The 109,452-nt window shown below is 37.7% G+C and overlaps 4 protein-coding genes across 7 annotated transcripts; 2 read left to right on the forward strand and 2 right to left on the reverse strand.

Annotated features, from left to right (window-relative positions):
- The first annotated feature begins 8,844 nt into the window (after nt 1-8,844).
- On the forward strand, nt 8,845-88,275 carry AFF4 (AF4/FMR2 family member 4). Of its 3 annotated transcripts, XM_043465526.1 has the most exons (22): nt 8,849-9,240; nt 35,735-35,826; nt 36,288-36,414; nt 38,995-39,789; nt 41,098-41,142; nt 45,410-45,496; nt 59,575-59,611; nt 61,256-61,304; nt 63,472-63,526; nt 63,987-64,024; nt 64,430-64,592; nt 65,065-65,982; nt 68,863-68,951; nt 69,542-69,782; nt 74,875-74,969; nt 75,542-75,605; nt 75,708-75,844; nt 76,092-76,163; nt 77,798-77,891; nt 78,649-78,692; nt 79,667-79,887; nt 82,436-88,275. In XM_043465526.1, the coding sequence occupies exons 3-22, from the start codon at nt 36,292-36,294 to the stop codon at nt 82,561-82,563; spliced, it is 3,495 nt and encodes a 1,164-aa protein (XP_043321461.1). In that variant the 5' UTR covers nt 8,849-9,240; nt 35,735-35,826; nt 36,288-36,291; the 3' UTR covers nt 82,564-88,275. The 3 variants fall into 3 exon arrangements, with proteins under 3 accessions (XP_043321460.1, XP_043321461.1, XP_043321462.1); XM_043465525.1 differs by lacking the exon at nt 35,735-35,826 and having other exon boundaries at nt 8,845-9,240; XM_043465527.1 differs by lacking the exons at nt 35,735-35,826; nt 45,410-45,496.
- Nucleotides 88,276-88,857: 582 nt separating this feature from the next.
- On the reverse strand, nt 88,858-89,979 carry LEAP2 (liver enriched antimicrobial peptide 2). Its single transcript, XM_043465528.1, has 3 exons — nt 89,828-89,979; nt 89,464-89,603; nt 88,858-89,145 (listed from the first exon to the last, which is right to left on the reverse strand). Exons 1-3 carry the CDS (start codon nt 89,882-89,884, stop codon nt 89,109-89,111), a joined length of 234 nt encoding a protein of 77 aa, XP_043321463.1. The 5' UTR covers nt 89,885-89,979; the 3' UTR covers nt 88,858-89,108.
- A 4,801-nt stretch (nt 89,980-94,780) lies between these two features.
- Nucleotides 94,781-96,116, reverse strand: LOC122439933 (cytochrome b-c1 complex subunit 8). Its single transcript, XM_043465532.1, has 3 exons — nt 95,967-96,116; nt 95,643-95,810; nt 94,781-94,980 (listed from the first exon to the last, which is right to left on the reverse strand). The coding sequence occupies exons 2-3, from the start codon at nt 95,794-95,796 to the stop codon at nt 94,886-94,888; spliced, it is 249 nt and encodes an 82-aa protein (XP_043321467.1). The 5' UTR covers nt 95,797-95,810; nt 95,967-96,116; the 3' UTR covers nt 94,781-94,885.
- A 97-nt stretch (nt 96,117-96,213) lies between these two features.
- Nucleotides 96,214-100,934, forward strand: GDF9 (growth differentiation factor 9). 2 transcript variants are annotated; one of them, XM_043465530.1, is made up of 3 exons: nt 96,214-97,066; nt 98,244-98,439; nt 99,565-100,934. In XM_043465530.1, exons 2-3 carry the CDS (start codon nt 98,307-98,309, stop codon nt 100,527-100,529), a joined length of 1,098 nt encoding a protein of 365 aa, XP_043321465.1. In that variant the 5' UTR covers nt 96,214-97,066; nt 98,244-98,306; the 3' UTR covers nt 100,530-100,934. The 2 variants fall into 2 exon arrangements, with proteins under 2 accessions (XP_043321465.1, XP_043321464.1); XM_043465529.1 differs by lacking the exon at nt 96,214-97,066 and having other exon boundaries at nt 97,445-98,439.
- Nucleotides 100,935-109,452: the final 8,518 nt, after the last annotated feature.

Below are 109,452 nucleotides of genomic sequence, written 5' to 3' on the forward strand. Positions count from 1 at the left end.
TGAACCGTGGCTATTCCAGATCTTGAAGCTTTACACCTTTGTTCTTTTTTAAGAGTTTTATAGGTTTAGCTCTTACAATTAGGGCTTGGATTATTTTCAGCTGATTTTTGTATGTGCTGTGAGGTAGGAATCCAACATAATTCTTTTACATGTGGATATCCAGTTGTCCCAGCACAATTTGTTGAAAAGACTATTGCTTGCCCATTGAAAATTGTCTTAGAACCTTGTTGAATTTTTCAATCACAAATATGAAGATTTACTTTTAGACTTTCAGTGCTATTCCAAGTAGATATAGGTACTTGAATCTTGATGAGTACACAGTTGTCGATGCTATCAGTCAGTTGTTTATTTGAGGAATCAATACTGAGTTTGAAGTGACTAAAGAATTACCACTAAGAGTAGTCTGTGTGGAATAACTACAAAAGAGAATGTTTTCGAAGAAGTTGTGAAAACCCTAATTCTATACAACCTGCAGTTGTGTTGAATAAGATATATTAAATTGATGGTGGTACCGGTGGCTCAGTGGTAGAGAATTCACCTGCCAATGCAGGAGACGTGGGTTTGATCCCTGGGTCAGGAAGATCCCCTGGAAAAGGAAGTGGCAACCCACTCCAGTATTCTTGTCTGGGAAATCTTATGGACAGAGGAGCCTGGTGGGCTACAATCCATAGTGGCACAAAAGAGTCAGAAATGACTTAGTGATGAAAACAGCAACAACAAACAAAGATGTGTGGAGGAGGAAAAGCTTATTTGAACAGATTTACAAAGCTTTGGAAAATGTAAGGTGTTTAAAGCCTTGTTGTAAATATATGAATTTATCATGTATCATCTTACTAACAGCATCAAGAGTGAACTTTATTTCCTCTTCTGGATTTAACCATCATGTGTTCCAGGAATTTTTTTTCAGAAATATACCTGAATATCCTCACTTGCTATACCACATGGCAGTTTGATGGCTTACTAATGGTAAAATATTATTGTGATTATTTGAGCTCTGGACTGAGATGGAAACTTTTTTCAATGGTGGTAAAATACATATAACATAAAATTTAATATTTGGCCAATTTTTTGTGTGCCATTCAGTGATATTAAGCACAATCATCACCATTATCCATTTCCAAAATTTGTTTCATCTTGCAAAATTAAAATGCTATACCCATTAAACAATAATTCCCCATTCCTTTCACTCCAGCCCCTGAAAACTACATTGTACTGTCTCTATGAATTTAACTACTTTTGGTACCTCTTATGAGTAGAATCATACAGTATTTGTCTTTTTGTGACTGGCTTATTTCACTTAGCATAATATCCTCAAGGTTCATTCATGTTGTAGCATATGCAATTTTTTTTTTCCTTTTTAAGGTTGAATGATATTTTGTTAATGAATATACCACATTTTGCTTATCCATTCATCTGGGTTGCTTCCACATTTTGGCTATTGTGAATAATGTTGTCAAATGGATTTTTGTGAATGAGAAGTGCCCTCAGCCACTGTTGAATACTAAATGGCTTGGAAATCAGCTTTTACTGAAGACTCAATCATGTTTCTTAACAAGTTCAACCTAAATTACAAAGCAAACTGTATATATGTGAAATTTTACTATGGTCAATTCATTTCAGCAACAATAATTTTTTTAATCACAAATCATATCAAGTTGCTTTATATACTTCCTGTGCTGTCCAAAGATACAAGTAAAATGTCTATTACCATACAAACTTGCAGCATATGTCTTTTCTGAGCTCAAACTGCAGTGCCTATGGAAGTTTCTGGACTTCACAGCAGTGAAAGCATGGAGTCCTAAACACTGGACCATCAAGGAATTCTCAGTAATTAATATTTTTAAGTAATATTACCTATCTGTATTTGGCAATACCTACCTGTGAAAAGATGTTTTTGAAAATGAAATACATGAAACTTTACTACAGATAAGCACTAACAGAAGAATATCTGGCAAAGTAGAAGTGGGGAAAAAAAAATCTGAAATCACATTTGATGATAAGAAATAATAACTTTGAAGTCCAAGTAAGTGAAACGTTATCCTCATTCCCTGCCCAAAAAGAAAAATTATTATTCTCATTACAAATAATTCTTTATAATTACTTGAATTGCAAAGCTTAATTACTACATTTTGAATTTCATGAACAATTTATGGAAAAAATTTTAATCTACTATTTTGTACCTACACAAAATCCTTGATTTTGCCACTTGGCTTGTAACGCCTGAAGAATTTACTATCTGGCCTCTACAGAAAAATTTCCAATCACAGAAAGAAACAGAGAGAAAAGAGCTAAAGATCAAGTGTTCAGACATCTTGGAGAGTGTGGCATCTCAAAAACCAAGAGAGGAAAGTGTCTCAAACAAGAGAAAATGGTTCATTGTGTAAAACAAAAAGGTAAAGACAAAGATTCAACTTTTGGATTTGACAGTATGGGAATTGATGGTTACCTTGGTGATTGGTTTCAGCACAGTGGTAGCACACAAGCTAGAGAAGACAAGGTAAAAAAAGCAAATAATGCATCTCAAAATGTTTAGCATTTGCCTGATACATAGTGTGTACAGTAATTATCACTGAAGCAGAAATTGTCAGTGCCCACCCATGTCCCTCACCTCCACTATTTCAGAAATGTCAGTGTATCTTTAGTTATGCAGATGTTCCTGATTTTATTTGCCCCAAAAATGTTTCTGGCTGCTACAGCTTGCTTTACTTACATGCAACAGGCCAGAGTTGCTAGAAAGCCTTCAACAGTGATCAACAGGAGTAGTTATATAAATAATTCTCCAGCTCTCTGGCCCCTCAAATGCAGTAACTAATATAAGTGTTCTCTAGTTTTCCTGAGCATTGCCCAGAAGGATTAAGAATGGGAAAACCTGGTACTTGTGCAATTTGAAACCACCACTCCCCAGAAATTTGATTCTTAATCATGATGACACTGGGAAAGACTGAAAGCAAAAGGAGAAGAGGGTGGTAGGGGATGAGAGGGTTAAATAGCATCACTGACTCAATGGACATGAATTTGAGCAAACTCTGGGAGACAGTGGAGGACAGAGGAGCCTGGCATGCTGCAGTCCATGGGGTCCCAAACAGTCTGTCACGACTTAGCCATTGAACAACAAAAATCATGATACCACAAGTGACAGTGAAGATTTGGATTGATTATGGCCAGATGTTAACGTTCTCCAACTCAGGCTGAAAAATGGCTCCAAAGTGAGACACAGAATTGAAACTATCTATATCCACATGGATTACTATCAACATTGACATAATTTTATTATTTCATTGTCATCTTCAACATTACTACTATTCCAGAACCATCCAACCAGGAACAGAAAAATTGCAACTTTCCATTTCAGAAATTTCTCGAAGTCCCATCTTAATGAACATTGAACTACTCAACTTTTCAATAGATGTCTTAATTTTATTTATTTATTTGCCATGCCATTCACCTTGTGGAATCTTAGTTCCTCCACCAGGAATTGAATCCCAGGCCCCTTGAAGTGAAAGCTTGGAGTCCTAACCATTGGACTGCCAGGGAATTCCCTATTTATTTTTACTGAGGTATAGTTGATTTAAAATGTTGGTGGTAATTTGTTAAAGCAGCAATAAAAACTAATATACACTCAAGACTCTTAAAAACCTTTGCCTTGCTGTGTCTGCTAATCCTAACCTACCATATCATGATTCTTACCCAATCCCAATCAAGCCTCCTAAACTGAAAAACCCCCTTAGTCCAGACCCCAAAATCTTATAAATATCCCAAATTCCACTTGGAAATGCTACTGAAACCATCAAGGTACTAGTCTCTTTTACTAGTAAGCAAAAAACTCAGCTTTGACTTATCAACACATCATTTTGGTGATATTTTTGGGGGTGCCAACATTTGACAGTTGTTTTATTCATTGCCTAGAACAGTACTCAGTATAAAGTAGGTGTTTAATAAACAAAACATTTGATAAATAATGACTAATTTATTTGAGTTTCTTAAATAGCACAGAATAATATTTATGTAGGTATATTAATGACTTAGCAATTCGTATATCTAGAAGTGCCTTTCAGAAAATCAGTTTAAAGACTGAATGCAATCTTGTACCTGGGTGTTTATATAATTTTTATTCATAATTATTAAAGTAGAAACCACCCAAATGCTCTTCAACTGATGAATGCCTGAACAGTCTGTGTTATAGTAATAGAACACTACTCAGCAATAAAAAGGGATAAATTACTGAGATATGCAATGACGATAAATAGATCTCAAAGGCATGCTAAGTGAAGGAAGCCAGATTTAAAAGGCTACTTACTATATGATTCCATTCATGTGATATTCTGGAAAAGGTGACGTATAGGGACAGAAAGTATATCAGTGGTTGACAGGAACTGGGATTGAACTGAGGGGTTCATTATAAAGGAGCAAGAGGAAATGATTAGGGGTAAGGGTGGTGGTCACATAGCTGCACACATTTGTTAGAACTCAGAGAATAAAACATTGAAAAGGATAAATTTTACTGTATATAAATGTTATTATTTTAAAAAATATTTGATTGATTTATTTGTAGCTGTGCTGGGTCTTGGAAAAGGCAATGGCACCCCACTCCAGTACTCTTGCCTGGAAAATCCCATGGACGGAGGAGCCTGGTAGGCTGCAGTCCATGGGGTCGCGAAGAGTCAGACATGACTGAGCGACTTCACTTTCACTTTTCACTTTTATGCATTGGAGAAGGAAATGGCAACCCACTCCAGTGTTCTTGCCTGGAGAATCCCAGGGATGGGGTCGCACAGAGTCGGACACGACTGAAGTGACTTAGCAGCAGTAGCAGCAGCGCTGGGTCTTCGTTGCTGCACTGTGGCTTTCTCCAATAGTAGAGAGTGGGGGCTACTCTTTGTTGGGATTTCTCTAGTTGCAGCGAGCAGGGGCTACTTTTCCTTGCAGAGCCCAGAATCTAGGCACATGTGAGGGCTCAGCAGTTATGGCTCAGGGGCTTAGCTACCCTGTGGCATGTGGGATCCTCCCCATCAGGGATCGAACCCATGTTGCCTGCATTAGCAGGGAGATTCTTAACCACTAGATCACCAGAGAAGCCCCTATTTTTTCACCTTTCTTATTGAACTATAGTTGATTTACAATGTTGGGTTGGTTTCTAGTGTTCAGTAAAGGGACTCAGTTTTATATATGTTTTTTTGCTGTATGTCAATTACACCTCTACAAAAATCTGACTTAAAAAACCCCAGAATGCTACTAAGAATCGCTGTTGCAACAATGTATACTGAATACTTTGTTCAAATATTGCCTGTTAATAAAAGTCATATTTTTCTCAGAGATTTTTTTCTCTTAAAGTTTTATGGTTGGTATTTTCTGCTTTTATGCCAATCAGTGCAGTTGACTTACATTGCTCTAGAATATGAAGTTAAAGACAGAAAATTCATTTTGTTAAAATGGATGCATCTTATTAAAATGTTATGAGTTGAGAAATAATTTTAGGAATTTTTTCTCTCACTGCTAAAAGAGAAGGACATCCTTTTTTGCAGAAAAATGCCAAAGAAAAGTCTATTTTTTCCATCCCTAGCCCCCCTTTTAGTTTTTAAGTAAGGTCTCATTTATATCAAAAAACTGTCTTGATACTTTATGAAACAAAAAGCATATTAGCTTTTAATTTAGCCAAACATTTACTCAAAGATAAATAAAGGAATTTTCTTGTAAAATTTTATCATCAATGCTTTAATACTTCTTAAATTATTGTGTAACATGATAATCTTTCTTGTCATTCTTCATCACCACTCCTTTCCTATATGGACTTGTAAATCTTCCTAGGCAAAATGAAATTGGCACTACATCTATGGAGGCAATTTAACAATCTCTATTCAAATTGAAGGGACTTCCCAGGTCCCTCAGTGGTGAAAGAATCCTTCTGCCAAAAGCAAGGGGCTCAGGAGACTCAGGTTCCATCCCTCAACTGTGAAGATTCTCTGGAGGAGGAAATGGCAACCCACTCCAATAGTCTTGCCTGGAGAATACCATGGACAGAGGAGCTTGATGGGCTACAGTCCACTGGGTCCCAAAGAGTCAGACACGACCTAATGACTGAGCATGCATGCATTCATTCAAATTGAAAATACCTTTCCATCTAAAGATTGTGCTCTAATGAGTTACTGGTATAGTTGTCTATCTTATGAGATTATTAGTTGCCGCTTAGTTTGTAATTCAGTAATGGCTTGGCAGCAACCTAAACGTCCACCTGTAAGGGATTGATTAAATTATTATATTTTAATATAATGAAATATTAATACTGTCCTTACGAAGAATGAGGCAGTTCTTTATGTAGTGACATGAGAAGATATCCAGATATTTAACTGAGGAAAAGAACTTAATGGTATATACAGTATGTTATCTTTTGCATAAAAATTACATGTAAGTGTATTTTAATATATATTTATGACACATCTTGGGAGGGTTAAGGGATTGCCTCCAGAACTGGAGTAGTTGAAGGGCAGAGATGCGTGTGTCAATTATTTTTCACTCTACTTTATCATAGTCCATTTTGGGTTTTGCATGACTACATTTCCTAATTTATATAGATACATGGATAAAATCTATATAAATAGTTTAGCTTAAAAGAATATGTGGTCACTTAAAAAAAAAAGAATATGTAGTCACTTCAGAATTTTATAAAGAGAAAATAATGATGCTGATGAATTTAAGACTAATCAATTCATTAGTCCTAATAAATTTAGGACCAGCTTTTAGGACTAATAAAAACATTTTCATATGCACATTCTTTATAGTTTATCAAAAGCTCCTCAAAATCGTTGAATTTTATCTTAAAACATTTTTTAAACGCTTCCTTCAAAATTAGTAGAAAGTGAAAGGAAAAAAAACCCCAACTTTCCATGAAGGCCCTTGGTGGAAAGAAAACAGATAAGAAGCAGGAAGTTATAAAGTGTTTTCCAAATAATGAACCCAAAGTAGTTTCTCTGGATAGTTACCATATTGGTGTAACTATGTGTTGTATGAGATGCTTTGAAAATCCTGTCTAGTCTGAAGCTGGATTTAGAAAAGGTAGAGGAACCAGAGATCAAATTGCCAACATCCACTGGATCATAGAAAAAGCAAGAGAGTTCCAGAAAAACATTTACTTTTACTTTATTGACAACGCCAAAGCCTTTGACTGTAGATCACAACAAACTGGAAAAAGAGATGGGAATACCAGACCACCTGACCTGCCTCCTGAGAAATCTGTATGCAGGTCAAGAAGCAACAGTTAGAACTGGACATGGAACAACAGACTGGTTCCAAATTGGGAAAGGAGTTTGTCAAGGCTGTATATTGTCACCCTGCTTATTTAACTTACATGCAGAGTACATCATGAGAAACGCTGGGCTGGGTGAAGCACAATATCAATATCAATAACCTCAGATATGCAGATGACACCACCCTTATGGCACAAAGCAAAGAACTAAAGAGCCTCTTGATGAAAGCCTCTCTTTCAAAGGAGAGTGGAAAAGTTGGCTTAAAACTCAACATTCAGAAAACTAAGATTGTGGCATCCAGTCCCATCACTTCATGGCAAACAGATGGGGAAACAATGGAAACTGAGAGATTTTTTTGGAGGGGGCTCCAAAATCACTGCAAGATGGTGACTGCAGCCATGAAATTAAAAGACGCTTGCTCCTTGGAAGACAAGCTATGACCAACCTAGACAGCATATTAAAAAGCAGAGACATTACTTTGCCAACAAAGGTCCATCTAGTCAAAGCTATGGTTTTTCCAGTAGTCATGTATGGATGTGAGAGTTGGACTATAAAGAAAGCTGAGTGCCGAAGAATTGATGCTTTTGAACTGTGATGTTGGAGAAGACTCTTGAGAGTCCCTTGGACTGCAAGGAGATCCAACCAGTCAATCCTAAAGGAAATCAGTCCTGAATACTCATTGGAAGGACTGATGCTGAAGCTGAAACTCCAATACTTTGGCCACCTGATTGGAAAAGCTGACTCATTGGAAAAGACCCTGATGGTGGGAATGATTGAAGGCGGGCGGAGAAGGGGAGGACAAAGGATGAGATGGTTGGATGGCATCACCGAGGCGATGGACATGAGTTTGAGTAGTCTCCGGGTGTTGATGATGGACAGGGAAGCCTGGCGTGCTGCAGTCCATGGGGTTGCAAGGAGTCGGACACGACTGAGAGGCTGAACTGAACTGAACTGAGTCTGTAACTATGACTTTACTCTCAAAAAAATGATAGCTTGCCCTGACTGGCACCGATGTTAAGAACTGAAGGAAAGTGTTTGCAATATGGTGGGGGGGGGAAAAAGTAACTAATGGTAGAAGCTGTTGAAACGACGAAGAAAAAAGGGCTGGCTTGGCTTCGTGGAAGTTCACGCGAGGTTGGTAGGCGGCCTCCAGCACAGAAACTCCTGGCAGACTTCCCTTTTCGGTCGAAGCTGTGGAGGGAACTGACCCCGGGCTTCAACGTCAGCACTTGACAGAGGGTCTGGGGGCTTCAGCCACACCCTTAGCAGGGGCTGACAGACTGCTCTCCAGAGCCCCAGAACCGGTAGATCCGGCTCGGCCCGGCCCCGCCCTTCCGAACCTCACTAGCGGCTAGGCGCCGGGGTATGCAGGCCCGGCCCTGCCCAGCCCGCCCTGTCAGACGCTGCTGCCGGGCTCGGGACTCTGGCCTAGGCCACCTGAGCTAGTACCCGGCTTGCCCCGGGTCCTCGGATCCGACGGCAGCGCACGTCACTACCGTCAGCGTCACCCCCCGACACAGCAGGCCCCTTAGCCCTCCGTTTTTGTGCTGGGGAGGGGCGCGGCGTCGCCACGTGACGCTCTCGTCCCCGCCCGGCCCTGGTCACATGGGTGGCGCGGCCGCTGCGTCAGTCACAGTCCTGGCTGCGGTAGTCGAGCCGCCGTCGCCAGCGGACGGGGCGGGGGAGCCCGGTGCCAGGTCCTCGTCAGCCCGCCCCTGTCGCCTCAGCCGGCCGTCGGGGTCTGGGCCCGACAGTCATGGAGCGGGGCGGGACCTCCGCCTGTGGTGTGTGAGGTACGTCGCCGCCGCCTGTGCTTTTCGAGACCTCTCGAACCCCCGCCGCCGCAGCCGCCGCCGCCGCCGCCCGGAGCTCCTCGCCCTTGGCAGCCTGTCGCCGCCCCCCCGGCGGGCTCGAATGCGCGTCCCGTGAAGGTGCAGGCTGGGCGCCGCCTCTGCCGCAACCGGGAAATGGTTCGGGCCTAGCGGAGCCGGGACTGGAGGTGAGAACAGCCGACGGACTGACTGAGGGCCGGGCCGGCCGCGGGGAGGGAGTGGGGGAGGGGAGAACAGGGTTCGCCTCGGGGCTCGGAGAGACCTTCCAGGTTAGGGCTGCTCGATCCGGCTTCTTCCCTCGTCTTGGCCTTCCACCCCCGACACTCAGAAAAAAAAAAAAAAAAGGAAGAAAGAAAAGAAATTAATTAAAAAGGCTAACCCAATCCTAACAAAAATTCCCAGAAATCCATCTTTTCACCGTTTCTCCTTTCGTCCCTTAATCCGTTCCTTCCCTCAGAAATTCATCATCGACTGATCTGTTACTTTTTAATACCTTCCTCAATTTCAAGTTATTTCTAGTTAAAAGAGAGAATAGGCCTAGGTTCTGGCTATCATTACCCAACTAGTTCTCGCTTTCCTTCTCGCGATCCTGCGCACGTCCTCCACCTCCTCCTCCTCCCCCGTCCCCCCCCCCCCCCCCGCAAAAAAGGAAAAAAAAAAAAAAGGAAAATTTCCGCCTTCGACTGGCGAAGGGGATTGACTAAAAATGGGAATATGGGGGTGTAATACCTAAATACCCCCCATAACTTCTGAACCGCTCTGCTAGCTAGTTACCCAGATAGCTTGTATTTGGGTGTTGATGTGTAGGCCTTTCCTCCAGCTGCCTGTGCCCGGGGTTCATCTCGTAATTGACGTCAGGGCTTTGTTCCTTCCACTTTGCTGTTCCTTCCACTCTTTGAGGATGGATCATGGGATATAGGAGTTTGAGGATTATCCGTATTGTCTTTTCTTTCACAAACGATATCATTTATAGGAAGTTGAAGATACAGATGTGAAATGCTTGCGTATAGAGTTTAACCTAAGACGAAGAGTTCGATTTAGGGTTCTCAGACACTTGCAATTCAGAATTGTGCGATTTTTCTGCTGACCTGTTGGAGGTTTTAAACTAAGGCCAGTCTCTTTTCCAGTTACCAGTACTTTTCCTTACGGAATTTAGACTATAGTTGTTTGTGAATAGGATGTTTGTAAATGTGGCGTTTAAAATGTGTCTTGTGTTTGAGGGCTCAGATGTTAAAAGCACAGAGCTTTGTTTCCATATTGATTCTGCAAAGCTTTGTAAAGTGCTCCTTTTATTTAACTGTCCTTTAACTTACTAAAATTGAAATACTTATGAGAACTTTCTTGATTTTGTGTTTAATAAAGAGCCTCTGTGGCCTGTGAATCTTGCCTAGAATCATCTTTGGTCTTATGTTCCTAAAGACGTGTTGGCAAGTGGCCATCTGGTTTTTAACAAAGCTGGCTTCTTTAAATTGCTCAGATTTATTTTACTTTTTCATCACTGCCTCTTTCAGTCTCCAAACACAAAAAAAATCTTGTTATTTTAAATTCTCTTTGAGCCTTAACTTACCTGAAGCAATTAAAAAATTGTGTGTGTGTGTATGTTTTTAACACCAGCAGTTTCATTCAGTTTATGATGGCTTGCAGGCTCACGACTTTGGTTTTTGTTAGCTCTGCAGGAACAGTAGCCAGATTTTGCTTTAAATAAAATTCTGTGTCAGGTGGGGACAAGATAGGATGTTTGTGAATGACCAAACCTTTACCGTTTGATTTAAAAAAGAGCTTAGCTGTATTCGTTGGGAAATAGTCTACCATTTTGAGGTGTAAAGGTGATTCTACAGTGCTCTGAAACTGTGTAATTAAGAATTCTTAAAGATAGCATATTTTCATTCAGATTCAGTTTCTGCTTGTCAGATGATATACATTCCCTTCTCTGTGCCCTTAAGATGTTGTACCTCTTTGTGACAGTTGATGTATTCTGCTTTTTATTGTAATTTTTTTATAGGTCTGTCGTGTCTTTAGAGCAAGGACTATATATCTTTGTGTCCTCCCCAATATTTTATGCAGTTATTAGGTTGAATTTGAATGGGATATCCAACCCAAGATTTCACAAAAAGGTACTTCTAAAAAATCATATGAGCAAGTGACCAGTATTTGAAGGGGAAAAAGTAACTATCAGCTACAAAAGATGACAGAAGGTGAAGACTTCTAAAATTATGTATCTTTTGTTTTTAAGGGTTAAGGTAAATGTCATAGTTTTTATGCATACCTGAGAGGAACAAAGAAAACAGGTGTTTCTTTTGTGACCATCTACTGGTTTAGAATGGAGTCCAGAATGTATGAGGCTTTCTCTTCAAATTTTTTTTCATAAAAATCAAAGAGGTATTCTTAAGTATCAAATGAAGGTACACCTGGACAGTGACCCAGAAGTGAAGTGTGTGTTATAAAAATAGATGACTTAGATTTTATTAGATTTTATTAGTTTTTTAAATTTATTTTTCATTGAAGTATGTTGTGTTAATTTCTACTGTATAGCAGCGCCTCAATTATACACATATATACATTATCTTTTTATATTCTTTTACATTTGGGTTTACCCCAGGATACTGAATATAGTTCTTTGTGCTGTACAGTAGGATAAACATTCTGTAATAGTTTGCATCTACTAACCCTAAACTCCCAGTCTATCCCCTACCCTAGTTGCCCCCTCCCCAACCACAAGTCTGTTCTCTATGTCTTTTGAGTCTGTTTCTGTTTTGTAGATAGGTTCATTTGTGCCATAATTTAGATTCCACATATGTGGTATCATGTGTTATTTGCCTTTCTCTTTCTGACTTCACCTAGAATGATAATCTCTAGTTGCTTCCCAAGTTGCTGCAAATGGCATTATTTTGTTCTTTTTTATGACCGAATAGTATTCCATTGTATATATATGCACCACATTTTCTTTATCCATTCATCTGTCAATGAACATTTAGGTTGTTTCCATGTCTTGGCTATTGTAAATAGTGTTGCAATGAACATAAGATGCGTGTATTGGCCAGGAGTGTGGTTGTTGGATCATGTGGTAGATTTTATTTTTTATTTCAGCTTTATTCTACAGATATCTTACTATAAAAACTTTTCTGTATAATATAAAGGTTTTTCAACTTTTTAACCCCCCCAGTCTTCATTATGCTTTTCCCACTTCCTTTTTTATTCCCTCTAAGTTGGAACAATTATATTTGACCTCTGGTATGGTGTTTGCCAGTCTCAGTTATTATGAAATAATGTATAGTCAGTAACTAAAAACCGCTTAAAGCTAACTTGACTTGTTACCTTGCTACCTTTCCCTTTGGTTTAAGAAAAGCACTCCTACACTTGTGGTTAACTCCTCACACCCAGAAATTGACTATATAAATAGATTGTTCTGGATAAAGCCAGTATGGTTTGGCTACCCAGATACTGTCGTGATCTGTCCTGGAACTGGGCTTCCTCAACTTCTTTGACTTTTTCTTTTTGTCATCGTTAGGGTGGGGACAATTTTATGGAAAGGTGAGTACAGTCAGTGCTCTTCATAGATAGGTCTTCCCACCTCTTTCCAGTTGCTATCATTTCTTCTATCTGGAATATCACTTTTCCTCTTTTATTCCTACCTCTTTACATTTCACAATCTTTTAAGGCACAATGCAAATACCATTACCTTAAGTTTTGCTTGACTCCACCCTACCCTAATTGTGCCCTATCTCCTTTGAGTCCTTGTATCACTTTGTATTTCTCTGAATAATTATGTGTTACACATTAACTATGGAACTGTAGCATGTTGGAAGACTTCAAGCATAGTCAGGGAAGACTCACTAGTAGAATAAAGACTGCTATACTATATTATTGTGTAGCTCTAAGAATTAAAGCAATAATCCAATTTAAGATTTTACTTAAAAAATGACTATTGATTCGTTAATGTCATCACATATTGTAATCATTGTTCAAATTTCCCTTATTGGAGTTTTTATTTTATTTTATTTTTTTTTGTTTTTTTTTTTTGGAGTTTTTATTTTAAACAGTTTGTCTGAATTAGGATCCAAATAAGATTCATACATTATATTGGATTGATGTATGTCTCAACCCTCTTTTCGTTTTTCCTCTATGGGTTCTTTACTGTCTTTTTGTTTTTTATTCCTATGCAGTTGGTTTGTTAAAGAAACCAAGCCTTTGCCCATGAGATTTCGCACAGTCTGGATTTTGCTGATTACATCCCTGTGGTTTCATGTAATATGTTCCTCTGTCCACTGTTTTTCCTGTAAATTGGTAGTTACATCTAGAAGCTTGATCCAGTTCAGACATGAGTTTTCTTTTTAATGCGAAGAATACTTCGTAGGTAGAGTTGTGTACTTCCCATGTATTCTTGAACTCTCAGCCTGGCTTCTCATCCTAGCGTGCCAGTAAAATTGCTCTTACCAAGGCCACCTGTAACTTCTGCATTGTCAAATTGTATAGTTATTGCTTAGTCATTTACCTCTTTCTATACTTGATATTGTTACCCATTGTCTCCTTGATAACTGTTTTGTTACTTGACTTTTATGACTCTGTCCCTTTCCTGCCTTTCTTAGTACTAGCTGCCTCTTTGCAGACGCTTAATTCTCTGCTAATCATATTGATAGTTATGAATTTTCACTTTGACCTGTTTTCACTCTTCTGGGTGATTTCATCCATTTTTATTGCTGTAGCTACCATCTTTAAGTGTTTTAATCTCACCAGAACTCTTGAATCCAACTGACTGTTCCTCTTTAGATTGTCCAATAGGTACCTTGTTTTAGTCAGGAAAGTAAGACATTCCTAACTTAAGCAAAAAGAAGAATTTATTGGAATTCCCATGAATTCTCAGGAAGGTAATCAAGCCATAGGAGGACAGCTAGAAGTCAGGAAGAATTAGATCCAGAGGCTCCATGTGAGGTCAGGAGTATCCTATATATCTCACAAGATACTCTTTTTTTTTTCTACAAGATGCTATTTGTGTGTTGAGTTAGTTCTCTTTTGCTGCAGATCAACTTTATTATCTTTTGAATTTTAAATCTTGTATCTTCTGCCGTCAGAGAGGCTGACCTGATTGTTAGTCTCAGATCTCAGTAAAGGGACTCACTGGGTTATATGTCCGCCTCTGGACCCCCAGCTTTGGCTACGGGGTTGCCTCCTGCAGAGAAGAGGAGTAAAGGACATGCTACAGTTGTCCAGTTCATTCATTCCATGGCTATTTAGTACACACAGAGTCCTACTTTTCTTATGTATATTTAATATTTTGTTTAACATAATATCACTATATATACCAGCAAACACTCTCATCTCTGCTATGGAAATAAGCCAAATCGTTTCTCCTTACCGCATCCAGAGGTCATTGTTCTCTGAGTCCAGATTCTAAAGGTGATACTCTTTGTTAATCAGACCTAGATAGGCTTTGGCACAGGTCTGAAAATTGTGGACTAAATACTAAATTTAAGCATTCTTAACATAATTGATATACAGTGATAAGGGGAAAAAAACCTGAAACTCTTAGGAGGGGAAGGGAAAGGAAGGTACCATTGTTCCAAAATTTACGCCATGTCTTGCTGGACAGGTACAGTATAAGGTGAATGATAGAACCAGAAAATTACATGGGCCTTCATTTGTTGACTTTTTCCTTGCAAATGGAGTGAGTTCTTTGATGAGCCAAATGAAGATTTTCAGTTCTGTCTACTAGAAAGATTTTCCTTTTCTGTTGTTTTGGTTGAAGTTTATACTTAGAAGGCATTTGAAAGACTTTTAGGAGAGGGCAGTTCTGTTGCCTTAGCACAAGGATTGACACGTTATGGTTGGTAGGTCCAGTGCTGCCTGCTTTTGTATGGTCTGAGAGCCAAGAGTGGTTTTTACATTTTTTAAATGCTGAGAAAAAAAATCAAAAGAAGAATATTTTGTGGTATATGGGGAATTATAGGAAGCTCAGAATTCAGTGTCCATGAATAAAGTTTTACCGGAGCACAGACAGCACACCCACTTGTTCGTGTATTGTATGTAAGTGCTTTTGCTACTATGGTGGCAGAGTTGAGTAGTCCTAACTTTATGCCTGTAAAGCCAAAAATATTTACTTTAAAAAAGTTTGTCAACTTCTGCCTTAGCAGATCAAATGGCCCTTAGTGGATATTTTAGTCTGAGGATTGTGTTAGGATTGAGCAGTTAGTTACAAGGTCCTGTTTACTGTAATGACCGTTAGGGTATTTTTTGTTTGATTGTATATATATGTATCTATTTGTATGTATGTATATGTGCAGATATATGTATATGTGCATATACGTGTGTGTGTGTTTATACACACACACTTAAATATATAGATAGGTAATTAAATAAAACAGGTGGGGTCTGCACATTGGCCTAGCTTTAGTTAAAAATTCAAACTTTACCTGTCAACTGCACCCTGAAGGTAAGATCATACGCTAGCTTATGTTGTAACATGGTTGCTCTTAGTACATTTTCGTGAATGGGGGAGAGAATTTTGAGAACAACTGGGTGTGAGTGAGCTTCTAGGACTAGAAGCTGATCAGATAGTCCCTGTAAGTATTAATTATGTTGAATTTAACTATTCTACTACTTCTCAACCCCCTCACTCCTAAGTTCTGTTTTCCTTGCCTTAGAGATTATACCTCTATCATTGTTTTTTCTAGAAACCTGCAGGTTGTCCTTGATTCCTCTGTTTTACTTCTCACATCTGTCTGTCCCCAAGATTCTACCTCCATAAAATCTTTGAATCCAAACCCTTTATCTACATATCAACACTCCTACCATTACTGTCTTCATCTAGACTTTCATTTTTTACCTGGGTTATTGCAATAGTCTTCTCATTTGTTACCTTGTAATCTACTTCATCCTGTACCAGAGTGATTATTTTTTTTTCCCTCAAATTGCAAATTCACTTCTCCTTGAACTCCTTAGTAGTGTGGCATTTTCTGTAGTATTCTAACTGGGGATTCTTGTACATTAGTGAATTTTATGTTAACTTCTAAAGGACTGATTTATAGCCAAGTAATCACTTGGGAGTTTAGATTTTATTTATTAAATTTTGTTTATTAACGTGTTTGTGCCAAGTTATAAAGCATTATAACTAATGCTTTAAAGCATCATTATACTAATGATGCTCAGGCAGGGCAAGACGGTGAGTTAAATTGGATCATGTATATGTTAATATAAACCTGGGCTGGTAGTTAGTATTATATTTTCACTGTGAGGTGTATCTGGTAGATCCTATCTTGTAATTAATCAATATGAAACAGTTTGTTTGCAGTATGAGTGTTTTATTCAAACTTCAGCAGTCGTTATTCTAGATACACATTTAACATAGTTTTCATTAAGGTGCATGCATGCTCAGTCCTGTCTGATTCTTTGTGACCCCATGGACTATAGCCCACCAGGCTCCTCTGTACATGGGATTATCCCTTCAAGAATGCTAGACTGGATTGCCGTGAAGGTACTAAACCACAAATGAACAAGAAAGATTACCAGAGTTAACAAGTAAGGCCTCTTTAAAATTGACATTTAAGGACTACTAGCTGGTATGGTAGTTATGTATATGGTTGTATTTGCCTAAATTAGCAAATAAACAGTTAAAGTTATTAAGTCTAATTAGTATGACATATTTATAAGCATTTTCTACACTATGTTCTTGTAGTCAAATTACAGAAATGGTTTAAAACTGTAGAAAACTGTGGGAATTCCCTGGTTGTCCAGTGGTTAGAACTCTGTGCTCTCATTGATGAGAGCCTGAGTTCAATCCCTGGTCATGAAACTAAAATTCCACAAGCTCTGTGTTGCAACCAAAAAAAAAAAAAACTATCTACCTGTGTATCTATATCTATCTATCTGTCTACTGTTGTTTAGTTGCTATGTCGTGTCCAACTCTTCTGCAACTCCATGGACTATAGCCTACAATGCTCCACTGTCCATGAGATTTCCCAGGCAAGCATATTGGAGTGGGTTGCCATTTCCTTCTCCATCTATCTGTCTATATATCTATATGTCTATATATATATCTGTCCAACCACTGGACCACCAGGGAAGTCCCACATTAGTGTTATTTAAAGTTGTTTTAGTGTTACAGTTCCATAGAGCTGTAAACAAAATCAGTTCATACCTAATTTTATATTCATACCAAATTCTTAGTATTATAATTTTTAAAAGGTCTGAGAGATCTCAAGATCTGAGAGATATAATTTTCTCTGAAAAGATTTCTTTATGTCTTTCAGATTTCAGAAACAAACCCACAGGTCTAGTCTGATCCCATGTATTTCTCCAGTCTTATCTTTCATTTTCACTCCCCCAACCCTGTTATCCAACTACTCTTGATCCTATCTCTCTCTTCCTTGGGTGTATGCTGTGTTCACCCTCAGGGCTGTTCCACAAGATGTTCTTTCTGCTCAAAACTAACCTTTCTCCCTCCCTCTTCTTTCTTCCCTTCCCTTCTCCTGCCCTCATACCACCTTTCTGTAGTTAATATAGCTGCAACCAAATCTTAGGAAATGATGGCTAACTTTTGTTTTTATATCCTTAGCCTTAGTGCAGTGTCTGATACAATGTATGCCCTAGTTAACTACAATGTTAATGTACCTTATTTATAGTATTGGTTTATACCGAAGAGACATTTTAAAATCTGAGTTATAAAGCCTTCAGAATTCCTTCTGAATTCTGTTTAAATATGTTACAAGTCTGAATTAGAAAATATTTTGAAAGTACATTTACTCATCCCTTTATAAATTGATTTTTCAAAGTAAATATTCTCTGTGCCATAATAAATAATTTATAATTTGTTAGTTTATATTCCAGTGATTTAAGAGAAATAACCTTAAATGACCTTAGCTACCTTTAAAAGTAGTATTCTTATTTACATTTTTAAACAATTTATTTGATTGCACCAGGTCTTAGTTGCAGCATGTGGGCTTAGTTGTGGCATGCAGGATCTAGTTCGCTGACCAGGGATGAAACAGAGGCCCCTTGCTTTGGGAGCTCAGAGTCTTAACCCCTAGACCACAAGTGAAGTCTCCTTATTTGCATCTTAATAGAACCTTATTAACAAGAATTTAGGGTAATTAGGGTAGGGGCTGATGTAAGTTCACAAGTCTTGAGTATATACCTTCATTCAGTATGTTAGCATTTTTTCTCTCACTTTTTTTTTTTTTTTTTTAAGTATTCTAAGGCACTAAATGGGCTTCCCAGGTGCCCCTGGTAGTATAGAACCCGCCTGCCAATGCAGGAGACGTAAGAGACGCAGGTTCAATTCCTGGGTCCAGAAAATCCCCTGGAGGAGGGCATGGCAACCCACTTCAGTATTCTTGCTTGGAGAATCCCCACAGACAGAGGAGTGTGGTGGGCTACAGTCCATGAGGTCGCAAAGAGTCGGACATGAGTGAGGCAACAGCATGCAGGCAAAGCACTAAAATATATTTCAGGAAATTCAGATACTTTTTTACCACTTGTCTTCCAAATAAGCAAGTGAAGATGAAATTGATTAGAAAGAATTCCTTTTTAGTGTTAACTCTAAAGAACCTTTGCTATGTAATGCTTTTTAACTTTTGCTGAATTTACTATATGCATTTTTAAGTAATAAAAACTTTTATTTAGCCTTTTGGACCTGTGTTATTTTCTCTTGGCTTCCTCAGGTCCTATAAATGAAAGCAGTCTTGCAGTACTTTTTGAGCCGATCATTTCTTTCTGAGTGTTGTTACTGAAACACTCAGTTTTCATACCATCTCAGTTTGCCAAGTATGATGCTGAGATTTTATAGTCTAGCACTTATATTTGGTGAACATTTGAGAGTACAGGGTTTAAGTAAAAATAGAAATTAATCATTTCTATGCTTGTGTTTTTTTTCTTTTGCATATGTTGTTTTTTCTTTTAGAGAAATTGCTTTAAAAACAGCAATTCGTTTAGTATCAATAGTAGTGATTTATTGGGTTTATAATGTATTGAATGTGGGAAAAAGAAAACCTACTGTCTTATTGTTGTGAAATGTAAGCAGGTCTTAAGAAACGGCAGACTGTGGCTAAAAAAAATGGGAGACGTATCTGAAACACAACTTTTAGTGAGTACTCTAACTGCCTCTTTGACTCTTGAGGCTATAAGACATTAGTGTTACCTTCATAAAATTCATCAAGTGTTTTGAGTATGTATCTGTTGTATGCCAGCCATTACATTAAGTGCTGGAGAGGAGAGAGGGGAAGTTGAATGATACCATTAGTTCTTTCTCTCTAGAGGCTTATAATACGGAGATGAGTCGAGAAAGCAGGTAAAAGAATAACAGTAATGTGAGGCAAGTGTTAGTGCCAAATGAAATAGGAAGAAATGCTTCTTCTGAAAGTAAATGAGTTTAGTTCCCAGAGGATTCTTAGAGACCTTCTTGGAGGCAGGGTGCTATGTGATAAACTTTCAAATGGATATATTTGGAAATGGAGAGAAGGAAGGACATTATATGTAGAGGGACTAGTTTGAGCAAAGACCTGGATCTGAATATGTGTAGGTTATTTTTGGGCTTAGGTAAATACTGAAGTCTTTATAAAAGTAGATAGGAATTAAACTTTGGACAGCTTTGCAACCTGAGATAAGATTGTTAGATTTCCATAGAGAGGAGAGTTATTAATGACTTTTAAGCAGAAAATGTCTTAATTAGATCTGTTTTATAAAGTTGTAAAGATAATTATTAGTTCAGACATTACATAAGTTTCCAATAAGATACCTTTGCAGGTTTTAGATATTTGTATGCTTTCAAAGTAAGAAACTGAGTCAAAAGGTTTTCTTTATAAAGAGATTTCTAAAATTTGACTTAACTATTCTTTCCACCCATTTATTTATCTTTAAATAAAGATAAAGGTGGACTTCTCAGTTTGATTTGTTCATATGCTTTTAGAGTGATAGTACAGTTTTTTGAGATAAATTTAAACGAATTAAGTTTGGTTTAAACATTTCTCAAGTGTTAATAAATGCCCAAGAAGTACAATTTTATTTTGCTATTTTTCTAAAACAGCTTCAGGGCATGTAACCATGCAGGATTACTTACTAAGGGAAGCAGGAGCATTTAGTTTTAGTACTGAGAGAAACATTATCTGGAGAGAGGCAGCTGGCTACAAGTAATATGAATACTCATATTCTAATGCTTGCACTTAAGTTTGAGCATACTTGTGTATGCAATAAGCATTTCTGCTCTTCAATTAAGGTTTTAAATTGTCTAATATTTTAAAAAGAGCAACTCAGTTTATCAGTAATCAGTTTGGCAAATAGTGTTTCAAATTGGATACTGCTTAATAACATGATAAACCTTGATTGTGATACTGTTTGATTTCTAAGGTGAGGAAGTAAAGTTTTGCTTTCTTAAAAGAAGCTTCACAGAGAGGAGATGAATTGAGTTATTAAAGTATCAGAGTTGTATGTATAGCTTAACACATTAGTAAAGAAATACATTTCAGTTCTTGTCAATCTGAAATCATTAAATGCAAATGTTAAGAGTCCACTAAGTTAAAATGTGTTGCAGAATAGTGTCTGATTTTAGTGTGACATAAAGTACTAATTGTTCCAATTTTGAAATACTAGTATTTTTAAAAATTATTTTTTTGGCTGCATCAGGCGTGTCTTAGCTGTGGCACCCTGGGTCTTCTCTGCATCATGTAGGATCTTTTGTTACGGTGCACAAACTCTGTGGCGGATGGACTCCGTAGTTGCGGTGCTCTGTCCTAGTTGCTCCAAGGCATGTGGGATCTTCGTTATCTGACCAGGGATTGAACTTGCATCCACTACACAGCATGGTGGATTCTTAACCACTGGACCACCAGGAAAGTCCCAAAATAATAGTATTTTGTGGTATTAGGTAAAGGATATCATGATCTCAAGATATTATCTCCTAATAAATGAGATAATCCCTCCTTTTTCATCAGGTTGTGAAGTTCATTAGCTTACTTATTTGTCTGCTAAGTTATGTTCAGGTATGCGAAGCTGAAAAACACATACACAGATTATTGTCTAGTGGAAGAGGAAACACTAATGAACATCAAAGTAAGTTTATACTTAATTGTGATCGGGTACTCTGAAGAATTGTCTGCATGAATTTCCTTAAGCTGGAAGGAGTATCACAAGTTCTAGAAACCCGAAAATAGCCCTTGGTGGGAGCTGGGAGGGGAGGGTGTCAGGATATAAAATGAATCTGATGAGATAGATAGGCAGGAGTCTCCTGATGAGAAAGTCAAGTCCTGGCTTTTCAGGCCAATGTTAAGTACCTTAAAGTTTATCCTACAGGTGGAAAGCTTACTAAAAGTTTTTAATCAGGGTTTGAGTGACATAATCTGGTTTGTGTTTTAAAAAGAACACTTTGACTGCTGTATGAAATATGGATTAGAGAGAGAAGAGGAAAACTAGGAGTCCCAATTAGAAGGCTCTAGCATTTGCCCAAGTCAGAGATAAAATGATGGCTTGTTTGAACAGTGGCAGTAGAGAAGGAAATGAACTGATAAATACAAGGTATATTTTGGAGGCTGTGATTATGGATTGGATGTGGAGAGAGGTTGAAGGGAGGATTCAGCAAGAGCAGTTTGTTGGTAGAATGAGGATCACTGGAGCAGGAGTTGTTGAAGTTAAGGGAAAAGAGATCAAGAAATCAGTTTTGAATGTACTGAGATTGTATTCCTCAGACAAAGGACATGATCAAACAGGTCCCTGAATTTGTGGTTCTCTATCTCAGAAGAGAAGGTGTGATGGGGAGCTTATCTTGGTATTTGTAGTGTAGGCATATTGTTGGTATTTTAAGCCATGAGAATGTAGGGAAAGAATGTAAACTTAATCAGAGACTGAATAAGACCCACAACTGAGTGCCTAGGAGCACCAATTTTTAAGAGGTCTGGTAGATAGAATGGGAAGAACCTGATACTAGGAAAACCGGGAGGTTATAGAGGCCAGAAGTATGTAAAGGAGCCATTAGTGGCTGAATATGTTGAATGGTAGGTCAACTAAAATGATAGAGTGTCTGTTGAATTTAGCAACTTGCAAATGAGTATGATCTTGGCAAAGGAGTGGAATGTGGGAAGCTGGAAACAGAATGTTGCAAGGTTGGAAACAGAATGTGGAATAGTGATTGGATACATTTTGGAAAGCAGTTTGTGTGTATCAGTTAAAATAGGAGATGCTCATTCCATGAAACCTAGCAATTCCACTTGTAGGTATCTGTTCCAGAAAAACTCAGTCATTGGTACAAAGAGAAATGTATTAAAATGATCATTACAGCATTGTTTGTAATGGCAGAAAAAAAGGAAACAAATATCTATCATCTGGAGAGTGGATAACACAGTAGTGGAAATAAATGAACTACAGCCACGTGTGTCAGGATGGATTAACTTCAACATAATGTTGAAAATTTAAAAGGCTCAGAGTCTTTACAGCATGTACCATTTTTAAAGGTTGAAAAATATGCATAACAGTTCAATGTCTTCTTTAGGGATTCACGGGCTTCCCTGGTGGCTCAGAGGGTAAAGCGTCTGCCTACAATGCAGGAGACCTGGGTTCGAATCCCTGGGTCGGGAAGATCCCCTGGAGAAGGAAATGGCAACCCACTCCAGTACTCTTGCCTGGAAAATCCAGTGGACTGAGAAGCCTGGTAGGCTACAGTCCATGGGGTTGCAAAGAGTCGGACACAACTGAACAACTTCATTTCACTTCACATGCATAGTCATAGATGGAGAAACAGTGGAAATAGTGGCTGACTTTATTTTTCTGGCTCCAAAATCACTGCAGATGGTGATTGTAGCCATGAAATTAAAAGACTTACTTACTTGGAAGGAAAGTTATGACCAACCTAGACACCATATTAAAAAGCAGAGACATTACTTTGCCAACAAAGGTCCGTCTAGTTGAGGCTATGGTTTTTCCAGTGGTCATGTATGGATGTGAGAGTTGAACTATAAAGAAAGCTGAGTGCAGAAGAATTGATGCTTTTGAACTGTGGTGTTGGAGAAGACTCTTGAGAGTCCCTTGGACTGCAAGGAGATCCAACCAGTCCATCCTAAAGGAGATCAGTCCTGGGTGTTCATTGGAAGGAATGATGTTGAAGCTGAAACTCCAATATTTTGGCCACCTGATGTGAAGAGCTGACTCATTGGGAAAGACCCTGATGCTGGGAAAGATTGAGGGCAGGAGAAGAAGGGGACGACAGAGGATGAGATGGTTGGATGGCATCACCGACTCAATGGACATGGATTTGGGTAAACTCCGGGAGTTGGTGATGGAGAGGGAGTCCTGGCGTGCTGCGGTTCATGGGGTCGCAAAGAGTCGGACATGACTGAGCGACTGAACTGAACATATATAGTAAAAATATAAAGAAATTTATGAGAAAACGATTAACACCAAAATCAGAATAGTGGCTGTCAAAGGAGCACAGGAGATGTGATCCAGGAGGGGTACACAGTAGCCTTCATTGGCAATGCTGTGTTTCCCTGGCAGCTCGATAACACAGGTGTTCACTATATTGCTTCGAACACCTTTTGGGTAACTTTTGAATAAAACAAATGGTTGCAGAGAAAGTGGAGAATCACCAAAAAGTCCTGGCCATGGAAGAGAATAGAGGAGAGGTAGAATGGTCGCTTGAGAGATCTGTGGGACCAGGAAAGACTTTCTTTTTTTAAAGATAAATATGTTTGAATGATGATAGAGAAAGGATTAATTAAAGAGAGAAAAGTTGACCTTGCTGTAGAGAAGTCAGTTACTGATAAAAGTCTAGAAGAAAATAGCAAAATGGGCATAATTGTTTTTTGATAAATGCTTTTTCTTTTTTAGCCAGAGGAAAGAAGAAAATGGATGCAGTGCTGGTAGTTTGAAAGTTGATGGTTGATTGATGAGAAGATTTCTCTCTGATCTTTAATCTTTTTAATCTTTGTTCAGTAAGACAAGGTCATTTGTGGAATGGAAGTTAGGAGGAAGAGTCATAGAACTCCATGAAAATTCCTGTGAGGAATAGGAAAGAGCATTTGTCAGAGAAAGTAAAATTTCTGGGAAGCTTTGAGGGCCTAGTTGAAAATAATTTATGAAACTTTATTATGAGAAGTTAGATGATATGTAAAGATAGAATAAAGCAAAAATGGTATGGAATTGTCTTTGCTTCCATTTTTTTTTTACTATGTTGTTTTTATTTTTTGGCCATGTGGCATGGCATGTGGGATCTTAGTTCCCCAGACAGGGATCAACCCCTCTTATCCTTCCCTCCCACATTGGAAGCACAGAGCCCTAACCACTGGAACACCGGAGAAGTCCCTTTACTAGTTAGTTTAAACCTGAAGGCTATAGAAGTCTCTTCAGATGAAAGGTCCTTTCATGCAAAATTCTATTTTGGTACCTGTTTTTTTTTTAATGTGTGCTGGGAAGATAAGCCCAGCTTAGTTTTTATTTTTAAATTGAAGGATAATTACTTTAGAGAATTCCGTTGTTTTCTGTCAACCATTAACATGAATCAGCCATAGGTATGCATTGTCCCCTCCTTCTTGAACCTCCCTTCCATCTCCCTCCCCATCCCAGGTACCTGATGTTTTGTTATTGTTGGCTTTGATCTCCAGTGTACAACCTGTTTCCCTTCCTTATAGGAAATGACCTCTTCAGACTCTCATTGGGTGGAGAAATCCTGTCAAATGAGGCAAGAGGAACTTATATACCAGTGAGGCTGTTTGCTTTAACATAAAGTTACGTTTAATCGCAGTTGTAATAAACTGGATTCTGAAATAATTGAAATCTTAGCTCAGTTCTCATTTTGACTTTTGAAGTGTAAATCATTTAATAATCAACACTAGTTAAAAAAAAACATTGCAACATTGCAGACACTAGTCCTGAACATTTGAAAAAGGCAAGTTAAAGGTCACATTTTACTCTTTCAACCATTTTTGAGGTTTTAAATTTTAAAAGGTTATAAAACTACATGTTTTTATTAAAAAATTATAGGTGATGAATTTCTGGTTCTCTGGGAATGCACCCTTTTTTAAACTATGAGTACTATATTTTTTTATTGTGGTTATATATATATAATGAAATTTATTTTAATCATTTTAAATGTACAGCTCAGTGGCATTATGTACATTTACAGTGCTGTGCATTTACTGTCCATTTTCAGAACTTTTTCAGCATCTTGAACAGAAGCTCCATACCCATTAAATGATAATTCCCTATTCCGTTATGCCCAGTGTCTTGCAACCACCATTCTGCTTTTTGTCAATTTGCCTTTTTTACATACCTCATGTAAGTGACTGGCTCATTTCACTTAGCTTTGATATCCTCAAGCTTCATTCATGTTGTAGCATGTGTCAGAATTTCTTTCCTTTTTAAGCTAAATTATATTTCTTTGTATGTGTATACCACATTTCGTTTGTCCATTCATCTGTTTATGAGCACTTGGGTTGCTTCCACCTCCTGACTTCTGTGGATAATGCTGCTATGAACATGGGGTGTACAAATACCTATTTTGAGTTCCTGCTTTCAGTTTTTTTGGCTGTATATGTAAGTGTATGATTGCTGGATCATATGGTAATTCTATGTTATATACTTTTTTTGAGTGAGCAACAAACTTTTCCACAGAAGCTGCACCATTTTACATTTTCACCAGCACTGCTCAGAGTTCTAATTTCTTCATATTCTTGCCAACATTTTTTAAACAAGATTTTAAAATGTTGATAATAGCCATCGTAATGGGTGTGATGTTGTATCTCTTAGTTTTGATTTCCATTTCCCTAAAGACTGATGATGTTAAGGATCACTTCATGTGTTTATTGGCCATTTGTATATTTTCTTTGGAGAAAAGCTTATTCAAGTCCTTTCCCTATTTTTTGATTGAGTTGTCTTGGCATTTTTGTGGAAAATCTGTTACAAATGTGAAGTATTAATATATTTCCAGACTGCTGGTTCTCTTTTGAGGTTTCTAGTAAATTTTGAAATTGGGAAGTATATGTCTTCCAACTTTCTTCTTTTGCAAGATTGTTTTGACTATTCTGGAACCTTTGAATTTCCATGTGAATTTTAGTATCATCTCATCAGTTTCTATAAAGAAGTCAGCTGGGATATTATGATAGGGACTCTGTAGAATCTGTGGATCAATTAAAGGAGTATTTTTATCTTAATAAATTCTCAAATCCATGAATAAGATTGTTCCCATATTCTTAGATCTTCTTTAATTTATTTCAATAATGTTTTGTAGTTTTCAGAGTTGGAATTTTGCTGTTTTGTTAATTTTTTTCTAAGTATTTGTGTGTGTGTGTGTGATACTGTAAATGTAATTGTTTTCTTAATTTCATTTTTGGTTTGTTTATTGTACTTTATAGAAGTAGAATTCATTTTTTTCTGTATATTGATCTTATGTCCTACAACTTTGTTGAGCTCATTTATTAGCTGTCACAGATTTTTAGTGGATTCTTTACAGTTTTCTACATATAATATCGTTATTCTACTTTTCCTTTCCAGTTCAGAGCCTTTTATTTCTGTTTCTTGCCTGTTTGACTTGACTAGAACCTCTATATAGTGTGGATTAGAAGTGGTGAAAGGACATCCTTGTCTTGTTCTTTTCTTGATCTTAAGGGGAAAGCATTCAGTCTCTCACTATTAAATATGATAGCTCCATTTTCCTTGTAGATATACCTTGTTAGCTTTAGGAAATTTACTTCTATTCCTAGTTTGTTGAGAGGTTTTGTCAAGAAGGGATGTTGCAACTTGTCAGATGCATTTTCTACATCCGTTGAGATGGTCATCTGGTTTTTGTCCTGTGTTCTATTGTTACGGTGTGTTAATTTAACTGATTTTTGGATGTTAAGCCAATCTTGCATTCCTCACTTGGTCAGGGTATATAGTCCTTTGTAATTTTGCTGGATTTGGTTTGTTAATATTTTGTTGGGGACTTTTGTGTAAATATAAGGTTTGTATTGATCTGTAGATTTATTTTTTTTTTTTTTTTTAGGTAAGAAATGGATTTACTCAGATTCAGAGAGAAGCACACTCCACAGAGTGTGAGCCATCTCAGAGGGCGGGCACAGCAGCCTGATCTGTAGTTTTTTTTCTTTGTCTGGTTTTCATAACAGAGTAATATTACCTTTACAAAATGAATTAGAAGGAGTTTCCTCCTTCCTTTTTTTGGGGAAGAGTTTGTGAAGGATTAATGTTAATTCTTTAAACGTTTGTTCGAATTTACCAATGAAGTCATTCAGTTCTGAGCTTTTATTTTTTTATTTTTTAAATTAATTTATTTATTTATTTTTAAAATTTTTTTTATTTTTTATTAGTTGGAGGCTAATTATTTCACAACATTTCAGTGGGTTTTGTCATACATTGATATGAATGAGCTTTTATTTCTAAGAGTTTTTTTGACTGCTAATTCAGCCTCTTGTTATGGGTCTGTTCTGGCTTCCTGTTATTTCTTGACTTATGTGATCTGGTGTCTTTTCAGGAATTTTGTCCATTCCATTTAGATTACCTACTTTGTTTGCATACAGGTTTTCATTGTATTCTTTTGTAATCTTTTATTTCTATAAGGTTGTTAATATTGTCCCCTCTTAATTTTTGCTTTTAGTAATTTGAATTCTCTTTCTTTTTTTCTTGGTCATTGTTTACTAAGGGTTTTTCAACATTCTTGGTCTTTTTAAAGAACTAGTTTTTGATTTTGCTAATTTTCTCTATTTTTCTATTATGTATTTTATTTCCACGCTAATCTTCATTTATTTCCTCCCTTCTGGTTTCATTTGGTTTAGTTTACTTTTAATTTTTTTTAGTTTTTTGTTTATTTATTGTTTTAGTTTTTTAAGATTGGTTTAAAATCTTTCTCTTTGCTTAATATCAGTGTTTATAATTACACATTTTCCTTCAGCACAGCTTATAAGTTTTGGTATGGAGTTGTGGTTTTATTATTAATATCTCAGAGTTTCCTTTTTAGGACTTCTTCCTTCTTTGACCAACTGGTTATTTAGGATTATATTGTTTATAATTTCCATACATTTGTGAATTTCTCAGTTTTCTTCTGCTCTTGATTTCTGATTTCATCCCATCGTGATCCAATAACATACTTTGTATGATTTCAGTCCTTTCAGATTTATTTAGATTTGTTTTATGGCCTAATGTACAGTCTGTCACGGAGAATGTTCTGTGTACACTGGAGGAGAATGTGTATTCTGCTTTTGTTGAATGTTCTATACCTGTTAGACCTAGTTGAATTATTACAGTGTTGTTCAAGTCAGTGTATCAAAACCTGAGAGACTGTTAACATTTGTTCTACTCATATCCTTTATCTCTTGAATAACACCAGATTATTTTAATGTTGTGAGACCTCAGTTGTTTCTGATAGGGAAATGAGCAGTTGAAGCAGAAAGTTGGGATCCTCAATTCTTTAAAGGAACACACTGGTCTGAAACTTGTTAATAATGCCATAAAGATAAAGGAAGAGTTGACAAAGATTTCTTCATTCTCTTTTCAAAAACAGCTTTATTGAGGAATAATTTGCATTCCATAAACTCACTTGTTTTTAAGTGTACAATTCAGTGATTCTTAATCAGTTTATGAGTGTGCAGCTATTACCACAATTTAATTGCTGAACATTTCCATCACCCTAAAAAGATGTGTTGTGTCTGTTTACAGTCACTCTTTATTCTTTGTTTTACCCTTTATTCTGTTTTTTTAGAGGGAGGGAAAAGGGGGCTGCACACCAAGTGGCTTGTGGGATCTTAGTTCCCTGATCAGGGATCAAACGTGGGGCCTTGGCAGTGAGAGTGCCAAGTCCTAACCACTGGATTGTGTTACATACTCTGGACCATGTTAAATACCACTGGACTGTGTTAAATACTTGTATAGTGTTAAATATTCAAATACATTCAAATAGTTCCTTCATCTAATCCTTACCATCCAATTAGTATGGACGTTTTTTACAGGACAGAAGTGAGATTTGTATAGATTACTTACCTAAATCATATGTCTAGTGTGTTATATAATCACAACTAAATATCAAGTATCCAGTTCCAATATAAAGGCAGTTTCACCTGGACATAGCTGTTAGTAGTGGATGGATAAGACTTAACAATAACTGCAATGAGTAGCAACTCTATTAAAGGGCTATTAAAGCCAGCCCTTTCCTTTGTTGAGTACCCCAGTCCCATGTAGTCCATAGTATAGTTCATTTTTAGTCTCTCGTTACAGGTAACTGAGAAGTAAAGATACAGATAGCACATAGTCTGTAGTAAAAATATTTAAAATTATTTATTTAGATTGATTATAGTTACTCCATTGAAATAAAGAATGGAAAACTCCAGAGAGGTTGAACAAATATAGATCAAGGTGAAAGTCAAAAAGACAGAAAGAAAGCAAGAGACTTGGAGAGAGTATTGACAAATTTCAAAAACTGCAGTGTGAGGTTTGCATTTTAGATAGAGGAGAGTGTAGGCCTGCCTGTAGAGTTAGGAAGTAGTCCTGAAGGAGGAGCCAGAAGACTTGAAGAGGTGGTCAGTAGAGTTAGGATGCAGTTTAGCGTAAGATTTCTAACCTCATATTTCTCAGCTAAGATGTAGCACAGATTGGAAAAGCAAATGGTTATGTAATCAAAAGGCTATCACTTTAATAGGAAAATGGACGAAAGATGTAAATAGGCAGTTCACAGAAGAAGAAATATGAATGGCCAAACAGCTCATGAAAAAGATGTGCAGTCTTAACTATCATAGAAATTGAGTAGAATGCAGCTATGAGCTTTCAAGATCAAGGACCATCTAGAAGTCATTCTTTATTTTTTCCCCTGGCTTCTCGAATAGTGCCTAGAAGTAGCAGACAGGTTCCTGTATTTGTTGAATAAATAAAACAAGTAACGTTGGAATAATTTTTTTTTTTTAATTTCTTAGGTGATTCAGTTAAAAAAGACTCATAATGCCTGGATTGAAAATGGCATGGTTAAAGGACAGTGTCACACTCTATTAGTAGGCTGTCAATTAAAACAATCTTTTTGAAAAGCAGTTTAGTGGTATACATTAAAGTGGTATAGCATATATCCTTTGACTCAGCATTTTCACATGGAGAAATTTATCTGAAACGAAAATAGTGTGCACACACATGTACAATCATTATAATGTTTGTCATACAGAATTCCAGCTACAACCTCTTCAGGGGCTTTCTGGTTGAATGAATACTATGCAGGCAATAAAAGAATGAAAATTCATATATATTGTTATGAACTATGTTCATTACTTCTTAAATGAAATAAGAATTGTATGTGTAATAATTTTCACCTTTACTGTCTGTGACTCCTTGGAATATGATTTATTTCAGGGAAGTGAAACTATTGGTGACTTTACTTTCTACTTTATAGTGATCATACTAGAGTTTTGGGGCAAAGAGCGAGTGTTACTTGTGTAATTGTAAAAACAGACCCATCAAGGTTTATCTTTTTTGAAAAAGGAACCCTTTTACACTGTTTGTGAGAATGTAAGTTAGTGTAGCCACTATGGAGAACAGTATGGAGGTTCCTTAAAAACTTAAAATAAGAGTTACTGTATGATGTAGCAGTCCCACTCTTGAGCATATATCTGGAGAAAACTATGATTCAAAAAGATACATGCACCCCAGTGTTCATAGCAACACTATTTACAGTTGCCAAGACATGGAAGCAACCTGTGTCCACCAACAAATGAACGAATAAAGGTGATGTGGTATATATACACAATAGAGTATTACTTAGCCATAGAAAATAATGAAATAATGCCATTTGCAGCCGCATGGATGGACCTAGAGATTATCATACTAAGTAAGTCAGAGAAAGGCAGATGTCATATGATAGTACTTATATGTGGAATCTAAAAAAGATACAAAGAACTTATTTACAAAACATAAATAGATTTAAAGACATTGAAAACAAACTTACAGTTACTAGAGGGGAAAGAGGAGAGGGATAAATTAGGAGTTTGGGTTTAAAATATACGAACCACTGTACATAAAATAGATAACCAGCAAGGACCTACTATGTAGCACAGGGAACTGTAGTCAGTATCTTGTAATGACCCATAATAGAAAGGAATCCAAATACATACATGTCTATAACTGAATCACTTTGCTGTATACCTGAAACTAAAACAATGTTGTAAACAACTATATTTTACTAAAAAATTTTTTTTTTAAATGTTTCTTTTTTGGAAAATACATACGTGGAAGACTATTCCCTATTTACATTTGCAGGAACAGCCAAAATATTTACTGAGGGGTAAGAAAGATGATTTAACTAAATAGGGAGACATCTTTCATATTATGCATGAAAACTGGATATTCAGATTTTCAGTTTTCTTGTGTTTAGCTTATGAGAATGGTGGTGGGCATGTTTTCCTATTAGTTGAGTTAGTTGTATTTCTGTATAATCAGCACTTAACAATTCTACTTCCAAGTTTAAGCTAAAGAAATAATGAGGCTGTCAGTCATATGGCATACATTGTGTTGCACCTACTTTTCCTTACATAACAACATTTATGGAAATTCCCCAGGTTAATTGGAAATTATCTACTTCATTTGTTTTAATAAATCATGGTTTATTTAACCATCTCTTTGTTCTTGGGCATTCGATTGTTTTAAATTGTTTTACCACTAAAAACAGTGCTGCAGTGAACATCTCTGTAGCCTATAGCCGTGCTTTTAATTCTGTGGAAGACAGTCCCACAAGTGAGGCTGCTGGGCTGAAAGGTTTGTCTTTATTCTGGCTGAGTTTGAAATGTATTAACCATTTTAATAACTGTTATTTTAGAAAAGTACATGGCTCTTAGTTGTTATTAAATAAAACATTTTATTATTGGATTGGGCTTTTTAAACTATTAAAATCCCACATGTTTGGGGATTTATTTCTTGCCTCTGTTTTACTGATCAATTTGTTCATTTCTTTACCATGCTATTTTGATAATGGTAATGGATTATAATAAGCTTTAATCTAGTATGGCAGGTTATTCTGTTCTCCCCCATACTAAGTATGTAATAGACACTTGTTGCATATTAAGTTAATAGTGCACTTAATAATATTAAATTTTGCTTTAGATAAATTTTGGATGTTGATTTCCTTTTATTGAACTGAAGCTTGGCCTGTGGATGTTGTCCCCTCTTTGCAAGTAATAAGTGTAATTTTTTTCTGAAATGTGATAAATCATGACACAGAGGAGTTGAGGAGAACCGGATAGCAGAGTGGATTTGGAGGTGCACCTTAGTCATGAGAGAAGTAGTGTAAGCCCTAGAGGAGAAATAGTTTGATGGTAGTCCCAAGGCTGAAAAATGCTGGAAAGCACCCATTGTGCTCTAATATTTTAATCACTGTTAACCTTTCATATTTTATTTTTAAAATCTCAAACCTAAGAAAAGTATAATACAGATCTCTATACCCTTCCCCTAGATTAACATTTAGTTGCTGCTGCTGCTGCTACTCTTCCTTCTGCTCTTCCTTACCCTTTCCTTTACCTCTGTCTTTCCCTCCTTCCTTTATCCATCCCTCTCTCTCTTGTCTCTCCCCCCAACACCACATATAATACTTTCTATAGACATACTATCTATACATCCTAGGTATAGATTCCAATGGGCATTGAACCATTTGAGAGTTGGCAAACATAACATTTTGCCTGTGTGTTGTATATGTCCTAGGTAAGAATCAAGGATTTTCTCCTACATAATGAAATAGAGTTATCACAGTTGAGGGACTTAACATTGCTATGTTATCTGAAATGCCATCCATAAAGACAGAACTACCATATGATCCAGCAAACAAAAGAAAACAAAAACACTTGAGATATATGCACCCTTATGTTAGTTGTGGCATTATTTGCAATAGCCAGGATATGGAAGCAGCTGCAGTTCCATTGGTAGATGAATGGATAAAGAAGATGTGATATATAAATATGTTTAATGGAAAATTACTCAGCCATCACAAAGAATGAAATCTTTCCATTTGCAACAATATGGATGGACCTAGAAGGTATTATCTAAAAAGTTATTTAAGTCAGATAGAGAAAGACAAATACTACATATTTCATTTATATGGGGAATCTTAAAAAAAAAGAGCAAGCACAATAAAACAGAAACCGAGTTTTCCATACAGAGAACAAACAGATGGTTGCCAGAGGGGAGGGGTTGAGGTTGAAGGAAAGAAACAGGTGAGGATGATGACGAGGTACAAACTCCAGTTAGGAAGTAAATGAGTCAAGGATTTGAAATGTACAATGTGAGGAATATGGTCAGTAACTATACATTATGTTTGTATGGTGAGGTATCTTACTAGATTCATTGTGGTGATCAGTTTCAAATGTATAGAGGTTAAATCAGGTTGTATAACAGGAACTAACATAGTGTTGCAGATCAATTACACTTCAGAAACAAACTCAGAGGAGGCAGAGTTAAGATTTGTGGTTACCAGAGATGGGGGATAAGGGTCAGGGGAATTGGATGCAGGCAGTCAAAAGGCACAAACTTCCAGTTATAAGCATAAGTGCTAGGGAGGTGCTGGACAATACAATTTAATAAAATTAACAGTGCTGTATGTTTTACTTAAAAGTTGAGAGTAAATCATTGAGTTCTCATCAAAAATGATGTTTTTCTATTTCTTTAATTTTGCATCTGTATAAGATGATGAATGTTCACTAAACTTACTGTGATGATGACTTTATGATACATATCAAACCATTATGCTGTTAACTTTTCAAGTGCTGTGTATTATATCTCAATAAAACTAGAAGAAAAAATTTGTAATTAGTATATCAACTTAAATACTGGATAGGTACTTAAACAATTTACCTTAAGTAATTAAAAATTTTAGAAGAAGAACCTTCTTTCTACTTGCTAATTTTCTTTTAGAAATTATTTTATCTAGTAGATTGGTTGTGATATAGCAGATTGTTATTTTTTACTGAACTCCATTTTAGTATAGTAGTTGCAAATATAGGAGGAATATAATTTTGCCTGTACAACAGAGATATACTTTAAATTGAGTCATTTGAATTTCATATTAATTTTGGGTCAGCTCAAGTGGAATTATTGGAATTACAGCTTTGGGGAAAACTTTATTTTAGGCAGAGAGACTGATATTGAAAGACACAGAAGGAAAAAAATAGAACCAGTGTATTAGGTGTGAAAAGAAGTCAAATCAGAAAAAACCTAGAGAGTAAGAACTGAAACTGGGATATTAGTTATTATTAGCAATCATTTAATTTCATCATGAGCTTCTTGGCAGTTTTGTTAAACGAGGAAATACTCAGTGTGATGACTTTTATTGTTTAAGAAAGCAAAGTTTTTATTATTATAGGAGAAATTTTATTGTGGGAATCATCTGTTTTTGCAGTAAATGTTCACATGTTTCTTGCATGATTATGTTAGTGCTGTCGAATACATAAAATTAATTCATAATTTAAATAAGGCATATCTGTTGTTGTCTGATTGTTCAATAATTTGGGGGTGGGGACTGCTCTGGGTCTCCATTGTGTTGAGCAGGCTTTCTCTGGTTGTGCACAGGCTTCTTGTTGTGGTGGGTGAGCTTCTCTAGTTGGGGCACATGGGCTTAGTTGCCCTGCTGTGTGGGATCGTAGTTCCCCAACCAGGAATTGAACCCGCGTCCCTTGCAGTGGAAGGTTGGAGTCTTAACCACTGGATCACTGGAGAAGTCCCTGAGCTTTCAATAATTAAACTTAGGAAATAGAGGAAATTGGTAGTTAGTGCAGAAATGGATACAGACAGGTTCATGTGTTGTGGCACCATAGCTCTAGAGGTCTATTTGAAGTTTGATTGTTAGTGATACACAGTTATTAGTTGGCACAAGTGTACTAGGGGATAATAAATATTCTTTCATTTTAATTTCTGAATACCAAAGTGTAGATGTTTTGTGGTATTTATTAAAGAAAGAATCAAATACTTTTTGTGGTTCTGATGGGAGACTAAAGAAAGCACACACTATTCCGATAACCTCAAAATAGTTTATATTCTTTTCTAAGTTTATTAGAAAGTTGTACATAAAAGAAAGAACTTGAATATATATTTGGATACCTGGAACACATTTTTAAACACTAAGTTGCTTTATTTGAATGATAGTAAATTGCAAATCAGAAAGTTTTATATTTAAATGTTTATTTGTGCTTATAAAAGTCCTCAAGAATATATTGGTTTTGCTGTCCTTTCTCATTTTACAATTATAGTTTCTACCAGTCTTGATTGACTTTAATTTTCTGATTTAATATAATTTCTGAATCTTATCATAAGGCTGAAAATACTCCACTGTATAACCTGGTCTTTCTGTTTGGCCTCCAGCAGAATTTTCAAAGCAAAACAAAGCAAAACTAGGACAGATGATTAAACATATCTCCAGGGAAGAGTGTGTTGCAGAGTCCCTGATAATCCCTTGTCCCAGGATTAGACAACAGTTTTCATTATTATCTATTAACCAAAAATCCCACTGATGTAAACTATTTTCCTTGGTTTCTTACTGAAAACAGAACATACTGTCATGATTACAGAAATGACACCCTCATTTACCCCTTCTCCCAAAAGACTTTTTCTTTTTCTGTAAAATTTCAACTACTGTTACTAACCCAAGTTATTTTTAGATTCTGCTGCTGAAAGCCTCAGTTTTGGCATTTATTGAGGTGTTAATTGAAATATTAATGTATTTAGAGCAGAAATGTCGTTTTTTAGGGAATCTAGAGCAACAGCAAAGCTGAGATCAAACTGCCATAAGGATGGACACCAAGGAAGCTGTGTTTGGGACAAAAAGAAATCAAGATAAGGTAGATGGAAAGTAGAGAAAAGCACTGGACCCTGGGGGGAGGGGGTGGTAGGTAGGAGTGGGTTGTATGCTTCTAATGACAAAGAATAGTTAGATTTCTGAAGAAGAAGCCACAGAAGGTTTATAGGAAATGCTAAGAATTATATATGGGTTTAAGTACTACTTTCCCTCTGAATACGTAAGTTTTAGCTGACTTTTAGCTAGCAGAAAACTTAAACAATTTATAAGGCTAAGTGTTTAAATGGGGTGGATCAGTGTTTCCTATCTGGATAGTTGTGGGAAGACAGTATCGGTTTTTAGTTGATAAAACCATTGCCAAAACCCAACTTCAGTACTAATGCCTGTTATCACTTGAAAGTTAAAAGGGAATATCCGATTGAAGCGTTAAACTGACAAAATGAATACAGAACATTTAATTTTTCCATTTGTTGTGTGATGTAAAAGTTGTGTTTCTCTTCATAGCAACATGAACCGTGAAGACCGGAATGTGCTGCGTATGAAAGAACGGGAAAGGCGGAATCAGGAAATTCAGCAGGGCGACGACGCCTTCCCACCTAGCTCTCCTCTCTTTGCTGAGCCATACAAAGTTGTAAGTTGCTCTTTGAATGTTTTTTCCCCTATAATGTGACATATTTTTCTTTTAAAATGTTTAAACTTGAGTTTTTGTATTAGAAATAGTTACTATGTTATGCCCTTTAACATTTTTTTCTTTCCTCATGATAGAATGTACTTCTTTGGTATAAATTTTTCATCGCTATATAACATATATACAGAAAAGTACACAAATTAAGTGTTAATAGGTGAAAGAATTTTCATTCACCATATGAGCAACCTCACATAATTAATACCCAAATCAAGAAATATAACATCACTAGTGCCCTAAAGTCATCCTTACAGCCCCTCACCCTACCACCATCCCATCTCTATCCTATAACTTCTTAAGTATGGATTAGCTCAAACATTCCTATCTTTATTCCTTGCTCTACCATTAGCCCTTGGCAGGCATTTTACCTTTCTGAGCCTTGAACTAAATTAAAAGTTTCTTTATCAATGTACATCGTTGTTTCCTTGGATGTTTGGGTATAACATGAGTCAAAGAGAAATATTTCATAAATTCTTTTGTTTTTCCCTATTTCTTGCCATTTTCTTACTAGTTTATCAAGTTTCAGTGACTATTAGTATATTTGAATAAAAGTGTTTTCAGTATCAATCTGGTTCTTTTTCTGTTATCATATACTAGATTCTCTGATTTTCTTTTTATATGTTTAATGTTTAATTAACAATGTCAAATTTAGATTAAAGCATGTTGTCAGATGTGTTCAATAAGTTTAACTAATTGCCTTTTTAAAAAAACTATCGTTATACTTGATTTGCATGTGTGCATGCTCAGTTGCTTCAGTAATGTCCAATTCTTTGTGACCCTGTGGACTATAGCCCTCTAGGCTCCTCTGTCCATAGAATTTTCCTGGCAAGAATACTGGATTAGGTTGCCATGCCTTCCTCCAGGGGATCTTCTAGACCCAGGGATCCAACCCAAACTGAATCTGATGACTTTAATGTAACTGTAGTGGCCACAAATGTTTCTCTCATATTTGATTTGGCTTTGGATTTTGTTGGAAGTAAGCTTTCCTGATGGCTTAGTGGTAAAGAATCTGCCTGCAATGCAGCAGATACAGGTTTGATCCCTGGGTCAGGAAGATCCCCTGGAGAAGGGAATGGCTACCCACTCTAGTATTCTTGCCAGGAAAATTCCTTGGACAGAGGAGTTTGATGGGCTATGGTCCATGGAGTTAAAAAGAGTTGGACACAATTGAGTGACTAACACATTCACACTTTCTAACACTTTCATTGGAAGTATTACTATAATTTAAAGGCTTGTATTGTGTAGAATAGCTATAATAACATGTATTACAGCACTGGTGATCACTGTTGGCTTCATAGTATGATGTTGAAAGTATGTTAGATTTTTTTCTCATGAAATACAAATTAACAACATATCCTGGGTTTACTCTTACAACATTTGGTGTTTGTAGAAACCATTTGTGAGATCTGTAAGTAGCCATTTATTCAGAGCTTTTAAGATTTGTCCAATGAATGGCAATTAGACTGACATCATTTATAACACAATACTTTGGGATTAAAGACATTTTAAAAAGAATAGGAGTTTGGTCCAGAATCTTTGACTCATACTACCATTTTATTTTGTAGTATGGTATGTAGTATGTAAATATCCAATGTTTAGGATTTGATTTCTGACCTTGATGTTGTCAATAAATTGGTGTACATTTACCTCTCAGACTGATTTTCATATAATCTAAAGTCCTTACTGATTCATACCAGCCTGAGAATAAATACTGGTGGTTCAGGGTCTTCTGTTTGTTTTTCAGTCTTGATTTCCTTTTTATGTAATCAGTCAACTTTTTTCTTTCGCATACAGGAATGTGAAAGAGTCCTAAAGCTTGTAAACATCTTGGATCTTATTATTCAAAGATAATTTTTGAAACTCAGAGTATATACTTTTTGACTTCAAAAGTTGGAGGACTTGATGGTCATAATTAATAGCCAGAATTTAAAAATTTATCACTGGATTTTCCATGCTTAATTTGTTGTTGACTTTTATTAACTTGATGTGTCCCAGTAACAGAAGGAATTATTAATTAAAAAAAGACAATTAAGTACATATAGCTTGTTTCATTCAGCTTTTTACTTCTGCTTCTAACTATAACATTGAATGGTAAGGAATATGTTGTTTTCCTTGACTGCCTTAAGTATGAGTATTGGCTAATCTGCTGATTTGGAACTTAATTACGTAAAGGCATAGTTACTTTTCCTGCTCTTCAAAATATTTTTACTACTGTTCTAGTATATTTATTTGTGAAATTTGGATTTTTAAAAGATCTCCTATAGTCTATTGTATATATATTTCTCAGTGTCCTCTAGAATATTAGTGTTTTAACGTGAAGGTTTTTCACTTACAGTGCATTTTCTTTTTCACCATAAAAAGATATGTATTTGGAGTTTGCTTTGAAAGTTTAACCTTAACATATGAGATGAGACCTTCTTTTGAAAAGTCCCTTTCCATTTAAAGTTTGTGAAGTTAGTTTGGAAGCATCTTTTATTTCCAGTTATACTAATTTTATAGTTTTATTTTACTTCTCTTTTTTTGTAGACTAGCAAAGAAGATAAGCTGTCAAGTCGTATTCAGAGTATGCTTGGAAACTACGATGAAATGAAGGATTTCATAGGAGACAGATCTATACCAAAGCTTGTTGCAATTCCCAAGCCCACAGTACCGCCGACAGCAGATGAAAAATCTAACCCAAATTTCTTTGAACAGAGACATGGGAGCTCTCATCAGAGTAGCAAATGGACTCCAGTAGGACCTGCACCCAGCACTTCTCAGTCTCAGAAACGGTCCTCAGGCTTACAGAGTGGACACAGTAGCCAGCGGGCCAGTGCAGGTGCCAGTGGTGGCACTAATAGTAGTGGCCAGAGACATGACCGTGACTCATACAGCAGTGGTGGGAGCAGTAGCCGAAAAAAAGGCCAGCATGGATCAGAACACTCCAAATCACGCTCTTCCAGCCCTGGAAAACCCCAAGCTGTTTCTTCATTAAGCTCCAGTCATTCCAGGTCTCATGGGAATGATCACCATAGCAAAGAACATCAGCGTTCCAAATCACCTCGGGACCCTGATGCAAACTGGGATTCTCCTTCCCGTGTACCTTTTTCAAGTGGGCAGCACTCAAATCAGTCTTTCCCACCTTCATTGATGTCAAAGTCCAGCTCAATGCTACAGAAACCCACTGCCTATGTGCGGCCCATGGATGGACAGGAGTCCATGGAGCCAAAGCTGTCCTCTGAGCACTACAGCAGCCAGGCTCATGGCAACAGCATGGCTGAGCTGAAGCCCAGCAGTAAAGCACATCTCACCAAGCTGAAAATACCTTCCCAGCCACTGGATGTAAGTCGTGCATTTAGAGCTTTTTACCTTTGTAACTCTATGAAGCAATTCACTCTGAAGTTGTGATTGAACTTGAACTCTTTGTCTTAACAGTAAGGAATGTAAAAGTTTAAGGACAAACTTGTGATTGACTCCCAAGTAAATCCATAGAGCTCTTAGATACTTCTCTTGAGCAGTAGAAAAAAAGTCATTCGTTGTTTTCAGATATTAAAATTACAAGTCAGTTATAGAACTAAAACATGATCTCTCAATACCTTAGGTTTCCTCATTTTGATTTTATGGGATAATACATTTTGTTTCTTTTGTTTTAAAAAAATTACTTCTCATTGCATGGTTCATTGTGGTAAATGTTGAAACGTTTTTGGTTGCATGGAGACGGTAATGTTTTATGATTTGGATGCCATGATCCTTTTCTCTGGTTTGTGGCAACTGCTCCAGGGATAGTGGTGGCTTGAAATTTAGGGTACTTAGAACTATGTACCAAAACATTCTATTCAGAATAGTGAGCATTCTTTGTGAAATAGCTGAAATTTTATCCTTTAATCTAGTTTTTGCAATAAAAAAATTTTTAAGCCATATCAGTAGCTGAGAATTATAGCTCATAGCTTAAAACAGTGGGGGAAGGGATGAGGGATAGGTAAAATGATGTTTTGAGGACATTTAAAAATCTTTCTTGTGGCCTTAGGAAATGCATTGTTCCTGGCATTTGTCATCTAATTACTCCTCTCAAGAGAACAGTAAAGTGGTGATTTGTTCTTTCTTTACACATTATAATGTGATCCTTAGAGCTAGACTTCACCATAACTCAATTGTTGTTTGTGCTTCAGAATAAACTTAACTTTCATGATTTAAGAAATATTATGTAAAATGTCCATTGTGTTCCAGACAGCTAATCTTTCAATAATACTGGTTTTACTCTGTTAGTTTATGTGAAATGATATCTCAGTATCATAGTATATTTTGTATATAAATTGACTTTTAAATTTTGACATCTTGTTCAGCTAAAAAAACTACATTTTAAAAGTTACTTCTAATCCAAGTATAAGAAAGAAGATTTCTTGGAAAACTTTTTTTTAAATTTCCAAGCATGTAGTTTGGTGATTAAAATTTTTTAGTGCTTGAAATTTTGTATTTAAGGAAATTAGTCCAAAGATTCTAATTAGTGTTCTGGCTTTGAGTAGTGGGATACCAAATATATTTTTAATATTAGTTTTATTTCTAATAATGTTAAATCTGTACAACAAATGATAAAAACCTAATAAGAAATGGCTTCAGACCTAATATATGTTTCTTTTCCTCTTTTTTCAGGCATCTGCTTCTGGGGATGTGAGTTGTGTGGATGAAATTCTTAAAGTAAGTTTTTGGGTTTTTTAAAAATAGTTTGTCTCTTTAATTATGATGCTCTGCTACCCTCTTACCCTCCTCCCCCCCTGTATTTCACAAAGTACCTGAAGCTGCAGCAGACTGATTACATGTATAACCTGATTGTGTCCATCAAAAATAACTGACTCTTTTCTGTTTATATTCATACTTAAGTTCTGAACTACTTGGTTTGTCTAATATTTGCCCTCAAAAAGCTGGGGGTTTTGTTTGTAAGTAAAAACAAATTCTGGTCTTAACAGTTTGCTTTGAAGAGAGGAAGAAACCAAATATAACTATACCTTCTTAGGTTTATCAGTTAATAATTTGAAATGCTTAAAATCTCAGTAGTTATCAACCCATTGTGTTGAAAATAGCTTGCTTTGTAGTTCATCTGTATATACTGGTCAGATATACATAAGTCTTCTCTGAACACTACACATTTTGAGTGTTTAATGGAATATGTTTAAACTTGACACATGACTAAAGAGTACATTCTTCTGTTGGGAAAAGAAAATGTCTGTTGGAAAAAGAAACTGTTTTTGGCTCAATAGACAAAGACCATCAGTCGAATATTAATTGTACTTTTTGTGTACACCTGAATTTTTGTGTCTGTACTTGTATTTCACTGTATGTACTTTTTTAAAATTTTTATTTATTTATTTTTGACTGCACTGGGTCTTTGTTGCTTTGCACAAGCTGTCTGCAGTTGTCGCGAGTGGAAGCTACTCTCTGGTTTGGTGCATGGGCTTCTCGTTGCAGAGCACAGGTTCTAGGGCACGCCGGCTTCAGTAGTTGCAACTCTAGAGTGCGGGCTCAGTAGTTGTGCCACATGGGCTTAGTTGCTGCAAGGTATGTGGGACCTTCCCGGATCAGAATGAAACCTATGCCCCTGCATTTTGGCAGGCAGACTCTTATCCACTGCCCTACCAGGGAAGTCCCCTTCACTGTATATGATTTTGAAAGACTGCTTGCATTGGCTGCTGCCACTTATTTTCTCCTTCTTTTCTTTTGTTGTTTTTCAGCCGCTAAGTTGTGTTCGACTCTTTGAGACCCCATGGACTGCAGCACACCAGGCTTCCCTGTCCTTCCTTTAGCCTACTAAAATCTCTCTTACCTCTGCCATTCTCCTGAACTTGTTTCTCCAAGGTCATTACTTCTCATGCCATTAGAGGCTTCATTTGTGTTCTCTACTCTTTCTGCTGTTTTAAAGAATTTTTATTTTTTCCTTCTGGAAACACCATTTTGTTCTTCTTCCTTGACTGTTGTTACATTGTTTTTATTTTCTACACACCTTTTCTTGTCTCACATTCTCAACATTCCAAAGTTGCCCTTTGGGAAAGCTTGTGTCTTCTCTTATCTCTTAAATTTGAGTGCATTTTTTAAGCCACCACTCCTCTCTTTTTCTTCTTTGATGAGATTTTCCTCCATCCTTTGGGCTTTAGCTGTTAGACAGCTATTCAATCTTTCTCTCCTGTCCTGGCCTCCTTTGGGTTTTGGTTTTTGTCTCTTCATTGCTTCTTAGGTGGGTCTCTGGGTTTCTCCTGCCTCTTCAGATAAGTCTGAAGCCATATTTATCAGACTTAACTTCTATTAGTAGTATCACTGTTCTTCCTGGCTAATTGTAGAATCCTGATTATCTTTCACTTTTTTCTCTCATGTTCTGTTTAACCACAAAACTACATGCAGGACTTTGAAAATGTTTGTTCCTTTGTTTCCATTTCTGCCACTTTGAGCTTTAGTAATTGTAATATACAGTCCTCACTCTGACTTTCTGTCTGGAGTCTTCCTGCTCATCTGTCTTCTGTATTGCCACCATATTCTTTGCTTTAATCCTTTGTCCTCATAATTTCCTTCTAAGAAGTTTCCAGGCTCTCTAAGGCCCCTAAAAAGAATAGTGTGCAAATTTAACATTCTAAATGTTAGTCTGTATACAGGCCAGTTTCAGCCTCTCCCACTACAGATGGACCACTTTCCCAAACTGATTTCCCTAAGCCATACACTTTCTTATTCTTTCATCTCTGTAAACTTTCATAGAATGTGTTTCTTCTTCCTCTTCAGTCATATACAGATTCTGTTTTTTCTTAGAATCCCACTGAAATCCTTTTTCTCCCTATATCAGGTCATCAGACCACAATGATGACTCATTGCTTTCATTTTTCAGTTGCCATGTACATAAAAAGTCTAAGGGACCATATATCTTTACTCTTAAATCCTCAGAAATGCATGGCACATTAATACCTGGATGAAATCTTAAGATTTTCTTGTATTTAATTATTTCTATGATGTTACTGACCATTTATTATAGTGAGTAAAAGTCGCTCAGTCTTGTCCAACTCTTTGTGACCCTGTGGACTATACAGTTCACAGAATTCTCCAGGCCAGAATACTGGAGTGGGTAGCCTTTCCCTTCTCCAGGGGATCTTCCCAACCTAGGGATCAAACCCAGGTCTCCCCCATTGCAGGCAGATTCTGTACCAGCTGAGCCACAAGGGAAGCCATTTATTATATATTTTATGTATATATATGACTTGGCACATGGCCTTGGGTGTAATAGATGCTCAGTCATTTGACAGTAGGGAGTTAAATAGATTTTTTATTGAGAGGATTTTGGTGTTTAAGGTGTAAAATGCCAACATTGAAAACCTGGGGTATATAAGTTTCTGTTTCTTTTCCCTTCCCTATGTGCAGCATATAAGCAAGTTCAGGTTCACGTTGCCTTTGTGTTTTCTTCATACTTGTCATATTTTTTCTGGGAACCCCATCACAAACTTAAAGGAAATAAAAAGATTTTTTTAGTCTAAAGGTAATATATTTATTGTAAGAAATAATTTATTAATTCAGAGCTTACTGTGTACCTACTGTGTGTCAAGCACCAGGGATATAGTGGTGATAATAGTGTTAGTGTTGCACCCTTTGAGCTGACATTTTCGAGCACAATGTAGGAAATAATCAACTATATACAATTACTTCAGAAAGTGAAATACGATTAGAGACATAAAGCATTGTAAGAGGATAAAGAGCAAGCTGAGTGCAGGCGACTATCAGGAGATTCAAGTGGTGGAAGCTGTGTCAAGTGCTCTCGTCTCTTCTTCCCTCGGTCATTCTGTTGTCCAAAGGTTAACTATCTCTGAGAGATTTTTCCATAAATAAACATTTATGAGGACATACACTGATTTGTATTTGGCATTTAACAGTAACTGGGGTATCATTTCCTTTCAGAAGGTAACTTTCTCATTTTTCTGTTTGCTTGGTGTTCCATTGTATGAGTGTCTGGTAATTTAATTAATCCTATGTTGTTGATGTTTAGGTTGTTTTCATTTTTTTAGTGTGTATCCCTTGAACATGTATCTTTACATAACTGTGCTTATAGCTATAGGATAAATTCCTAAAGGTTATACCACCTTTAATTCATTGTATTTTCTCAATCTACTTGACGGCTGGCTTTGAACTACATGCCAGAGATAAAACACTTCTTCCTTATTCTGGGTCTGATACTTCTGTGTTTCCTGCTTCTCTAATGTGTACATTGTGATTGTATCCAAACTTCCACTTGGACATACTTGGCATATGATTAGACAGAAGGCATTGAATGAAATCAGACATGTAGTCTTACTTGTCTGTCTTCCTCTATGTTTGCATTTGATACCTTTCTTCTGATTTTCTCCACTTGACCAAAATTTCAAATCAGTGAATGGACTCTGTAGAGAGACTACCCAGGATCAAATTCTATGTCCATTACTTACTAAGTGTATGACCTTGAGTAAATAGCTTAATCTCTGTGCTTCAGTTTTATCCTACACAGAGTCAGGATAATAATGGTATCTACCTCATAATGTCATTATGACTACTAGCTGAGTAACAGATGTAAAATAGCATAGTATGTGGCCCATTAAAGGTACACAGTAAAAGCTGGCTTCTTTTCTTACTGTTATCCCCCTTTCCCACTCCCATAGCAAGCTCTTCCTTAATAGCATTTTACTATGTGCCCTGTATTTGGTTACAGGCTGATTACTATAACTATTCACAGGTCTTATCACCTTAACTCTAACCTCCTTGAAGTCAGAGTATGAACTATCTTCCTGTTACCTACCCCATAATGCCTTGCACACATTGTGCTTAATTAATATTTATTGATTAAATATGTACACCTTTGGAGGAGCAGTCACAAAACCAGCATTTATAATACAGATCTGGTTTTTAGCTGTGTAATTTTTATCCTTGACCTGCTTGAAAACAAACTGTAATAATTACATTTCAGGAGATGACGCATTCATGGCCTCCCCCTCTAACGGCTATTCATACACCATGCAAAACAGAACCTTCCAAATTTCCTTTTCCAACTAAGGTAAGTAAATAAAATGTGTCTTTATACTGTAACAAAACGCTAAATGGCTTGACTCAAATCATGTGAATTCAGAATTATCTTGCCATTCCCATTTTAGTGGGAGATAGATAATAAATAAGTGAATGAATAGGTAACTTAAGATAGTTTTAATTACTATGAAGAAAATAAAACTAGACCGTAGAATTGAGATTGACTTAGATTGAGAGAAACTTGAAAAATCTTTGAAGGCAACTTGTGATAGAGACTTAGAGGTCATCACTGCTTGTTGTGAACTATTATGATACTCTCGGCCACAGATGGTAAGGGTTTCCCAAACTGTTTGTATGAGGAACTCATTTCCAGAGGATGCAACAACCATACTTAAAGCCTGTGGTAACGGTTCTTCAGACATTAATTCCAAGCTCATTTAAAATCAACAGATTTGTTTTTTTAAACATTAATTTATACCAGTAATGCAAGAAGGACCCCTAATAATAGCCTTCTCCATATTCTGCCTCTTCCATCTCACCAGAGCTACTTCATGCATACCTTTACAAGTCTTTCCAAATGCATTTATATGTACATATAATGGAATCATGACATATAAAAATTTTCTCATTTAATTTCTGTACAGATATATTATTCTGTATTTTTAATCAGTCAGCAATAGATCTTAGATACTTTTTCATGTTATTATATATAATATATTACATATAGAAGTATTCAGTTCTTTTAATTGCATCCATTTCCTATCTTAATTTAAATTTATTTAGCCATTTCCCTTTGATATTTATCTTGTTGGCCAAATTTTCATTTCTGTAAACATTGCTGTAGTGGATAACTTTTATTCCTGCCTTCTTGTGTGCATGTGAGTTTCTTTTGGGTAAAAAGCAAGAAATAAAATTGTTGAATATTGAGAGTATATAGTTAATATATACTCTCAAATTCCCTCTGTGGTAATTGTGCTGGTCAATACCTGCACTTGTATTTCCTTTTATTCCTTACATGCATACTGCTATTTGTTATTTTAAGCACCAGTCTTTTGAGTAGGAAATAGTATTCTATTTCCTAGATTGCTGGGGAGGTTCATCATCTTTACAGATTTGTCATCCATTTAATGTCTATGTGGATTAATTGGCCTGTTTTTTCTGCCCTTTAGGCTATACCTTTTGCCTAATGAGTTTTAGGAAAATTTCTGTTTTTATTTTATGTTGTTTTGTTTGAATTCTGGATTTGAATAATTTATTCCACATACTGCAAATGTTTCTCCCACTTAGTGCCCATTTAAGTTTTATGGTCTAAAAGATTTTGTTTGATGAATAAATTTATCTTTCTCTTGTATAAAGCTTTTGCTCTTTAATGTCCTGTTAAAGAAGGTTTTTCCATCTCCAGGATCACAAACATGACTTCTTATTTTTCTTTTAATGTGATTGCAGTTTTATTTCCTTTATTTATATTTAGCTCCATTTATTTTTGTGAGTGACATGAGGTCGAGAGAAAACTTGCTGCATATATGTGTGTCATACCACTCTTTCACTTTTTAAGTCAGCTATGTTTACACATAAAAAATGCACATAGAATGTACAGCCTGAGTTTTGATAGACATGTGCACCTTTGTAAGCAACATGTTAATTAAGAATTAGAACATTTCCTTCAACCCACAAAGTTCCCTAAGTTCCTTTCCAGTCCACCTCACCCCACCACTGACCCCACACAATTGCTATCTATTCTCTGTCACTATAGGTAAGTTTTGCTTTCTCTTGAATTTCGTATAAATGTAATCCATACAATGTATATATATTTTTTTGGCGTATAAATTTGCATTCTTCTGCTCAGTATATACTTTTGGAATTCTTCCATGTTCTTGAATGTGTCAGTAATGTTTTTCTTTATATTCATAGTTCATTTTTATTTCCATTGTATAAAAATACCAAAATTTATTTATTCATTCACCTGTTGATAAACATTGAGTTGTTTCTAGATTTGACCTGTTAAGAATTGAGTATTTATAAACATTGACAACAATTCTTTGTGTGAACTTGTATTTTCTTTTCTTACTGGTATACTGAATCATACAGAAAGAAGTAGAATTTCTGGATTATGTATCAAGTGCATGCTAAATTGGTTGTACCATACTCCTACTTTATCCACTTCCATTTCCCAGCCGTGTATAATAGTTTCATTTGTTTTCAGTTCAGTTCAGTCGCTCAGTCATGTCGACTCTTTGCAACCCCATGGACTGCAGCATGCCAGGTTTCCCTGTCCATCACCAACTCCCGGAGCTTACTCAAACTTACGTCCATGAAGTCAGTGATGCCATCCAACCATCTCATCCTCTGTTGTCCCCTTCTCCTCCCACCTTCAATCTTTCCCATCATCAGAGTCTTTTCTAGTGAGTCAGTTCTTTGTATCAGGTGGCTAAAGTACTGGAGTTTCAGCTTCAGCATCAGTCCTTCCAATGAATATTCAGGACTAATTTCATTAGTTTTACATCCTACATTAGTATTGTCATTCTTTTTAGTTTCAGCCATTTTACTGGGCATTAGCAGTATCTCATACTGGTTTTAATTTGTATTTCCCTGATGTCTAATGACATTGAACCTCTTTATAAGCTTATTGGCCATTCTTCTTTTTGAAATATTAGTTCAAGATTTTTCACCTTTGCCCTGTGGGGGGAGTGGGGAGGGGGGCGGTGATGCCAGCGTTGAGTGGGTGATGTTTATAGGTTTCTTTTTTCTTTTTTTTTTCCTAATAATGTCTTTGGTTTGATATCAGGATAGTGCTGGCTTCTTAAAAGGAGCAAGGAAATGTTCCCTTCATCTCTTATTTTCTGAAATAGTTTGTGAAATATTAACATTAATTCTTCCTTGTGTGTTTAATATAACTCAGCAGTGAAGCTATCTGTACCCCTAGTATTCTCTACTGGAAGATTTTAAATTACAAATTAAATTTCTTTATTATTTCTTTATTAAATATAAAGCTATTTAAATTTTCTATTTCTTATGTCAGTTTTGGTAATTTTTTTCTTTTCAGTCAGATTTATTGACCAGTGTCATTAATAAGCTATACTTATTCTTTAATGTCTGTAAGATCTATAGTAAAGTTCTCTTTCCCCTGCTATTGGTTATTTGTAGTTTCTCTTTTTGTTTTCCTTGATCTGTCTAGCTAGTCGTTTATCAGTTTTATTGTCAGCTCCAAGAACCATCGTTTAGCTTTTTCAGTTTTCTGTTTCTTTGATTTTTGCTTTTATTGTGATTATTTTCTTCTTTCTGCCTATTTTGGGTTTCATTTGCTTTTCTTCTGATTTATTAATTTGGAAGCTTAGATCATAGATTATAAACATTTCTTTTTTTAAGTGTTTAAAACTGTTAGTTTCCCTCTAAGCCCTTTTTTAAAATGTATCTCGCAAATTATGATATATTGTGTTTTTATTATCATTCAGTGCAAAATATTTCCCTAATTTCTTCTGTGACTTCTTCTTAGAGCCATGGGTTATTTAGAAGCATGTAGTTTTATTTTCAAGTATTTGAGGATTTTCCAGGGGGGAAATAGCAACCCACTCTGTTATTCTTGCCTAGGAAATTTCATGGACAGAGGAATCTGATGGGCTGCAGTCCAAAGTGATTCAGTTTTATATACATCCATCTTCATATTCTTTTCCATCATGGTTTATCATGGGGTAGTGAATATAGTTCCCTATGTTATACAGTAGGACCTTGTTGTTTATCCATTCTGTTTATAATAGTTTGTATCTGCTAGTCCCAAACTCCCAGTCCATCCCTCTCCTGCCCCCTTCCCCTTGGCAACCACAATGCTGTTCTTTATGTCTGTGATTTGGTTTCATAGATAAGTTCATTTGTGTCATGTTTTAGGTTTCAAATGTAAGTGATATCATACAGTATTTGACAGTGTATTCCTTTTTAAATTTTTATTCATTTGACTGCATCTGGTCTTAGTTGTGGCACGTAGGACCTTTGTTGCGACATTCGATGCTTGGACTCTCTTTTATCTTAGTTCCCTGACCAGGGATCGAACCCATGTCCACTGCTTTGCAAGGGGGATTCTGAACCTCTGGACCACCAGGGAAATTTTGACAATGTATTCTTTATTGGTGACATTTTTAGCTACAAAGATGAGGGTAAGAGAAGGTTGCAATGGGCTAAAAAGGTATTAGAGGCAGTGATTATATAAACAGAGATTTTATTTTAAGAAACTGTCTGTAGAAGGGAGCAGAGAAATGTGGTGGTGCCAGAAAAGGGTATGATGATATTGTCTGGGGAGTATTTTTTTATAAGATGAGGGCATTTTATTATATTTATATGCTGATGAAAGTGATTTTGTTAAAAAGGAAAAGCAAGTGATAAGTGGGAAAGAAAGAAGGTAATCTTAGGAAATCTTCACAAGAGGAATTGAAATTTGTGCCAAAGTAGAGAATATTTGCCTTGGAGCACAATTAGAACTTCCCAGGTGGCTCAGTGGGTAAAAAATCCACCTGCAATGCAGCAGATCCCTGAGTCAGGATGATGCCCTGGAGGACAGCATGGCAACCAACTCCAGTATTCTTGCCTGGAAAATCCCATGGACAGAGGAGCCTGGTGGGCTATATAGTGCCCATATGGTCGCAAAGAGTTGGACACAACTGATGTGCCTGAGCACGCACACACAGAGCACAGTTGTGTCATTCTTTTTCACAGGAGGGAAAGCAGAGTGAATGAGTGTGCTTAGGGAAAAGTTGGTAGATTTTCCAGTAATAGTTTGCAGTGAACTAAAGCTCTTGACTGCCTTTACTCATGTTCAGCTGTATGTTTTGAACAATCCCTGGCAGTGTTCTTGGTGCTGTAGATATATCACTGAGCCATTTAGATGGTACCAATAGAATAGTTTCTGGCACATAATAGCTATTCAGTAAACGTTTGTTGACTGAATTTAGATATATTAATATATGCTCAAGTAACTATTTACCTGAGTAAACAATGGAAACAGTGGGAACGGTTTATTTTCTTGGGCTCCAAAATCACTGCAGATGGTGACTACAGCCATGAAATTGAAAGACGCTTGCTCCTTGGAAGAAAAGCTATGACAAATCTGGACAACATATTAAAAAGCAGAGACATTACTTTGCCAACAAGGGTCTACCTAGTCAAAGCTATGGTTTTCCAATAGTCATGTATGGATGAAAGAGTTGGACCATAAAGAAAGCTGAGCACTGAAGAATTGATGCTTTTGAACTGTGGTGTTGGAGAAGACTCTTGAGAGTCCCTTGGACTGCAGGGATATCCAACCAGTCAATCCTAAAGGAAATCAGTCCTGAATATTCATTGGAAGGACTGATGCTGAAGTCATGTGAAGTACAGACTCATTAGAAAAGACCCTGGTGTGGGAAAGATTGAAGCCAGGGGAAGAAGGGGATGACAGAGGATGAGATGGTTGGATGGCATCACCGATTTGGTGGACATGAGTTTGAGCAAGCTTCAGGTGTTGATGATGGACAGGGAAGCCTGTTGTGCTGCAGTCCATGGGGTCGCAAAGAGTTGGACATGACCAAACTGAACTGAACTGTGTTTAGATTTTTTTTCTGAAACAGCTCAGTTAGCTACTTACTGATTATTGCTTTGGCTAGGTAGCTTTTACAGGGTTTTGCTTTTGTTTTTTTTCTGGCCCCACCATGTGACATGCTGGATCATAAGTTCCCTGACCAGGAATCAAACCCTCACCCCCTGAAGTAGAGTCTTAACCTCTGGACCACCAAGGAAGTCCAGGGTTTGGCTTTTTTGTAGCACGTTTCATTCTCTGACTTTTCAGTGAATACAGCTTCATGTGTAATATAGCTTAAAGCTTTATGTGAAGCTTCAATAGGTATTTATTCTTCTTGTGCACTAACCATATGGACTAGGTCTAATGAAAAGACAGAGAAGGGACAAGTGATGGCACTTGAGAAGATGAAAACAACTGGGGTTACAAAGGAAGTAAGTAAGTGCCAGAAGTAAGTTCCCAGAAGCACATGGGAAGATGAGGAGTACAACATAGAGGATTTCATACCCATTAACAGGTCTCCGGTGGCTTGGTGGGTAAAGAATCTGCCTTAGTGAAGGAGACACAGGAGATGTGGGTTCAATCCCTGGGTCAGAAAGATCCCCTAGAGGGAGAAAATGGCAACCCACTCCAGTATTCTTGCCTTGGAAATTCCAGGGACAGTGGAGGCTGATGGGCTATAGTCCAAAGAGTCAGACATGACTTAGCAGCTAAGCAACAGGTCTGAACGGCTTCCCAGGTGGTTCAGTGATAAAGAATCTACCAGCCAGTGCAGGAGACTCCGGAGACATGGGTTTGATTCCTGGAGTAGGAATTGGCAACCCAATCCAGTATTCTTGCCTAGAAATCCCATGGACAGAGGAACATGGTGGGCTGCATTCCATGGGGTCACAAAAAGTTGGACACAACTGAGTGGCTGAGCATACACCAACAGTTCTGAAAGAGCAGTTCATAGTGATGGGTGAGAAGTTGAATTTAAGAACATATTTGGAGAGCTCGTTTATTAGTGAATCACTGTCATTTACTTGTTAAGTTAAGCTTAACTAGCCACTACACTTATTAAGTTAAGCTTATTAAAGAATGGTTCATATTTGCTGTCTGTATATTAATACTTTCCTTCTCTCAATCCTCAGTCCAATCTGATCTTGCTTTTCACTCTCAATGCCTTACTAAAGCCATTAAGATCATCAGTGGCCCATTTTGGAAATTGCTGTTAACATTTTTCATTTTTTATCTTCATTAGAATTTTTGTGAGCATTGAGTATTGTTTAACTATTTCTTGTCTTCCACTATACACTACTCATCCAGATTAAGAAATTACCTGTTAGTTGGTGTTTAATTGGATGCACAGTTAAACATGTGGAGAACTCTTGATTCCCCCAATCAAAAAGAAGAGAGAACAAACATGGTTCTCTTCTACCATTCCGTATCTTAGTGAAGCTAGAAAGGATTATACGAGTTATGTTTGGCATTTCCCTCATTATCACACCTCACAGACTGTCACCAAGTCCTAATGATTTTAACTCCTTTAATGTGTTTCAGTTTCATTCATTTTTCTCCATCTTTATTGTTACCACTGTAGTTAAGTCAACAGTCTCTAGAGTGGAAAATATATATCCCAGTGTTGTGTGCCATTCAAGAATGGGAGGTGGGAGATGAAAACTTTATTCTTATATTTTAGTTCTAAAAACCCTAATTTTTTTTTTTTAGTCTCAAAAGAAAAATGAAATAAGTACATATTTCTATTCCTTGATCTGAATGACAGATGATCACATTTTATGTCTGGTATGTGAGGTATCCAAAGAGAAGTTTAGGTCTTTTCAATATGGAGAAGTTGATAGAGTTATTCTTGTTCATTTGTTCTTCCTAGCTGTGGCATGTTGCAGTTTTAAGTGTGCTTTGTTAAGATTATTTATAGATTGTGTTAACTGATTTTAATTCAGCTAATCTTCACCAATGCACAAATGGCTTAAAAGACATACCTGCAGTGAAACTATCAAAAGAAAATAACACACAAATCCTTTTCTGACCAAACAAGAAAATGGCAAAGTTGAGATTGTCCTTCTCCAAGTATGAGCTCTTTATCTGCCACTGCATAGTAGAAACAAAGATGCCATAAGCAGAAAAAATAAGAAAAAAATCCAGATTATCAGCAGTAATTTGACACACATTTTTATCATTAATCTTGCTTTTAGTATATATAGCATATACCTTGAGATAGTAACTGATAAAATGGTGAAAGCATCATAATTTGTACTTAGTGACATTTTGAATTATGTGGTATTCAGTACAACCTTTAACATAAATCAAGTCTAATAAGATTTTATTAAAAACCTCTTTTGTTGTTTCTTCCAGTGTTCTCCCTTTTTAAAAACTTGTTTGTTTTTTTTTTTAAACTTGGTCTTTTTATTGCAAAGAAAATGAGTGAAATCCAGTACAGAGAGAACACAGAAAAAACATACTAAAATGCATTCCTTTGTCAGGAAACACTATTGAAACAAACTTAGAAAGCAAAACTAAAGATTTAAGAAACAAGTATTAGAATAAACCATGCAGTGTACAAAGTTAGCTCTATATAGATGGGTGAAAGTGTAGGTACTTCTAGTAGCAGTACCAATTTAAGATATTGTTTGCTTCTCTTCTCAGTTAGGTGTGTGTGTGTTAGTCCCTTAGTTGTGTCCAACTCTTTGAGACCCCATGGATTGTAGCCCGCAGGCTCCTCTGTCCATGGAATTCTCCAGGCAAGAATACTGGAGTGGATTGCCATTTCCTCTTCCAGGGGATCTTCCTGACCCAGGAATCAATCCTGGGTCTTCTGCATTGCAGGCATATTCTTTACCATCTGAGCTACCAGGCTTCTGGTAACTTCAATTATAAAATACTTGAAAAGCTGTGTTTGTGTGTGTACCACTCAAAGAAAGATATAACAGAGAAAAGTCCTAAAGTATAGATAATTTCTCCTCCCCCTTCCTTCATGGAGAACTGGTGTGGCACTCCCAAATACTTTTTATATTAACCGAGAAGTTCACTGATTATTTGTTTAATGACAATAAGAGTTGGTGTACTTAAAAGTCGGAGAAGGCAATGGCACCCCACTCTAGTACTCTTGCCTGGAAAATCCCATGGATGAAGGAGCCTGGTAGGCTGTGGTCCATGGGGTCGCTAAGAGTCGGACACGACTGAGCAACTTCACTTTCACTTTTCACTTTCATGCATTGGAGAAGGAAATGGCAACCCACTCCATTGTTCTTGCCTGGAGAATCCCAGGGACGGGGGAGCCTGGTGGGCTGCCGTCTATGGGGTCGCACAGTGTCGGACACGACTGAAGTGACTTAGCAGTTTAGATACCTCCTTCCTTTCCTTTCTGTCCCTCCCACCCTCTTCTCCTTCCTTCCGTCCTTCCTTTTTCCCTTTCCCCTCCCTCTCTTTCATACATAAGTCCCAAATAGATTAGATCTTTTCATAGCATATTTAAAATGATAATAAATTAAACCCTCTTAGAATAAAAGTGATGTCCTAACAATGAATGAAAAAGTAACTGCCTCAAGTTAGGAAGGCAACGTTTTAAAAATAATGTCATCACTATGTGTTTCCATTGTTGTTTATTTATGGCTGCTCTGGGTCTTTGTTGCTGCACACAGACTTTCTCTAGTTGTGGTGCATGGGCTTCTCATTGTATTGCTGAGGCTTCTCTTTTTGCAAAGCACAGACTCTAGGGTACATGGGCTTAAGTTGCATAGGGAATCTTCCTGGACGAAGGATCAAACCTGGGCCACCTGTATTGGCAGGCGGATTCTAAACCACTGAACCACCAGGGAAGTCCTGTATTTTTTATTGTTGTTGACAAAAACTGTGATGATTGTCATATGTACAAGCTTTAAAGACTTGGAAACAGAGTTTTCTAACGTCAGTGAGTTTTGAACCCATTACCTAAAAATACTAAACCATAACCTTTTATTTTCTTGAAAAATTGTTTTGTGTCAATGACCACTGGAAATCTATTAGCTAAATTTCAACAGAAACTTTTGCATATTAATCTGCAAGATTGAAATTTTGGTATCATGATTTAGTCAGTATAGCATCTCTTCCATTTGTCTAGCTGTGTCTTTGTGATACCCAGTGGAACAATTATCAAACCAGTTTTAGTGTCAGACTGCATTTTTGTGTGTATGTAAGGAAATCGTTGTTGCCATTGATAAATACAATTTTTAAATTACTCTAGAATATTATTTTATCTGAGCCCTTTAGAATTTTAATATTTTGGTCTTACATAATATATACTAGTTAAATAGTAATGCAGATGGCAACCCATTTCAACATTCTTACCTAGAAAATTCCATGGACAGAGAAACTTGACAGGGGGTCACAAAAGTCAGATGCAACTGAGCACACACATATTTGGGAGATACAAATGCAAAACTGTCTTAGTGGTGGGGAGTACATGATCAAAAAAGCTTGGAGACCAGTATCTTTAAGCTGTAGTCATCTCCTATTTGCACCACTGCAGTTACCTCCTAACAGAAATATCTTTACTTCCATTCTAGATTTCTCAAAGCTGTTCTCTACTTAATAGCCAAGGTAATCATCACAGTATGTAGATGTATAATTCTTCAGCTTAGTAAACTGCACACACACACACACACACAAACACACAAACCTTTAATATGGTCTATAAAAATCAGCTATGTGATTTAGCCTCTATGGTCCTGAATTTAATTTCTTAACCCTCTTCCTTCTATACTTTTTCCTCTCGTGGGCTGCCTTGAAGTTCTTTATACTAGATAGGCTCCTATTCTTCCTTGCCTTTACACATGCTTTTCTGTCTACCCTGAACACTTACATTTCTCATCCTTTCCCAGTTTACTTCCTACATATCCTTCAAATTTCATCCTGAGCAGTACCTACTCAGGGAAGCCTTTGCTCATTTTCCTGGTCAGGGGTGTGTGTGTGTATGGGTATCTGTATGTTTGTTTCTCATGCACACACACATAATAATAATAAAATTGTTATTTTTATATTACTTTATAATACTGTGCAAGCTTTTGCCCTTTGTTGTACTTAACACAGTTGCTATTTTATCTTGATTTGCATGAGTGGTTGCAAAAATACTCATTGATATTAAGTTCCATGAAGACAAAGACCTTGTCAGTTTTTGCTTATTGTGTTTTTCCAGTACTTAGATATGTGAGTGAATGTGTATCAAGGAGTTTGGGTTTCAGCCTTAGGAAAAATGAAGAGCCGTTGTACACTCTGTGAAAAATAGGGGAGTATTAATGATACATACTAAGACTTGGACTTTAGAAAGGTCAACTAGAGGCTGTAGTTGAGTGAAAGAGAGAAAGGCTGGAGCCAGGAAGATCTGTTAGATGACCACTGTAAATGAAGAAAGGTGAGAACCTACGTCTTTGTAGTACAGATGGAGAGGAGAAGGTGTTGCATATAAGTAGATGGTCTAGACAGAATCCAGTCATATTTGCTTATTTATTTTATAGATTTTGGTTTTTTTTTTAGGCCACCTGTGTGGCCCATAGGATCTTAATTCCCCAAACAGGAATCAAACCCATGTCTCCTGCATTGGAAATATGGAGTCTTAACCACTGGACCACCAGGGAAGTCCCTCCAGTTGCCTTTGGTCACTAGCTGACTGACTATTGTCAGAGGTGAGAAAAAGGAATCAAGAGACTACTTAAAAGCTTAGGTTATTGAACTGTTAGACCATTTACCAGGTAAACGAGTATAAGACAATTAGTCATTCAAGGCCGGGTAGAGAATTCTTTCCATGTAAAAAGTAAATGTTTGCTTGGCTGCTCTGGGTCATAGTTGGGACATGCAGGATCCAGTTTCCTGACCAGGGATTGAACCCAGACCCCCTGTATTGGGAGCGCAGAGTCCTAGCCACTGTACCACCAGGGAAATCCTTCTTTTCATTTTTAATAAGATTCACAGGAATGACCTCTTGGTCACTGATGTATTTAAAGACTTTTTTAGAATAGCTTTGTTGAGATAGAATTCACATATCATGCAAATCACAGATTCAGAGTATATAATTAAATGGTTTTGAACATATTTATAGATATGTGCAACCATTATAGCAGTGAATTTTTAAACATTTTGGGAAATCTGTGGTGATCCAGTGCTTAGGACTCTGCACTTTCACTGACAAGGGCCCGGATTCAATCCCAGGTCAGGGAACTAAGATCCCGCAAGCATGTGGCATAGCCAAAAAGAATTTTTTTTTATTGTTTAACATTTTTTATCACCTCCAAAGGAAGCTCCCTACCATTTATTTAGCTATCAACCTTTTTCCTTCTGTTCCCCTCCCAGTTCAGTCCTGCCCAACCAATATGTCCTCTCTATTGATTTCCCCTTTCTGGACATTTCATGTAAATGAAATAATAGCATATATTGCATATCTCTTGCAACTGGATTCTTCTCTTCGCATAATGTTCAAGGTTCTTCCAAGTTGTAGCATGTATCAGTTCCTTAATTCTTTTTTATGGTCAAATAATAATCCATTGTTTAGACGTATATCATTTTGTTTATACATTCATCACCTGTTGGAGGGCTAGTGGCTTAGACAGTTAAGAATCTGCCTGCAATGCAGGAGACCCAGGTTTGATCCCTGGGTTGGGAAGATTCCCTTGGAGAAGGAAATGGCAACCTCTACCGGTATTCTTGCCTGGAGAATCCCAGGGACAGAGGAGCCTGGTGGGCTGCAGTCCATGGAGTCACAAAGAGTTGGACATGACTGAGTGTCTAACACAACAACAGCTGATGGAAATTTGGGTTGTTTTCGGCTTTTGGCTACTATGACTAATACTTCTGTAAACCTTTGGGCACAATTTTTTGTGTGGACATGTTTTCATTTCACTTGGTTATATACCTGGGGCAGAATTGCTGGATCACGTTGTAACTCTTATGTTTAATTATCTGAGGAACTGCCAGAATGCTTTCCAAAGCAGCTAGATATACCATTTAATATTTCCTATTAGGCTTTCAGTTTCTCCACATTCTTATCAACACTGCAGTTATATTTTTGATTCTAGTCATCTTAGTGGGTATGAAATGATATCTCATTGTCAATTTGATTTGCATTTCCTGCCAGTGACAAATGAAGTCAAAAATCTTTTCATATGCTTTCTAGTCACATTTCTTGGGAAAATGTATAGTCAGATCCTTTACCCATTTTTTTCCATTGGGTTACTTGACTTTCAGCATTGAGTTATAACAGCTTTTTGTATACTGTAGATACCAGTCTCTTTTCAGATATATGATTTGCAAATATTTTCTCCTCAATTTGTGTGTTGTCTTTTCGCCTTCTTGATGGTGTCCTTTGAAGCACAAAAGTTCTTGATTTTAATGAAATCCAGTTTATCTATTTCTTTCATGTCGTGTGCTTTTGGTGTCATATATAAGAATTCTTTGCCAAATCCAAGGTTATTAAGATTTGGCACTGCATTTTCTTCTAAGAGTTTGTAGTTTTATCTCTTAGATTTAGGTCTTCGATCTATTCCAGGTTAATTTTTTTTTATATTGTCTGCAGTAAGGATCCAACTTCATTAGTTTGCATATGACTATTCACTTGTCCTAGCACCTTTTGTTGAAGAGTATTCTTTCTGTGTTGGATGGTCTTCACACCCTTGTTGAAAATCAGTTGACCGTTGGTGTAGGTTTAAAGTATTTTTAAACAGCAAAACTATATTTTAGCTTTGATACTGTTTGGATTTCTCTTTCACAGGTAATTCTGTCATTCTTAGAAGATTATACTTATTTTTAAGTAAGCTTTTGAAGAGATTAGGGATGTTTGTGTAATCTTAGTGTACTGCACTGTGTCCCACAGACTTAACCTAGAAAAATGTACAACTTGCACTTGTGAAACAGCTGTTCTCGTCTTGAAAGTTGAGTTTGAAAAGTTTCTTTCCTGGACATTTTGGCTTTTTTTTAAACTGATGCTTGCTGAGTGCCAGGCACAGTGCTAATGTAGGGCTTACAAAGAAGTATGTAAAATGAGTATGGGAGATCTCTTCCTGAGGTTGCTAATTATAAGATATTGGGAGTGGGCGGGGGGGGGAGGTTGCGGTAAAATGACATGGGAGTAACTGTGAAAGGGTCACTAGTCCATAATAGTGGTATGTTTTGAGTAAATATAGTTTGCACAGCCATCTTCATTTTAATACATCATTATTTGTATTCTTTAAAAAGTAACATTTTCTTAAGACCAAGAATTAAATTAGGATATGAGTGCCAAGGATGCTGCTAAAAACAAATGATAAAGAAAGACTGTTACATAGATTGGTACTTTTCTGTATTAAGCTCTGGGAAGCTCTACTACTGACCATTGAATTGGTGAAGCTGATCAGATGGGATCATTAAATTCTTTCAGTGTTTTTTTTTTTTATGCATTCTTTTTTGTTTTGCTTTTGCTTTTGTCTTTTATGCATTCTTAGTAACTCAACAGACTCTTTCATTGAATTAGTTGGAAATGAGTAGTTTAATATGAAGTATTTTTCTCTAATGAACCTTTTTCTCTTAATGTCACTATATAATTTTATGTCCCTTTTTCTCAGGAGTCTCAGCAGTCCAGTTTTGCCCCTGGAGAACAAAGTGAGTATTTCTTTTCCTCTTGGTTTTTATAAAATTAAGCTGTTTATTTCATTTCTCGTGGTCACATCATATGTTTCTTTAATAATTCTTTTGTGTATCTTATCCCAGTATTTATGATCTGATGATTAGTAATGGGTTGAACTGAATCTTAGCTTAAAAAATGAAGAATTATAAATCACTTGGTATCAAAATAAGCTATTTTTATTAAGTATTTGAACTAGTAGTTCAGAGCTCATGAGTTCAATTTGATGGCCACCTCATATCCCCAAGAGCCATTCAATTCTTTCTGGGTCTTTTTAGCTGGGAAGAAAGTCTGATGTCTGCTACAAAGTCCCTGTCTACCTCCACTGTCTTGGCCTCTCAGAAGAACTTGAGGGGAAGATAGCTATGGGGAATTTCATTGTGGTTCCACGAGTTGATGGCTGTATGAATTGGTAGTGGTAAGGTCAGGAACCTTGCAAATGTCTGGACTTCACCATAAAGCTCTCTAAAAACAAACAAATGTTCTTTTGCCAAGAGCAGTAACTTCTCAGGTATATTTACTCTGGTAATAAGCTGTTTTGAGAGGTTAAAATGTGGAGCTTTTTTAGTCCTTAGTTTGTTGACTTTTAGTGATCTTAAAGCAGAGGTCCATTTTAAGGTTAACAAATCTTATGTACCTATTTCTTTGTTCTGTCTTAAAGCTACAGATAGGAAAAAAGGACCCAACATTATAGATACATAGTAAATAAATAACTGTAGGCCAGAAAGTATTCATTTTCTCTTAAAATCTTTTAAAAGTATCTCTTTACTTCTACTTCTCTTCCCCCATTCTCTCTGTCCATAGCTAACTATTGGCAAATGGGACCATAAGCTGCACCTTCTCTTTATTACCTGTGTTTTTCTCTTAATTTATTTTAGAACTGTCTTTATATCAGTGTGGGCTTCCCTGGTGGCTCAGACAGTGAAGAATCTGCCTGCAATGCAGGAGACCTGAGTTTTTGATTCCTGGGTTAGGAAGATCCCCTGGAGGAGGGCATGGCAACCCACTCCAGTATTCTTGCCTGGCGAATCCCTATGGACAGGGGAGCCTGGCAGGCTACAGTCCATGGGGTCGCAAAGAGTCGGACACGACTGAATGACTAACACTGTCACATTTTTTTTTTTTAATATCAGTATAAAGCTCTAGTTCACTCTTTTTTAAAAACAAAAATGTGTTATATTGTTGAAACTATCCTAATGTATTTATCTAGTCCCCTGTAGATGGGCATTGGTTTCCAGTTTTGCTGTTGCAAACCATGCTATAATAAACTGTGTGAGTGTTTATTTGTGTGTATGTATTCCTCCAGATGTACTTGTAGTGTAAATTCATTTCCTTTTAACTGCTTGGTCAGTGGATATGTGCATTTACAGTATTGGTAAGATAATATTATCAAATTGCCCTCCAGAAAGATTGTATGAATTTACAGTCCTACCAATAACATGTGACATGCCTGTTTGCACCAGTATTTCATATTATGTACATTAAAGTGTTACCGATTTGATTGATGAAGAATTATATCCCATTGTTTTTATTTATATTTCTTTGAGGTTATATAGATAGACATTTTAAAATATGAATAGCCGTACTATAGTTGCTGATGTCTGCATTCTTTTTTGCTCCAGAAAGATATAATCCTTCTTCTAAAACTTCAAATGCACACCAGTCTAAATCGTAAGTTTAAATGTGTGTCTTTTTTTGCTCAAAATCTAACTTGTAGTATCTGGATATCTAGAACACTTAGAAATATGTGTTTAATCTTTTAAGGCACAGGTAGGCAAACTTTTATGTAAAAGACCAGATAGTGAAATAGTTTATTAGACTTTAGGGTCCAGATGGTTTCTGTCTCAACTACTCAACTTTGCTGTTGTACCATAAAAGCAGCCAGAGACTACGGGTGTGGTTATGTTCCAGTTGAAACTTTCTTTACAAAACAGGCCTAGATTTGGCTTGTGGGACCATAGTTTACCTACCCCTGCTCTATGATTACACTTTTTTCTTATCTTTCAGAAGTGTTTGTGTTGATAATTTGTTTAAAAAAACAAACCGAAAAAAATACAGGATTCTTCTTAGTAAAGCCCTCCATTTGACCACAAAATTTAGAATATTAAAACAGCATAGTTCATACTGTCTGTGTTGTTTTCCTACTTTTATTTTATAGATAGACCCAGAAATATGTATCAGAATGTAGTAGAGTGGTATATTGGATGATAATAAATTCCAACTTAAAGAATGAATTTACTGCTGAATTCCTGAGACCACAAGTTAATCCAGTGATTGAAACAAAATTCTAAAGAAAGTGAACAACCAGTATAACCACAGTCTATACTGATAACCTCAGTCTCTTCAGCTGAACATAGTGGGAATTGAGTGAGAATGAAAATATATGAATACAAGTGATTTCACCTGACTGCTGAAGAGTTCAAATTATGTAAATTCCTGTTTATAATATTTATTCATGTGCAGAAAACCGATGGGAGCTTACCATATATGTGCAGATAACTTTGCTTTCTGAGGGAACAAGAGCATCCAGTACCTTAAGCAGTATGGTAAAAGCTTTGACATACTCACATGTGTAAACAGGTTCATTGACCTGCCATTATTAAATCATAAGGGCTGAGAGAATTCAGAGTAAGTACATTTCTTTATAGGAAACCAGTCATAGAGATGTACTGAGACCTGGACCAAAAGAAGACCTTTTTATTTGCCCCACTTATTTGGTCATCCTTAGAACAGATTTCATAGTTCTATAATCATCTGGTTACTTTGTATCAAGGTGGTGGTTTATGTGAAACTCTGAATTTGGGATCAGATTTAGAAACAGGTTAAGCTTTGAGGGGAGAGTATTAGTAGGAGGAGGAGTGAAAGATTTCCTTTCCATTGATTGAAGACTGTCAGGAAATTTTGAGAAGAAAGGTAATGTAACTAGTGGTGATAGAAATCAAACATTTTCTAGCTTTCCCTAAGGTTTGTGTTAATTTTTCCTTTCTTATAAAAAGGCAAGGAGTGTTTTGTGATTCATTACTCAGTTTTTAATTTTGTTTTTGATTCTGTGGCCTTAAGGAAAATATAAATCTGTAATTTTACTTTTAAATTAATAGTTGATTTGAATTTTGATTAAGAAAGATTTGGACTCTGGATTTATTATATGTATTATATATATAATAATTATATATATTTTATATATATACATTTTATATATATAACTCTGGAGTTATTTTTAATTCATACATGGTTATTTCTCTTGTATAACCAAGGTTCTTACCCAAAATTGGACATCTGCAAAGAGTACTCATCTTTCATAGCAAGGCATTTATGAACTAGCACTTTGTGTGTTCTGGTTTTCACAATTACCCAAGTGTACGTATCTCTTCATAAAACACTGGGGATAGTGAAAGAGAATTGCTGATGCTTTCATTTTATCTTCCTTCTTTTTGAGAGTCATATTCCTCTAGTGGACTATTGGGTATGAGTATGGTAATTTGTTTTAATAATGAATGAGTTTGTATATATGCAATTAGAGAAAAATTAGAGATGACAAGTGAGTAAGAGTTTGTGGAAGGTAACTTTTATTTAATTAGAAAAGAAAGATGAATATTTTACTTATGGAAAAGTTAGAGCTTCCAAAATTAAAATTGTTAAATTTCATCTCTCCCAGTTTTTTACTCTGGATATAAAGCAAACCAGACAGAATAAGACTTACTGGGTCTTTTCTTTATTTTGCAATTAAATCTTTGGCTACCACAGTGATTATTTCTAGAATTATTGTTGAATATCTAATACTCTGCTATGCCATGGTGAAATTCCCAAAATAATCATCCTTTCTGCCTTTTCCTTCTAGTATGTTAAAAGATGACTTAAAACTAAGCAGCAGTGAAGACAGTGATGGGGAACAGGTGTGTCTATTTATGATTTACTAGTTTCATACAGTGTTTGTTTTTATTGTATTTTACAAGAATTATAATTGAATAATACATTTATGATCCAGATATTTAAAATAAGTTCATTCCTGCTTTTCTGACACTGGAATATTATAGTTTTCCACTCTGTCTTTAAACCTCCATTTTTTTCCCTTTTTTTTTTTTTAAATGGCTTTTCCTTATTACTTACCATATATTAGAACATCCTCATGAAGCATGAGATTGTTGACAAGCAGAACTATTAATACAGCTTTTAATCTTATCCTGGCAGTTCGTTTTTATTCAGGTAAAAACAGTATTTCATAAGTGTTAAGTGACCATTGATGCATATATTAGAGAAGAAAGTTTTTCTATTAAGATTTCACATATTGTTCACATTAAGCAGATAAAGTACTATTTATTCATTTATAAATTTCCTCTCATGTTTTAATTTTAGGATTGTGATAAGACAATGCCAAGGAGTACACCAGGAAGGTAGGCATCCTTTTATTTTTTGTTTTATTTAGAGTGGAAGGGTCAATCTGATAACAGTGTGTAGTGATAGAGTAATTGACCTTATAAAGTAAATATTATTATTACAACTCTGTAAATTAACTAAAAATCATTGTGAATTGTGTGTTTAAAATAAATGAATTTTAGAGTATTTTGTACCCCAGTAAAGCTTTTTTTAAAGGTGAGTACTAATGGCTAATGCTGCATTTCAGAAACTTTTTAAGGAAGTATTTATTTCATTTATAATAAAGTTCGAGAATCATAGAATTTGAAGAGCTTAACAAATAGTAAACATTTTAAATAAAGTGGAGTGTCAACTTTGAATGCTTACCTGTTGTCATTCTTAAAAAAAATCTTTTGGTCATTTATATTTTTTATTTCTTTTAGTAACTCTGAACCTTCACACCATAATAGTGAAGGGGCAGATAACTCCAGGGATGATTCTAGCAGCCACAGTGGATCTGAAAGCAGCTCTGGATCTGACTCAGAGAGTGAAAGTAGTTCCAGTGACAGTGAGGCAAATGAGCCATCCCAGAGTGCATCTCCTGAGGTGAGAGGGAGGCAAGAGGGTCCCTTCTGTAGGCACTCTGAAGGCCCCTGGTGATGCCCAGTATATACTTTGAGCTTTACTTTTGTTTCAGCCTGGTGACTCATGTTATTTAGTTATGGTGAAAAGAAGTCTTAAATAGTATAAATTCACTGTAGCTTGATAAAATGTGGTTTAAAATCTCTGTTGGTGCCTACATCGTTTGTTTGCTTTCTGGAATTAAATGTACTGTATGGATTCCTGACAGGTCTATTTAGTATTTAAAGGCTATATATAAAATAATTAGCTTATATTCTCATTCAAGTGATTAGAGCTATTATTATTTTTAGCCTTTTGCTTTGGTTCAGTTAGAACTATGAAAAACAAATGCTTTTGTCTTGGTGTTAGGCATTGTGTTTTTTCCTCTTCCTTGAGATTATGAAGAAAGGAGAAAGTTTCAGTACTGAAAAAGCATACTTCTTTCTCTGTTTTTCAGCCTGAACCACCTCCCACAAATAAATGGCAACTTGATAACTGGCTGAATAAAGTAAATCCACATAAAGTGTCACCAGCTTCTTCCGTGGACAGTAATATCCCATCATCTCAAGGCTATAAAAAGGAAGGCCGAGAACAGGGAACAGGGAATAGCTACACGGATCCAGGTGGTCCTAAAGAAACAAGTTCTGCTACTCCTGGACGAGACTCCAAAACTGTCCAAAAGGGATCAGAAAGTGGGCGTGGGAGGCAAAAGTCTCCTGCCCAGAGTGACAGCACAGCACAGAGGAGAACTGTAGGAAAAAAACAACCCAAAAAGACTGAGAAGGCAGCTGCTGAAGAGCCCCGTGGAGGCCTGAAGATAGAGAGTGAAACTCCTGTAGACATGACTACCAGCATGCCCTCCAGCAGACACAAAGCAGCCACCAAAGGCTCAAGAAAACCCAATATAAAAAAGGAGTCCAAATCTTCCCCTCGACCTTCAGCAGAGAAAAAGAAATATAAGTCAACAAGTAAATCTTCCCAGAAATCAAGGGAAATTATAGAAACAGATACCTCATCCTCAGATTCCGATGAAAGTGAGAGCCTTCCTCCTTCCTCACAAACTCCTAAGTACCCTGAGAGTAATAGGACTCCCGTTAAACCCTCCTCAGTGGAGGAAGAAGATAGCTTTTTTCGGCAACGAATGTTCTCTCCTATGGAAGAGAAGGAACTTCTTTCACCCCTCAGTGAGCCTGATGACAGGTATCCACTTATTGTGAAGATTGACCTGAATCTCTTGACTAGAATACCAGGAAAGCCTTACAAAGAAGCAGAGCCACCCAAGGGGGAAAAGAAAAATGTGCCAGAAAAGCACACAAGAGAGGCTCAGAAACAAGCCTCAGAGAAAGTTTCCAACAAAGGCAAGAGGAAACATAAGGTTTGTAATGGGTTTTTTTTTTGTTCTTGTTGTTGTTATTGCTGTGTGAACATTATCCTCTAAAATGCAGTGGAAATCTCATTAAGCCAAAAACTAGCTAGGCGATTCATAGCTATGAGGGAAAATGGAGGTGAGCCTAAAGCCCTGATGAGGCAACAGACACAAGAGTCTCTTGAGGACCACTGTGCCTCTCCCTGTGTCCTTTAGTAAAGAATTATAGTTTCTAATCAGATAAGAAATGAACCAGTGCATTTGTTCATAGTATGTGCTGGCCAGTGTAGAGGTGAGAACAAAGCAGAGATTGCAAACTGGCCTTTACAACATCCTTACAGTTTTTGTTTTAAATGTCTTTAGTTGGGATTTGTACTCTCCAGGTTGTCACACTTCATAACACTTTCTTCTCTCTTATATCCAGACCAAGTCACATGTTTTAGATTACAAATTCCAGCTAGTAAATTGACTCACCAATTTTAACATGTCCTTAAGAATTTCACCAATCCATTGTACATAGCTGTGCCCCAGCTTTTCTGCTTTGCAAGTTCAGAATTAAAAACATCTGCTGGCACATAGCCAGCTCTCATCCCTAAATAATTCCACGATAATTTGGATTTACAAATAAAGCTTGGTGTATACTTTTAAGGTCAGCTTTTTTTAGACCCAGGAAATGTCAAAATTCATAGATATCTGTGATTGGAAGATAATGGACGTATAACGGAGCTGAAAAACTTACATATAGAGACAGATTTTTTGGAAAGAAAGAAGTGTGATCTCTCAACTTTAGTGAGACATCTTTCGAGGAGCATACATTTTACTAATTTGTATTGAAGAATAGTATAATTTCCCTTGATACACATGTGTGAATGCGATTATAAGATATTGAAAACATGAGCAGGTGAATGGGATACCAGGTGGACTCAGAACAAAATCCCAGTCCCAGTTGACCTTGAGAATCTCATGTGGGAAGACAGGAAGAATATAGCATTTTCTTGAAATGAGCCTGTGGTTTTCCCTCTTTTTTTCCTTAAAACCACAGTACTGTGTGCTGTTGCTGATGTATTTGGACAAATGAGAGTAACACTTCTTTTTTTTTGCGTCTTCAAAAATTGAAGATTTTTTAAAATTTGAATTCCTAGAAAACTGAAGCTTCCTACTTTCAGTACTATAGCTAAGAGCTTCCATTATTGTAGTAAAGGGATACCTTATTCAACTGGTACACTCTTTAGGGCTGCTGGATTCTAGAGCCTACAGCCTCAGATTGCTGGACTTAGTTATGGGATTTTATATTATTCTATATAATTCATAGAAATTATATGAAATAAGAGCTTGTATATGATAGATTCTGCTCCTTAAAAAAATGTTTCTTATGGAATTTAAAAAATGGTTCTTTTATCTTTAAAAAGGTGTTACAAATTCTTTGTAAACTTTTTCAGACATTTAAAATATACTGAGTAAATTTTACTCTTGTTTAAAATTTTACAATATACATAACTTGTAATAAAAAAAATCCCCTTCCTCTAAAACGAGTGTTCCATATCTCCCTTGGAGAAGGAAATGGCAACCCCCGTTCTTGCCTGGAGAAGCCCATGGACAGAGGAGCCTGGTGGGCTACAGCCCCATGGGGTCGCCAAGAGTCGGACACGACTGAGCGACTAAGCATATCTCCTTACCTCCCCCACATCTCATCGGCATATGTTCCTCATAAGTTTTTTAATATCAATACCTGTAAATGAAATTTTGATTTTATAAAATGTATATCACCAGGAAACTTGGTGATGATTATTTTTTTCCCCCAAAATGCCATACAACTTGCAGGATCTTAGTTCCCAGGCCCCAACAGTGAAAGCTCTGAGTCCTAACCAGTGGACTACCAGAATATTTTCCAGTGATGATTTTTGAGATTTGTTGCTTTGGTAAAATTATTCTTGAAGATAAAGCAGATAATACTGAGAAAGAGACCAGCCAAGGATAATGAAAAATGTGGATTCCTTTTTCTCATGCTCTCTCATGTCCAACTTTAATCATTTGTATATGGGAACAAATTCTTTCATATAGCAGGATGTTTGCAATATTTGTGCCCTGATATTTAAGTCAGTAGGAAAACTTAAATTCCCCAAGCATAGTAGCTTGGTGATTATAGACAGGCCCATAGCTTTTGTTTCAGCAAAAAAGTTTTTCAAAGATCTTCAGTCTTGGCTAAAAGCAAAAAGATGGACAGTAAGAAGTGTTGGTGAAGATGTGAAGAACGACAGTGCCAGTGGGAATGTAAAGTGATGTAGCCACTTTGGGACATAGTTTAGCAGTTCCTCAGAAAGTAAATAGACAGTATTACCTTATGACTCAGCAATTTCTTTCCTACATATATACCCAAAAACATTGAAAATATGTCCACACAAAAACCTAATACTTGAGTGCTCGCTTCGGCAGCACATACACTAAAAAAACCTATACTTGAAAAGTAGGAAAAATTCAAATGATGAATGGATAAATAAAATGTGGTATATCCATACAATGGAATATATTCATTCATTAAAAAGAAATAAAATATTGATAAATAATCTTACAACACAGATGAATTTTATGGTATGTGAATTATATCTTAATTATCTCATCCCCCCTCCTCAAATCATTCGGCTGAAAAGATGCCATCTAAAAAGACTGTTTCAGCATTTCAGCTCTTCATATCTAAAGTAGGAGACTTCTTCTCAGACTTAAAAACCTAATTTATTTAACACTGTTTAAATGAGTTCTTTCACTTCACATTTATCTTTTTTCTGAAGTATATCAGAGATTAACTGTTTGAGGGTGACTAGCACTGAAAACTGAAATTAGATGAATAAAAATCAAAACCTAATTGCTTTGTTTTTCCTGTTTTTCATCCAGAATGAAGACGATAACCGAGCCAATGAGAGCAAGAAACCTAAAACAGAGGATAAGAATATGGCAGGCCACAAGCCATCCAGCAACAAAGAGTATGTCTGCAAAACATGTAACGTGTGTTGATCTATGTGGGTTATTTGCTGCTGGGTACTTTCTAATGTGCTCTTAGAATATTCCATTTAGTATGGATATGTTATACATTTCTGTACACAGTCATATACCAAATAGTGGGAGGTTTTGCTTTTAGTTAATTGGGATGAAAAGCAAGATTCAGTCACTTTATCTCTCTTTTTAGGAGAACAGGAAGTATTCATAGGATAAGAATTAAAGTAAAGCTTTACCACTTTCAGGCTGGTTGTGTAGCTGCAGGAGACATACGAGCATTGGTATCTTCATTCACCATTCCTCTTTTTGTTCTTTTATTCAATCACTATTGAATACTTGTGTGTGGCAGACCAAGGTTTAGGCACTGAATATACAACCGTAATGGGGAGAAAACACTGGAGAAGATATCTGCCCTTGTGAAATTTATAGTTTTATTTTGTTTTATGGAAATCGTATGTTCTAATAATCAAATAGGGAAAACCGAATTTGTCTTGAAATCAGGCAAAGTCAAGTGGGAAAAGTCCATCACTCTTACATGACTGTGTGGAGAAATGAGGGCATTTGTTTGGTTTGGCAGGTCATCTAAACAGAGTGCTGCTAAAGAAAAAGATTTATTGCCTTCTCCTGCTGGGCCTGTTCCTTCAAAAGATCCAAAAACAGAGCATGGCTCTCGGAAGAGGACTATTAGTCAGTCTTCTTCCTTAAAGTCAAGTAATAACAGCAACAAGGAAAATAGTGGCAGCAGCAAAAACAGTTCCTCCGCATCAAAGCAGAAGAGGACTGAAGGGAAGACTTCCAGTAGCTCTAAGGAAGTCAAGGTAAGGCACTGGGGGACCTGAGCCTTTTGAAAAAAATCTCTTTGCCATGTGACTTCTCCAAGGTAACTATGCTTTGAAAATTTTGTAAACATCTTACTAATCTTACAGACCTGTTCATTTTTACTCTCAAAGTGTCAGTCTGATAATAAACTTGTGCTGTGATCTGAGACCATGAAAGGAATTAAATCATCTGGACACATGCGTATTAGTTAAGGTAGGAATTGGAAAAGTTGGTTTTCCATAATTGGAAAAGTTGCTTATGGAAGAACAGTTGATTATGATCAAATTTGTAAATAACTCCAGTTGTTCTGATTGAGTTCTTGTCTATGGTTTTAAATTGTCTTTGGATCATTTAGAGTTAGATTTTACAGGCTAGTTATACTACATAAAGTGCTAAAGCAACCATTTGGCTTCATGAAGAAGAAAAATATTCTTTAGCTGAGCTAGCACTGGAATTGGCCCTAGAGCATGGTCATCAGGTAGAGGAATATTCTTAATGTTTGTGGGTGCATAACTAGATCAGAGAAGCTTTTTCAAGGCTATACTTAGGCTCTAATCCTGAATTTGTTTATCGGCTTTTTTCATTGCTTTCTAAAGTGATCTGATCAGGAGCAAACTCCCTGACAAAATTAAGAAAATACCTAGATTTTTAAGTATATAATTTATTGCATTACTTTGTGACTTAAAATAAGCAACTGTTTAACAGTTGAAAAAATTGACAAAGGCAGTTAGTTGTGCTTATTAAATGTGGTGATTAAATCTTTTAAGTTTTGAGGTAATTTAAATTGTGAACAATGTCTCAAATTGAGATATACCGAAGGCTTTTTCTCCAGCTGGACCACTTCCGTAGCAGTTTAGATAGTGTCCTTGAGGAACCTCTTCTGTGGGCCTCCTTCACTGACTCAGTTCTCTGTTTCCCTGCTGGCTGGCTCTTTCTGCATATCCCATCCTTGAACTGTAGGATTTGAGACCTGTATGCTTCTTCTTTTAAACCTCTTCTCTTTCTTTCTTTCTTTTTAAAATGCACTCATTAAGTGAGCTCTTCTGCTCATTTGGTTTCTGTTATCTCATAGGTAAAATTCAACGTCTGTGTCTCTTTTGTCAGCTTCTTGAAAGCAGGGATTTGTGTCTCACTTGTTTGCACTTTATCCAGTGTTTAACTTACTGGATAAAATAAGATAATATGAAAAACCAAAATTACATGTAATTTTTACTTTGTTTCTCTAGATATTTGCTGATGCCAAATTTTTGAAATATGTTGGCATAGATTTTGTTCGGTATAGTCTTTTATTTATTTATTTTTTTTTTTTTTTTAGTTCTACCACTTTATTGCTACCAACCCATCTCCCTCCACCCTTGTGCACACATGCTAGGTCATGTGACCCCATGGACTTCAGCCCGCCAGGCTCCTCTGTCCATGGACTTTTCCAGGCAAGAATACTGGAGTGGGTTGTCATTTCTGTCTCCTAGTCTTTTATTTTTAATATCTTTAATACTGCTTCTTATATTGTCTTTTATTTTTAATTTTAGTTTTCTGTACTGTCTTTCTCTTTTATCAATTTCATCAGAGGCTTATCACTTTTACTTGTCTTTTTTAAAAAAACAGCCTTTCTTTGTCTTTATTCACTATAGTTTATTTTTGTTTTCTATATCATTAACTTACACTCTTTATAATTTCCTCTAATGCCTTTTTGTTTTGCTGTTCTGTTTATTAACTTTTAAAGATGAATACTAAGCTTGTTTTTCAAAATTAATTGTAAGCCCTTTTTCTCTAATATTCAAATATAAACAGTTAGACTATGTATTTTCCTCTAATTACTGCTTTAGCTGCATCTTCAAGACTTGGTATATAGTATTTTTTTTTTTTGGTATATAGTATTTTTATAACTCAGTCCAAAATGTTTTTTAACTTCTTGTGTGATTCCATCTTTGATCCAAGAGTTACTTAAGTGTGTTACTCAGTTTCCAAACATACAGAGATTTTCTGGTTGTCTTTTGATTAGTACCTTGTAGAAGGGTCTAGAAAGTGATCGGCATGCAGTGATCTTTTGAAATTTGTTGAGTTGCTTTGTAAAACAGCGTAGTTTATGGTAGATTTTTGTAATGAAAAGACTGTGTCTTCCACATGAATTAGAGACAGCGACCTGTATAATTCAGTTAGATTAATGATATTTTCACACCTTCTGTATGCTGACTGATATTTTTTAGTCCTTTTCTATCAGTTTTTTTAATTGAGATAAAGTTGATATATAACATTGTATTAGTTTCAGGTGTACAACAGAATGATTTCCTATATGTATATATTGCAAAAACTTACTCAACCACAGTAAGTCTAGTTAGCATTTCTTACCACATATAATTTTTCTTTATTTTCAGAAACTTCAGTTTTCCTTCAATAAATTTAAACTTAGGCACTTATATTTAAGTTGGTGCAAACGTAATTGAGGTTTTTGCATTGTTGAAATTTGCCATTTGATATTGGAATACATTCTTAAATAAATACGATTATGTTATACATTATTTTAATGCACTAAGTTTTTTGCTAGTGACTTTTATTACTTGCTATTCATTTTAAACTTATTTTATACTATGGAAATGATGTTAGAAAAAAATCAAATTCAAGTGCTTTTCTTACTTGAGTTCAAAATGGGTGGTAAAGCAGCAGAGACAACTGGCAACATCAACAATGCATTTGACCCTGAAACTGCTAATGAATGTACAGTGCAGTGGTGGTTCAAAAAGTTTTATGAAGGAGATGAGAGCCTTGAAGATAAGTGAGTGGCCGGCCATCAGAAGTTGGCAACAACGGGCTGAGAGCCATCATTGAAGCTGATCCTCTTACAACACAAAAGATTGGCAAAGAACTCAACGTCAGCCATTCTACAGTCATTTGGCATTTGATGCAAATTATGGAGGAGAAAAAGCTCGATAAGTGGGTGGCTTGTAAGCTGAAAATCAAAAAAAATCATTGTTTTGAAGTGTCATCTCTTTTTCTGCGCAACAACGAACCATTTCTCAATCAGATGCGATGAAAAGTGGATTTTATACAACAACTAGCAGCAGCAGTGATTGGACCAATAAGAAGCTCCAAAGCACTTCTCAAAGCCAAACTTGCACCAAAAAAAAGTCATGGTCATTGTTTAGTGGTCTGCTGCCAGTCTGATCCACTATAGCTTCCTAAATCCCGACAAAACTATTACCATCTGAGAAGTATGCTCAGCAAATTGATGAGATGCACCAAAAACTGCAATACCTGCAGCTAACATTGGTTAACAGAAAGGGCCCAATTCTTCTCCATGACAGCGCCCAACTGCACATTGAACAAACAATGCTTCAAAAGTTGAACAAATTGGGCTACGAAGTTTTGCCTCATCTGCCATATTCACCTTACCTCTTGCCAACAGACTACCACTTCTTCAAGCATCTCAACAACTTTTTGCAGGGGAGATGCTTCCACAGCCAGTAGGATGCAGAAAATGCTTTCCAAGAGTTCGTGGAATCCCAAAGCATGGGTTTTTTTCACTACAGGAATAGACAAACTTATTTCTCATTGGCAAGAACATGTTGACTATAATGGTTCCTATTTTGATTAATAAAGATATGTTTGAGCCTAGTTGTGATGATTTAAAATTCGTGGTCTGGAACCACAATTACTTCTGTGCCAACCTTAATAGATCTGTTTATGAAACACATGGGGAAAGCTGTCCAAGAAAAGTTAGATTGCAGTAGTATTCAGGAAGCCATTTGGTAAATGTGCAGATTTTACCATAAAGAATTTAGTATTTTTTCAAATCTCAGGGCTTTTATTTTCATTCTTGAAGAAAGCTGTAATAGGTGGAACTTGAAAGGACTCTTAAGAAAAGAAAAAAAAAAATGGTTACATGGTTTCTTTTAAACAGAAGTAATAAAAATATATATATTGTTGGGTTTTCTAATGTTGAGACATTTATGAATTCGTAGGATAAATTCTACTTATTTATGGTTTTTTTAATGGGAAAAAAATGTGTATTCAATTTATTGAAGATAGGACCGGAGGGGAAGCTGTTGGGAGGACAGGATCATAGCCCTTGTGTTAAAGGTCTCTGTTGATAGGAGACAGAATGGACATGTTGATAGGAGGCAGAATAAAACTTAAGAAAGTGTCCAGGCTTTTGAAATCTGACAGATCTGGACTTAAAACCCAAATTCCAGGAATACTACTTAAAAGCTGTTTGGACTTGGGCAAGTTGCTCAGCTTCCTTGAGGCTACTTTTTATCCTGTCCTGATAGCAGTACATGTTTCATGGGGCCATTAAAGGGTTAATGATTATGCTAAGTACTTGGTTAACTTAGTGCCTAGTAAGTAGTAAGCACACAGAAAGTGTTAGATGTTGTCATTGTTTTCGTTGGCCAGTTATTACCGGTAAATTTTGTCTGAAGTAATACTGCTATATTGATATTAGATTTGTGTATTCCTTAAGTTTTTACAAGTGTCAGTGTCATTGCTTCCCACATGGTAGACCCCTAATAGAAGGCTTTTGAGAGTCCCTTGGACTGCAAGGAGATCCAGCCAGTCCATCCTAAAGGAGATCGGTCCTGGGTGTTCATTGGAAGGACTGATGTTGAAGCTGAAACTCTAGTACTTTGGCCACCTGATGCGAAGAGCTGACTCACTGCAAAAGACCCTGATGCTGGGAGAGATTGAGGGCAGGAGGAGAAGGGGACGATAGAGGATGAGATGGTTGGATGGCATCACTGACTCAATGGACAGGGGTTTGGGTAGACTCTGGGAGTTGGTGATGGACAGGAGGCCTGGCATGCTGTGGTTCATGGGGTCGCAAAGAGTCAGACACAACTGAGTGACTGAACTGAAGTGAATATTATAAAGAATATTCTTGGTTATTTAAAATGGGCTCATTCCATAAAAAGGACATTTACATTATGAAATTTAAAATTTTTATAACAAGAGAATTAACTACCACAGACAATGGAATTTTGTTTGCTTTTTAACCATGAGCTAAGGAATACTTTTATTTTGATTTTAATTTCATAGTTTTCATAGTTTCAATTTCATAGTTTTAAATGTGGTTTTTGTTTTTATTTTTCTGGTCAGGAAAAGGCTCCAAATAATTCTTCTAACTGTCCTCCATCTACACCAACTCCTGATGCTTCTAAGCCTCGGAGAACGAAGCTTTCCTTTGATGACAGGTAAGATAAATAAGATTTTTTATGCATTTAAGAAATCATTTCAGTGTATACAAAACTCATTTTAATGTCTGTCAGTGACCAGAAGAATTGGTTGTATTGTGATGTTGTTGTATTGTGATATTGTGACAGAATATTCAGATTTTTAATTTTAAAGGCACCCTCAAGTCCAAGTATTGCTCCTTTTAACTTAATTTACCTTCATGATTCTCATGGGGAATGTGAATAATATACCTTCCAGTAGTCTACCTTTGCTGACTTTACTGTTTAAAGGCTTTCTTAAGTAAAACAGTGTAGGTTTAAAATAAAGACTGTTTCAAATAAGTAAGTAACGTAAGGTTTTTTTTTTCCCTCCCTTTTGATAAAGGTTATTTTTCCTACCTACATTCTGTTTACTCTCAATCTTTCAAATAATTTATGCTCTTAACCTAATAGAAACATTTGTCAGGGAAAAAATAATCAAATGTTTATTAATAGCTCATTTTCTTTACTTGAGGACATGAAAACTGAGGGCTATAAAACTAATATTATGAAAATATTTCCCATTTTACTTAAAATAAAAATTTACATTGCAGAAGTTATTCAGCAGACCATTACTTACAAGAAGCAAAAAAGCTAAAGCACAATGCAGATGCATTGGTATGTAAATATTTATATATTTAATCAAATTAACTTAAATCTTCATTTGTTCTCATAGCACATCAGTGTGGCTCTCATTTACCTTTATTCTCCTTTCTTCAGTCTGATAGGTTTGAGAAAGCTGTATACTATCTTGATGCTGTGGTATCTTTCATTGAATGTGGGAATGCATTAGAGAAAAATGCTCAGGAATCCAAATCCCCATTCCTTATGTATTCAGAAACGGTGGAGCTCATCAAGTAAGTGGGGAAACTTGCCACATTGTTGGCAATAATATTTCTCTGTTCCTTCTTGGAAAGGACTAATTTATAAAATAATAGCTAAAGAAGATCCTTAATCCTTTATTGTCCTTGGATAAGGAGAAGTAGACACTTTAGTGGGTATTTTTGTCTTTAAGTTTGATTTTAATGTTTAGAGGACTGAGGAGGTCATAAAACAGATGAATTATTATATTGTGTGTCCTTTGTTTCTTCTCTTATCTCACAGATACACTATGAAGCTAAAGAATTACTTGGCCCCAGATGCTACAGCTGCAGATAAAAGACTTACAGTGCTTTGGTAAGTGTTGTATGTTAGCCTCTGCTAGATGACAAAGCAATTTCGTAAGGAACTGTACTGTCTGTGTTCTTCTGAGAGTTGTCCTTGAATCGGCCTTCCATAACCCAGTCATAAATCTATTCTTGATGGGTCAAGAAGAAAACAACAGAATTCCTACCGAAAATTTTTAGTTGTTGTGAGCCTCGCCTCCATTGCCCTCTTGATAAAAGCCTTGGTAGAGTGAGACTGATATTAGAACTTCCTATTAAGTGATCACTTTTTTAGGCTTTTTTTTTGGATTTGACTGTAGTTTACTTTTTTTTTTTTTTTACTCTAAGGCTTCTGTTGTGTATTTCAGTAAAGATGGACACTATAAAAAATCCAGGCTCTTCTTTTGGTATCCTCTCCCTCTATTTACATATTCATATACCTTACCTTTGGGGCTTCCCTGGCAGCTCAGCAGTAAAGAATCTACCTGCAATGCAGGAGTCACAGGAGATGGGGGTTCAACCCCCAGGTTGGGAAGATCCCCTAAAGGAGGGCATGGCAACCCATTCCAATATTTTTGCCTGGAGAATCTCATGAATAGAGGAATCTCGTGGGCTATAGTCTATAGGGCTGCAAAGTTTGGCACAACTAAATCGACTTCTCATGCACGCATACCTTACCTCAGGTAGCAAACATCTAGCTTGCTCAGAATAAGGAAATGGCTTGCTTGCTTATCCCCAGAGAGAGAGTTTATTTATCATGGTTATTTACTTTACCTGGCACTGGGTTTAACAACTGGGAGAGCAGCTGTAGAAAAAAACTGGCACAGTCCTCTATTTGTCATGGAGTCTAGGGTATAGAGTGAAGAGACAGAAATTAATCAAATAACTACACAAGTACATGAATTAAGTACTTTGAAGGAAAAGTTTATATAACTCTAAAGGTAAACTTAGTCCTAAGGTAGAGGAAACATTTACAAGGGCTGGATAGTGGAAAGAACCCGGAAACCTTGTGTCAGGAAACTAAAAGACCCAGGAGAAGTAAGTGAAGGTGACTGGAGAGGTAGGCAGTGACAACCGTGAAGGGCCTTTATAAGCCATGTTGGTTTTACATATGTTACTTCAGAGTTGTAATATTTACAATTGAGTTCCTAGTTTTGTTGCTTTAGATTATTTTTAGTTATCTTTAGATGTAGAGATTATGCTTTGAAGTTTTTGGGGGGCAGGGAGTTGAGGGGAGGGGTGGCTGTGCCATATGGCTTAGGTAGGATCTTAGTTTCCTGACCAGGGATTAAACCTGGACCACAACAGAGAAAGATGAAGCACTGAATCCTAACCACTGGACTGCCAGGAAATTCCCCTGCAATGATTTTTTAGTCCCTATGTTATAAATGACACGTTGGTGTCCTGGGGCTGAGGTTTTGATTTTTGAATGTCAACAAATAGGAGGCTAGTCCTAGGTCTCTTCCTCTTCCTTTCCCTCCCTAGGTTGTGTACCGTAATAAGATCACGCCTTTTGATTTTGCCTAAGACTTAGTGTCATTGACCTTACACCATGGTCTGCTCACATGAATCACTTGTGTACTCTGGCTCAATGTGAACCTTGTCTGTGCGATGTGGCCAGAGTCTGTTGTCCTGGTAAATAAGCTGTCCTTTTCCATTGGCTAGCCTGCGATGCCAGTCTTTGCTGTACCTGAGGCTCTTCAAACTGAAGAAAGAAACTGCTCTGAAATACTCAAAGACGCTGACAGAGCATCTGAAGGTAAGTGCACAGTAGGAGTATCTGTTTCCCAGGAGACAAAATTTGTAGTCTCCTATTCCCACCTCAGAAGTGCCCTCATGGTTTTCCTGCCAGAGGAGAGGAAGAGCTACTATTTGGGAACTTTCAAATAGTTTGAAGTTTAAAATGCACACATCTCTGACTGTGGAACCTATGTAGCCGTATACAGTAGCTCTTAGTAATATTTCAATGTATATAATCTATTTTTATCACAAAACCTAATGTTTTTTCATGATAGCCCTACATAAGTCTTCCTAAAATTCTGCCCTGATAATGACTCGGAATGTTTTAATAGCTTAGCATTGACTTCAGGGTCAAGTGAAAGATTCTTACTCTCACCTACAAGTCCCTCAAGACTGATCTCTCTCCCACTGTCCCTCTTTCTTTTCTGAAATTTACTCCAGGTAAATTGTCTGGGTCATATACACTCTCTTGTGTACAGCCTTTGTACATAGGATGACTTGCCTTGCTCTATGCCTTCTCCCCTCTTCTTTATCCATCTGAATGTTACTCATTCTTTGTCTCTCCCTTTTCAGTCTTCTAGAACACCCCAGCTCTTATCGAAATAACTTCCTTCTGTTGCACATTTCTACATACACACACACATTTTGGTTTCTTAAGATCAGCACTGGCCCAATGCTTTTGAATATATTTATTACATCATAAATAAATATTACTTCATAAATTACTTTTTTGTTTGTTTTTTTTAGTTATTAAGTACATTCTCTTTTTTCCACAGAATTCTTACAATAATTCTCAAGCACCATCACCAGGCTTGGGAAGGTAGGTAAATTTTATTCTGTAAAATTTTATGTGACAAGTTTATTTTTATGTGAAAGGGGAATGGGTTTGGCCACTTTCCAAAAAAGGTATTTTTTGTGAAAGTGAAAGTCACTCGGTCATGTCCAACTTTTTGCAACCCCATGGACTGTAGCTTGCCAGGCTCCTCTGTCCATGGAATTCTCCAGGCCAGAATACTAAAGTGGGTAGCCATTTGCTTCTCCAGGGGATCTTCCCAACCCAGGGATCGAACCCAGGTCTCCCACATTTCAGGCATATTCTTTACCGTTATCATTTTTTTTTTAAGTTGAAAATATCTTAAACATGCTCTTAGATTAAAGAAGGATACATTTCACCTGTAGAAGTCTGAGTTTTTTTTTTATTTCCAACTCCTCAACCTTTCTCAGCTTGATTTCTGTGGCTAGTTGGAGTTTTATCACCTTGTATTTATATTTGTTCATGTCTGGACACTGCCAAAATTTAATAACAGTGGCACGAGTATGGTTTGTCCTCCATTCCCACATCACTTCCATCCCACTCACCCACAGAAAGGATGAAAAATACCATGAAATCTCGTGTTGTTAATCCACTCAGCTTTCTATAAAACAAATGGAAAGTACCTAATTATATGCCCAGATGGGTGGAAAGTGTGTTGAGCTGAGAGTGAGATGACTTAACTTCTAAGTCTTGAAACAGCTCTTACCAAAGTATATGACTTCCTCACTTCTTTCCCATCTTTTATACTGTTGCCATTGGTTAAACCAAAGAGTCTTGATAAAATGATAACACAGTAAACACTATAGTGAGCTAAGTATTTATTTAAAAGAACTTGTACTTCTTTGGAAGTACAGTTCCCTTTTAGTTTAAAAGAACCTTTAAATTTTAAAAGCCTTCCTGTAGGAAGAGCCAGGTGTACATTAATTTCCTCACATTTGTCATTTTCTATATGAATAAACTTCCTATTTCTCTGTGTGTAGCAAAGCTGTTGGGATGCCTTCCCCTGTTTCTCCAAAGCTGTCACCAGGCAATTCAGGAAATTATTCTTCTGGAGCCAGTAGTGCTTCAGCAAGTGGTTCTTCAGTGACCATTCCACAGAGGATCCACCACATGGCAGCCAGCTATGTTCAGGTTACATCCAACTTCCTCTATGCCACTGAAATTTGGGACCAAGCCGAACAGCTTTCCAAAGAGCAAAAAGGTAAGGAGGTCTCTGGAGAGACTCTGAAGGATGGAATTGTTAAAAAGAGTTTTTATGGAATAGTTAAATTAAGTGTCTGTTGTACATTTAGTTTATTATCTAGTCTAGAGTTAATGACAGTCAGTTTGCTGATCTCCATTGCTTATCAGTCATGTAAATGTACTGAATTTTGTCAAAAAAATACCTTGCACTATAGTGGTGACACAAACTAAACAAAAAATAGTTTTGGTCTAAGACAAATATGCCTTTGTTCAGCCACATTTAATTCCAGCTTATACTATAAAAGTAATAAAATGTATATTCCATCCTGGGATGGTTAAGGTAAATTTGGCTATGGGCATAGGATTATATCCAGACATCTTATACATATGAGGTATCTAATATATAAGAAAACATGTTCGTACTGGATTTTTAAAGACATATTGGAAGAAACTTAGGTGATAAAAGAGACTATAAAATGAATAGCCTTCTGTCTAGCATTCTTTAATATTAGGTCATTGCACCTTGTTATCTCCCAAACTAAGAACACCAAGAATTAGGAAGTATTAAAGATCTTTGAATACAGAATAAACACTTTAGTAGATGTTTTTTAGCAAATATGTGTATGTAGCATCTATTCAGGCAGCTCCTTTGTAGAAAACTTAAAGTAGCCAATCAAGCAAGTATACTTTTGTCACAGAGTATATTTAAATATAATGCTTATAGCATCAGATGAAAATGAAAAATTCTGATCCCTAAGGAGGGGTAATAGTGGGAGGAAGGTTGTGTTTTTTAAATACCTGATTTGTTTTTAAAATTTTAAATACTGTCAGTACAACTCAGGAAAGGTTACAAGATGAAATTCTTAAGTTATCCCTACATTACATTCTTCTCCCTGATGCCAGTTTTCTAGCATCATTTTTCCTTTCCTTTCCCTTCATCTCTCCATTCCTCCCTCCCTTTCCTTCTTCCTTCCCCTACTATTGTTTACATTCTTACTTGCCTGCCTGCCTACCTACATATTTTATGCTAATTTTCAAACACTGACTAAAGGAAAGAGAATGGTATAATGAACCCATGTACCTTTTACTCAACCAGTTTCAGCAATATAACATTTTGCTAATCTTGTTTTCTTTTCCCCCCACCATCTCTCCTCATCACCCCCCGCATCATATTTTTCTTTACCCTGGTATATTTTAAAGCTAACTCCTTTATGTCTTCTAAGACATAATCTCCCTTTAGATTTCCTATTGTTTGAAATAATGCCTTTTTTCTTTAAGCAATTGGGTTTGTTTCAAACAGGATCCAGACATTCATTGATCAGTTTCTTAGTATCTTCCATTCTTCTATTTCCTTGGCGGGGAGGGGCATGCCATTGATATCAAGGAGAAACTGTACCATAGAGTGCATCAAATTCTGGATTTTGCTGATTACTTCCTCATGGTATTGTTTAGCTTGTTCTTCTGTCCCCCTTACTCATACTGATAGTTATATCTTGAGACTTGATTAGAGTCAAGTTCATTATTTTAGGTAAGAACTTTTCATAGGTGGTACTCTGTATTTCCTATTAAATCATATTATGAATTATATAATGGTTATTCCTTTTTTAGTCTTAGTAGTATTTGACCATTCAGCTGGTGTTGGCCTGATTCAGTTTGATCTAAACTTTAAAATTTTAAACTATTTAACTTAGGCTTTTAGCATCCATTGATGATTATCACCTACATGTGTTATTCCATTAGGAAATAGAAAATTCATCAGGAATTTATTAGCTGGAGTTACATAAAGGAAATCCTTTTCTCCTCAACTGTTTGATGACTTCTTATCTTATATATGTATACTAAGGTCTTTATTATCATTGTGCATATAAAAACTGTCCTCACTGAGTCCTACATCCCTCTGTTTTCTCCCAGAATGGTGTTGGGATCAAATGTTAGGATACTGTCATTCTTTCCTCTTCTCTACACCCTGCCTTATATACACATCAGTCTGATTTTGTTGACATAGAAAGAATCATGTCATTTCTATCTCTTACATTTTTAAACTACTGTTTAAAACATGAGATTCAGTTCATCAGAGTTGCATGGCATGATTACAGCAGAAAGATTGGACACAGGCTGTTGTAAGTATCTAACTTCACAGGGGCTCTTATGGGAGAAACTTGCGGGTAACAACATTCTGCTTTCTCATACCACTTGCTTCTTATACAAAAACTGTTCACAGAGAATGTTTTGAGTAATAGTATAGTGTCAATACCTTGTATAATTAGGTCTCCATTTTAATCATGTTTGCTTTGTAGTAGCAATTTCCATCGGTGACATTTTGTTTATATGTGTAACTCTTAATTCCTGACCATATAGTCTTTTTAAAATGTTTTGTGACTTAGGGAAAAAATATAACTTGATTGACTATGGGGTGATTTGTTCTAAAGCATGAACAGTTACCATTTTAGTGCAGAAGGAAATGTTTTTTACTTTATATGAATAGTTTTTTACAGTCTAGACTAAAAACTTTAAAGCACTGATTGAAAAGAGTGTACATCATTTAATGAGTGTTTTTGATTTTCTAGAATTCTTTGCTGAACTGGATAAAGTAATGGGCCCTCTCATCTTTAATGCAAGCATCATGACAGACCTAGTTCGTTACACCCGGCAGGGACTGCACTGGCTTCGCCAGGATGCCAAGTTGATATCCTGAACGGAACACAATCTCGTTGCCTCTGATTTTCTCCACAACACTGTGTCATGTCACAAAGGAAAACTGCCATAACACACCACCTAGTTGACACTAAGAATGAGGAATGGTTTTCTCTTCCCTGGTTCCTGCATTTTTTTTTTTTATAACCCAAAGTCATGTCATTTGACCCTCCAATATTCCCAATATGAAAAGTTATTTAAATGCTTTTAAATCTGCAGCATGTTGATAGTTGGTTTCAATGAACTATAATATTGAAATTTCAGTTGCAGTTCATTACTAATTTGTTGAAATTCTATTTATTTTAATTTTCTTAAGTTCCCAGATTGGGGCTAGTTTAAAACTTAGTTATTTCTGCCTATAAATTTACTCTGTTGAATATTTTATGTAAATTTAATGTAGACTTTATTTATATACTTTGGGAGCTTTGTTACCTAAAAGTAATGTCTTTTTGTGGTAGCTCTTCTAAGAGTAAGAGTTGGTTTATCTAGAATATGGACATGTTCTTTCTACACCTACTACCTGATATTACTTCAGATCTTAAGTACAATTTTATTATTGCAGAATTTATACTTAGTACAATATTAAGGATATTCTTCTACACATGGAAAATCACTTAAATATGAGAAGATGGCAGTCTACATGAATGTAAAGTGAAATGTTTCTGATTTGGTATGCATTATTTCAAGAACTGTGAACATGTGTTAATAACACTATAGCAATCACAAGGTGACTGTAATTTGCATTTAATGCATTACAAAAGAGGGCAGGCAAACTTTCTAGGAGAAGCATATCATGTGAAGGGTTTCATAAAAGGACAATCTTGAACCTTATGGATTTTATTAAATCATATGTTTGGTTGTTGTTGTTGTTGTTACTAATAATTTGACACTTAACTGAAACAGAATAAGTTACTGTTGAACAAAGGATGATCCAACTCCTGAGGATTGCCGCCTATATCTCTTTCATTGATGATGTTTGTAGGGTAAAAATCTCTCTTCAGAATTTTAATTAAAAAAATTTTTTCCCACACTAGATTGTGATGCTCCGGTAGGAGCATGCTGTGACTGATGTAAAATGGCCTGGAGCTTTGGTGTGTGTGCTTTTTGCTATACAACTTAGGGTTCTAATGCCTGATATAGAGATGATGAATTTCACCTTTTAAACCTATCTTATGTTTACTACCTTTGTATTTTGAAAGCCTTCATCAATGATATATGTTTCTGATGGGATCAGAAAATTCGCACTAGAAGAGTACCTAACTTAGTTCAGTGTGAGCTCTCTTGGGAAGGGGAGGGGAGCAGGAGTAGAGCTTAATAAGCCAGCTCTGTTAAGAGTTGTATATCAAAGTACCTTTCCCTTAGAAGGTGCAGATAGGAGTTATAGGTGAAAGATATACCTTCTGTCTTTTGTTTTAGTGCCCCTATCATGTCTGGTGTGCCTTAAATCTTACCTTTAAATGAAGACTCTATGGATTGTTTACAGATGAAGTTTTACACTAGGAGCAGATCACCCATATGGTTGGTCTTCTGTAGTAATAATGTTAAATTCTCTTTCCTTTTCAGTTGTCCTTTAGGGTCACATAAAGATTAATTCTTTCAGAAAAGCTAATGCTTTGGTTCATGACTTAGTCTAACCTATTGGGTAATGCTGCTTCAAAAAATAGTTTGTCCTCCCAATTCCAAAAATGAATCCATCCAATCAGAAAAAAGGATTGCCCTGTTATTTATAGATGATTGCTAAGGTTTGAAATGAGAAAGAAGGGATAGAAAATCTCTAAGCCCAGTGGTGTAGTGGCCCCTCTGTGTCTGAATCTATACTTACGAAGCTAGTTAACTTTTCTTGTCCTGTGGCCTCATCTTGAGCTTCTTAATGGTTTTGTACCTCAAGTTGTTTTTTTGCATATCACTGAAGATTCAGATCCTCAATTTATGTTGAATTTAACAATTTTCCCTTGGAGAAAATTGCCTCTAATATCTTGCTAATTTTATCTTAGTGTGTTTTAGGGACAGTTTTCCTTAAGAAGACAGCTTCTAAAAAACAAAAAGACGACATCTTCTCTATGATCCATGGTGGTTATTCAGTAAGAAACTTGCCACAGTTAATCAAAGTAAATGTTTGTCCTGTTCTTCTCTAATTTCTCTGATTCCTTAATTTTCTGTGATATCTTGGAAATGGAAAAAGTATCCTTTGAGCTTTTAGACTTTCAGCAACAGCAGCCTGTGGGGCACTTCTGAGTTCCAGTGTGTTCTAGTCTCTTGTGAGTCCTGAAAGATAGCAGGAACATTTATTTCCCAGGTCACACTGATAATTTGTTAAAGCAGAATTTCCTGCATGTTTTATGGTGCTGTGCTAAAATATTCTGTCTCTAAAACTGTGTTAATTCTTGGGAAATTAGTTTTTTAAGCTTTTAATTGTGGAGGGTTTTTCCCACTAGGTGGTAATGGGCAGTGGATCAAACTCCTTTTCTAAACAGTTGAATTTTCAGTGTAAAAGTCTGTGGAAACACCACTCCCTCTCCTCTGTGTCCATCTCCTCAGAAGTTGTGTCCGTCTGCATCTGTTCTAGCACGTACTTAGGACTCCTTCACAGGCGACCATTCCTCCTTCCTCAGTGGGTGTCTTCAGTGTTCTCTAAATACTTAAAACTGATTTTGACAAGTGGCTAAAACTTACTTAGCCTAAGACTTGTATTTAATATAGTTAATTATAAAAATAGCAACTATTTTAAAAATTGTTCTGTTGACTGCTCTTATGACCACACTTGTATGCCAGGAGGCAGCAGCCACACCACTGGCAACCAGCGAACAGATTACAGTGGAGGAAGTTGTCACATGGTATAATATTGCCCAGCCTAGGCCGGGCTGTGGGGAACACTCCCCTCCAGGTGATTCAAGTTTCCACAGTCCAGCCTAGGCCCAGCCTGACTGGGGAGCATTCAGCCCATTTCTTGCCTCAGTGCCACCTTTTTCTGGGCAAGTAGTTAACTGATTTTATAAGCAGTGAATACTTCAGATAAATTCACAGCTGTAGTTGCTGCAGAGTAGAGGAGGTTGACCATCACTAGTTCATTCTCCAGTGTAAGAGCTGTCTGGAGTAATGTGTGCACATGCCCACACATGCCTGTGCTCGGGGGGGGGCTCTCGCGTTGATGGATGCGCAGGGGTCTGGGTTGCACTTTGAACGACACACTTGTGGCTTTATTAGGTTTGCTGTTGTTTGTTGTTTTTTAATCGTTGTTTGTTTCTTTTCATTCAAGAAAGGTCTAATCAGCTAGATCAGACAGCATCATTTTTGTATTTAATGACAATGACTTTGAGAAATTACCTTATTGAATAAGCTTGTGTTGTTGAAGCAAGGCCTGCAAAACACACCTGTTGTAAATGAACGTTCTGGCTCTGGAGGCCGGCAGCACTCTGTGGAGTTTCAGAACAGTCTGTAGTTGCTCCAGTCAGCGATGCCTGGTTGTGTAGAGGAGAGGTACGCTGTGCACTCTTCTAAGTGTGAGGGTGTGCAGCTTTGGATTTTAAAATTATATACACATACACACTTTATATATATGTATGTATGTATGAAAACATGAAATTAGTTTGTCAGAAATGTGTGTGTTTAGTATTTTAGCTTAGTGCAACTATTTCCACATTATTTATTGATCTAAGACACTTTCTTGTTGACACCTTGAATATTAATGTTCAAGGGTGCAATGTGTATTCCTTTTAGATTGTTAAAGCTTAATTACTATGATTTGTAGTAAATTAACTTTTAAAATATATTTGAGCCCTTCTATAGTATTATAGGGCTCATACAGGGTGGGAAGGATTTTAATTTTCCAGTTGCTAATTGAACAAAAGGGCCTCATTATGTATTTTGAATTATAGAAGTTTGCCTCTGGGTCCCAGGAACATCTACTGGGAAGGATGTTTTAGGCAGATTGTGAAGATTGTTTTTTAATCCTAAGTAAATTGCAAAGCAAAACATTTCAAATCCATCTAGATTCCTATAACTCATATTCCCTAATTATGTGGAACACAGATTTCATTTCAATTTCATGTATCTATGTGTTGGAGAGGCAGAATTTTTTCCAATAATAAATAATATTGCACATCTAAGGTTGCTATTCAGTAATATAAATAGAAGAGATAAGTATTGAATGACTTAGAATATATAGTGACAAGAGGCCAAATTGTTCATGTTTGTGAGCATTTCTTTCACATATTCACTAATAGATAAATTCATTTTAGACCCCTAGACCCTATAACTAAGCCAACAAGTAATAGGAAGTAAGTTATTAATAGTTGGTAAAGCAAATGCAGATTCTGTTCACTCAAACCATATGGTTAATTAAAAAGAACTTACAGTCTCCAAAAAAGCGAATGGAAAGAATATCTTCTTTTTTTCTTTTTGATGGCATTTGGTCACAGAATAAGGCATTAGAGTTAAGTCTAAACCAATCTTTAAGCAACCTAAAATAGCAACCCAAGTAATCGTCATATAATGAAGTTGACTTTGGGGAATGTCAGCTTTGACCTCTCCTTGCCCACTGTTCCTCAGCTAAGCATAAATTCCCATTCTTAAAAAGAAACAGCCAAAAGGTGCTCTAGTTTAGAGCATGGGGGAAAAACTCCCACCCAGAAATTCTAGTAATACTGTTTTGACCTCTTACTGCTCCCACATGGGGTTTCTTTTCAGCTTTTTACCACTGGAATTTTCTACCTACTGTGTTCCTCTCTGGAAAACATCTATTTGGAAATGCTGCCTTTCAGATCAATGCCATAATTATCCATACTGTTGAGTTTGTTGTTGCTGTTCAAGAAGTGTCCCCATTTTGCAACGTCATGCACACACCTGGCAGATCATTGACATGAGCATTCAACAGTACTGGGGTCGAGGTGGGGTGGGAATGGGCAGAGCTCACCAACAGAGCTGGCCCAGGTGGAAGTGCCTGAAAAGGCGTCACCTTTGAGGACCAGATGTGGGGTTGGTAAGCACAGTTATGAAAATTTCTATCTAGCCTCCGTTTTGAATGGTTTTAAGAAATTTTGTATATGGAGGACATAAATGCTTATATATTTATTGAAAATCCTTTTTTTTTTTTAATTAAAATTATTTGGTGAATAATGGTTTGATATTTGGGGAGGGTTTTGGAGGGGAGGTAATGCCACTGATAAATTAAAAGCCTTGTTGATTCTGCAGAAAGGTACTGTTAGCGTCTGGTAGGATGCCTTTATTTTATACATGATCCAAATCTTTGTTTTACATTTCTTTTATCCAAAATATTTAGGCATCTGACATTTTCAACCAAAATTTCAATTATATACTGTGATTTTTATTTGTTGCAATACATTAAAATTTCAGAGGTACTTTGGGGCTCAAAAGCTAGGATTTCTAAGTCAGTATGTGCATTTCACATAATAAAGCTGTTAATGGTGAGCAAAGTATTATATACTAACTAGATTTTTCCACATCTGTATAGTATATTATATGTATTTTGTGGTATTGAGATTATAGAAAGTTTAGAGTGTCAAACATGCGTTTAATGTGTATTTTTAAACAAATTTATGGCAATTAAAATATTTGGAGACAAGGGTATCACATTTCAATTTGTAAAGATCTTTTTAACTCTACTGTGTCATTAAGATGCTTTGTATAATGCCAAACCATAGCTGGAGAAACTAAGTTTAATAAATATCAAATAGATTTTCTGTATTAAAGTTTATAAACAGTGTGCTCTCTATACTTTTTCAACTCTTACTTTGCCTTTTTTGTGTACTTTCTGTTTTGTATATTAGGGTCCAGTGCTACTCTTCTTTTAGAGTCTGGTCCCACCAGTGCAGGTCTTAATTTCTGATTACAGAAATTCTGAACTGGCTGGCCATGGGCCCCTCTGCATAGATCATAATTCTCCCTGCTCCAGCAGAAATCTCATACACATCCTTTTTGTTATTCTTGGTGGCTTGGGCTGTAATTGTTTCATTTAACTAGGTTTTTCTTCTGGTTCACTCTGTTCATAGACAAACCAATATTGCCTGTCTTTGCACCTCACTGATATGTTCTTTACATGCAATGAACGGTTAAGATCCAGGGCCATAGTTAATGAACTTGCTGAGGTTAATCACTAGCTATTACTAAACTTTTGCCTTTAGCCTGCCATTGTGTTTCTATTACCTGAAGAAATGTTAACTCTTACTGAAGTTTTCAGATTAAGAAGTTAACACATTATCATTAGGCAATGCTGGGTTTTCTGTAGTATACAAAATGAATCCTTCCCCTCAGAAGTGTGAATTCCAGGCTGCCAAAATTTCAGTTTGAGACATTTAATAGTATCCATAGAAAAATAAACTCTTAAGTTAACAAGTTTAGTTATGCTTATCTACATATCAACATTCTAAGAAGAAACGGAGACCAATTTAAAGTGTATATCTGCCTTCAAACATTTAAAAACAAGATTGCTTTACTTAAGTGTCTCCAGCCAAATGCAGTTAGTCAATATTCCATAGAAGGGAGCATTGTTGTAGGCAAGCGCTGTCCTTTTTTTCCATGGTATGTACATCATTCCTGGGCCACACTTAGGGAGCAGCGTCTTTTCCTAAGGGAAGAGAAAGGTGATTTTTAGGACAAGGTCTGGCAGTGCCCAGAGCCACCCCTGCTTTGTTTCCTTCCTGTGCTTGGTATCCAGTCTCAGGGGAGAGCAGAGAGAGGAAAGGTACTACTCTGTCAGGGTACCAGTATGCAGCGGTTCTTGGCTCTTAACTCTTGAGGGACTGTCCTCCATGGAGCCCCTATCCTTGGCCCAGGCAGTCCTCCACCTGTTTGACTGTTCGGTCTGTATGTGCTGATCTCTCCTCTGCCCGGCTTCCCAGGCCTCTTGGGTCCAGCCAGCCCTGCTCGCAGGTTTGTGGAGTACCTGCATAGCCTCGTGATACATTCAGAATCATCCCGACAGGAGGCTCCAATCGGCCTGAGGGAAACCCCCCTCCAAAATGGGGTCATTCTCCTCGGCCTTCTCTTTGCTGAACTCAGTTCTGGTATTGGCGAGCCATCTACCTGTAGGGTGAACACATAGCCACCTCAGGTGTAGAAGAGTTGAAACCTTACTGTTTATCTTAGAATAATGATCACCACCCCACCCCACCCCACCCCCACCCCCAGATGCTGTAGACTCAGAGCAGAGGGGTCCATTCCTCAGGACTGAGTCTGGCTCTCAATTTCTGCCTACAGTTCCACCTCCACCACTACCATCCCCACACACCCACATATCCAGTCCTTACCTGGGCTAACGGCAACATGCAAATCATGAGTAGTGCAAAGAGTTTAAGGTGCCACATCTTGATAGAGGGGATCCAAGAGCCTGAAGGCTGGGAACAGTACCCACTTCTTTTTATAGACAGACCCACCTCTTTTTTGGTTGCCAGGTAAGATGGGGGCAAAGTCTATATTTGCAGTCAAGGTCAGTTTAATAAGTTAATGTCTACCAGAGAGGAATGTGTTCAAGGCCTGCCTCCCAGGCACGTATTTACTGATCCCTCATCTGGACTTTGTGTTGCTGGCTCGGACTTTTTCACCCATTTTACCAAAAGTCAGCACTACCTCCTCCCCTTTGAAAAGCCACGTGAAGCCATTGAGGGAGACCAGGCACCTAGCCACATTTTCATTCCAAAATAGCTCAGTGAAATCACTAATCAAAATAGAATTCTCATAATGAGGTGAGGTCTTTAGAAACAGTGTTGAATCCCTTCAGCTTATTTAAGAAAGAAGCACTGATCTCTTTTGTTACAGGCAATTGGATATGGATGGCCCTTATCTCCCTTCAGTGGAAAGATGTATGGGGGAGGATGCTTCAGTCAGACTTGCCTACACAGTGCCCCAGATCCTTGTTTGTATAGATTGACTGTCACCCTAATTATTTGTTCCACATCATTTGTCTAGAAAATGGAAACCCAGCAGCAGAAAATTCAAAGCCCGACCTACCTGCTATCTCCCAGGGGAAGGGCAATCAGGACTGACACGTTTCAATCATGGGCAAAGTAAGTATTGGTTGACTTTGTTTCTATCTTTAAAATTTGAGGAAATAGCAGGGCCTCCTAAGTCAGTGAAAGCTTGACAGTGGTGACAGATATTGCAAACCTTGAATTATTAGCTTTCCTGCCAGTACATGACTGAGCCTTTTACAGAGACATCCATCAACTTGAGGGAAGCAGGCATAGGGCTTAGATCTCTCCAAAGCCCAAAACATGTCACCTTAAGTAGGAACCCCTGCAAGTCCCTAAACCATGGGTACTCATTAAATGACAGATATTTTAATAAGTTTGTAGAGAAAGGTGTGAATTCGAATTCTGTGAAAAAGATACATAAAACTTCAGATCTTCCTTTGATCTGGAAGAAAAAGCCAAGAAAGGCAACAAGATCTTTATTTTCTGCCTTGTATCTCCCTGAACATTTGGCTGATACCTCTTCCCTAAGCCCTTCTCATCTTCACAGGTTGGATATGGCAGGTGAGAGCCTGCCTGTTCCCCAAGAAAAAGTGGCGGAGATGTGGCACAGCTGAAGGTACTGCAGGACAGTCACCAGTCCTCTTGCCAAGGAAGTAAAGGGTAGTATGGTAGACCTCAGAGCTGGGGTTGGGTAGGGTAGGACCACAGATCATCCATCTGCCTGTTCCCAGTCCTTTCAGGACCAGGCCAGGCCTGGAGACAGACGCCTCTGCTTGCACTTAAGGAACATGGAGAAGCAGACCTATGCCAAACTCACCTAACCAATCCTCCAAGTTTGAGGCTAATTAGCTGTTCCTTCCCTTTACTCCTGAGCTTCGATACAGCATGACCTTAAGTAGGGGCTTAACTAGGAACTTCTGTGGGATGGAGAAGAGGCTGTGAGGTGACCTAGTGAACATTGGGTAAGAACAGAAATCTGATGAAGTAAGCAAAAGCCTGAACAACGTGATAGCCTAGAGCCAGTTGGGTCTGTGGGCTGAGGGCCAACCTCCCCTTAACAAGCCTTCAGTGATGTGCCAAGTGGGATGTGGAAAGGGTTTATTCCCAAGATGGACTCTTTCTCCCAGTCCTCCATTTCTCCCATCCTGTACTTCAGGCAAAATCAAAGTAGCCTGTTGTGTTAACTTACAAAGCCAATACCACAGCCAAGGGGAAGGTCTGGGGCTTTGGGGCCCCTCTTTGTAGGGGGAATAAAGGACTGGCTATTCATTGTCATGGGTGACAACACTGCAGAAGACTTTGTGGCCCAAGCCTCTATCTTGTATGCCATCCCTCCTCCCAAAAGAAAAGATCCATTAGTTACTACCCATGGAGGAATCACTGTGAGGGAGAGTATTTCAATATGTGTCTATACTAACTTGGTAGTTGTTTTATTTAAAATCAAACTTTTAAAAGCAAAGTGGCATCCAGACAGCATTCAGCTGAAGTGACAGAATTGTCCAGATGTGGGCATAGCCATCCCACATCCCTTGAGTAGCTGTGAAGGCCTATTCCTGAAATTTAAAAAAAAAAATTTTTAAAGTGCAGGAGCTCTCTACAATCAAGTATTTTGCTGAATGACTCAACATAAAAGTACATGTTCCTTTCTCCAGCAGAAAGGTCTAAGCAGCCATAAGGAGAAGAAATGCTCGGCAGGAAAGAAGCCAGGAACCTACGGAGGGTAGCTAACCAGAGGCCGGCCCTGCCCCTCTTTGGGCTTTAGTCTCTTGGGTCAATGAGATGGATGGGAGCACCTCTGTGAGGCTTCCCAGGCACTGACATGTGGGATTTCAAATGATTAATTTACAAGAAGAAAGTGAGACTGAAGCATGGTTGATAGCTTACAGCTTGGTAACTCTGAATACAACTCCGAGGGATTTTATGTTTCTGCAGTTAAGTGCCTAGGGTGAAATGGGAGACCTAGAGGGTAGCTACATGAACAGCTGTTTGAAACACATTCCAGGTGGAGGGAAGATCATGAAGGGCTTGACAGTAACTGGAAACTTTTTTGCTGTCCCTGAGTAGGAGATGCCTAATGAAAAATGAAAGACTGAAATGGAAAAACTTCCGGGTAAAACTTCAACAAATAGAATGTATTTGCTCAATTGCTGGCTAGAACTGGCATGGACTTCTGGGCCTGCATCTCTGGGAACGTGTTGGCTGATGGAAGTGTTCCCTTCACAGCATTCTGCAGACCAGAGATAAATGCCTTTGTGGGAGCAGGAGCATTGCTGGGGAAAAGGAGGGCTAAATGAAAATGTGATTGTGCCCCAGCAGGTGAAGGAGCCACACCAGGGCTGGAGGTTCCAAGTGGATGGGTTATAGGGATAGAGGCCCACAACAGTGGTCCCTCTTAAGAGACCACCCATTTTCAGTTTCTTTATGAATTTCCACAGATAGAATAGTCCATAAAATGATCCCAGATCCCAGTAATGTACAGATGTACTGAGCTATAATCCATATTCCACACCATTCACCACCACCACTACCCCCACCCTCCAGGACCCTACTACACAGAGCTCTGAGTCACCAGAGAGGGAGGTCCTTTAGTGAGGGACAGGCTTAAAGCAGCGCTTAACAATTTTATCTGGAAGTAGAAGCTTAGCGCATGGAAAGGCTTACGACAGTCTTCTCAGTAGAGCACTACTGGGATAAAAGATTTTGGACCACAAGGCTCAGTACCTGGTCTAGACTAAGAAAGGGTTGTTTGATTTGGAATCTCCAAAGCACTCAAAGAACCAGAAATAAGTCTAAAATGATGCAAAGATGGGACAAGGGTGGCCATGCCACCTAGGAAGCTTGGGGCTAAAATTGGAGGGAAAAAAGAAAAAATAAATAAATAAATAAAATTGGAGGGGGAAAAAGAAACAGAGATCAATGGCCTGTCAAGGCAGTAATCGATCCTCCCCTGGCCCATGAACCTGTTTGGACTACGCAAGATTAAGAATGGGTACATTTACACCTTCTTTAAGTTCACAGCTTTCATCAGATTCTTAAAGGAGACTATAAGCCAAATATGTTGCATATCAGGCAGCGACCCCTGGGAATAAACTTGGACAAGAAGCCAAACAGGAAAATTACAGTTTGGTGAGGCTAGTTTTCATCACACCACAGCTCTGTTAGGCCTGCACTACCTTACCAGACTTACATGTCACTCATTTCAGTTACCTCAGCCCTATGGCTTTGTCTTATACCTATTTTATGGGTAAGCAGTTCATAGCTCAAAAATTAGGGTTTCTTGCCTTTACCACACATTAGGGAAGCAAGTTAAAAGGATATAGGCCCCAGGTCTATTTGTCTCAGCCCTACCTCCTTATCCTGCCTCACAATCAATGCAATCTACTGATACCTTACAGATTTTTGAGGTAGTTTTGGTTCATGAAAGGCAGGAATGAGTAAGAAGGAAAGACACAGCCTGAGCCAGAAGTTGACCTACCCTGTGGAAGCTGCTGTTCTAGACCAGGACAGCTCCTTAGAAGAGAGGACGTTTCTAGAAATGGAGTAGGGAACCAGAAGCGTAAACTTCCATCACCTACCCCCACCATCTCCTGGTAAGATAATTCAAAGGCTCTAAGACAGGGGTAAACATTTTCCATAAAGGGTCAAAGAGTAAATATTTTTGGTTTTATGGATCATACATGGCTAAAAAGCACTTTTAGCAGCCTGGTACAAACACAGCCAGTTTGCTAACCTCAGTTCTAGAGGTAAAGGAGTCACCTCACCTCTTCCTTTGATAGCTATCATGTAATACAGCATAGCTTTTTTTTTTTTTCTCCCAGCATAGCTTTAAGAACAGAAACTTTAGTGCCAGATTCTACCATTCACTAGTTTTATAATTTGGGGCAAATTACTTAACCTCTCTGCCTGTGTCCTCATCTGCAAAATAAGTGTAATGGTGATACTTCAAAGGTACTTGTGAAGGAAAACACACCAAAGGTAGCTGTGAGGTTTAAAAGACATTATTTGTGTAAAAGGCTAACAATACCTGACACACAGTAATTACTAGATTTTATTGTCAATATGGAAGCAGTGGGCAGGGAGCTAACATTCCCTACAGTTGATGCCACCCACAACTGTTCAGTTGCAGCTACAGTCTTGTAGATTACAGAACAAGGGGTGAGCCACACTCCTTCCAAAACTCAGACTAGCCAAAATGGTTCAGGAATCATGCTGGGGAGGGGAATTTATGAACTTGAAAATTGGCAGTCACATCCAAGGACTCTGCTTACACAACACACAAAATCACAACAGTGAAGTCCATAACAAGTTTATTGTGTCTTCAAGACACTACAATATACACTCCTCTCCCAGAGAAGGGTCTTTCAGAGACAAGGAACCATTATCCAGATGAGTTGCTTATTTGTCATTTTCATAGGCAGCTGGATTCTTCCTCTTCGATTTCTCAAACTCCTGCATTCCCCATGTGTAGACAAGATAAAACACTACAAACGCTATAAAAATAATAAATGAGAGTAAGCAGTGAGCACATACAAGACACATGGATCCCAGTCCTCTTTTCTGATTCACCTCATATTCTGCTTTCCTGTCTCTAGTTCTTAACAAATCACTCTTAAACCAGATGATAAAAAAGCTTACGCTTCAAACCCACTTTTCAGCTGTGTAAAAGAAAGGGGTTTATCCAGGAAAATTGTGAATTGTGACCAAATCTTCCCTATCGCTCCCCTGTTGCACATTTTAAAATGCTTTAAAAACTGAGGTAAAAAAAAAAACTAAGGTCAAATTCACATAGCATAAACTTCATTGTTCAACCATTGGAAATGTACACTTCTGTGGATTTTAGCAAAGTCATAATGTGCAACTATCATCACTATCTGCTGCACCTTTAACACAAAACAGTTCACTGCTAAGAAAGAAGTGGGTAAAGGTGACCTCAGAGGGAGACACTGGAATCACACGTGACCTTGAGCCAGTCATTTCTCTGTGACCCAACTCCGTCATCTGTAAGATGGGGAGGATATGACCAGTTCAACGGCATTCAAGACTACTGAAAGAGAAAGAGTGTGTATGGCGAGCTGCAGAGTGCTCACTGAGGGGACCCGCAGCACACTCTGTGGATGGGAGTCTAGCCCCTCCGCCCGGCCAGGGCACTCACGCGGCGCGACGCGAAGGATGCACGCCCGAGTCCGGCGCATCACGTTGGGGATGCCCTTGCTGAAGTAGTGCGGGAAGGCGCGCTGCTCGAAGGGCGACAAGCTGTAGGTGATCACATGCCGCACCCGTGTCAGATGCCCAAATTCGCGGCCCATGGTCGCGGCGGCCTCTGCAAGACGGAGGGTGGACAGGCACTGGGCTCAAGCCCGGGACTTGCTGCCATCAACCCGAGTCCTTCCGCGGCGCCCCTCATCCTCCCAACCTAGAGCGCAACTCCACCCTCCAAGGGTCCCCGAGACCGCGCGATGCGGCCCCACTCACACACCGAGGTCACCTCGTCCGCCTCAGCACAGGACCCTCCGGCTTCCGTCCGCCACTTCCGGTAGGATCGGACGCCGCGCTAGGAGGCGGTGAGGTCACTTCCGGGAGAACTAGTTCCCGACTGCCTCCAGGTGACGGCGCCATCGCCCCCCGTGGCGAAGAGACGTGCCCCCGCCGCGTGACGTAAAGTGGGCGGTGCCTGCTCTGGGGTGGGGCCAAGCGCCTCTGGGCGGGCTCTGGGGTCCCGGGGAGCCCCCCACCGGATCACCTCAATCTTCTCCTCGGCTCCCGGCTTTCCTCGGAGCCTCAGGAAGCGGCCGGAACCGGACTAACAGTAGAAGAGCGAGGGGCCTGTCAACCTCGAGAGCTGCCATAGGGTCGGGTGTCCTGGCGCGGTGGAAAGCGTCTTTGAGGCCGCCGCCTGGCAGTCAACGCGAGGTTTTGTAGAGTCGTGTCCAGTAAGCTGGAACCGGAATCGGCTATGGTCAGGCCCCAGGATCCGAATCAGGGACACGGATCTGAGACTTCTCTTGTCAGCCACCGGATTAGAATCCACTGGCAGGGTGTAGACTTTCCCAAGAGATAATAAAAATGTTTCCATTTTATTGGCTAAAATGTTTCCATTTAGCCACAAGAGTCCACAGGTAATAGTCCAGCAAGTGATGAGCAGCTGTTAGTGATTGTAGGAGGGAAGAGGCAACCTCCATCGCAGCCGACTTCGCCCACACAGAGTTCTTGCTTGGGGCCGAATGTCATGTTGCCCATTGTTCACTCCACTGCCCAGGAGGGAGGCAGGAACGTCGCTTGTGAGGCGATTCCATTTTCGGAAAGTGCTTTCTACTTAAAGATACTGCTGTCCTGTACAGTTGACTGACTTTTCCACTTGATGCAATGCGTCTGTAATTTTTTTTTTTCCCCCCATGGAATTGCTGGCCATGTGTGATCTAGGACTAAGTTCTCATTCAGCAGTTTGGATTTGTTTTATAACCCTTCTTGCCAGATCCGGGCCAGGGAGGTTTGGCAGACAATGAACTTAAAATTTAGGTAAATCACCTCGGTTTTATCAGCCTGGGTACTGCACAGACTGGTTCTGTATCTTACACGGTGAGTATATTCAGCTCTTCTTAGTGCACCCATGTCTCATTTCTCTGACACATAGTCTCTAACCTGATCTTAGCTCAGAGGCAAGAACATAAGTACATATACAGGTAAGAACAAAAATACCTAGCAAATTCTCCCACCATTTGAGTGATTAATAAAAAGCAAACCTTTCATTTATTTTCTAGCACCTGAAAATGTCTTTAAACTTTTCCATTAAAGTATGCATAGATGAATGTGCAGACCAAAATAAAGGCATCAAAATATTATATTTTAAAATGAGTCAAGATTAAATGTGATCTCCTCCTTTTTAAAGCATATTGCAGTATTCCAAGTTCATATCCTTATAAAGCTACCTGAGAGAACTAGGCAAAATAGCAGTTCTCTTCTCTCTGGAATCTCAATTCCAGTTGTGAATTTCTCTCACCCTCCAAATCAACATGCAGTAAATAAATATTCTAAGCACCTGGAAGTGGGAGAGGTGGTGCAGATGCAGGGGGAAGAGCAAACCCAATGCCATAAGTTGCATACCAACAAATCTGGATATTATCATGAATAATTAGCTTTTCCACATGCCTTGGAAGTTTCAGCAAGCACCTAGGGAACATTTTAAGAATCCTAATCTCTCTCAAGAAATGGGCAGCTTTTTTTTTTTTAAAGATCATTCCTCACTTTCTCTTAGCCTTTCAGCTACATAGCTAGTCCGTTAACTTAAGAGATTTTAAATAAATGCCAGGGGAAAGGAAAAGGAAAACTATATGACCAAGTAAATCTGTATCTAATTAGGACAAACTGGATGACTAGGGTGTTGTCAGCTGATAAAAATTATCCTCAGCTAAGGATCCTTAAGGTCTGATTACAGAAGTGAACCTAGCCCACCCACACACCTAAAGTTTATTTAAGAGATCAACCGAGGCGCTTCCTGGTTTTTAGGAAGAAGACTGGTATGGGGAAATGTGTTCCTTGCTAATTCTTCCAAGCCATGGCACTTCCCAACAAATTCTTCCTTTGGTTTTGCTGCTTTGCCTGGCTCTGTTTTCCTATCAGCCTTGATTCTCAGCCTTCTAGGGGAGAAGCTCAGATTGTAGCTAGAACTGCATTGGAATCTGAGGCTGAGACTTGGTCCTTGCTGAAGCATCTAGATGGGAGACACAGACCTGGTCTCCTTTCCCCTCTCTTAAAGGTTCTGTATGATGGGCACGGGGGACACCCCAGGCTGCAGCCAGATGACAGAGCTTTGCGCTACATGAAGAGGCTCTATAAGACATACGCTACCAAGGAGGGGACCCCTAAATCCAACAGAAGCCACCTCTACAACACTGTTCGGCTCTTCACCCCCTGTGCTCAGCAAAAGCAGGCTCCTGGGGACCAGGCGACAGGTGTGTGGGAGCAGATTGGTTAACGGGTGGAGGGAAGAAGAAAGACCTTTTGCATTTCAGTTACAAAAGGAGTTGGCCCTTGCTCCTTGACTTGCATTTTACTTTGCATGGTACTCAATATCCAAATCCAAACAAACCTGGTACTTGATCTTACTGTTTATTCCTAATGCCCTCATGGGTTGATGTAGGTTAAATCTCCTGCTAGAGGAGATTTAATGGCCCTAAAGCCTGGGGAGAGTGCTGCTGCAGGTTAGCATCTTGTCCAGGGTCACAAAATCAGGACTGGAAAAGACATTTTTACTTCATTGTATATTCTTTTCTAGTCTACCAATGTTGGCCTGGACATGAACCTACAGTACCTCTTTCAGCTGTTGGTGTGCTTTAGTAAACAGGATGTTTTCCCCACATTTGTTGCTTTCTGTGAGAGGAAAGCTTAAATCCTTATGTGGAACTCTAGATCCATACAAGGACAATGTGTTAGTCAACAATCTTGTGTGTGTGAGAGAGATAGGAGCAGTGCTATTTAACAAAGGAAAAAAAATTATATTCATTAGCTCGAGACTTACAGAAAACCCTTCTAACCCAGCAGCAGGTCATTTGTGGCTATCTTAAACCCTTTCTCCTTCCTTGATGTCCTGTTTTGTTACAGTGGGTTTAGAGCTTCCATTTGTTGTCAGTCTCAAGTGTTCCAAATTAACTTAGACAAGTACTTTTTCTTTATTGATTCTGCTGGTAAGAACTTAGAATGTTATCTTAACAAGCCTGGCAAGTGTCTTTTGATAGTTTTCTTCTTAAAGACTTTCCAAGAGAAGGATACTGCCTTCCTTTTTAGCTTCCTCTTTGTTTGGAGCAAGTTATTAAGATTCTAAAACTTCAAAATATAATGATTCCCTCTTTTAATTCACCACCAAAGCTATTCTGAATTTCTGGTGATCCAGCAGTAAGTGCTGGGACTTAGATATGATACAGAAAACTTGCCTTTTCTTTATAACCTCTATCCCATCCTGACTTTTAAGGCTTGAGAAAGTGGGGGGAAAAGGAACAGAAGCACATACTGAGGTACTGATTCATTGATTTGACTTCCTGTTACATATGGCATTACTGTTGGATTGTTTTTCTTCTCAGGAACCCTTCCATCAGTGGACCTGCTGTTTAACCTGGACCGTGTTACTGTTGTGGAACATTTATTCAAGTCAGTCTTGCTATATACTTTCAACAACTCCATTTCTTTTCCCTTTCCTGTTAAATGTGTATGCAACCTGGTGATAAAAGAGCCAGAGTTTTCTAGCAAGACTCTCCCTAGAGCGCCATACTCATTTACCTTTAACTCACAGTTTGAATTTAGAAAAAAATACAAATGGATTGAGATTGATGTGACAGCTCCTCTTGAACCTCTGGTGGCCTCCCACAAGAGGAATATTCACATGTCTGTAAATTTTACATGTGTGAAAGACCAGCTGCAGCATCGTTCAGCACAGGACAGCCTGTTTAACATGACTCTTCTCGTAGCGCCCTCACTGCTTTTATATCTGAACGACACAAGTGCTCAGGCTTTTCACAGGTGGCATTCCCTCCACCCTAAAAAGAGGCCTTCACAGGGTCCTGACCAGAAGAGAGGGCTGTCTGCCTATCCCATGGGAGAAGAAGCTGCTGAGGGTGTAAGATCGTCCCGTCACCGGAGAGACCAGGAGAGTGTCAGCTCTGAATTGAAGAAGCCTCTGGTTCCAGCTTCATTGAATCTGAGTGAATATTTCAAACAGTTTCTTTTTCCCCAGAATGAATGTGAGCTCCATGACTTTAGACTTAGCTTTAGTCAGCTGAAGTGGGATAACTGGATTGTGGCCCCACACAAATACAACCCTAGATACTGTAAAGGGGACTGTCCCAGGGCGGTCGGACATCGGTATGGCTCTCCGGTTCACACCATGGTGCAGAACATCATCCATGAGAAACTTGACTCCTCAGTGCCGAGACCATCCTGTGTACCTGCCAAGTACAGTCCTTTGAGTGTTTTGGCCATCGAGCCTGATGGCTCAATCGCTTATAAAGAATATGAAGATATGATAGCCACTAAGTGTACCTGTCGTTAACACAGACTCCTGTCAAGTAAAACCGTGAGTGTCCTGGCCAATGTAAATGCCGTACACCTGTCTATGCCTTTGGGAGGAAGTTTCTTGTGTCAAATATCTGACTGTACTCCAGTGTGTTGTGTAAGGAGGAGCCTGTGTAGATCAGCATATTCTGTGGCATCTATCAATGTAAAGGGGTAACAGCTGCCTTCCTCATGGCCAAATGTTTAAATGAAATGTATTTCTTTTGGAGAACTTTAAATTTTTTCCCAAGTGATTCTTTTTTCTTTTTGTAGGAGTTTTCTTTTTGGTGTAAGAAAATAAAAAAACTTTAATTAGCATGAATTTTGGGTGAAATTTGCAGTTCTAGACAACTCAGAGTGCTATAGTCTTACTTAATGGAGGAATAAATTCCTGTGAGTGGCATAAATTTTCTGTGTGTGGTTTTAATTAAAGATTTGCTTTTAAATGGTCATTTGAGAGGGAGAGGAAGTGTCTAAAAGCTAGTCTTTACTCAGTTTAACTTACTATCCCTTTTTCAGAGTTAAACTAACTCTCTACCTAAATTAGACTAGAAAGTATACAATATATTGAGCTTCCCTAGTGGCTCAGTGGTAAAGAATCTGCCTGCCAATGCAGTAGATGTAGGTTCAACCACTGGAGAAGGAGATGGCAACCCATCAAGTGTTCTTGCCTGGCAAGAAACCTGGCAGGCTGTATAGCCCATGGGGTCACAAAAGAGTCAGGCATGACCTAGCAACTAAACAACATACACTATAACCAATTTCTGTTGTATTAATGATTGGTACTAACTCTGTGCCTTAGATGGCTTTATTTAAAGGAAACAGCCTTGCAAATTTTCCCAAGAAATTGCAGAGTTTAAGATTTTTAAAACGTATTTTCTTCTCTTTATATTTAAAACTCTGAACCTTTGGAAGGCGGTCAAGAAGCGTTTTTTTTCTTAGTTTGGTTTTGCTGCTTTCCCTCAGCTCCCATCACTCCACCCCTGCAGGTTTTTTCCAGGTGAATTTAACACTGTTAGCACTAAATTAAGCTGGCAGTGACTAGGTTATATTACAGAGCAGCCCTTGTTTGGATATGAGGGCTTTTATGTGGGTTTTCAGTAAATCCACCTTGAGAGAGACCTGGAGGCAGGGAGTCCAGGGCTGAGCAGTGATTTCTGTTTCAGAGTTTGTAAAACGCTCATCTACAAATCAAAAGTTCCTCCACAGGACATCCCTGGTGGCCCAGTGGTTAAGAATCTGCCTTTCAAAAAAAAAAAAAGAATCTGCCTTTCAATTCAGGGGACATGGGTTCGATCCCTGGTCTGGGAACTAAGATCCCACATGCTGCAGAGCAGCTAGTGTGTCACGTCCACAACTAGACAGAAGACAGAATGCTGCAACTGACCCAACACAGCCATAAATAAATAAATATTTTTAAAAAAAGTACCTCCAAGATGCAAGTACTTCTCATTCTTGTAAATTATCTTTGCTTGTTGCCTAGTGTCTAAAGAAGTCAGCTGGGATTTTGATAGAGATTGTGTTCAATCTGTAGATTAGTTTGGGGTGTATTGCCATCTTAACATCAAGACATCCAATCCATAGGTGTAGTGGATCCATTTATTTAGATCTTCAGCTGGTAAAGAATCTGCCTGCTATGTGGTTCAATCCCTGAGTTGGGAAGATCCCCTAGAGAAGGGAAAGGCTACCCATTCCAGTATTCTGGCCTGGAGAATTTCATGGACTGTGTTGTCCATGGGGTCACAAAGAGTCGGACACAACTGAGCGACTTTCACTTAAACCACTACAATATGGTAAAGTAATTAGCCTCCAATTAAAATAAATTTTAAAAAATAAAAATGTTTTGTAGTTTTCAAATACGTTTTGAACTTTATATTATTAAATTTATTTCTAAGTATTTTTATGCTATTGGGAATGAAATATTTATTTTTGAGTTGTTTCCTAGTGTTATCTTGCATATACTTTATAAACCTGCACACGCTGTCATAAATGTTCTTATTGCCTCATGATTTTTTTCCCTCCAAAACCCTTTCTTTCTTTTCTTTTTCTTTTTCAGAAAAATGGGACTGAAAACAAAAGCTTCAGGTGGCCCAGTTTCCAATAACTTTGCCATCTTGTTGTATAACTTGGAGTCATTATTCTTGGGTACATGAGGCTGCAAGTGTAAGAGAGAAATGGTGTTTTGTTATTCTGTTGTTTTTATAGTCAGGCTACAAGTGATGGTGACAGGGTACAACTGAGCTTATTAAATCTCCCTTAATATGCTAAAGGGAGCCAGGAGAGTTGCCTGAGCCCACAAAGTGTGCAGTGGAAGCTGGGGATTGATATTCCAGGGTTGACGAGTAATAGTGGAAGCTTTTTGCCCCTAAGGTGGAATGGTTTGGAGTTGAATTATGTGCTGCAAAAGAGGTCCCCTGTTAAATGGCTTTTGTATTCAACTTTTTGTGCAGACTTTTTGAAGGCATAATGCCCTGAACCCTGAAGTTCTAGAAGATAGAAATCATCAGATTTCCATTTTAGTTGGAAACTTTCTTTCTGTATAAAGAAGCAAATTAAACATAGTTTGATGGGCAGATTGGCCCTTTGATATCATTTAGGCAGCAGCTCAATTCTTTGGGAAATTGAAAACTTTGTCTTACAAATCTCTGAAAACCATAACCTCTTTAAGGTTATTTATCAAAATATAGTTTACCCTTAAACAACACAAGGGTTAGAGGCGCTGACCCCTTGCATAGTCAAAAATCCAAATGTAGGGACTTCCCGGGGGTCCTAGTGGTTAAGACTTCCACTGCAGGTTCATCCTTGATCGGGCAACTAAAGATCTCACATATGGCGAGGCCAAAAAAAAAAAAAATTCACATGTAACTTATGAGTCCCCACAAAATTTAACTACTAACAAACTGTTGACCAGAAGCCTTACCGATATCATGAACAATCAATCAACACATATTTTGTTAGCTATATGTGCTATAGGGCTTCCCTGGTGGCTCAGCGGTAAAGAACCCACCTGCCAATGCAGCAGACCCAGGTTTAATCCCGGAATCAGGAAGACCCCCTGGAGAAGGAAATGGCAACCCACTCCAGTATTCTTGCCTGGGAAATCCCCTGGACAGGTTTGGTGGGCTACAGTCCATGAGAGTTGCAAAAGAGTTGGACACAACTTAGCTACTAAAAAACAAACAAGAAAATGTACTATATCCTGTATTCTTACAATAAAGTAACTTAGAGGAAAGAAAGAAAAAAATCTCCCTTAAGTATGGCTATTTTCAAATGGATCACATGAAATCTATCCACTTTAAGGATCCCTTATAATTCCCCAATCGCCCCAAACTGGCATTTATTTCCTTAAACAGGGGAATTTGTTTTGCTTTATTGTTTGTTTGTTTGTTTGTTTATCGTGGTTTAGTTCTGTGGCTGAGTATGGAATTTGGTCTGCAATCAGAAGGTTTTGAAAAAGGTGGGGGAGTTTGATGCAAGCTAAGTATTAGAGTCAATGCCAAAATTAGGAGTAGATAAATAGTTCAACTATATAGGTAAGTTCTAAAATTGTCTGACTTAGAACACTTTTGCGTAGTGTTTTGATGCTATAACTGAGTAACTGTAGTTTGAAGATATGTGAGCTTGGCTTCCTCCCATCCCCTTACGCTTTATTTGTAATTTAGTCTCTTTCATAGGACATCGTTAATATTCAGGGCTTATGTTTGCTAAATTTAAACTTCAAAGATTCTCCTCTACACAATTGAGGAGGATATACTAGTCTCCCAGCTGCCTCCTCCATATGAAACCTGTTTTTCTTCAGTTACTCTTATAAAAGCTGCCAATTTAGAAAATAAATGAGAAAGGACAACAGTGATTTAGATCTGGAAATTCAAGGATGAGGCTACATCTGCCTTAAATAGATGCATTCAGCTTTGGTATTTAGTCCAGATGAGATACGAGGTCACTTAATGTGATGAGTGCCTTAGTGTGCCAAGAAACAATGGGCCATGTCAGGAGCTCGGATCACCTTCAGCTCCGAGTTTCCTGCTCTTTATCGGTTTAAATCAACTCCTCTGTTACGTTGAATACTTGTTTTACTAGCCAGCTTCAAGCATAGCAGCTGCTCAAGTTGGTTCAGAACTCAATTTAGCCAATCTGTGGGAAAAATTAGTTACCTTTTCATGAGGTAAAGGATGTATTCATGGTTATTTAAGTGACAAAAGAAAAATGCTCAGGCAAAAGAACCTGGTTTTTTATATCAAAATTTTAAATAGTCAATTTTAATTTGTAACTTTGGAGGGATTGTGACATAAAATGATAATTAAAGTGAAATTAAAACATTTAAAATATTCTTTAGAATATTTAGAGGATGTAAATCCCCCCAAATATTTCTTAGGTATAAAGATTTCCTGGATGATTGATAGAGTAGAAAAGTATGCTGTTTTATACATTAACTGTTCTCTAAGAAGGAAAAATAAACACAACCAGGAGATTCAGACACTTCATCCTTAACCAGAAATGACAAGCCAAGTATGTTCTCTTTATGTGGTTAATTACTTCCAGATGGAGTTGTGCTTCCCAAACCCTATATATATTATACAATTTTTGGAAACGGTCTTGATTTGTTAGTAAGACTAGGACTATTTCAATATTCATTTGAAGAACAGGATTTTGTAGATGGCCTGACAGTATTTCTCTCTCTTACCCTACTATGTAATACAACTTGTTTGGAAGAAATGAGTAATTAGATAAATGTGGATAAGAGTCAACTGTACATTTTGGACATCTCATTAGAATAAGTACCTTGTGAACAGTTTAGAGTCATTTGTAGAACTGTGTTTTGTGCTGGTGTCTTTCCACATTGAAGTGCTATGACTGGCAGTGTTAAGAGTTCACAGCCTGTGCCTGGATGTCATTTCAGTATTCTCAGAAATAATTAACTCATTGAATAAATATTTATTGAACACTGACTATGGGCTGGGTGCTGTGTGTGCTTAAGAACAGTTTGATGTCCTCAGCTTCACCTACCAGAAAAGGAGACATCCTTTATTCCCCTAAATTCCATCAGTGAGCATTCATCACTGCAGAATGTTCTGTGAAGGAATACATTTGGGTCAAGGGAAATGTTGAACCTAAAATCAATATAGTTTTTATCTCTGGATGGAATTAATGGTTCAGTATGTTTTCATCTATTCATCTGTGGATGGACACTTAGTTTCCTTCCATATCTTGGCAACTATAAATAATGCTGCTATGAACATTGCAGCGCATTTATTGTTTCAAATTAGTACTTTTGTTTCTGGTAGATATATACTCAGGAGCAGAATAACTGGGTCATATGGTACTTTGGAGCTTCTCCAGTTGTTCAGCGGTAAAGAATCTACCTACAATGCAGGAGCCACAGGAGATGTCCGTTCGATCCCTGGGCTGGGAAGATCTCCTGGAGGAGGGCATAGTAACCCACTCCAGTATTCTAGCCTGGAGAATACACCATGGACAGAGGAGCCTGGCGGGCTACTGTCCATAGGGTCACAAACAGTCGGACGTGACTGAACTGACTAGCATGGTAGTTTTATGTTTAGTGTTTCTGTAAAACTTCATACACTTTTCCACAGCAGCTGCGCCAGTGAGAGTTCTCTTTTCTCTATATCCTCACCAACGTTTCTCATTTGTGTTCTTTTTGACACTAGCCATTCTGACAGATGTGAGATGATATCTCATTGTGGTTTTAATTTGCATTGTTGAGAATGTTATCAATAGCTGGGGGTTTGTCATATATGGCCTTTATTATCCTGTGAGGTATGTTCTTCTATACTTGTATACCCACTCTCTAGGGAGTTTTTAAATTTGTATTTACCTTTGGTTATACTGGATCTTCGTTGCTGTGCAGGCCTTTCTCTACTTTCAGGGGGCAAGGGCTGCTCCCTAGTTGCGGTGTGCATGTTTCTTACTGTGGTGGCTTCTCCTGTTGTGGAGCACGATCTCCAGGGCACTGGGCTTCAATAGTTGCAGCTTGTGGGCTCAGCAGTTTTGGCTCCCAGGCACTATAGCACAGGCACTCGGGCTTAGTTGCTCTGCGGCAGGAGAGATCTTCCCAGAAAGGGAAAGTCACTCAGTCGTGTATGACTCTTTGTGGATCCCATGGACTATATAGTCCATGGAATTCTCCAGGCCAGGATACTGCAGTGGGTAGCTGTTCCCTTCTCCAGGGGATCTCCCCAGACCAGGGACTGAACCCAAGTCTTCTGCATTGCAGGCAGATTTTTTATTATCTGAGCCACTAGGAAATCAGCTATCAGTAAGCATATATTCCCTCCCTCTTGAGCCTCCCTTCCACCCCATCCCACCCATCTAGGTCATCACAGGGCACCGAGCTGAATTCCCTGTGCTATTTGGCTGCTTCCCAGTAGCTATATTTTACACATGGTAGTGTATATATGTCAATGCTACTCTCTCAATTTGTCCCACCTTCTTTCCCCGCTGTGTCCACAAGTCTGAGAAACTTGGAGACTTTTAAACTACAATTTTACTTATTCAATAAATATTTACTGGGCACACCCTACATGTAAGGGACTCTTCCAGATGCTGATATGAGTGGTTAACAAGATAATCATGGCGCTTGAGCTCATGGAGTGTCTATTACATGGGAAAGAGACAGACAATAAACAATTAAACAATACAAGTAGAGATATACAGGAACTTCTAGGCAGAACAAATGGATGTGAGAAGAAACTTACATTCCAAGAACAGAAAGAACTGGGTGTGACTGGCAAGTGGGAAAGGAGAATTGGGTAGAAGGCAAGTGGAGTGGGAGGAGATGAGACTGAAGAAGCAGACAGACCAGATGATGCAAGACCTTGTTGACCAGTGCAAGGGGATTGGACTTATATGTCTGGTTCAACAGGAAGCCCTTGAGAGTGTTTAATTGGGGGCCTGAAAGGGTTAGATTCATTGTTTTTTTAAGGTCATATCAGTATTCTATGAAGAGTTGTTTGACAGAGATGAGTCTGAAGCAGGGAGAACTTTGGGTTTTAGGGGGCTGTTGTCATGGTCCAGGTGAGAGATGATGCTGACTTGGAATGTGGCAGTGGAGATGGGCATGCAAAGACATGAAGAAACATGGAATTTACTTTTGTGACCTCCATTTGTTACTTGACCTATCTCTCTGAGCTTGTAGGATGGCAGTCTTCTACTAAGAGAAGAAACTTAGGTTCTTATGGTGAAATGAAGAGCTAAAACTTGTCCTATTCCTTGGCTTCATATTCCCATCCATGTGAGCTGCCTCTTAATTATAATTTTTTCATTGTTCTGTTTGTTTTCTTCTTGAATTATTTCTTGAGTTTTGTTTCTGTTTTTTGGGGTTTTGCCTTTCACATTGGAGGCTTTTCTCAAATGTCTTTGGTCCATTTGTAAGTATAAGGCTCTAAAAAGCTGTTGGAAGCTCTGCATGGAAGGGTGAGATGTGTTAATTTATGGGCTCTTTAGTTTGAGGCTCCTCTGTTTCTTTAAGTTTTTGTGCAAAAAAATTATCCATCCTTCTGGTGGGAGAAAGATGGGTCAAAGATGTATCCTTAGCTGCTGGTAGTCTTAGAGCCCAGCAATGCAAAGGACTGTAAACTTTTACCTAATCCCTTTTTATTATAATACTGACTGCATCTCTTCCCCCAAAAACCTCCACAACACCTCTTTGTTTTAATTCTTCTGTCTGGAACTGTTTTGATTCAACTCTTAGATAAAGTCAGGGCTTCCCTCATAACTCAGTTGGTAAAGAATCTGCCTGAAATGCAGGAGACCCCAGTTCGATTCCTGGGTCAGGAAGATCCCCTGGAGAAGGGATAGGCTACCCACTCCAGTATTCTTGGGCTTCCCTTGTGGCTCAGATGGTAAAGAGTATGCCTGCGATGCAGGAGACCTGGGTTTGATCCCTAGGTTGGGAAGATCCCTTGGAGAAGGGAAAGGCTACCCACTCCAATATTCTGACCTAGAGAATTCCATGGACTGCATAGTCCATGGGGTCGCAAAGAGTCAGGCACAACTGAGTGACTTTCACTTACATAAAGTCAGCTCCTGGTTGCCTGCTGAGCTGGATAAGGAGTGGGCCTCTTTCTGCTTGGAATGGGGAGTATACACTGGGTCCGACTGTTCTATCTTCAGATTTGAGCAATATCCACTTAGTTGTAGCAGGTACTGCTGCCTTCCATGGCATGTGGCATCATTTCCTGAGGTTCCCAGGATTCTATTCAGTGTCTCACCTAGCTTCTCAGTGACATCCCCACTCCCCACAGGTTTAGATTTCCTTTTTAATTAGCTCTGCTCACTCTTCTAGACAATTTTCAGTCCAAAACTTTGTTCACACATTTGTTGTGCTCTCTTCACCTGATCTTTGTCCTATGGGTATATTTAATAATCACTTCTAATAAAAAAAAAAAAGGCAGAGGAACCAGAGATCAAATTGCCAACATTCACTGGATCATCGAAAAAGCAAGAGAGTTCCAGGAAAACATCTATTTCTGCTTTATTGACTATGCCAAAGCCTTTGACTGTGTGGATCACAATAAACTGTGGAAAAATTCTGAAAGAGATGGGAATACCAGACCACCTGACCTGCCTCCTGAGAAACCTGTATGCAGGTCAGGAAGCAACAGTTAGAACTGGACATGGAGCAACAGACTTGTTCCAAATAGGCAAAGGAGTACATCAAGGCTGTATGTTGTCACCCTGCTTATTTAACTTATATGCAGAGTACATCACGAGACACGCTGGGCTGGATGAAGCACAAGCTGGAATTAAGATTGCTGGGAGAAATATCAATAACCTCAGATATGCAGATGACACCACCTTTATGGCAGAAAGTGAAGAAGAACTAAAGAGCCTCTTGATGAAAGTGAAAGAGGAGAGTGAAAAAGTTGGCTTAAAGCTTAACATTCAGAAAACTAAGATCA

The sequence above is a fragment of the Cervus canadensis genome, chromosome 4, assembly GCF_019320065.1.
Source record: "Cervus canadensis isolate Bull #8, Minnesota chromosome 4, ASM1932006v1, whole genome shotgun sequence".
Taxonomy (NCBI): domain Eukaryota; kingdom Metazoa; phylum Chordata; class Mammalia; order Artiodactyla; family Cervidae; genus Cervus; species Cervus canadensis.

Coding starts and splice junctions, on each gene's coding strand:
- LEAP2 (XM_043465528.1), bottom strand. CDS start 89,884: ATGTGGCACCTTAAACTCTTTGCACTACTCATGATTTGCATGTTGCCG. Junction 89,604..89,827: donor GCATGTTGCCGTTAGCCCAG/GTAAGGACTGGA, acceptor TTCACCCTACAG/GTAGATGGCTCGCCAATACC. Junction 89,146..89,463: donor TGTATCACGAGGCTATGCAG/GTACTCCACAAA, acceptor CTCTTCCCTTAG/GAAAAGACGCTGCTCCCTAA.
- AFF4 (XM_043465525.1), top strand. CDS start 36,292: ATGAACCGTGAAGACCGGAATGTGCTGCGTATGAAAGAACGGGAAAGG. Junction 45,497..59,574: donor AATTTCCTTTTCCAACTAAG/GTAAGTAAATAA, acceptor CCTTTTTCTCAG/GAGTCTCAGCAGTCCAGTTT. Junction 65,983..68,862: donor AAGGCAAGAGGAAACATAAG/GTTTGTAATGGG, acceptor TTTTTCATCCAG/AATGAAGACGATAACCGAGC.
- LOC122439933 (XM_043465532.1), bottom strand. CDS start 95,796: ATGGGCCGCGAATTTGGGCATCTGACACGGGTGCGGCATGTGATCACC. Junction 94,981..95,642: donor CATCCTTCGCGTCGCGCCGC/GTGAGTGCCCTG, acceptor TTATTTTTATAG/CGTTTGTAGTGTTTTATCTT.
- GDF9 (XM_043465529.1), top strand. CDS start 98,043: ATGGCACTTCCCAACAAATTCTTCCTTTGGTTTTGCTGCTTTGCCTGG. Junction 98,440..99,564: donor TCCTGGGGACCAGGCGACAG/GTGTGTGGGAGC, acceptor TTTTCTTCTCAG/GAACCCTTCCATCAGTGGAC.